The sequence below is a fragment of the Coloeus monedula genome (assembly GCF_965178545.1).
Source record: "Coloeus monedula genome assembly, chromosome: 6".
NCBI lineage: Eukaryota > Metazoa > Chordata > Aves > Passeriformes > Corvidae > Coloeus > Coloeus monedula.
Genome location: NC_138786.1, coordinates 20,242,754 through 20,386,932, shown reverse-complemented (window position 1 = coordinate 20,386,932; position 144,179 = coordinate 20,242,754). Strand labels below are relative to the sequence as shown.

General features: G+C 39.8%; 2 protein-coding genes across 2 annotated transcripts; one reads left to right on the top strand and one right to left on the bottom strand.

Annotated features, from left to right (window-relative positions):
• Positions 1-29,913: 29,913 nt before the first annotated feature.
• Positions 29,914-57,219, top strand: SLC1A2 (solute carrier family 1 member 2; the record flags this gene model as incomplete). The annotated part of the gene is made up of 10 exons (XM_082284331.1): positions 29,914-30,049; positions 31,213-31,365; positions 31,979-32,229; positions 35,656-35,815; positions 38,830-38,956; positions 41,416-41,649; positions 43,944-44,138; positions 47,762-47,896; positions 53,446-53,677; positions 57,145-57,219. Exons 1-10 carry the CDS (start codon positions 29,920-29,922, stop codon positions 57,217-57,219), a joined length of 1,692 nt encoding a protein of 563 aa, XP_082140457.1. The 5' UTR covers positions 29,914-29,919.
• A 16,323-nt stretch (positions 57,220-73,542) lies between these two features.
• On the bottom strand, positions 73,543-125,218 carry CD44 (CD44 molecule (IN blood group)). The gene is made up of 21 exons (XM_082284130.1): positions 125,096-125,218; positions 106,836-107,001; positions 103,490-103,626; positions 102,004-102,075; positions 101,139-101,381; positions 100,170-100,265; positions 96,685-96,810; positions 95,882-96,004; positions 94,615-94,740; positions 93,812-93,934; positions 92,545-92,670; positions 91,753-91,863; positions 89,971-90,075; positions 88,104-88,280; positions 86,368-86,529; positions 85,092-85,250; positions 83,607-83,867; positions 82,549-82,734; positions 79,459-79,578; positions 78,117-78,195; positions 73,543-75,462 (listed from the first exon to the last, which is right to left on the bottom strand). Exons 1-21 carry the CDS (start codon positions 125,160-125,162, stop codon positions 75,246-75,248), a joined length of 2,982 nt encoding a protein of 993 aa, XP_082140256.1. The 5' UTR covers positions 125,163-125,218; the 3' UTR covers positions 73,543-75,245.
• Positions 125,219-144,179: the final 18,961 nt, after the last annotated feature.

The following is a 144,179-nucleotide window of genomic DNA, read 5'->3' as shown; positions in this document are numbered from 1 at the left end:
CTTCACTGCCTGAGGCAGACTGATAATTAGTAAGAGATTAAATGCAATCAAGAAGTCAAGGCCCTTTGATCACAGAAGCAGAGTGGTTTGGGTTGGAAGGGACCTTAAAAATCATCTTGTTCCAATCCCCCTGACATGGACAAGGGAGCCATTTGCTAGACCAGGTTGCTCAAGGCTCCACCCAACTTGGCCTTGAGCACTTCCAGGGATAGGGAATCCACAACTTCTCTGGGCAACCTGTTGCAGTACCTCCCCACCCTCACAGTAAGAAGTTTCTTCCTAACATCTAATCTAAATCTCTCTTCTGCTAGTTTAAAACCATTCCCCCTTTTCCTGTCACTATCTGGCTGTGTAGTAAGTCCCTCTCCATCTTTGACTGGTTTTTGTTTTACTAGAGGGTTAGCAAAGAGCACCCCCAGCCTCCACAGTTTACTTGAGTAGAAGAGTTTTCATAATACCTAACCTTAGCCTCCTCACTAAACATTAAGGTTTTTTCCTTCAATCTTCTACAGGCACAGATAAAAAACAGTTTCTGTCCCATAGAGCAACCTATTTCATAATGGACTGCTTTTCTGATCCCCACTTGGTGTTATATCTTAAATAACTTTTTATGGGAAGAGCTATGTTTGTTATATTAAAGCTTACAAGAGACGCGGTACAACCACAGAAAAAAATTGATTTTTGTTCCAATCATAATAAAGCTATCAGACACTTGGGTTTATAATATGGTCTTTTCATGATGGTTTGCTATATTCAGCATAACCTCTTTCCATTTCACCAGCAGGTTAGACTTAGGGCCTCTCTTGTGGGACATTTCAAAAAGGGCACTTGTTTGGTGAGAACTCTACCTTTTAACATCTCTTCAGAGAGCCTACTTTAACTCCCAGCTCCCAACTGAAAGTTACTTTGCTTCTTACTGAAAGATGTCAAGATGTCTTTGGTGACTGGCCTCATTGTGCTCTGTTACAGTGTTTATGGGTCTGGTGCTTTGGACCAAATGAGGTTACAGTCAGTATTTTGCTCTTCACTGTATGCTTTCAAAATCACTGACTGGTCTCTGGGGAGAGAAAAATGAAAAGTGAAGAACTTTGCCAGATGGGACCAATCACACTGTTCAGTGGGTCAGGAAGCATTCTGCATGCTCACCTAAGGGAGTGTTGTCATTAGGACAGTGAGGCAAATGATGTTGTCTTTCTAGAAAAATCTTACTTTGTCTTTCTGCATTATAATAACATGGCTGCATTTGAGAAGAGTCTTCAGTTGAAACACTATTTTCATTGTGAATGGGGGTGGCAGAGTCTTACTTCATTTTAGCTTTTGCAAATTTAGGTGGCATGTTCTGATTTTCTAAGATGTTTCATTTTTGCTATTCTGCTTAACCACAAATGGGATTTTAATTCGCTAGACTATTGTAGTTTCCTCTTTGTTTTCCCTCTGTGAAGACACCATCTGGGAAGTGTAATTAGAATTAAATAAGAGTTTAGTACATTGTCTGGATTAAAGCACCCTGGGTTTTGATGAAAATTGTCTAGAATCCTACAATAGAAGGACAGTGGTTTATTAGTTTGTGGTAAAGCATGAGAGGAGAATGTTAGGTGATTATCCTTGGCAGCTAAGTGGTCTAATTGAGCAAATGGCAAAATGCTGCATTGTTGATCACTTTAGTTTTATGCGGTTTTAACTCTTTTAAGCTGAGAGGTGTAACGGAATTTAAATAGTAGGAATAAAGCCTGTGGTAGCTCTGGCCTAAGAGTGCTTTAATTTTCATTTAATGTGCATTGTTACATCCTGGGAGTGAATCCAGTGAACTGATGGTCTGTGTTCTCACCATAGATCTCATTTGATTCCGGTATGAATCTCTGATGCCATCCTAAGGAGAATTAGGTTTAGGAAAATAAGACTTAGCTCTAACACTGGTGTAAGAAACCTGAGGGTCAGGTAATTTTTCTAAGGTCAATATTTTTAAACATTTTAAAATGTATGAGAGAAATTTAGATGTCTTTTTATGGCAAATGCCTATGTATTATTATCCTTGTAACATAGTTCCTGCAAATAATTTCTGATTTTTGTTGGGGTGGCTTGGATCAAGCAGCTTGAAACAGAGGATGCTGGATGGGTTGATATGGAATAAAGTTAAGTAAGTACATCAAGGTTTTCACTAGCTTCTCAGTATTGTGTCTGGGACTGTGCTTTGGAAGAGAGCACCTAGAGTAGGCCACATCTACACAATTCTGCAAAGTAAGGGTCTTTTGACACTCACACACTCAGTCACCTTGTGCAACCTTCCCATGTTGATGAGCTTTGAGATACAAGGAATGTGAGTCCTAATACTAACTTAGTAAAATTAATGTTACCTAGAACTGATGCCTATGTCAATTCCAACACTGCAGGTTGAGACAGAAGAAGGTGAAAAACGGAAAATTATTCCTAAGAAACATCAGAAATTCTCCCCAGCATATATTGATAAAGCATTTTCTGTACAAGCCTTTAATATCTGTATCTAAATTACCAGTTTTCCCTCTCAAGGCAAAATGTGGTAGCATTAAAGAATTTGGATACAAATTTGTGGAGATCTTATTTTTGCTTGAAATGAGTGAGATGTACTACAAGCTGATTTGCTTTCTAGAAGACTGCTGGGAGGAAGAGGAGGGTAAAAGAAGGCTTTTAGTTTGTACAGCTAGAATCATGAACAGATGCTATGCAAGGATCTTAAATGTTGTAGTGACCAGTAACTGGCAAAGAGTCTTGGGAGAGCTCTGGGCTAGGTGAGGACTACTGAAACACGTAACTTGTCTACAACCACCAGCCTAGCCCAAGATAAAGACTGTGCTGCTGTGCTTTCTCCTGGGTTTCTGTTCTGAGGCTGTTATTTGTGTCATTTTCCGGCTCAGGAGCTTGTCTATGAGAAGGAAGTGGCAGAAACCTTGAGGCTCTGCTGTGAGTCTTGTCAGCATTTGGTGTGGCACTGGCCAGTTTGAGTCACTGCACTGTTGGGGTCTGGCACTGTTCCCCAGCGTGTGCTGCTGGCCTCCTCTGCCAGGGAGTGACTTCTCCTGCACCCTTTCAATCAGCTTTCCACATTGAAGCTAAAGAAAAACAGCAATGGAACCGCTGTAATTCTGTAGTGGCCTCAAACATGTTTTAGCATCTTAACAATGCTGTTGTGGGAAGCATTCCTTTCATTTACTGTGCTGGCAGGTGAATGAAGATACAGGGAAGTTTGGCAAATCACCAGAATAACAGTGAACCCATGACAGAGTCAAGGACAAGTCTAAAGGAGTTACTATTCTTTAAAACGATAGTGAACTAATTAATCATTAACTGGCTTATCTCCACTATTGCCAAGAAAGCTGAGATGGCTTATTCCATTTAACTTTTTCCATAGAAATGCCAAATTGTCCTAATAGTTGCCAATAGCATTTATATCCTGATTTAAATTCACAGTAGAGGAAAAACACTGATAAAAGAACTGTAGTGTATATCTGTATTTATTAGCAGCTGTCTTGTCTCCTGTAAGGCAGTTGGTGATGCCTACAATGAACTGGCTTCAGTTAGGCCTTTGAAAGAGTTGCCAGGTATCATAAAATTCCTGCCTATGTTTCTAGTCCAAGATCAGCCTTCCTATCAAGTCTGCCACACAATCTCTTTCTGGATAATTGACATTTTTTCGCAGGGTTCATCAGTTGTGAGCTTTTCTGTGGTTTGTTTCTCCTTTGGCTAGATTTAAAGAGGCCGGGCTGGTGGGCAGAGCTGCCACTAACTTTAAAGGGAAAAGGATAAGATCAGGAATGCAAATCCTCTGCTTTTTTCCTATAGCTGTTGTAGTTGTGCCTTTAAAGCATGTCTGTGTAGAACATGGAACTTAGCTTTTATAATGGACTGGTTGTTTTTATGTGTTTTTCAAACTTACAACTATATATATATATTTCAGTAAGTCTTTTTCAGATGCTCGTGGATTTTGTATTTTTTAATGAAAAAGAAACAAACAAGTGCAGAAATCCTGTTTGTTTTTCAAACGCAGACTGGGAAATCCAGAAAGAAAGAACACAGCAGCAAAAAGATATGGTGGAAAATATTTCTGAAGGCAAATGTTTTGAATAACTTGCGCACTACATGTGTAACAGCTAAATAGGATCTTTTCAGTGTTTGTGGCCTCCTCTTGTTCTGTTTCCAAGAATGCTCCCTGAAACGAGGGGACTGATGGTTCTTCTGAGTTTATTTCAGCTCATGTTAATATTGCATGCTTTGAAATTAAATCTGCTTCTTCATTTGATGTTAAGCTATACATCCCAAAAAGCCAGAAAGTATTTAACTTAAGGAAATAATTAGTTATTTTTTTGACAGTATTGTATTGAACCTTTTTTCCCTAAGACATTGAACACTATTTTCAGTATCCCCAAAAGGGATTTGTATAGCCAATTATTTCCATGCTCCAGTAACAAAACTTTGGAGATGGAAATATTCTTTGATGGCATTGTAGACCCTAATTGCTGGGGTAAAATAAAAGGTTTCAAGCTCCCCTGTATAGTATATCAATACAAAATTATTCTCTTTTATTATTTCTTAAAATCTTCATACCTGAGCTAGAGAAAACTGAGCTGGGGAGTGCAGTGTCAGTCTTTGGAAGATGTGTCACAGGGAGGAAAATATGGATTAGTATCTGCGAGATTGTAGGGAATAACTTGTATACTAGACAGAAATAGAATTGCTGCTCCTGCCAGTTTAGTTAGTTTACCTTTTTGGACAGACATGTAATGAAGCTAAGAACATGTGAAAGGGATGAAGAAAATGGATTTTTTTACACATTCTTTCTTGTATGTAAGGCACAGATGCACACTGGATGCAATCATTATATAATATTTAAGATGAGTGCAAGAAATGAGGTGGAGGCTTTTCTGTTCCATGCACCCTCAGCTTTCAGTGTTGTGGTTTTCATTACAAATGTCAGGATACTGTAGTTGCTGCCCTGTGTCCCTTACTGAGAAAGAACCCAGTTGCTGACTGTGACAAAATGTGCTGTGGGGTACAGCCAAAGCTCTGAGCAGTCTTCACATCATCACTGGCAGAGACAATGGCATGCACTCCAGATGTGCTTGTATCTGTTTTCTTTTGTTGTTTTTTTTCCTACAAGATAAAACTCAAAGTCTATTGCCAGCTTGAACAACTGTTCTCCTTGAACATCTGAGGAGACACTGTGCATAAATCCAGCAATGAGTGAATGAGATTTACATCTACAAAAGCAGGAATGGGATAGCTCCTTCTTCTACTCAGGTAAATCTTTCCTGGCTTGTGGCTCAGTATTTTCAGAGCCAGGAGCCCGCATCCTCCTATCAGGCAGCCCTGAGGTTTGAGTGCTTTCTCTGAAAATTGTTAAAAGAAATAGGAATCCCCCACTAACTTTAGTATGGTTTGGCTCACGTTCAAAAGTATGGAGTCTTAGAAGAACAGTGGAGATCTGGGTTCTGTCTCAACTTGCCTAACCTTGAGCAAACCTCTCATGTTAGAGCCCTGCAGCTCTAGGTGATTGTGCAGTTCTGGAAAACTGTATCCAAGGGAAACATGCTCTGTTCGCACCTGTAGGAGGGTGCATGCTGAGCTGCCTTCTGTACCTGGTCATCTCATTTGGCTGGCAGAATAATGGAGGCCTTCATTCAAGTTCCTTTCTGCTTCCTTTGAAGAAGCTACTGCTTGAAAAAAAGAGACCTTTGTAACTATAGCTTTAGATTTTTCATTAAAATATAATATGATGATTGTCATGCAGCTGGCTCAGAAGGCAAATCCACCCCTGTCTGGGTAATGCAGTGCCATGATGGGCCTTGAAGGGGCCAAGAATGGCATAATCTGAATCTCTTACAGTCCTGTAATATTTTAAAATATATCAAATGCTCTAAATCTCAAACAGTTTTCATGACAATCATCAATTCTGAATATTGTGGATTCAGTTATTTTTCCTGTCTGTACCCTTTTTATTGGCTGTGGAAAAGGGCTCCTGAGGCATCTGCTAGAAAGGGATGCATCCATTGATAGTTGAATGACCTTTAAGGCAGTTTGGGTCAGGCTGAGTAACCAGACAGGCTTCTTTTTTAAAACCTTTAACATTATCATTTCAGACAAGCACACAAGATCATGAAACTGTGTCTTATGCAGTAGGAAGCTGCACACAGCTCACAGCCCAAGAACTTGAGTCTCCAGTTCCATCTGTAATGGCTGAATGAAAGGAAGATCTTTCAGGTTCTTTTCCTTTGAAACCAGAGGTGAAACTGTGCTATGGGCATGAGCAGAAAGTGTTTAAAATAGATTACAGAGCAAAAGCATCCTTGTAAAAACCATCTATCTTGTAATCTCTCCTTTGAATGAACCTACAGAAGTCTGTAAGAGCAAAATATGACAGTGCTAGAGCTCACCCCGTCAGGACTAGGGCAGACTCAGACTTGAAATAGTTTGCATCAACTCAGAGGTTTCAGAGGCTCTAGCAAATTATTTTGAGACAGCAGTTGTTTTTCCCCTCATGTTTGTTTTTTCTGTTGTTAGTTTTGAAGAGTGAAGCAAGGTTGTACCTATTTCTCCATGAGTAACCAAACAGGAGAAGAATCTGCAAAAAACAGCAGCTAGGCACAGAGAGTGACCACAGTGAAGGCATGTTGTTTACTGTCTGCTAACCTTTATCCTGAGTGCCAGTCACAGATGCACCTCCTGAAACATTATTAAAACGGGAGCTAAACCAAAGCTACTCCATCAGAGAGAACATTTTGTGCTCTCCAGCACTTTTAATTGCACAATAGTGCATGCTTTGTGCCCCTCAAAGATTTGAGGTTTGAGTGTACCCAGGGAAGTTTGCTTTGGGGGAGTATTTTTTCCCCTTGTATATTAAAGTTATGTAAGAGATGGTGTCTTTCTTTATGAGCTCCTGTCCTTATCTTTAGAAGTTAACAGCTCTCATTAAAATTTCCCTCTTTCTGTTTTCCTTGTGTACACTCCTTTTATGTCAGAATGCAAAGTTATGAAACTGGAGTTAGGACATTCACATCCATTTTACAAAGAACAAAGGTGGTATTCATTCAAGTTGTTTGTGGTGTTTGCTTTCTTTCTTCTATATTTCTTTATTAATAGTCCCTCATTTTGAGTCTTTATTCCACATCTCATACTTCACTTTGGTTACAGGTTGCTTGGCATGGGTACAGCAGATTCAGCTGTTTATAAAAATAATTTGCCACCACCACCACCTTTTTATGACTGATTGCAGTAAAATAAGAGTGTTAATTCAGACCTTAGCGATATTAAGGTGGAAAATCCCAAAGAAGGAGCAGGAAGAATTAAATATATGAGTACTGTGAGACGCACAGGCAATGTAGGATCAGAAGGATCAGAACAAATACTGAAGCCCTTGCTAGCCAGACATTACTTTTCCTGCTTGGAAAAGTGGCTCAAATACCACCTAATATGCTAAACCTCCTCAGGTGAATGTGTCTCACGTATCATTAGGCATAGTTTCAGGATCATACCTCAGTAAAAAGTTTAGTTTTAAAAGCCCCTTTGTGCCTGCTTTTAGGTGAGTGGAAAGGGAAGAGAAGGCACAATTGAGCTGCCGCTGCTCCTCGTGCCGCTGCTCTCTTTTCTAGCACAATGGGTGTCTCACAACCCATCCCAGAAGAGACGAAAGGGAGGAAAACGGGCTGCGGAGGAAACAGACTTTGCATGACTCCAGGGCAATACGGTTGGAGTGCTTCTGTAAGACCTTTCTCATCACTGCAGTGCCCTACATCCTCCTCTGGCAAAGGATTTTAGGAATAAGCTCTCCTGCCCCAATAGCACCACACGCAGGCTAATGTGAAAAGGCTGAATATTTGGTCGTTGAAAGTGTCAACAAACAAGAAATGTCTGGTTATTAATTCTCCTTCCTTCACATACATGTTTTCTTCATACCAATGGCCAGAGCCATGCTGAATTCATCAGCAACTAGCAAAAGACAGAAATGGGGACAGTTGATGTTCTGGCCAAATTCCATTCCAAGCTTTATGCTGAGGTTTACTTTCACACTATTCACACTATGTTGAGAAGTGTGAATGTTTCTATTGTCAAGATTCCTCTTTAGAAGTTTTTTTCCCATTCTAAACTGAAGGGAAGTAAGAAGCATTTCATATTCAAAAGAGCCAAACCACAGCCTATAGGTTGGGCTGCTGGACCTAGGAAGCAAACAGTGAATAGAAATATTGAATACTGTTTTTTTAAACTCTGTTTGTTTACATCTGACACAATCTTCTATATGAATTTCAAGTTGCTGGACTTACATGAGGTTTAACATGGTAGATTTATAAATATGTATTTAATTTTTAAATTCTAATTGCTATTGGCATTTTTTATTTGGTTTTAAGTTCCTAACTAGTCTATGGGTTAAATCTAGTAAACACAGAATGGATGAAGCATTTAATAGAAGAAAACACACAATCCAGCATAGTGACCATGAAATAGGATGGGTAAATTGGGTTCTTCTGTTGCCTTTCTGGCAAGTAGTGCTGGGCCAGGAGAAAGGAAAGTTTTCGTTTTTGTTGAATCCCATTTGCTCTTTTCTCCACGACTGCTGCCTGGAGAAAGGCTTGAAGGACCCAGGTTACCATTATGTAACCCAGTAGCATGCTTTCAGTGTTCTTTCCTTCAGTTACATATGGAATATTTATTTTGCTTCACCTTTGTGTAAGAGATATGTGTGAAAGAACTGCCTGCAAAAAGTCAGGGTCAAGTACAAATTGTAGGAGAGGTGGGGAAGTTTGACCATCTGATTGTAGTTTTGTGTTCAATAATTTTCTTGCAAATGAGTTTTCACCTTTCCTGTCCACAGTCCAATGATACATGAATACAGCTCTATTACATGGTGCTTTCTAGCTCAAGCTTCTCTGAAAATTCCTATGACACTTTACTCTGCAAATGCAGAGTTTCAAAAGCTCTTGGAGAAATTGAACATGCATTTCTGTATTAAAGAATCTTTTCTAACCTGTATGCCTAATATTTCTCTGCAATTAAAGATTTGGTTAGGGAAAAAAAATTCCAAGTTGTGGACATGTGACATTGTTTATTGTATTACATATAATTTGAGTTCTTCTATTTGTCTGTTACAGGTGACAAACATCCTTATTAGTACACTTTGGACATACTAACATTCATTTTTCTGTCTCTTCCTGAGTTAACCTGGTTTAACAACTTCTAATACTATCTTTTTTTACATAACCGTTTTTGTGTTAAGGCTGATAAAACTCTTCTACTGTTACTTTACTTTTTTTTTCTAGTAAGTTTTGCTTTTGAGGGGAAAAATTATTAGATTTTATGTGCAATCACCATATGTATGGTTGTTAATAATATGTATCTATAATATATATGTATTAGCAAGAATAAACAAAATCAGCAGCTGTAATTTTCTTTTTTTGCTTTAGTACAAAGATTCACACTTCAACCTTTGTAATAATTCATGTGAGCCCTAGTCAAGAATCTGAGAGTAGAAATTGTAAATCTACTGCTAGTTTAACTCCTCTGAGGGTATACACTGAGGAGTGGTGTTATGCATATGTATCTGGGCAAGCAGTGATGACCTGTTTGTTTTGGTATTGCATGTTTGCATCTGATTGACGTCCTGGGATTTTTCTTGCTTATATTTTATTCAAAGAACACATGAAGACCACATATATATTGCTTTATTTGTGTTGAACAACTGAGGGGTTTATTATTCAAAAAGAAAAGTGTTAAATTGCATTAATGATGCTGTCACAAACTAAAACATAGGGTTTCCAGAATTCTATGATACTTCATTTATTTGTCATATAAATATGGCTCAGGGATGAAGGAAGTTTAAGAAAATTGAGATAATTTTGTGAATGTGATTTTACTGCAGATATTTAAACTCCCTGGAGAACTTGTGTGAGAAAGGAATGTGTAGACAGACATCTTGGGGCATGCTTTCTTTTCCTTGTACAGAAATCAATCACTTCAAGCTAAACTCAGATCAGAACTCCCCTGGCTGGATTATCAAACTGTCACAATGTGGTATTGCTGCTGTCTTGCTGAAGTAGTTGTAATCTGGGTACCCAGATGGTTTCCCATTCTTCTTAATAGCCTGGGCTAAAGGTCACATTATGTCTGGTGATGGGAGAAGTGAATCATGCTAATGTCCCTTATGCAGATAAAATATGTGTGGACCTTAGGTAACCACAGACCTTCATTTTAGCATATCTAAAATGGGAATATGTTCCAAACTTTTGCAGAATTTCTCTTAAGCCATGAATTTTGACTAAGCCCTGAATTAGGAGTAAATAGGCATTCAATTGAGAGACATGGTAATGTTCCATATGATAAATTCCTTTGTACCTGGGGAAAGATATTGCTGAGCTTTATGTACTCTTGATTTTTGTCACTCATAGAGCCAGGTCTTTTCTTCCCATATGCACCTGTACAACCAAGAGAAAGAAATCTTTCTTCCTTTGTAGAAGTGACAGAAAAAAAAAAAGAAAAGAACCTGAGACAGTTCCTAAGTGGGCTGAGGCCTTAAAAAACGTTGTATAAGTCTGTATCTGTCAATGTGTGAGAGGTAGCAGCTCAGAAAATAAATGAAACATAAGGAGATTAAAGGGGCAGGCAAGTGAGAGACAAAAAAAGAGATGTGCTGACCTTGCTTAACTTGGAAAAGCTAATTAATAAAGAGGAAAAACATGGTTCAGGATTCAGCATGAAGGTGAGCTTTCTTTTAGGTGATGCTTATTAACAATCTGGTACATTATTATACAGAATAATTGTCTGAAGAGCTACTATTTCTAGAAGAAGTGAGTCTAGACTGTAACATGCTAGTTTAGTAACTTCATAGAAAATCTGTGAATTATTTTGTTCTTAGACTCTTTTAAGCAGAAAAGCTTCTCACTCGGAGGTGTAGAGGACCAACCTTTTATGTCTGAGTAAAGGGAGATGAAATGTGATCATTGGCACATGAATAAAATAAGGGACATTCCCTTTCGATTAGATGGTGTCCATCTTATACAGTTGTAATGACAATAGCACTTCTTTCATATAAAACTGGAAGTGAGAAGAGATACAAAACAAGTAGATGTTACCAGGGATATTGAAATGAGTGGCAGAAGACTTACTTATGGAGTAATGGTTTCGTGTTCCACTGCGGGGAGCTGCGGAGGGTTCTTTTAAAAATGGATGGGCAGGAACGAAATTAAGTCAAATGAGGCAAACTTTTTATGTGAGAACCGTTTATTGGTAAGGAAAACGAGAAGGAAAAGGAGTTGCCCCAACGAAAGAGGGCTAGAAGAGACAGAAAAGAAGAAATGAAGGTGGAAAAGGAATGGGAGAGGGGAGAGAGGAGAGAGCGAGCGGACAGAGAGAAGAGGAGGGCGTTCCCCGCAGCGAGGCAGGGCAGTGCTGGCGGTGTCCAGGCCGTGGTGAGCTCGCTGCCCGCGGCCGGGCCGGCTCTGACGGCCCCGGGCACGCGGTGAGAGGGGCTGGGACGGGAGGAGCGGGACCCCGGGCAGGTCGCGGCGAGGGGCTGGATCGGGGCGGCAGGGCTGGATGCAGGCAGCCCAGGCAAGGACGCGGGGCAAAGTGGCAAGGCGGCGGTCAGGGACGCAGGAAGGCAGGACAGGTGCAAGGGCGAGCCAGCGAGCGCACGAGAGCCAGAGGACAGACTGATAGGCTGGCAGAGAAGGGAACAAACCCCGGCAAGCAGCACCGCAGTCGGTGTTTATACCCCCCGGGCCCTCCCGAAGTCCGCCCGCTGACAGGAGACCATTGGTCCAGTCCAACCTTTCTTTTGTTCCACAGTGTCTCCCACTGCCTGCCTCATGGGAGGTGTTGCCAGCTGAAGTCCTCCCTGAGACAAGGCTTCGAGCTGCCTCCTGCACGTGGCACATGTGCACCCCTCTTCCACATGATTCTGACAACCATTGTTGAGGCATAACAAAACTGAATTGGCTCCTCACAAATGGATACCAAGCGTGTTATTTTACTGTTAAAAACTGTAGTAGCATTCTGTTGAATTGTCCAACCCTCACCTTCTTTTATGCTACATGCAGATAGGCCCTATTTGAAGGTAAAAACAATACTGGATTTAACATGCTTCAAAAAAATGTGCCCATAATATAAAAATACTGTGTTAACAAAGCAAATCAACTTTCCATTTAATGACTTTAAAATTAGATTTGCTGTTAATGCAGGTGTGCATTTCATCATACCAGGCAATCTGTAACACACTTCTGCACGTGCAGTAACAGGCCAAGTTGTTTTTAACCCAAGTCATGTGAGAGAGGAAGGAGAGCAATCAGAATAGTGCGTTTCTTCTTCATATAAACAACACAGGAAACTGTAACAGGTTCTGGCATCCTGTGGCCTGTGACTTTGATATTATTAGTGCTAAGCAATGCTAGTAGAGTGGATAGTCAAGTTCCATGTTTCCAGAGGTGAATAACTAAAAGACGGAGATGCTAAGATTTTTCTTTGATAAAAGTATATGGTCAAAATGCACAGGTTCTGTATTTTCACTCAAAGGAGGGATTTCCTATGTGAATACAACAGGTTAAGGCCCTGTTTTCTAGCTTTGCTCTGTTGTATATTTTCACACTTATCTGCCTATACCATATTTGTTCACCCTTAATGTTCATATTTCATGTTTATTTTTAACCATAGGTGAAGAATGTATTTTCTCATCTAACACCTATGCTTCCTGTTATAAATAGTCCCTTGCAAAACACCTGTGAGCAATTATTTGTGCTACTAAAGAATTAGCAAGCAAGGCCGTATTGAAATGCATGGCAAAAGTTAAGTGTGTAAAAATCTTTTGCGTTAGTCTTTGCCATGGAAGTGATCAAATTACTGGAACTGAGAGCCAGAGGCAAACATGCAGAGGTCATTAATTGTGGTTTTCACCAGCTGCCTGGCTTGTGAAGGCAAGGCCTGGTAGGTAACTTGGACTTGTGGCACCAGTGAGTGTGGTGGTGTGAGCTGCTGCTCTGCCCAAGCCTTTGTTGCCTTCTGCAAGTCTGTGCCAGCTCTCAAACCTCTGTGGGGAGTCAAGAAAGCTGTGAGGAGGGTACCTCCAGCATAAGTTATATTTTCTAGCTCCTGTCACTTTAAAAGTGGGTATGTCAGATTACCCGGGTCATTTCAGATGAGTCTCTTCCTTCTGAAATGGAGCCCTTGTGCTATTCAGGTTGCTAAAAAGAATCGTGACCTCCTGTATCAGTTGAAGAATTTTTTTTCCCATTAAGTATTTTAAGCTTCAGTTGCTGAAGAGTTTAAAGCAGAATAATGAAGAAGGAGGCAGAATAGGAATAAATCCAAGGTTAAAATAAAGTGAAATGTATTATAAAGTTATGTCATTGCTGCTTGTCAATTAAAGGCCAGAATTAAAAAATTATAGAGGAAGTCATGAATGTCCCCAAATTTACATTAGTCTGGGCCAAAATTTGAGCTCCATGAAGTTCTTAGGAAACTGGATTTTGCTTTAGCCTAGTTTTCCTTCTGACACTATATATCAATACATAAAGTGCTTGTTTTAGAAAAACGCACCATTTGTTGCCAGTAAAAGGCGTGCTCATTCATCTCCAGTAGACTTCTGCTGTGTAGCAAGAGGGAGAAGAGATCTTTCTCTTTGTAGGTGGTGCTAGGCAAAACCCTTCTGAAATCTGCTAGAAGTAAAACTTCATAATGTGTTAGGAAAGCTGAAGACAGTATTAGTTGCAATGGAATTTTTCCTTACTGCAGCTGGTAGGGAGAGTTTGCTGCAAGCAATTGAAACAAACTGTGCTTTTAGCCCCTGAAGGTTCAAGTGAACCTGTCAAGAAATATAATAAATATAGTAATTATGACAAGAGGAGTGATGCATTGGTTCTGGCTTGAAATTTTTCAAAATGTCACTCTCATACACTTCTAGAAGGTGACTTTTACCTGAGTTCTGGGAAGCCTGCCTGTGTGTGCAGCATGGCACAGCTGGAGTTTCTCTGCAGGCAGGTGGTGGGGGACAGCAAGGAATGGGGAATGGCCACCTCGTGCTGTGGAGGAGAGGAGTAGGGACAGATGAAGGAGATGAGACAGGGAGAGAAATTGGTCAGAGAAAATGCTGAGGGCTCCTCTTCAAGAAGTTAATCCTTTGATATTTTCTCTAGAGAAAATACTTTGATTTTGATTAATCTTCTGGTTTCCATCAGCTGAAGGGGCTTGCTCATCATTTTTGAGAATGGTCACAGTGCTTGTGTAAATGTCCTCAGGGACACTTGTGTATTTTGAAACATCCTCTGACCAGTGCCATTTGAAGGATGCAGTGGCCGAAAGGTCACAGGAGATGTTTGCTTTGGCCACTCACTGAGCAATGGTGCGATATTTGGGCTGCACCAACAGCTTACAGAAGCATTAGCAGCAGAGGGAACTGAGTTAAATGATTCAAGAACTGCAAGACTGCCCTGTTTAATTGTGTTACTGTAAATGCAACTGTGAAAACCTGTAGTCTTAAGTAATTAGAAAGCAGCAAGGTTATGTATGAGACTTCAGCTGGGCAGTGAAAGAGAGGGAAAGAGAACTGAACAAAAATATGAGGTAAGTTCAAGTCAGTGACTCCGGGATGCCTCAGGAAAGAAACATGAATGCATGGTCACAGATTTTTCATTCCCAGAGCTTTCAGCTATTTCAGTGGTACAAACTTTGTGCTTTGATTGGTGTCACCTGTTAACTAATCTGGCAGAAAAGTACCAGAGATTAAACAGATGAGTTACTGTAGGATACATGGGCAGGGCAGCAGAGTTTTAAAGAGCATTTGAAGAGAATACTTCTTCAATTAGGTTTGTTGCACAAAACAAAGTTTAAAATTTGCCACTTAAATCTGTATACTAAATATGTAGCCAAAGACAAGCAATTAAAGTAGTACATACTGTATTGTTTGCAGGGATGCAAAGCTAGGTCATGTGCCCTGTGGATTTTTAATTGTTTTCTTCACTAACCTGAAAGCAACAGACAAGTGCTATAAAACTTTGCATTGTAACTTCAGCACTGGATCAAATGAACACAACCACAGCATTACTAGTCTGTCATATTTTTAATGTGTTCATTGTGGCTGCTTCTCCCCCTTGTTCTCTTTGAGGGAATAGTCTGCTGATGAGGAAGAAGCTGTTAATGTAAATGATCAAGACACGCACTGGCTTGTACTGAGGACCCCTGTGGTCACTGTACTGACAACCAGAGCTTGAGTGAGAGTGCCAGGAATGAGAAACAGTATGTCCAGCTGGGATGCCAGCTCACTGCTGGCTACAAACAGCAAGACAATGGCAATGAATCATTGTTTCAAGTGTCCTTTGCTATTAAAGTTTTCAAGCAACTAAATACAAATGCACTAAATAAAAGCAACATAAACAAAAGCCTCCCATAGTTAGAATTTTCTAGATGGTCTGTATGTAATAAAAATAACCATTAGGCCTTTCAAAGTTGTATAGCTTCAACATCCATAAGTACTTAGAAACCTAGTATTTGGTCATCATTAAAAAGATAAGCTAGGATATGTACAGCCATTAGTTATAATTTGATATTTAAGCATCAGTTGTTTTCAGTTTAAAATTCTGTTTTAAATTGGGGTTTTTTTATGAGAAGTTACCTAGTAAATTCTACGGCTGTGTCTTCTTGTGGTTCAGTGGTTAGGGACCAGTTCAATCAACCAGATAAACATGTACTTAACTTTAAGGACATGTGTAAGAGCTGCCAAGTTAACACACAGCTGTGTCTCAGGAGATCCCTGTTCATTAGATTAAAAGACCAGAAGATCATGTTTGGGTGTGATGTGTTGTAAAGTGAACCTCCAGTTGTGTGCATTTCCTTTAATGTTGGTCCAGGGGCACGCCAGTTGACAGCTGAGGAGTGTTTTGCTTCACACAGTTTTACTATCCCATTTCAAACTCATGGGGAGACATCCATTGCTTAGACCTTCAGTGGTGTGGGCTTTTTTTATTTCTTGGCAATAATTTCCTCCAAAAGTGAATGAGATTTTCCATAGCTCCAACTTAGGTAAACATTCAAGTGACTTCAGTAGAAATGTCAGTAAAAACACAGTAAAAGCCTTAGGATTTACCTTATGGGAGTTCATTATAGGGCATAGGCTTTCTATTCCTTGGACTAAAGCACCCTGCCAAACATCACCATTTTCCTGGACATGTTTACATAATATGCTTTGGAATTCACCATGGAAAATATAGACATAGTGCATGTGGTTTGGATTAAGATCATTCTGTAATTTATGATTGGAGATGTAGATGAGGATAATTTAAGCTAAAACTTTGCAAGCTTTCTACTTGTAAAGCGTGTTCTACAGAGGTTCCGAAAGCCATTTTAGGCTTGGTGTCTTCTTAAGAAATCTGGATTATAAATCCCACAAGGAAGAATGGGAAAAATTGCTTGTGGTGTGTCCTTCTGCTTCCTTTTTCTAACTTTGTATTGAAGGAGTCTTACAACTTACATCTGGATAACACTTGAAATCCTCAACCCACAGACCAATAAATGCCAGGACAGTACTTTGGGAAATACTGTGCTACCTGCGTGTCTTATAGTCATGTCCTGGATAGCTACAGCTGCTCACTGTCAGAGATTTCAAACCTAGATAAATGACTTCTCTAGTTTTACCTGCTTCATATTAAAACACAATGGAATAATTGGTAAATGAACCAATTAGGTTAGGTTTCCATTAACTGAAAAATTCAAGTTTCCATGGTTGAATTTGGCCAAGGTTAGAAAATCTGTCCTAGTTTCACAGAAGCTCTTGGATCCTGATGCAGTGACAGTAGTTGTATCATCAGAAAACCAACTTCTGCAGGTCAGAGTAATGCAACCTGCTGTTGAGCCTCACAAGCTTGGGTATAGAGCTTTGTCTTCAACATTTACACAGTAACCATGCTGCTCTATGTTGAAGTGAAGCACCTCTCTAAGAAGACACCACCAGACTCAACTGCAGTATTTCAGCCGAGGCTACTCCAAGTGGTGCTACAGTCCAGTGGACAATATTAAATAAGCAGGAAAAATAAAGTGTTCAAGAAAATGCCTTGTTAGGATAGAGACATATGGAATGCCAAAAATAATATTGTTCCTGCTGTTGATGAAATTCTCTCAACTCTTCTGCATCTATAAAATGAGTGTAAGCAGACCTGGGGGCGACATGCAGATCTTTTGATGGAGTGGTGCATTCCCTGAGGGCATCACATGTATAAGGTAGAAAGCAACCTAATCACCCATCTTCAGGCCCATAATCCTAAATATACTCTGCTTTCTGAAAGCTATTTTGTATTTATGAGCTCCCACCTTAATACAATTGGTTTTCTGAGTGTAGTTTCCTAACAGACATCTCTGATATGTTGGTAAGGAGGGAACAGTAGAAGCAGATCACCTGAGCAACCTATTTATCTGAATGTCCATTCCATTTCATGTAGCTACTAGAATAAATTACTAGTCCATGTGAATAGGAAACTTTTTCTTCCTTTCACCAGACTGTGGTCAAAGCATGTTTACTACTGTTTTTTATTTATTTTAAAGACACAGTATGAAAAAAAGGCTCCAAACCCTAATTACAAAGGCACATGAGACAAAGAAGAAGATGCTTTACACTGGGTGAAGGCTACTGCTGCTTTTTAGGACTTCCTCTGTAAGAAGTCTTTTTGATTCCAGTAGATGGCATGCACTCTTCAAAGCTTGCTGTGTGCAATCACAAATACTGCTCCAAGGAGCACTCTGAGCTTTCTTTTTAAACTGTATCCCAAGTGATTCTGTTACGCTACACGTGATCTCTATAATCTCTTTAACTTACTACACGATGTTAGTATGTCTTCAAAACTAAGTTTTTTCACATTTTCAGGGCCCAGCCCAGGTAATTTTTGTTGAGATGTTTTTCAAGGAACATGACCAATTTAGCTGAAGCAATTTTGTTGGAGTGGTAGTTGTGATGAAAGCAATCTGAATGTCTGTGTAGTGGCATTAAAAGAGAAGCAGGCATTCTAGGTAAAAAAACCACCAAACCAATAAAAGAAATAAGAGAAAAGAATGACAAGGAGTTTCTTGAATGGGATGCATTTTAAGCTAAACATGCCATAAGGTGAGAGAAAAAGCTTAAAATGTCTTTTGTTTTTTTGCTTTTTGCCCTGTGAGATAACATTTTACTGGTCAACAAATACAATCTGTTTAAAATGTTATGCTATGAGACTTCTGCACTTTCATAGAGGTTTCTGGCACTCAGAGATTGCAGTAGTAAATTTCTAGTTTTATAGCTGTAAGTCAGATTTTGGAGAACAGCTGAGAAACACCATTATCTGTACTCAGAGGAGAATTCATATCTGTTAGGGTACTTAGAGCAAATTGGGACTTCGCGTTTTCATACACTAATTCAAATTTTGACATTTTCTGCTTAGAAGTTCAACTGTTTTCATGTAGGCTTCTAGGAGCTGCTCTTTGTGCAGTTCCTGACTCTATCCACAACAGTTTCTGGAAGAGAGATTTTCCCCACAGGAAACACTGAGGAATGTTTTCAAACCGAATTAGTGCTGGATGCACTGTTATGTGCTGGCTCCTTGACAAACATGGAGATGAATGCATTCTTTTAGTTCATTTTTGGTTGCTTTTTATTATCTGAAGCCTTGTCAAACTTGTATCTACATGTGCGCTTTGCAGGGTTTAGAGGAAAATACTGAAAATGTGGAAGGGCCGCCATCTCAGACCTTTGCCACTGGATGTCAGAGAGCAGCTCAGATGGTTGGGTTTTTTAATCTTAATTTTTCTAGTCTTCTGATTAAGTGTGCATAATAAACCTAGCACTATTCAGTCACTTCTCAAAAATCAGAAAGTAAAGGGCTTTTAGTACTTCGAGAAGCAACTTGTTGGATATGTGTCTTCTAAAGCATATTGGAAAAGAAATACAAAGTTTTGGTATGAGAGGGAACTTGTGTTTGCAGGTTAAAGCAGTAACATCTGTGGTCACTGTTCTGAGCTGGAAAATACTTTGCAACTGTCTTGAAATCACTTGGAATTTTACAGCACAGCATTAGTCAGACTCCTGAGGCATTAGATTGGTACTCCCATGCTGCTCTGAAAACTCTAGGGAATTTTCAAAGTAGATACCAAGAACAACATTCATGATAGGATAGGCAAGGAGGGTTTTCCTAAGTTTTTGTGTTTTTTCTGCTCATTAATACATATCATACTTTAAAAATAAATAGTTACCACCCATATTTGGTGAGAAAAACTAAGCAATTGAGATTGCATCTTTTTATTCCTAATGGTGTCTAGATGAATGCTAATAACTGTGTTCAGATTTAGTTAAGACTTGCTTAGTAGTAGACTTCTGATGCACTAATTCAGCCGTGGCAGGGGAGAGTTACCTGGCCACTAGAAACTTGTTCTGTGTGAGTGATGTGGTCACAAATCACAGGTGTAGCCACCTGCAGTTACAAACCTGTGACAATTTACTGCAGGAAAAAAAGTGTTTTGAGAGCCATTACTCAATAAATAAATTCATAGGAGAAACTGCATTTTATTTCCCCTTGTCATGAAAAATTAATTCTTACTGTCTATCTCAATCAGAGATGGTTGATCAGTCTCTCTCCGGACTATTCTGTATTATACAAATCCCCCACTCTTCTACTCCTTTTTGTCCCTAGCCAGCATGTCTAGGAGCTGCTACGTTTCTGGTCTTCTCACATTCTCACTGGCTTAATCTTTGCTCAGTGCCCTTGAAAACTATGCTAATACCCAGTAATTTCATAGCCTTTTTCTTTGTGCTGCCTGGCACACCCCAAGTAAAAGCAAGTGCAAGGTCATGATTTTACTTGTCTCAGAGTTTCTGAGGATGTGAAGAAATAATTTTTTTCACAAAGTACACTGTTATTGTATAATTTGCCATGATAATAATAATGATAATAATAATGTGATTCATCCTTAATTCTTCATCTCAGCCTCAGTACATAATTCTGGGGTAATGAAGCATGCACGGTCCCAGGTTGTTACACCACTATAAAGCCCTATGAGCAAATTGACAGATATTCCACATGTGCATTATTACATAAATAAATTATCATCTTTATGACAGGTATTATACTGTATGGTCTAAACCACACTTTCTTGCTTTAGATTCTGAATGATGCATGGAATAGAATCCCTGAAGATAGAAATGCACCTCGTTTAGTCCAAACAAGAAACAAACTGGTGGCCCTTCTTGCATATAGAACTGATAGCCCTCTTAAGTCTGAAATACAGAGTAAATCTGAGTCTTGCCAAGGACCGTGGAAGCCTACAAGGACACTTGTCTTGTGTGAGGTCTGACTAACTACCTTAGCTTTGTTCTTAGAAACTGTAGCTTAATCTCTTTTTCAGGCTTTGTCATGATGTTTAAATCAGAAAGTTAGTTAAGTCAGACACTCCAATACACAGTCTCTTTGAGATGTTCAAGTCAGGTTTTCATAAGATTAGGTAGGAGATGCCTGAAGGCCGTGCTCTGCAGGGTCCCAAAGGCACCGCATGGCTTCCAGGTGGAAGGACATCTGTAAAGCTTCCCATGGCTCCGTTCCATCAGACCCACCATGCAGTGGGTACAGAGGTGGTGTTACACATCTCCTCTTTTGCAACTTACTGCAAAAATTTCACTCTCTCATTGTTTCAAACACCTGGCTGTTATCCTGGTTGCTGTGTCCCTATCTACCTGACATTTCCAAGGAGTTTCTAGGTATGGAGGTACATACATGTCTGTATAAAATACAATTATCTTCTTTCTAACAAAATCTCTGTGATTCAATGTGATCTGTTGTCTTCATGTGGTTTATAGTGCAGGGTTCCATGAAAAATGAACTCTAGTTCATGATCTCCCCATAGAGACTAATTATCTTTTCCACACAACACACTATAAAATGCTTTATGAAATCTAAGCTGCAAGTCAATAAACACAATTGAACATAGGAAAAGGCATTATCCATGCACTGCACTCTGTCTAAAGAGATTATTGAAAGCCATGTATGTGGCCATACACAGGACGTGTGATTATGAATAGAAAAGAATTCCTGCCTGGCAGATCCATCATCTTTACCTCTCTTTCTTATTGTTTAGATGTATTGCTGCAGCCCAGTTAATAAGTAAGTCAATACATTAGTCAGTCAGACATTAAAAAAAACCCAGGGGGAAAAAAAGTCTCTCTTCCACATGATATATTTGTGAAAAGACCTGGACAGATATGGAAAAAAGGATAATGCACTTGTTAAAAAATTGTGTCATGTTATACTTCGTTTTCCTTTGTTCCTGCTATCAAATGGCCTATAGACTACCCTGTCTCTACAGGACAATTAAGCTTCCTGAGCCAGATTTAAAAGCTGGAGAAAATGTTTAAGGAAGCGTTTAATGAGTAGAAATCTCATGACAATTCTAATAGGGTTTTAAAAACGCAAACAAATGTAGCATAAATTTAAAGATTGCACACTCAGGTAGATCATGAAGAGTTGTTTTCTTAAATGATCTCATGGAACAATACTTTAAAAAAATCAGAAGAAAGAGACAGATGTAACTGGTAACTGATTCAGAGTAAGAAGCCAGGTCATGCAGAACATTGTTCTTCTCAGGTTCAGTAAGGATGTTGCTTATCAGCTACTTAAATATGTAATTGTAGCATCATAGAACTATTTTGGTTGGAAAAGGCCTTTAAGATCATTGAGTCCAACTGTTAAACCTGCACTGCCAAATCCTCCGCCAAACCTTGTCCCTGAGTACCATATCTACACTAATTAACTCCAGGGGTGGTAACTCAACCACTTCCCTGGGCAGCCAGTGCTTTTTGGTGAAGAAATTTTTCCAAATATCTAATCTAAACCTGCCTTGGTGCAACTTGAGACCATTTCTCTTGTTTTATCCATAGTTGCTTGAGAGAAGACACCAACCCCCACCTGGCTACAGCCTTCTTTCAGGCAGTTCTGGGGGGGGGGGGGGTGGGGGGTGGTAGGGTCACCCCTGAGCCTCCTTTTCTCCAGACTTAACAGTCCCAGCTCCCTCAGCCTCTCCTCAAAGGACTTGTGCTCTAAACCCTGTACCAGCTCAATTGCCCTTCCCTGGACATATTCCAGCACCTCAGTGTCTTTCTTGTAGTGAGAGGCCTGAAACTGAACACAGGATTCAAGGCATGGCCTCATCAGTGCCAAGTACAGGAGGACAATCACTGCCCTGGTCCTTTGGCCACACTATTCCTGACTCAGGCCAGGATGCCATTGGCCTTCCTGGCCACCTGGGCACTGCTGGCTCATGTTCAGCTGCTGTTCACCAGCGCTCCCAGGTCCTTTTCAGCTGAGCATCTTTCCAGGTGCTTTCCCCCCAGCTTGTAGTGCTGTCTGAGGTTGTGATCCAAGGAAAGGAGCCAGCACTTTGTCTTGTTGAACCTCATACCACTGGCTTGGCCCATTGATCTGGCCTGTCCAGATTCCTCTGCAGAGCCTTCTGGCCCTCCAGCAGATCAACACTCCCACCCAGCCTGGTGTCATTTGTGAGCTGACTGAGGGAGCACTCATCCACATCATTGATAAAGATGGCCCTCAGCTGGATTTAACTCCAGTCACCACCCTCTCTGGGCCCGGCATCCAGCCAGTTTTTAACCCAGTGAGCAGTGCACCCATTTAAGCCATGAGAACCCAGCTTCTCCAGGAGGCTGCTGTGTCAAAGATTTTACTAAAGTGCCTGTAGACGACATCCACAGCCTTTCCTTCATCCACTAAGTGGGTCACCTGGTCATAGAAGGATATCATGTTGGTCAAGCAGGACCTGCCTTTCATAAGCCCATGCTGGCTGGGCCTGACCCCCTGGTTGTTCCGATATGCTTGTGATTAAACTCACTTATATGTTTATGTTAAACTCACAGAAGGTACAGTAAATGATAACTCAGAGGAAACAACATGGCTGTAAATTGTGCCAGAGATAAAAGTTCTTTTTCCTGCTGCGGAAAGGCCAGTTATGCTTCAGGGTGTTGCTTGTAATACCAGTCCCTAGGCCAAATCAGGCTCCATAGTAAATCTCCACTCAGAATTCATTGATTTCTTACAAATAAGAAAAAACCCTACATAATGCAGTTAAAATTCAGTAGAAGGGCTTAGTGGCAAGAAGCAGCTTAAAACCCTTATTAATGCAGACTGAGGCTTATGTTTCTCTTGCAGACTGAAGCTTATGTTACTCTTGTTTGTAGGAGTTTTGTGGGTTTGGTTTTGCACTTTTTTTATTTTTGTGCAGAAGCTGAGACCTGACCAGATTATTTTACTGATGTATAATGCAACATTTAACAACTGAACATCACATAGCAGGAGTGATACCAAAGCTAGTGTATGTTTTGAACAATAAAAATATTTTAGCTGTTTCCCCTGCATGGCCTGTCATATTTTGGCTGTATATGATGAGCTTTACCAGCTCCAGTGGGGTCTGAAAAATAATTCTTATCTAAGAAATGAAACCCCCAAACTATAGCACATGGCATGGCATAGAGGAACGATACAGTCCCCTAAACTGAACTATACTGTCTTCCTAAAGAAGTTTAGCATCTGTTGTCATGATAAAATTAATTTAAGCAGTAGACAACACTATTGGAATTCAAACTAGAAATAATTAATTTAAGCAGCAGACAACACTATTGGAATTCAAACTAGAAGTTTCTTGATGAACTCATGCTTGAGCCCTAATTTCACAAGAGTTGTGACAAACAGTTTGGACTCCTTACATCCAGCCAGTGAAATCCCTTTTGTCCTGGTGATGTTCCATAAGTTTTCCTAGTCACTCGTGTTTTATTTAGCAACCAGAGCGCACCCTTTCCCACACATGAGACAGGAGTAAGCTGATCATGTGGGGTGGAGCAGGTCCATACTCCCTCTCCCTGCCATGAACACAGCATGTAATCCGTAATAATCAGAGTTGTACTGTCTCTCCAGGGAAAGGAGAAGAGATACAACCCAGATCCAAGATTTGCTGCAAGCCAATATTCTTCAGGGCATATTAAGCTCTCATTTACTCCCATGTAATCCCACTGATTGCTAGGAGGAGCTCTGTCAGTGAGGAATCGTGAAGGTTACTGTCCACCAAACTTCATCATACCATTTTTGCCACGGCTTTTCAGCTCCAACTACGTTTGAACCACTTGTCTGAGTACTAGGAAATTGGTACTAGACAAGATTTGCAGCTCATTCACTTTTTATTCTGAGGTCAAAAAAGCTGATTGAGCTTTCTATCCCTCCTCTTTTTTTCTTCTTTCATTAAGAACAGCCCTTCTAGGAACAATTGGACTTCTATAGCTGCTGTTTACTCATTGCTTCAGAAGAGACCAGTGCTTGGTTTGACAACAAACATATAGCTCAAGAGATGTTCTTAGACCCTGATCTTAAGCCTGTCTGTCCAAGGTTGTTTTCTCAAGAATGGCTCTTGATAGCTAGGTTGAAGTAATTGCTACAAAACAAAGCAGACTTTTATACTGAGAATACCTGCTTGGTTAATTGACAGAGCTGAAATACCTTGAACAGAATAAGCATGGTCTCTGTTAATTTACCTTGTCCCCAGCATCTGTTTTCACTAGCCTTGTTATGGTCTTTGCCTACATTTTTCATTGAAATGAAAATTTTTTTCCCCTCTAGTCTGTAATCTAGATGTATGCCAAGATGGGGGAGTATTTGGGAGATGGAGCGTTCTTTCCCTGTAACTGACTGAAAAGGGCATTGTCACTCAAGCACTGTGTAAATCATTAACGCTTAATTTTTGTGAGGAAAGGAGCTATATTTGGTAGCCAAGGAAAAGCAAGCAGTTCCCCTCAGCCTTTTAGTCCTACAAGCTTCAGTGTGAATACAAGAAAGAAGCATATATATATATATATATATATATATATATATATATATGAAGAGATATAGAGAGCAGACTATCCCAGAGAGAGCTGAGAGAAAACCTAAGGAAAATGTTTGGAGGAAATAGGAACAAAAAGTAGCAGGGACCTTGGTGCTTTAATAAATGATTTTCCTGCATTTTGACACATTATGTGTAGTAACCAGCAAGAGAAACAGACTACAGCCTAAAAAGTGCAGATAAATAGATTATCTCATAGAGCACTGTATATCTGACATGCAAAACTATCTGTAAATATTTAGATAATGTAAATTCAAATGTTTATGGACAGATTTTTTTTCCTGTACCTTGTGCATACTGTGAAGATGAGGGACAGTAGCTAACCTTTTGGTTATTCAGGCAAGAGATTGTTTCTTTGCTTAAAAGGGAGTAAAGTTGAAGTTTAATTCTGATACTAAGTTCTGTTAATGCACTTACGTATCACCCTGCCAGGGTAAAGCGTATTTGAAATCGGTGAAAATATAGACTTGGTTCACTTTGGGACAGTTTTATACCCCACTAAGGTGAATACAAATCAAATCTCCTGGGCTCAAAGGAGTTTCTCTCTTTTTTAGGGAAAAGTGCTGCCTCAAAAGGGAGAAGGGTGGGTGACACTGAACTAAGCAGAACATTCTACTAAATTATTCAAAAGCTCTTCGTATATGCTGCTTGTTATGATCTGCTGTTTCGTGTGACTACTTGGCTACTTATTTTCCAATATTTGGTTCATTTTTCATAAATCCTGTCAATGTTTTTAAGCATCTGTAGTTAGCAGTAAATATTATCATCTTTGAAGGTCTAGGTGCATACGAGTTCTCCGTGGACCTGTCTTGTAGCTTAGCTGTTTGGCTGCTTGTCACAATGACATAAGAAAATAATGAACAGAATTAATTTAATGTCTGTATGTTCTGGCCTCAGTGGAGTTAGACTATATGTTTTGGTCGGATGAGTTTCAGATAAGCATTCAGAATGGGCTCTTTGTTTGAATAGTCATAGAAGCTCAGCACAATGGAACAATGATTTATTTAACTAAGGTAATAATTTGCATGTTTGAGAGATCACAGCTGCTAAAAGGCATTCTTCACTGTTTTGTGATACTTACCTGTGTACAGAGGTACCATTAACATTGAGATTAAATTAGTGGTGTTCAGTTGTGCAGCAGGGCCTCTGGTTGTTGGTACTCTTCTGGCTTTGTACTTGAGTACAGCACTGCCTGTGAACTGGGGTGTAGTCAAGCTCCACTCTGTCATGCATTCATTTTTTTCCATTAGCATGAAAATCTGAAGCAGAAGAAAGCCTTATTCGTGTTTAAGTCCCTTCCCTGCATGCTTTAATATGGCACTGTGGCCTTCAGGGTATGGAGAAAGCTGTGCATGCAAGTGTGCAGTATCAGAGGGAGATGGCAGAGGAGTAGGACAGATTCAGGGGGATCTGGTTTGTAGGACCCATACTCTGCCCTGACTTACATCTGTGCATCTCCATGGACTTCAATAGGCACTTCTTGCAGTCGTGTCATTATGTGACTGCAGGTTTCAGGTGCAAAAATTCTGCATTCTCCTGGAGCTGAATATCATTTACAAGATGCAAATAGAGGCACAGAAGCAGTGCAAGGAAGATGTCACAGTCCATAAGACAAGAATTAATTTCCATGACTCTGAGATAAACAGATTTTCCTCTTCTAGTAATTGGATAGAAAATTTCTGTTGCAAAGTTTGGATTTTGTCATGTGCTACACAAGAAGCTTCTCTTACCCTTCACAGAAAGTTCATACTTCACTATTTTTTCTCCTCCTCTCCTCCCATAACATAGTCAAAAGCCCAGAATAATACTTCCTCTCTGGTCCAGTGATAAATATTTTGTTGCTGAGAGCAGTGCTAATTCCTTTATGGTACCATTTTTTGTGTTCTGATATTCATCTGTCATCCCTTTTTGTAACATGGGTGCACAGTTAGTATATTTTCCTACTGTGTCTTTTTCTTTAAAAACCCCATACTCATCAGAATTTCAGCCCATGCTGAAGGATCACTTACAATCTTGAAGTGATGGAGAGTGTAAAACTTTGAAAAGTGGAAAAGGTTCCAGGAAACCAAACACAAAGTAGCCCAAAGTAAAATCATCAAGTACTTCTGTTTACTGATCCATTGCAGTTCCGCCCAGTTATTTACTAGTGAGCAAGACTCCAAGGTCCTCTTTTGAATTAGTTTCAGCTGTCCATATTTCAAAGTTTCTGAGCAATATATAATTAACGTGTAGTGAACAATAGGTCAAAACAAGTTCTATATTCATGTTTGGAATGCAAGTGAAACTAGTTGCAATCCCCAGTTGCAAAGTTTGGATCCCAAGTTCCTTGGGTTTTTGGCACACTTCCGCCAGTGATTTCATGGCTTAGGCGCCCATGTGCATGAAAACTGCAGACACTGTCTCATCTTTCTTGTAATTCCTCAAGTCACTCACATTATCCCCTGGCTAATCTTTATGTATCTCTGATACTTGCATTGGTAAGTCTTCAAGAAGTAGGCAAGCCTCACATTTGAGCTGTCAGAATGTGCACTGGTATTCTTTGTTATTTCACCACCAGCAGCACATTTTGTTGTGACCACTGCTGCGAAATACTTTTTAAATTGCAGAATAAAAATTGCAACACTTGGAGGGGTTTTCCCCTTAAAAGAAGAAAGAATATTCTCTAATGCATTTTCAAATGGTGCTATTTTTTTAACCATGAAGTGTATTAGAAAGAAATGCAATTTTAATTGGAAAGGGAAAATTGTAGAAATATTTGCATCAAAATGACTGGATTCTTATTACAAGTCTAATAACTTTTTGTTGAGAAACTTTGCAAAGACACAAGCTATACATTATTAAAAAAAAGTTTTGATTCATTGGAAATGGCTCAGTACTGAGAACACTGAAACTTTATATATCTTTTCAGACCTGTTTGAGGTCTGTAAACCTCAGTCTTCTGTTGTAGAGGAAAATTTTCTAAAATCTTGTCCTAATCTGGCATAAGACCAGATCTCAAAAAGTATAGTTTCCTTGATAATTAAAATTTTGTTCTTTACCTATTTCTCATATTTAAATAGACAGCCTTAACTTTTAGGGGAAATGTCTGATTCATAGTAGTATTTTTGGTATTTTTTTCCAATACATTTTAATATTTTGTATATAAAAAGGGAGTCTATTGCTACCGATTTCTCAGGTGTTGAGAAAGTTAGAGGCATGACTTTTGCAGTCCTGCACTCATGTATGTATCACTTTGTATTGGGTTTGCATGGCCTGCTTTTGGTAGCAGGGGAGCCATAGGGGTGGCTCCTGTGAGAAGCTGCCAGAAGCTTTGACCATGTCCAGCAGAGCCAATCCCTGGCAGCTCCAAAGATGGATGTGCCGCTGGCCAAGGCTGGAACAATCAGGAATGGTGGTGATGCCTCTGTGATAACAGATTTAAGAAAGAAGAAAAAAAACTTACTGCTCAGATGTAATTATGGCCAGAGAAGAGTGGGGTGAGAACATGTGAGAAGAACAGCTCTGCTGACACCAAGGTCAGTGGAAAAGGAGGGGAGGAGGTGCTCCAGCCACTGGAGCCGAGGTTCCTCTGCAGGCCGTGGTGATGACCATGGTGAAGCCGCTGTGCCCCTGCAGCCATGGGGATCCACGGGGACGCAGAGATCCACCCGCAGCCCATGGAGGAGCCCAATGCCAGAGCAGGTGGATGCTTGAGAGGAGGCTGTGAGCCCGTGGGAGACCTGTGGAGAGAGGGGCCGTGTACCCATTTTGAGGCAGCCTGTCCTTGAAGGACTGCACACCATGGAAGAGTGACCCACACTGCAGCAGTTTGAGGAGGACTGTCTGCCTGTGGGAGCGACTCATGCTGCAGCAGCTCTGGCTAGACTACAGCTCGTGGGATGGAGCCACGCTGGACAAGTTCGCGGAGAACTGTGTGCCATGGGAGGGACCCCATGGTGCAGCAGGGGAAGGACTCTTCTCCCTGGGCAGCGGGAGAAACTTCGGCTGACAAACTGACCATAACCCTCATTTCCTGTCTCCGTGCATCACTGGGGTAGGAGGGAGGGGTGGCGGGAAAGTGCTCTTAAGGACTTACTTTTACTTCTCGTTATCCTGTTCTGATTTTGTTAGTAATAAATTTAATTCATATCCCCAAGCTGAGCTTGTTTTGCCCATGTTGGTATTTGATGAACGATCTCTCCCAGTCGGTATCTCAACCCGTGAGCCCTTTGTTAAATTTTCTCTCCCTTGTCCAGCTGCAGAGGGGAGTGAGCGAGCAGCTTTGGTGGGTACCTGGCATCCAGCCAGCATCAACCCACTACACACTTCCTCAAATATAAACCAGAGTTAGTAAAAAAACTTTTTCCTCTAACCATGGCCAATTCAATGAAACCAAAGGTTTTCTTGGGAAATGCATAGTTTTCTGACCAATTTTCAGTGGCGGTTGTTCAAGTCTCATTACAGCCAAGTTAAAAGTATTCTCTTGACTTCAACATTCTGATTATATTACAATAAAATGTTAATGTTGAAATTAACGTTTTCAAAAGATTAAGCAAAATGTTCTTGAATGCTTTGTTTTGCAAATAAATCCTAATTTTTAAACTATTATCCTTAGTTGGAATTAAATAAGATAATAAAATCTACATTTTTCTGCTAATAGAAACTTTGTTCTTCAGCTGTCTCTCCTGCTTAAGTAAACAGCCATGGTCTTTAGAGAACTGAGTTTTCTATCTCCACACCAGTACCTTAGTCCATGAAACATCTGGGATTATATGTCCAGTGAATTAATTCTGATTGTATATCTACCATTTGAGAAATAACCACAAAAAATACTGCGAAGGCTACACCTTCAGAAGGACACACCATTGCCATTTCAGAGACTTCTTTGGAGCAGTAAATATGCAGTGTTTATGAAATGTGGGAGGTGGTGGAATATGCGTCAGATTCCCCAGTTATATATGATGGAAGTAATCCAGACTTTCCCTTTTGGCATCTTGTGCTATAACTTCTACTTGATTTTTCACTTTTTATTCTAGTGCCAACAATATGCCTAAGCAAGTAGAAGTCCGGATGCATGAAAGTCATTTAAATCCAGTGGAGCACAGATCCAGGAACATATGTGTGCAGTTCTGCCAGTCCCTCCACAGGAATCTGCTCCTGACTCTTACTGTCTTTGGTAAGCTACATCTGCTGCTCTGGACACTCCGTGTGTATCTGCATTTGCTCCTGTGGCACCACAGCCTCTGTGGTCTTCAGCTGTTCCAGCTGAACAGCCAGAGAGTAAATAGGATGCCCATGGGCACTGCTTGTGTAGTTCAGGTGAGAAGGGTTCTCCTGACACAACACAGAGCAAATCCATACCACTGAGGCACATTCTGTGTCTGGTTTGGAAGGGAGTGTGATTTAAACCCCTAGGCCAGTCAGGTCAGTGTCATTCAGGAGAACTGAATGTGCTACACCTTTTTTCTCTCACTGATTTGGGGGAGAAAAAAACCCCAAACTTCTCGAATTTTCCTTTTATCTCTCAGTTTACACTTCACTGGTTTTAAGGTTTCTCTTCCCTCTCTGTAGTTGTAAGCCAACGCTCCATGATCTCATCCTGAATATTGCCTCTGGCTTTAGCAACTTCCAAATACGGAACAGTTTGACATTTTATTGTGGTTCACGGGCTCTTTGCCTGTTTTTTTTTCACTGAAAGCCCAACAGCCATATGCAGCAAATTTGTAGACATACTCTTGTTACTGTTTGAAAAACCGGCTGCAGCTGGTCTTGAGCTGCAAATTTCATGTCCATATTTTCAGCCTGCAAAACCCCATACTGCTGCAGTGTTTGCCTTGAATCGTCTTTTAAAGGTGTACCTGATGCTGTCCCAAGAAAAAGTTTTAAATACACATACATTTTTCATTGTATCAAAGAGATACTTCATAGTCAGAGATGCTGCAGATCACAACACAAGCTTTACTATCAGGTTTTATTACACTTGGGACTTGGGCTTCTGATCAGGAAAAAAAAGGCATCCTGGATGTAAAATAAAATAACCTGTCCAAAAAGATCATGTTATGAAAGTAGACATGGCCTTTTTTTCCCCTAATCTGTGCTTTAACAGCCTCAGTTCTGAGAGGGAGGTTTAAGTTTTATCACTTTAGAAATCCACATAAATGATGAAGGGTTTGGTTGTGATTTGAGAACATCAGCACAAGGAGAAGAATGCAGAGCATCAAAAAAAGGAATAATACATGAGCCGTAAGAATCAAGTTTTCTTCAAAGATAGGTGGAGTATTTCACATCTGGCAGTTTCTCCCAATACCCACCTGCTCCTTTTTTTTGTTCTTCTTCCAGGTGTTATCCTGGGTGCAGTGTGTGGGGGTCTTCTTCGGCTAGCAACACCTATTGACCCTGACATCATCATGTTAATAGCCTTCCCGGGAGATATACTTATGCGGATGCTAAAAATGCTGATCCTCCCTTTAATTATCTCCAGTTTAATCACAGGTAAGATCCATTAGCCATAAATACTTTAAGATGCTTTCTACAGGTATCACCTGGTTTGCATTTTGTTATGTAGGAAGAATAATGGTGTGATCCTGTCAGCATTTTGCAGTTGCAGTGTGTATTTCAGAGTTAATTCCTGAATGACTTGGTTGGCTTTGTTATGTATATTGTCCAGTGAATTTATTTGCAAACACATGTGCACATGCTACTGTCAGAAATTTCTTAATGTGCTGTTTGATCTAATTTCTGGATGGGACCTTACAAATAAAATGGCATGACATTAGTGAGTCTAGCCTTCTTGAAGGTGTGGTGTCAGCTAGACCATGACCAGTGTGCAGAAGTCAAGGGCAAAAGATGGTAGAGATCTTCTCTATTTTTCAGAGTTTCAATTAGATGGAGTTTTAAATGCTTCTCTTTAAATTATTAGCAGTAGACACTGCACACAACTGGAGGGAGAAGCATCAGTAACCTGTCCAATGGTGAGAACATCCGAGGGATGAAAGTAGGCACCCACAGGAAGTCATTAAACTTTGAAAATTACAAAGGATTTTATTTTATAATTATTGAATTGGGTATTGAGTGTCAATGTTTGCTTTTTCTTAAACACCTGCAGGACTGTCTGGATTAGATGCTAAAGCAAGTGGCCGCCTGGGGACAAGAGCCATGGTCTACTACATGTCCACCACTATTATTGCTGCTGTGCTGGGTGTGATTCTGGTTCTGGCCATCCATCCGGGGAATCCGAAACTCAAGAAACAGCTTGGTCAAGGGAAGAAGAATGATGAAGTATCTAGTCTGGATGCCTTCTTGGATTTGATCCGAAACTTGTTCCCTGAAAATCTGGTTCAAGCATGCTTTCAGCAGGTAAGTCCTGCTCCTTGGTAATATTCTTTACATCTTTTACTTGCCAGGGTTGTCTACAGAGTTAATGTCATTATTTAGGTTAATCAGAGAAATGATATAAAGAGGAATACAGGTCTAAAGTCTTGAGCAAGTAAATGAAAGAACATTATTTATAGCTGCCTTGGTTTATCCTGTAGTTATTTTTTAAATTATTTTTTTTAAAAAAGTTTATTTTGTTATGAAGTAAACTTGAATTTTCTCCATGCTTTTCATACATTATCTATGGTTATGAATGCTGGCTTGGTCTTTCACCCAGGTTGAATTTTAACTTGGCTGTTAGTTACAGAGATGATGGTTCTGCAATGCCCTGTTTGGAATATATGGATGATCTTCATTCCAGCTCATTGCCAAAACTGTAGCCCAAACCCCAACCTCTCATAACCTCTATTGCTGTGTGAGAGTCTGGATGAAAATAGAAAATAGATGAAAATTTCCAGTGGGGAAATTAGATCCAAAGGGCTGACCCACCTACAGGTGGCTCCATTTCACCAGTTTTGGAGCATGCTGGGAAGGAAGGATGCTTGCACAATGTGCTGCTTGCTCTATAGGGAGACAACTTTGTCTGAAAGCTTTTCACCAGTGCTTAATCAAAATACCTTTACTTTAAGAGGTAAAATAAATTAAAAACATGCATTTCCTAATTTCTACTTAAGCAGATTTCTAAGCTGCTTTTTCCTCCAACAGAATTGTTTGAAAGTAATGCAAATAGGGTTTTTTGGGGTTGGGGTTGTTTTTTGATGTAACAGGATTTGTTGCCAAACTTGTTCTTAAGTGTTCCTGTGTGAAATGGCATGATAGCTTGTGCTGTGGTTATGGCCAAAAAATAAAGTAAAGAGAAGAGGGGGAAGGGAGTAGAGGCCATGGGAGAGTGGAAGAATGGAGGGTAACCTAAACTGCCAAAAGCCCTTGGATTGCTTCACTTCTTACATGGACTTCCACATAAAAACACATAATCCTTTGGGATTTAGAAAGAGAACAGTCTCAATATTTCCAAATCATCATGGGAATGTCAGTCATGTGGTCAAACTGTTGGTGGCTAAACATCACATGTAATGCAAAATGTATTTTTGCAAAACTGAGTGAAGGAAAGCAGGGTGCTTGTGTTTCTTCATCCTCTCCCTCATTTGAACTGTGGAAGAGAGGAAAATTCAATTTCTGGTCAATTGAAAATGGTCAATTATTTTGACAAAGGGGCAAAAACCAGAAAAAATAAGAATTAAGCTACCTGTGTCAGATAGGTTTTTTTAATAACATTAATCTTATTTTTTCAGTGTTACTGAAATGTTCAGGTTTCTTCACTAGTTATGGATCACCAATTTCACCAATTGTTTTGAAATGTAGTTAAAAAAAAAAAAAATCTGAGCTTTTTGGATTCAGTGTTTGACTTTAGCAGATTCCAGACTGATTTCTAGTGAAAACCTTTGCCATAAAGCCACATTTCATTTGTGAGCTGTGACTAGATGGAACTTGTGCTTCTGTTAGCCCTTAACTCCTCTGTAAGGAGCTGGGCTTTACTTTTCTCTCTCTTTAGAAGGAAAATTACCTTCTTTAATGGTGTCAGCATATATTTTCTTTCCTACATTCATACAGTCTCTCTCCATAGACACTCAGAGTTTCCAGGTAGCCTTAGGAGGAAGAAACGTTTTGCAGTAATGCTGCAAAGAGTGGTTCTGAAAGGTGCACAGCAATGGTGCTGTACAGTGTGAGGGGAGTTCTCTGTGCCTTCCATTGCCACCAGGCAAAACACAGTGAGGAGATTCATGAGCAGCTTTGGAACTGTTCATTTGCAAACTGGACTGTGAGCCGTCATGAGATTTCAGTCTTTCCTGAAGTTTAGCATGGTCCACAAGAAAGTTTAAATTTATAATGAAAATTGCTATTCCCGCAGACAGAAGATTTTATGTGCCATGAAAAACCATGGGACTATCTGTAAATATGACTGTACCATTTAAACAGCTTTCTAGTCCCAGATGTGTCAGAATATAAGCTTTATGTCATACTCAGCATTTTTAGAGACTCTGGCCTTGTGCAAAGGACTTCTGAGGATCTTTGAATTAAGTGACTGTAGTGGAATTTGTGAGTGAAGAGTCTCATGTTTTAAGTTTAATTTCCGTTACTCAATGCTTACATTCTGAATACCTCACATAAAAAACTGTGTTGACAACATCCCTCAGATAAAATTTAACTCTGAAAAAAAGTAGGCATGCAAGAATGTTAGATGGTTTCAGGACAACTGAAGAGTTTCTCACGCAAAGTTATGTAGGTTTTCTGTCTATATCCTCCTCTCCAGATTTAGGCAGCAGGTTTTAGAAAGAGAGATGTAAGGTATTTTAAAACCATAAGGCTTTAAACCATATGGATCAAATATGGATCATGATCTGTAGTACTACAATGTCCATGTCAACGGGAAAGAGCTGCAAATGCTCTTTGAAAAGCTAATGCACATTTTCTGTTACCTTGCTAAAAGGTGTTTGTAGGAGCAAGGGAAGTAGGGAGCAGGTGGGAAAACATGTCAGGCCAGTCACAGCTTCCAAACTGTTTTACCTGTCCCAGGACCATGAAGAGGTGGAAAAAGGGTCAAGGTGTGAAGTGGGAGGAAAACATCCCTTCTAAAAGCTGTTGCTTTTAGGGAGATCACAGATCTCTTTTTCCACTCCCTCCTCCCTTTTTTCCTAGCTGTAAACTCAAGCTCACTTCTCCTCCTACCACTCCTTCCCAGCTTTCCCTTTACCCTGCCTTTCATGTGCCAGGAGGGGTCCAAATGCATTCAAAAGCTGATACCTTCTTTTTTATCTATTACTCACAATCTTTTCATTAGAGACCTCAGGGGACTGTGTACATTCCATTTTGAGCTATTGCAGTCAAGAGCTCAAAAGGTGTAAGAGAAGTGTCGGAAATGTCCTAAATTTTTGATTCAAGTTAACCATCAAACTGGGATGACTTGAGCTGGACAGACTGTCCTGAATTACAAGCCTTACTGCAGAGTTGCTGCCATAACTGATCTTAGAGGCACTTGCCTTCTGGTGCTAAACAAATGGTATCAACCTGTAAGACACAGTCTGGGAAGCATCCTTTGTGAACTGCCTGGCCGAAAGAACTACCTGTAAAATGTTTCATTGTAGTGATAAAAAACATGCATTTACCATACTTTTCACACTAGAGTAATGAGGAAGACTCCCAGGACTTTGTAGCACTTAGAACTGTTGAAAAATAAACTTAGTTTTGGAAGAAGGGTAAGAGGCTGTGGAATGCATGTCTAATCCTTCAAAAATATAGCTCCCTGGAATTTCAAGTGAAGACTGTTTTTATTATTATTATTTCCTTATCTACCAAATGGATTGCATTCAGTCTGTTTCCATTCTCATGCTCCCTTCTTATTGCCTTCAGATACAAACTGTCACCAAGAAAGTGCTGGTGCCACTACCTGTTGAAGAGCCACCTAATGTCACTGATTCTGCTATTGCTATGGTGAATGAGACAGCACCACCTGAAGCCCAGATGGTCATTAAGAAAGGACTTGAATTTAAGGATGGCATGAATGTCCTGGGTAAGAACATTTTCTGCCTGTCAAATATGTACCTCATATGTATGTCACAGCTTTTTGCTGTGGCTAGGTGTAGTCAGTGTTGTCCAATCTGCTCTTCAGTGCACGTTTAGTCTCTCCAGATAATCGCCAAATGTTATTACCTACTAGGTGTCCTGTCCATTGGTCTCTGAGATACCACAGAAACCAGCAAGTGATTTGTTCTGGATTGGCAGCTTTGTGGTTGTGAATTGGAGTACAGTGGCAAAGCATGTAGGAGGTACCAAAAATATCCTTTCATCCTAGAAGAAGCTGACCTAGGCTAATACTAATGTGTATTGGCAAAACAGTATGGGGGAGAGCTTCAAGAGCCAGTGCTTCACACACCCCCTGATGGAGCTGAGCTAAGTTGTTTCCAGTGGTGTCTCGGATATGCTGAACTAATTTGGCTTGAGGCAGAGCTTGAAGTGAGAGGTGGAGTGTGAACCACACCACCCAAGAAAAATCCCAGAAAGACTTGAGACATTTCTGAGTCACAGCTCCCTCCTCCTTTCATCTTGGCTGCTGACCTTTACCAACTGCAAATGCCATCATGCCATCTTGTCTGGACAAGCCAGCAAGTGGAGGTGGTAGGAAAACTTTGCCTATCTCCCACCCTTTCCTGAAGCAACTATTCAGTCTGGGGTGGGGGCACATGAGAAACAAACATCTTCCACAAAACTTCTATTTTCTCTTCTGTGTCTAGAATCCCTGTTTTGTCAGCCCAGAGAGGAGTGCTCCTCCTTCAACTCCTTGCTTTCTGCATGTGGGTGAAGTCAGTCACAGATTAGCTCTCAATTTGTAGCCTCACACCTATGCTCAAAGATGCTCTGTGACAGCACGTCCACAAGGCTGAGGCTGACACCTCTCTGTCTATCGGTGTTGTCCTCAAAGTGGGACAGTATGTTGGGCTACCTAATCCCCTGCTTTCTCTCACCACTAGGCCATAACCTTTGAAGGGCAAATGGCCTCTTAACAGCTGCTGAACAGCTCCTGCTGACACAGTGGCTGCTGTCTGCAGACCTTCTTGAGGTGTTGGTGAGTTGGGTGGCTGCTTTGCTTAGATGTAGCGGAGATGATAGCATCTATAAGCTGATCTTGTTTTTCTGTGAAGCAGCCTGCTCTACAAGAGCCATGTATCCTGCCTGCCTTCATGGCTCTCATTCCATTCAACATCTGTGGGCAGAGAAGCCACTTTCAGAGTTGCAAGTTGGCATTTTGCACCATGAATGAGGCAGCAGCTCAGTGCCAGTGCTGTTACCCTCACCTGCTTTTTTCTCTCTTGGAATTCTGCTTATGCATTAAAATGAAACAGTTGTTCTGATGTGAGAGATGCATTACATTTAATGCTGGGCTTGTTTTGTGCAGGCTCTGTCATGGATAAGAAAAGATCTAGAAGCCTGAATACAATTCCTGCAGAAAAGAAATACACTGGGAAATTTGGTGTGGTGTTTTGACCAATGACTCTCAAATGTAGAGTTTTTTGGGTTGGTTTGGTATGGTTTGATTTGGAATGAAGAAGTGAAAATGTTGTGGGAATTTCCATCCAGTTTGAAAAAGCTGTACAAGCCAGGGAAATTCCTGCAAATAGGAACCAATCTGACTCTCATGACTAACATAACAGCTCATTTGGAATTAATGAACAAAACTACCTATTAACATTTTCTAATGCAGATTCTGAATTCCAGGAAGTAACTTGGTCTTTGAAAAGCTTTTCATCATTTCTCTACGCTCTGCAGCACACAAACATATGCTTCACTTCCCTATTCAACTGACTCAACAAAGATAGCTTGGTCCTAAAGAATGACTTTGTATCCAGGAAATTAGATTAAAAAAAAAGAAGAAAAATCTGGTTGCTAAACCCAGTGTGAAGATATGGGACAGCCTGTCTTTTCCCAGGGTACTGGCAGCTCAGATTCCCTTATCTTTGAATGCTTTTGTGTCCCAGTAAGTTTTTCCATAGGAATTTCCCAGATGAGTTTACACATTTGTTAAATACTGGACTCATATCATGACTGAAAATTTAGCCTCGAAGGATCACTGAAGATTCAAACCATCTGTCAGTATCAGTTAATAATCCAACTCTGGATGCTGAAAATTGCTGGATGGAAAAGGTTAGCATTGAAGAAATAGCTCCAAAGTAATCCATGACAGATGCATCAGTTGTTTTTTCACACTGATAGTCCAATACTCCAGATAATCACACCTCAGCATTTACATTTAGGAGCCAAGTGTTACCCAGATTGAATGCTACGATTTTGTATCCACTGATAGCCTTTTCAGTGAGATTAATCTGCTTATTGGCAGTTCTGTGATCAAGTGAAAAACCCACTTTCTCCTCCCACCTTCTTCATTTACTTCTGCCTTCTGCATTTAAGAGGAATACTCCTCGCCTGCAAAAGTTCTAGGCTACTTTTGCCTTTCCCTGCACTCCAGGACTGATTGGTCTGTAGGCTGAATCTGTCAAGGTGCTTTTGTAAAGCCTGAGAAAATTCCTCTTGGTTCCTAGCAACTGTTTTAACAAGAGAGTTATGGTGCGGCACTGTGTTCCCTTTCCCATTTACCAGAGCTCATGAGGTTTCTAATAGCTGCATGGCACTGAGAAGATTATTGTATATGTACTTTTTTGATGATCAGATCAATTCAGGGAGAAAAACCAACAAAACCATAGTTGGGCTGTGAAATTGGAATTTAGTAAAACATTGAAGAATCAAAGTTGTTCTGAATTTGATCATGGTAGTTCAGCATTAGTACATATTAAAAAGACCCAAGACATTTGTAATACCCTATAGTTCTGAAATCCTGTGCCATGTGCTCCAGGATGGGCCTGCTTGAGCAGGGAGGTTGGACAAGATGACCCACTGTGGTCCCTTCCAAATTTACCTAAACTGTGATTCTGTGCTTCTGTGAAATCTGGATTAGCAGATAGTATCAAGACATTGACTAGGTGCAAAAACTTCCTAAAAGCCTTCTTTTTGTCTTGCAATTTTTCCCAATAGGTTTGATAGGATTCTTTATTGCTTTTGGCATTGCTATGGGGAAAATGGGAGAACAGGCCAAGATGATGGTGGATTTCTTCAACATCCTGAATGAGATTGTAATGAAGTTAGTAACTATGATCATGTGGTAAGTTTTAGTTCTGACTTACAGCACAAAAAGATTATTTTTAAAAAGCCCTCTTAAAACCTTAATATAATGATGCCAGTTTGTTGTTAAAGAGTGTAATTAAATAGTTGACCGTTTAAAGCCTTGAAAGGTATATTAGAGCCACAGCAGCATTATTTCTATTTGGTCAGGATTACTTAGGACCCAGTTTGAAACATTTCTGAAGATTCTGTTCTTTGTGTACTGAAATACAACACATGCATGTACCAGCAAAGGCCTTCAAAAGCCACATTGATTATGGAAGTTCATAGGAGGACACCTAAGCAAGCAAGAATGCCCCACATAAGAACATCCCAGTCTTCCTGGGAGGTTAGCATAATCCCAGGGTATTACCTAGGAGGTATAATTACAAAAAAAGCCTTGAGACACACTTTATTCACTGTCTTTAGTAAAAATACTTTACCATCTAGTAAAATTACAGTAGTTTTCAGTGATGTGTAATCCCTTCACCCATAGTTTCTGCAGAAGGTGTCTTACAACCTTGCTGCAATGGGGTCACTGGAAGATACCTGCCCTGTTTTTAAGTATACCCATTTGTAATAATGGGGCCTGACGTGCCTTCAAGGAAGTCACTTTACCCAGTTAAGTCTGAGCCCTTGTTTACACTTCTGAGAGGGGATTATCATTTTGGTTCTTTCTGGTTGTTTTTTTTTTTAAGTGTTTCTTCTGAGTGCTTCCCCAGAGCTATTTGTATGCAGTGCCAAGCATGGCCATCTCACATAGAACCAGTTTTTCAGAACATAAAAATGCATTGCTATGTTTGGCATAGTACTACTGTGTTTCCTAGGTCTTTGAGAGCAGAAATAGCCACTCCAACACAACACACGTATCACGGCTCATTGCTACCTGGGATTGCATGGTGTCCCTGGGAGTAACTTCTTGAGTTACAAGGCTGCCCTCTTCTCTAGAGCTCGATGGACACAGTGTATAGGAAAGGGAGCAGGGTGTCTGAGGTGCAGATTGTCAGCACCACCAGTGTTTCAGAGGGACATTGTTAGGCAAGAGTGATGCAGACAGTAACAAGAGTGTGGAAATGTGCAGAATAACAGAAAGAACTTGAAGCGATGACTTTGCATTCCTGTTACGCTTCTGCTTTTCTGTAGATGATCTTGCTGCATAAAACCACAGTTGTTTTTATTCACAAAACTTTCAATATTTACTCAATCTCCACTCTGTAGAGAGATGGTGACTATACTCCCAGAACCCTCCAGGAGCTAGAATTTACTCTTACTTCACTTAGCACCATTTGGTCGACCCAAGACATAATACCCTGCCTACAATATAAACACTCTCTAGTAGTCAGTGTTGCAATGGCAGGAAATCATTCAAGTTTCAAGAAATTCACTGTAAATATTTATTTTTATTGATGTGCCTTTTCTTCTTCTTCTTCTCATGAAAAGAAAAGGAAATTGATGTTGGGAATTCCTTTTGTTCATCTCTGTTTAGAATTTTTAAAGACTTGTTGAGGCCAGAAGCAAGGGGGTTTTAGGGTGTGTTTATTAAGAAAAATGCACATCCTTATGCAGAGTTTTTATTTTGTTTTGCTTGGTTTATGATTTCTCAGCACAGACAGCTGTAACTCCCATGGCACCTACAGACTCTCAGGAGCATGGCACTGCTACACAAGCATAAAACAAATCAGACATCTGGCTCTGACACCATGTAACTCTCTATAAGAACTGTATTTTGTCAAGTTCATTGAAACGTGGCATTTTATGATAACTGGTATAACAGCTGGCCTTGCATTTGAAGTGATTGAAGTCTTTCCAGGCCTTGGGCACATTTCTTGAGAAACCATGAGATATTCAAACAAAAACCAGGAAGCACTTTTATCCTTAAAGTCAGTTTCCTTTGTATTGTTTTAATGACTGAGGAGACAAAAACCCTACTCTAAGTAACGAAAGCTTATAATTAATGAGGAATCCATAAATTAAAAAATATTTGTCTGAATTACTGAAAGAACATTGTGGAAACATTTTCAGCCTTCAAGATATAAATAGTTCATTTCAACAAATAATTTAACTGAATTAAATAACGCAATCCCATGAAACCCAGATAAACAATGGGTTGTCAAAGTTATGTATTACAAACAAATCTACACGACTCTTTATAATGATGCAAGCCTGTGTGACATTATCATATCCTTGTACAATGTTGTTTCAGGATCAAAAACTATTCAGGAAAAGCATATTCCATTTGATAGGATGGAAAATGAAGTAGATGGGGAATTTGCTGGAGATGGCCATTATTTTTTAAATAGATGTGAAAACTATCCCTTGAATGTCCATCAGTTCTTGATGTGCACCTCAGTGTTGAGCCTGAGAGCTCCCTACTCATCTCCAGTCTATATTTTGTTCAGCACAGTTTTTATGAGTACACTGCCAAGACGAGTTCTGCCTATGCTTGTTTTCTTTCTCCAGGTATTCCCCGTTGGGTATTGCTTGCCTCATCTGTGGAAAAATCATTGCCATCAAGGACTTAGAAGTAGTTGCTAGACAACTTGGCATGTACATGGTCACTGTGATTGTGGGTCTTGTCATCCATGGAGGGATCTTCCTGCCTCTGCTCTACTTTGTGATTACAAGGAAAAGCCCATTTTCATTCCTTGCTGGGATTTTCCAGGCATGGATTACAGCACTAGGCACAGCTTCCAGGTACACCCGAGAAATACAAGTGTACTTTATTTTGTAGCAGATTATTAGCTGCTGTTTAGGCATAGTACATCTGCTGTTCTGACCTTCTCTGCAAAATCATTTTATACCACTGAATTAAAACTATTTTTAATACAGCCATGTTTATATAAATCAAAATACCACATTCCTTCAGGATTTTCTAGAGAGGTTGTATAGCCACCTGCAGAGATTTGGGATTTGCCGTTTGCCAAATCACTCGTGCAAATTGTGTTAATTCTGTGTTCCTTTCCTCAACTAGGAAAAAGTGATAATTATTTGTTTTGAAAGCATGTTAAGACCAGTCCCATTGCATTCAAGAAAAAAAAAACCCCAAACAAACATTGCTAGGTTTCACAAAAGAAAGGAAAAAACCTCTCAGTTTGTACTTTAATCCATTTTGGCAAAATAATGGGACTTCAGTGAAAAGCTGAGCATTTTAGACTTGTTGCTAATGCACAGAACAGACACAGCAAAGTCTGTAAGTAACACAGCTCTCAGCAATAAATCCAATAAAATCAGAAATCGGTGTTTTGCAGTGGGGCAGTCAGTAGATCTTGTGTTGAAAGTGTTTTTCAGTTAAATACCATATTTTAAAGTGTTTTCCTTCAATATTTGTTTTATTTCTGAAGAAAATTTAATCTTCCATTTTAATTAAAAAGGGGAAAACAAAAAAGCCTAGTTCAAAACTGACCACCAGAAAAGTGAGCATTCTTGATTTGAAGAATGCTTTGAAAGAACTGTAATTCATCTGTCTTTGTGGGTCAGCCCAAACCATTCTGCTGAACAGCTTCTCGCCTGAGGAACGAGAGTCTCTGGGAGACCTTACTGGTCTGCACAAATATCTGGTGGGACAGTGCCAAGAAGATGAAGCAATGCCCATCTTCAGTGGTGCCCAGTGACAGGAAGAGAGGGAGTGGGCACAAACTGAAACACAGGAAGTACCATCTCAACACAATAAAACTCTTTTTGCTGTGATTTAATGTGACAGTGCATGAATGCTGGCACAGGTCACCCAGAGGAGTTGTGGAGTCTCCAGCCCTGGAGATCCACTAAACCTGTCTGGGCACTGTCCTGGGGAATGTGGGAAACCTGCCCTCGCTGCCCATGCCTTGAGCAAGGTGGTCAGGACGTGTGACCTCCAGAGATGCATTCCAACCTCAGTAATTTTGTGGCTCTGTGATAAACAATGTTGGCTTATAGGAGATCTGGTCTCCCAAGAATTTTAATAACTGACCCTTTACCTAAGGCTTTTGTTCATTGAAGCATTTGAGTTTCCACTTCAGCAGTATTTTTGGATGAAGGTGTTTTATTTTGAGCAAGTGAATGCAATGACCTCAAATATTCCCACAAAAGCAAGGCATTGTGTGTCTGTGCAAAGAGCTGTTATCTTCCAGCCATATTTTACATCTTTTCCTATCCTCCTACTGTGTTTCACATCCTTTCTTCCTGTCCTCCAGTGTCTAGGAACAACATGGGTTGTATTTTTTTGTCTGGCTTTTTCAGTCCTTAACACCATACCAATTTCTCCATTTAGAGCAAATTCACAATCAAAGAAATTTAAAATTTGTCTCTACACTCACAGGTCTGTGTATCAGTGTTACAGTCTGGTTCGTAACATTACTAGAAATGTCTCTGCCCAAATTAAGGTGTAAACAAGACTATATGCCAAAAACAATAGTATGGATTTTACTTAACAGTAAATATGAGAGAGAGAGACAAGGGAAGGAAGAGAGAGAAATAGAAAAGAGGTGAGAGGACAGAAAGAGAGATGAGAGTGACAGATTAAAGAAAATATCACCACTCTCTGGATCCCACCAGCATCCCATTGATGCTGTCCATCAGGTCACCTTGGTGGTGAGGGTCCCCCGAAAAACATAGAATCCAATGGATTACTACACGTTCAGGCCAGGTGGGAATGCCCAGGTACTTCCCCCGGGGAGGGGGACAGTTTGACAGTCTCTCGCAGCAGACTCTGGGTCTCTTGCATCATGTGCAATGCTGTGGTGCAAGGCCTCAGCAATGAGTCTGAAAAATTCATCCAGGCACTCTCAAGCTCTCATCCTACATCAAGTCATGTTCATGTCTTGGCCTCAGTCTCACTTCCAGCTAAATGTAGGCCTAATTTAAAAATCGTCTAAAAACGGCTTGAATCACAGCAGGAAGTGGAAGTAGAAAATGGAAACTGGTATTAGAATTTCTGATTTTGCTCCCATATATGTATATTTTGTATTGATTTTAATTATGTCTTCTTTATGTTTTTTGCTTTCTCTCCCTAGTGCTGGAACGTTGCCTGTAACATTCCGGTGTCTTGAAGAAAATCTTGGCATTGATAAGCGTGTAACAAGGTTTGTTCTTCCTGTTGGAGCAACTATTAACATGGATGGAACTGCCCTTTATGAAGCTGTTGCTGCCATCTTCATAGCACAGATGAATGGGATTGACCTGGATGGAGGCCAGATAGTTACTGTGAGGTCAGTTCAAAAGACTCCTTTGTTTCTACAGACTGTAAAATGTGAATGCTTCGGGTTGGATGTCTTCTCAGTAGCTGAGTTGTCTCAGTTGGATTCACTATGAAATCCGTGGATTTCTAATAATGCTATACAAATGAACGTTTTATATATAGGTCCTGGTTCTCTGGTGACGTGTTTTCTATCATTTGCAGCCTTAGTGCATGCTGGTGGTGTTTTACACTTCTGCAGTTGACAACTGTCATGGTTTAACCTCATGCGGACACCAAACCCCAGACCCAAACAGCCACTCGCTCACTCCCCCACCAGCAGGATCAGGGAGAGAATCACAAGAATAAAAGAAAACTCACAGGTTGAGACAGCAGTAGTTCAACAAGGAAAGCAGAAACAGTGCACACAAGGAAAGCAAAACAAGGAGTTAATTCACTGCCTCCCACGGGGTGCACAGCCATCCCCAGGAGAGCAGGGCCCCGCCATGCGTGACGGTCACTTGGGAAGACAAACAACATCACTCCAAACTCCCCCTTTCTCCTTCTTCCTCCCACTTTATACACTGGTGGCATACGATGTCACATGGTCTGGCATGTCCCTTTGGTCAGTTGGGGTCACCTGTCCCAGCTGCATCTCTCCCAACCTCCTGTGCACCCCCAGCCCCCTCACCACTGGGACTGTACAAGAAGCAGAAAAGGCCTTGGCTGTGTGTGAGCCCTGCTCAGCAATAACAAAAACATCTCTGTATTATCAACCCTGTGTTCAGCACAGATCCAAAACACAGCCCCATACCAGTCACGGTGAAGGAAATTAACTCTACTCCAGCCAAAACCAGCACAGAAAACAATGTCAATTGTAATATAAAGCATTCTCTGTCCAGTGAAATGTTTTGGGTTTTTTTTAGTTTAGGGGTATGCTACAAGTCATATATGGGGCATTAACTTTCTAGAATATATCTGTTTATATACACTAGAAGAAAAAAGTATACCTAAAAAACCTGTCTATGTGTTTATGTTTGCCTGTACTTTTTCTTTGACTTTGGTGAACAGGAAAAACATAATGAACTGAGGGTGAGCTTGTCTGTAGCACGGTCTGGATACTCCCAGACCTTTTATCTCTAACCCAGCAAATATTAACTGTAGTCTTTTAATATCAAATTGTCTTACCCAGAACAAAGCTGAGCATCTGTAAGGACAAAAGAAAGTACCCATTAAAAAAGGATAAGAGTGATTGAAGACTGTTTACTGTAAGGGAGCTTTAACTTGATGTAGACAGCAGGTCTAACATTTTGAATAGTTAAAATGGAAACCACACGTGAAGGCTGCCAAGTTTGTCTTCTTCCTGTAGTTTTCACCCACACAGTTTTCTTTTATTAAACCTTTTTAACACTAAAGAAACTCCTGCAAAGGGATGTCTAATTCTATGTTTGTTGCCCAGCTATACTAGTTCCACATTTTCCATTCATTTACTTCCTGTCCTGGCTCCTGAAATAGTAAAGCCAAGTTTGTAAATGGTTCAGGGCTGCTTCTAATGAAGGTGGATTCTAGACCTGCATGATGCATATCTGTTCCTAAAACTGAAAACAGTCATTTCAGACATGCCACATATTAAACTAAATTGAGACCAGGGAAATTCAAATCAGGAATCTGCTGTTGTCCAGGAGATTTGTTAGGCTTGAACCTGAGTTATTCATCTTCTCTTCCTCTGAGGGATTGACCAATTGGCTCTTCCTGATCTCACCATTTCAAGGCTGGCATATGCAGCTTTGTGACTGACATTTACAAAGCAGGGAGCAACTTTGGTCTGTTTGTAAAACCACTGGTTTTCCTCTTCATGCATTTTTGCTACAGCAATATGACAAGAACTATCCCTTGAGGTGACAATACAAATGAAGGAAAGATTATTAGGTTTTGTCTGGTACATGCACTTTGTGATACTGAGAATATTCAAATGACCCAGACATAACATCATAAAGACTAATTACCTTTTGACCAGTCTTAGTTACTTCATACTGGTCATGTAGTTCCTCTGATTTCCTGTATTCTTTGGGAAAGGATGATCTTGGAAATGGTAGCTGAGCCAGGTTCTGTTTAGTTCTGAACAGTGCTAGCTTCATTCCCCTCCAGGTCTGTAAGTTCTGCTGTGGGAAGGTAGGCAGGAGCATTTCCTCACAGAGCTTGGAAGGAATGCCTTACCAGTTCAGGCTGGAAGTGCCTGAGGATCTGGCATCACGTGCAAAGCCTGACAGCAGAGCAGAGCATCCTGCCTGCACACCTGCTGGAACTATCTGGGTGTTTAGCAAGCCAGGTTGCACTGTAACCCAGACACCTGACAAACACACTGCAGCCTGGGTCAGACCCAGCCAGCCAGCATCTGGCAGCTCTAAATCGGGCTAACATCCTCATAGATGACTTCTGGGGCTAATGGGCAAGTATTTCCTGCATAGTTTGTTTCTCCCTACTTCTGTATTGGAAGCACTTTCAGGTTTGTTGGGTAGGAGTTGTGGGGTGAGCCCCTGCTCCCTCCAAGAAACCCAAAGAAAATGGTACCCGCTGTGGTGTAGTTCACTGCTTTTATCTGCTAAGGCTCTCCCACAGCCCAGTTTCCTGGGCATTTTTTTCCAGACAGCCCAGTCATGGAAGTTTTCTCTGTGTCAAGCGAAGTCTCCCCAGAGACAGAACCTCCCTCCATTTTCTGCCTCCCTAACACGTGGCATGTGTTAGGGCTTTCAGCATGTGTACAGCCCCTACAGTAATTTTTCACTTCATGTATAACATATGTTGAGGCATAAATAAAAGTCAGATTGGTCCCTCTCACCCACTTTCCTTTTTATTTACCCTCCTCCTCTCCCTCTTCTTCCGCTTCTCCTTTTCCTCCTTCTCTTCCCTGTTTTTCTTCCCTTGACTTGCTCTCTGACAAATTTATTTTCCATTCTTTATAGGACTGCCCAGTGATGTTGATATTTGTTATGGTCTGTGTTGTATTTTTACAAACCTTTGAAGCTCAGACATTCATTCTACTGATCTTTATCAAAATATAAGAGGCAAAAACAAACACCTGTTTGGATTTATTAAACAATCAGATCAATTTTGCTTTTTCATCTAGGGTGATTTGTATCCAGGCTTGGTGCACCACTGGCTTGTATTTTGCGAGTTTTGGATACCAAGACTTTTATTCTTCTGTATTTAATAATAACTGCTTTCTCTCAGCCTTTAATTTACAGTTCAGTCTTTAGGTAATGTAAATAAACAGAAATGAATCGCCCTGAAAATTCAACCTGTAGTCACCAAACTTTAGCATGTCTGGATGGTCAAAACTCAGGATTCAAAACCCTGGATGTGTCGTCTGTGGAGTTCAGAGAACACAACGACACAGATTTGAATGTCATAACTAGCTTGCAGAGAGCCCTCTTCCAACTCTTGGAACAAACCATAGATCTGGCCTACCCCAGTAAATATTTTTAGAGAAACACATGAGTGAAAAATATGACCTGAGCTTACCTTGATTTGTCCTATGCTTGTTAATTTTATGGGAAAAACACACTAAAAATTTGACCTTCCTAATGATCACATGAGTATGCAAGGAAAGTGTATGTTCCTCTTCTTGCTACTGCCATTTGATTTTTGTTTTTGCAGTTTGACTGCCACCCTTGCAAGTGTTGGAGCTGCCAGCATTCCCAGCGCGGGACTTGTCACTATGCTGCTGATCCTGACTGCAGTGGGTCTCCCTACCCAGGACATCAGTTTGCTTGTTGCTGTTGATTGGCTTTTGTAAGTTGAGCTGACTCTGCTGCTTGGTGCAGAAAAAGTAGTGAAGTAATGTTTGTCCACAGTGCTTTCCAGCCATTGGTCTTTAAGAACTTTGAGTCTCTCCTCCACAGATAAAGGAGGAAATGGGGTGTTACCCCCATAGTGAAGTAGGAGACACTGAAAGCAGCTTCTCAGCTGTTACTGTTACAGAGCTACTGAAGTCAGTTTCTATGAGCAAAGGGTCTTCTTGGCACACTTGTGAGCGCACACTTTTGTATTATCTTCTTCTTAATGATGCCTTTCCATCATTCAAGAGCAGTTTTCTAATCTTTGCTTTCATGTTTCTGTTTATTATGGTTCTGGTCTAAAATGAAGGATGAACGCTGAAAATGTAAGTTCCATCAGGATGTTGCCAGCAAGTTATAGGGTGATTTGGGATTTGTAGCATCAAATGTTTTATACTAGTTGGGGGGGAAAGTCAGTTTCTTTTCGTACATAAGAAAGTAAAATACCTTTAAAAAGAGTCTGTTCTAGGGCAGGACAAAGACCAAAGACAAATAAGAATGAAAACTGAAATAAAGACGGTAATTCCCTAGTTTCATTTTACTGACAGCCCACTCAAACTGGAAAGAATGGCTTTCATTTCCAAGGACTTGTGATCAAAGTCCTCCATTGTGATCAATGACCTCCAGGCCACTGCAGGTCCTCCAGCAAGAAACAGCTAACCCACAGATTGTTTTCTGAGGCATTTAGTCTTCAGTACTTGAATACAGAAGCTGTAAATACAGACAGAGGGTATGCCAAGCCACATCCTTTCTTTTGCTGATATTTGACAGCTTGGATATCTTTCTGTCATCTGTGCACAGCTGAAAGAGACTCAGTAGCCATTAAGTTGTACTGGCCCCTAGAGAGACTTTCACATTGTCCTGTACTGCTGCAGCACAGTACGTTCTGATATATTCTGGTCAACAGCCAGCTCTCTCTCCCCTAGTATTCTTTTAAGTAGTAAAGATGTTTGGTTTTGTTTTTCCAGCTGTGGTGCCCAGAAAGGGAGACATAAATATAACTGTACTATTTATGTGTTTTCTAGCAGCCTCAGCTGCCTGCTTCTGGTACCTTTCAGTCCCAGATACACAACCAAAATTATGCAAGAAGAAATAGCAGAGTTGAGAATGTGCATGTGCAGATAAAATAGAAGTTTAATTTTCTGTCATTATCTTTTGGCTTATTGAGAAGAGGTCAAGAACTTAATCAATCCTGACATATATTTTGGGTCTACTGGCGTTCTCTATCTGTCACTAAGAATTTTAAAGGCTAACATGCAGCTCTGATTTCTGCTTCAGGCAAAAATGAAAGAGGAATTTACAGCTTGAGGAGGCAAAGGGAAAACTTGACTTATATAATGTTATATATAACTGAATTTCATGATATGATGCAGAATGGTTAAATGAGAGGGTGCAGCAGGCAAAGTACAGCTGGCATAGGGAATGATGTGATATTCAGTGGGTTTATTGTATTTACAATGTCATAGCTGAAAGCAGGAAAGTGATATAGGAATCTGCAGCTGGAAGAAGGAGAGAAAAAAAAAAGTAAAAATATATTTTAAGTATCTGTTTCTCTTGGTTCTCAAAGTAAGGCAAATAGGTAGGTTTCTGCAGCTGGTAGGAGGATGTGCAAAAGGAGCCTGTGGTTTGTTTGGTTTTTTTAGGGAAATGTATTTTTAAAATATTCCTGTGGACTGAGCAGCTCTTCCCACACCAGCAAGCCTCAGAGCTGTAAGTTTATCAGCAGTTCTGATGCACTAGTGGGTGTTGTATTTCATTCTCAGCTTCAGCAGCATTGTTCCCACTGGCTAACCCAACCTTGCTTAGGAAATGAAAACTTCTGTACTGCGGAGCTGTAGCAGTGATGAATGTATGTAGAGGAAGGATAGCAATTCTGAAAGAAGTATTTCAAGGTGTCTTTCCAAAATAAATGGAGGGCAAGAGAACTTGCAGCCCAAACGGTTGGGTTTGGATCCTCCTGGCCTACAATTAGCAGTGCAACTGCAACTGTGATTCAGAACTGAAAAAGGGAAAAAGATGAGAAAAGAGGTGAAAAGCTCTGTGTCGTGCCACTGGTGCTGCAAACTCAAGACACTGTCTGTTGGTGAAAGTGTTGTACTTATTAATCTGTGTTCAACAACTAATAGCTTCATTTTCCATCTTCTGGTGGCTGTGTTACAGTAGCCACAATGATCTAATCAGCTATGAAAAATGATGCTGCTGACATTACTATGTTAAGAAAAGGCACACAAGCCAACTTTTGAGCAAGCTTTTGCACACACAAACCAGACCTGAAGAATTTCGGAAATGAAATGTCATAAAAACATATTTTCTTTACTTACAAACACTGCCTTCTCCCAATTCTTCAGATCATTAAATAACGTTAAAGCAATATTTCTAACAGAATGTAGAAGAGAAAGTTAATAAAATATTTAAGACCCAGTTCCAGCCACTTTTCTGGAACCCATGGGTAAATGCAACCAACCATGTAGACATACTTGGAACAGCCCTTCAATAACATTTAAATTTGAGGTAAAAAATGGGTTTAAAAAATGTCTTACTCTATGAGTTTTTCAATATTTTTGATGAAAGCAAGTATCAGAACATCAGTTCATTTTACAGTACTACCACCACCTGAGACTGTGGTCTTACCAAACCACTTTTGCATGATTTGGTCATTGTGTAACACAAAGATGACTTTATGTCAAATCCTTAAACTTGGCACTCTCTCCTTCAGACTGGAGCTGAAAGGTTTCCTTATCAATTTTTTCTCAAGCCTCTCCAGTATCTGTTGGGTTGTTAAATCTTTCTACCTCCCATGCATACATACCCAGTGTAAGCTCTTTCACCAGGCAAGTTTCCCAGGATTTCACAACTCTTACAGTTTCTCAGTTTAAAACCAAAGACAACACAGCAGTGACATTTAATGGGACAGTAATTATATGCCAACAGATGGAATAAAATGAGCTTATTTTGCTTGAGCCACAAACTGGGTACTCTCCAGATGTGAGCTGGCAAGCTTAGTAAATATCAGTGGTACGAGATTAGTGGTATTTTGCAGCAAAGAGAGAGGAATTAGGGAAAATGAGCTTGGGCAGCTGATCCGGTACTTAAACCTTCATTCAGTAACTCAGAAATAGATTGCTTCAGTTCTGACTCTGTGCCTTGGCTCAGATCTAGATTCAGAATATTAAGACCTAGTTGAAGTCTGGATGTTATGAACAGGCTCTAGACTGCAACTTTCCTACATTTATGTTGTTTACGTTGTCCCACTTGCCTGGAATTAATTGACTGGTTGATTTGAACAAAAGAGTAAGTACAATTGTCTTTGTTCTTCGTAGGGTGTTTTTCATAGGATGTTCTTCATAGGGTGTTTTTTGCCCCAAAAGAGGTCAGTGGCACTTTGCTGTTGATTCCTGACAGCTGAGACTTTGCCCTTTCTGTTGTGAGGAACTTCCTGGCTTCCTTTGGTTTGCACAGTGTACCATGTTGTGCATCAGTGTGCAGTTTGTACTGCTGAATCTCTCAGCTAGTGGTATGTGTGCATGAGCTGGAGCATCTCCTCAAATGACCCTTTCAGAATTTGAATTCTGCCTCAATTATATTTATGTATTCTCTCTACCTTGTTTTTTTGGCATCCTGTACTATCTCTCTGTCATCTGGCATCAGTGAATCCTTTCAAAATTTACTACCAGTCATGCAAAAAAATTAAGTAGGTGTTCTTTTTGTAGAGTTGTAATGCCAGGTTCAGTGTATTTAATGGTCTTAATTAAAAATCACTCCAGAAAGTCTTATTTTCCTATTTTACCACTCTGACCAGGTTTAAAATAGTCTTCACAGGCATTGGATGAGAACTGTATAAAGCATTTAATTTGTGTGAAGCAGAACTGGAAGGATGTTTCCCTCCTATAGGTTGTTGGTTTGTTTCTCGGGGGAATTACTGTAGAGGTTTTTTTCCCTTCTGGGTATTCCTTTGAAGCCAAAAAGAGAAAATTAACTGCTTCAGCAAAGATATTACACCACAAAGTCTTTAAATATGTAAGCCTGATAATGCTGAGAGGGAGAGGAGAAACTTGAATGGGACTCTAATTCCACAGCTGAGAAAGGCAGATTTACCGATGTGTAGAGCAAAGATGTTAAAAAGGGCTCAAAAATTTATATGGTCATGAATAAGCATGAATAATGAATGTTTATCAGTTGACATTTTATATATTTAGATGTTTTCTTCTTGGTGTTCTACAGGAAAAGGAGATGTCACGCAAATCTAGTACTAGAAATACTAGAAAGGTTGTTTTGAAATTAATCACTGTCTTGGGAAATGAGGTCTTACATGCTAGCTTTTGTCACTTGGCAAATGTCCACACTATTAAACCTGGCCATTTTGTTTAAATGAATTTTCATGAATATACTTCTGAGAATTAATCAGTGTAGTCATTTCTCTGACCTATTTGGCAAAGCTAGACTCAATTGCTTTAAGTCAGTTTAATTTGCAACCCTTGGTCAGAAGGTTTTTAGGAGTTTTATATTTAGTGCAGATATGAAGAGGCAAATGAGACTGTAAATGATTTCAACATGTGTGCTGCATCAGGGAAGATAGCAGGACTCAGCTCCCATTTTTGCAGAATTTTGGTCAGATGTGGGGCAGAATTCTGAATTCAGGGAAAATCCACAACTGTGACTTCACTGTTGACAGATAGAGCCACACTAAAGACAAGACGGGAGAAAGGTGGCATGTCTGCTTAACGGCATCCTGACCAGAAAGTGCCAACAAACATATTTTTTTGTAATGAAGCATGTTAGCCTCTCTTGGCACCCTCCTACAGTGAGGGGCACTTGTTAGTGAAATGCTGTCACAGGCTCATAATTTTGTAGGCCATGACCTATATTTGGATTGCTCATATGCCAAGCTCTGGCACACGTAGTGTGAGTGGGCATGCTGCCACACCAACAGATGGCCATCTGTAAAGATGGTGCCAGAAGAAGAGCTTCAATGGCCTAAGCATTATGGAGATATTTCAGGCATTTTTGTTCCCCATAGTTTGCTCACTAAGAGTAAAGGGAGAGGCCTTCTGTTAATTCATACTAGAAATGAGAACAGCTCATTAGATCCAAAATCCTTTTCTCTGGCTGCATTAAGTTCAGTGCTCCAATAAATTCAGATTAAACAAAGGGCAGTGGTGTGAGCTGGGCACCCTGATACTGAAACTTCCAGCTCCAGAAGCCGGCACTGGGGGACGTCAGTCAAGCACGGCTCTGCAGTTTGGCTGGGATCTAGCATACGTTCTTTGCCAAACTCCACGAGAATAAGCAGCTGGGACACGGCAGTTTGAACATCCTCCCTGTCTGAACAAGTCCCTTGGGAAAGCCAACTTCTCCCATTTCCCTTGAAAGCTCCCATCTCTCGTTCAAAAGATACCGTAAGCTTCCTGAAATGAGTGCAGTTAACTGTACCAGAAACAGGGCTGCCATGCCCTACTTTTTCTTCCTCTCATACCATTCAGCCTCTGCCTTTTCCTTCTTTTGTAGGGACCGGATGAGAACATCAGTCAATGTAGTGGGGGATTCTTTTGGTGCTGGCATTGTCTACCACCTTTCCAAGGCAGAACTTGACACCATTGATTCCCATCACAAAGGGCATGAAGACATTGAAATGACCAAGACTCAGTCGATCTATGACGACATGAAAAATCATAGGGAAAACAACTCAAACCAATGTGTTTTTGCAGCTCACAACTCAGTCATGGTAGATGAGTGCAAGGTACCTTTCACATTTATGGATATTGAGACATGTATATAGCACTGCATGCTTTATTTTATCTTATTTTATAACTTGCATGTATTTTTCAAATCATTCTGCAAATAACAATGTGACAACAAGGTCCATGAACCCCAGACATTTTGAATGTGTTTGAGCAGTTCAAAAGATGTTTTTTTGCACTCTTCTTAAAACTTGTCATTTGATGGGAAAAAATCATGTACTTTGTTTACATATCAAAAGGCAAGATGCAGCGTATTATGGAATATGCCAAGACACAGAGAATATGGCATCACCTTCTATGGACATTTACTTAATTTTCTGTGGCAACAGAGAACTTAATTGCCAACCCAAATGAAGGATGGCTGCAGTTCAGATGCAGGTGTTGTCACTTGCTGACTGCCTTCATGATATGCTGTTCAGAGGTCGACGCGTTGAATGCGCTTTAGCGTGAGAATGCTCCTGCACTCACACAGCATGCTTCTGCTTCGCTTCCATCAGCGTTCCTTCCCCAGGCACTAAGGCACAATCACTGTATTCCCTCTGTAACCCTTGCTGTAACTAACATGCAATATTAATACGAATAATAACGTCTAGATCAGAGTGAAGTGAGCTTGAGCACCCCCACCAGCTGAATGAGAAGACAGTTCAGGAGATTAGTGGTTAAAAGTTCGTTAAGAACCCACCAATGGGATGGGGCAGTTTAAAATCCAGAGAGAGATTTTGAAAAGGAGGAGAAAAGAGAGTGAAACAAGGTGGAACTTCTAATTTCATAGTCCTTTTTTTGTATTTATTAATGCTCCAGTCTGATGCTGTACACTGTCTTTGAGACAGTGGGGTTTGCCAATCAGCTTACCTTAGCCATTTATCCAGACAGATTTTCTTATATCTTCCAGCTGCCACAACTGAGCCAGTATCTAGCTGTGAATGACTGCACTAAGTCCAATAGCAGATCACCATTTATATTGGAAATATAAGTCCTATATTACGATTTTCACTTGTCTCTAGCCTGGCTGGAAATATTCTTTAGAATTATTTTTTTTCCTAATGCTACTTCTTGAGAATGCAGGCCAAACCTGGTTTTTCAGGGGAAAATATAATACTGAATTCAGAAAAAAAAAACCAAACAGCTTTCATCCTATTTTCAGTTTTTCCCTGAATGTTCCCAGGTTTCAGTAAAGTGATTTTTTTTTTTTTTTTTTTTTAATCATGCATTTTTTCTGACATGGCTCTCTCATTTCTCTTCAGACCCACTCTTTTTCCATGAGAAAAATTTAAAAACTAAGATCTGAAATGGAAAGAGAATATATGCTTACATAAAATTGAAAATTGTCATTAATTTATATTTCTCAAAAAAGGGAAGGACACAAGACATTAAAATTTGAAGAAGAAAAGAAACTGTCTGGAAAGAAAGATAGAAAGCATGTGCACACACACTTTTTGGATAACTTCTTTTGGAATTTTTTGAACACTGTTTTTAAGTTAAATAGACAATGCTGATTTCAGTAGGTTTAAGAGTCTGTTTGTGGAACTGAATACTGATGATTTTATCTGCTCCCTGTCTCTGAGATTTGCACAGAGATCCAAGTCAAGTTAGAAAGTAGTAGCCTGTTGGTGCAATCAATACTTGCTGCACTTCCTTTTCTCTTCCGTTTCTCATATCATTTCCCTCAGCTGAGGCAATAGCTTGCCTCAAAAACATGGATTAATGGTGCTGTATGTCATCCTAAGCATACCCTTTAATTCAAGTTTGGGACCAGTGATTTATGAGCTAGAAATGTTTGTCCTTTTAAATTGTTTTAGGTTTGGTCTGCTCACAGTCTCAGTTTGCTCTTTGAAACTCATGAAAAGAGCCAGGCTTTACTGGATTGAGCACAAGACTGACTTTGAGCAGCCCACTTCTCTTTTCTGTCTGCAAGCTGCCAAAAGGATGTGTTGTTGGGACCTAACTGATGAGCTATGAATATATGCTGACACTTGCAAAGCATTTGGATCATGTTGAAGTGGTCTACAACTCCCAAGTGTTAGACTTGCAAAGGCAACAGAGTGTAGGATCTGGGGCTTCGAAATAGCTGCTAAATCTAAAAAGACATCTCTTCATCCTGTCCAATGCACTGGTGGGTTGAAAAGCTTACTGCAACTCTGGTCAGGATATGGAAAAGCTGATCTACTAGAATGCCCTTTCTATTTACTTTCTGTAATATATTCCATGTATAACACTAGTAGTTTATAATTTTGCATGGTCATTGTACATAATTAATAAGTAGTTTACCTTTATATGGGGTTAGAGTGGTTGTTATTGCATGATATTTTTGAATTTTTTTATTATCGTATTTCACATGACTCTGTGATTTTCATTTCTGAATAAGCTGTTCATTCCTGTACTTGCATGTTTTCCCCTTCCAATTATCTAAGAAAAAGCTTGACTTTGTTTCAAAGATCAGTGCATTTTGTCATGTTTCCATGTCCCAATGCTTCCATGCATCCTGTTTATCCAGCATGGGGAATTTCAGCTCTGTCTTTAAGTTTTCAATTGAAGCTGAAGATGTTAACTTACAAGGTAAGTTAGGAAAAAGTAAGCCATCCATTTAGAATTAAATGAAAGATACTCTCACATTATCAAGATCTACAATACTTTTGTAAAGTTAAATTGACATTTTACCTTTTTTGATTTTTGATTATTTAAAGTAATTTGGCTGGAGATACCTTTCTTGAAACTCGGGTTCATTTATACTGATCTCTGGAATGGAACATACGACACGCTGTTCACTGTGAGTTGGTAGATCTCTACAGGTCTTCTACCATACTTAAAACCTAAAAATTCCAGCATGTATCTTTACAGGAAAGAGTGAGGTTTTGCTGTACATCATGTGCGACCAGTTTAGCATTACTGTGAATTTTTAATTGGACTATAGTCAAAATATTTCACTACATTGTTACAGTGGTATGATGAACAATGCGTTCACAACGTGTCTTTTCTCCCGTTTCTTTAAAGGTGGTGTAATTGTAGGTGAGTTTGTGTAGAGACATACCTCTGATTATTCTGGCCTTGCATATTTTTCATGTTGTTGCATCAGTTACACAGCTTTGCTAAGGAATTCCACTGAAAAAATATGATTTTCTACACTAAAAAAATAAATAGTCTGTTTTTGAAATAATCCAGAGAAATCTACAAGGGATAGAAAGGAGTAGAATCTGACATATTAATTTAAAAAAACCTGCAGTGAAGGTTAAGAAAATGTGGAACATTTTTCTACTACTGATGTTTTCTAGTCATTTTAATAAATAAATGAACAGGAGTGTCACTATTTGGGAGTGTTGTGAATTCTGAATAAATATATTTTACTTATATAGTAAGTGACAGTGCATGTAATTCCTGCAAATATCATAACCTTTCATATAAAACTCACTACTTTTCTTGTCAAAGTGCCTTGGCCTTTAAGTTGTTTGTTGATGATAATTACTTGCAGGTAACACTGGCAACCAATGGCAAATCTGCAGACTTCAATGTTGTTGAAGAAGAGCCTTGGAAACGTGAAAAATAAGTGAAGAGATTCCTAGCTGCATCCTTAATAAGTCCTGAAGCTATCTTCTGGCAGAAGATACCATGATTAAAGAAGATTTCTCCTTTTTTTTTTTTTTCTATTTAACATCTACCATTTCTGCTTAATTTTGTAACTGAAACTTAGCAAAGATCTCATCAAGTCATTGTAGTGTCTTTGCCAAGCAATGATCCACAGCCATCTGTCTCCCCTGTGTTACAGTTTGGATGATGCACCTGGAGAATCCTCCATGCAGTGCAATGTGCTCTCACCCACTTCCCCTTTCATTCAAGACACAGAGAATGTAAATGCTGCAAAATGGGAAGATCAAAGTGCCAGTACAGTTCACTACAGGGACTCAGGGTCACAGATACAAGAGAACATAACACCACGTAAGCCTTCAAGTGTTTTGGTGACTCTTGTGGCATACCCGATCTGTTTATCACTGTATGGCTAAAATACCTTTTGAAAACATCCATAAAGATTTCTATTTGTTTTGATAATAACAAGCACTGTACTTTTGTGCCTAGTTGTACTTTAAACTGACCTTAGATCCAGGGGCAAGATTAATGCATAGAAGTCAATAAATTATCCCAGACATTCTGTTAGATCAGTACAACTAATGCTTAGCATCAAGAGAAGACCTTAGATTTGTATGTGCATGGGGTGTGTTTTTATCAGATGTCCCAGGGCAGGTGCAGCCTTTGTTTTATGCTGGGGCTGTGCTGCTTCATGACCACAATGCACCATACAATGCAAGGCAGTATGACTACAGAGGTGGTAGTTCCTTCACTAAATCTATGTCTGATGTGCGAAATACAGAAAACCATGGACTCAGTTGTGCCGTTTTTAATCAAAGTAGGTAGTACCTTACTTTTTACCCTTCTCCACTGATGTCAGAGGGATTTCTCACGTGGATGGGATACTCAAGTAAGGTACTACTGAGATTGATTATGGATGTCCTGATTGGGTATTTGATAATGAACTGCAAACAAATTCTGAATCCATGACTCTTACAGAATTTTTGAATGTGATCATCAGTAGCATTTGCTATGAAGTGAAAGCCATCTTTCAAGTATGTCATGTTTCAGAGAGTGGCTAAATCCTGAATTCCTTGCTAAACCAAATTCCATATAAGGTTAAGAGAATTTGTCCAGGGTTAGGACTGAATGAAAATGAAATCAGAATTTCAGGATTTAGGCCAGTACGTTGAATTTACATCTCTCTCTCTCTTTTGCAGAGTAATGAGTATATAACTCCCTAATGTCAAAGAAATGTTTCTTTGAGCACATGGCATCTGAATTAATGAGATGGTGTTTTGTCAACATGCTATATCTGACTAAACCTGTTGGAAGAAATTGCAGTGAGAATAATCACCTTGTGAAATTTTTTAAAGGTTCTTGTTAATACTTAGCAATTTTAAGATACTGGTGAATACCATTTTACCGTTACCACGTTCCATAGCAAAGCTGAGCCACATGGCCTTGGAAGGTTCTACTCACAGAACAAGCTTTGTGCAATTTTGAGGGGAATTCTCAGAAGTTTTCAGAATGAATCAGAATATGAGCATATGTTGAAGTTAAAAATGGCAAAAAACAGAGTTCAAACATTTATGGAAATAGGCCATTCAGTGTCTGTGCTCAGACCTGTCATGGGTTTAAACAGGAACAATGTGTTTAACCGTAGAGTGTTATTTGGCTCTGTAGAAGCTGTTAAAGTAAAAATATAATCTGCTTTTGTTCATCTGCATTCATATAAATATCTCTGAAACTGCACACGGACCTGAGCCAGCCAAGGCTACTTGCATGATCAATGATGTGCAAGATCAAGTCCATTGTCAGAGTATCCCTCATTTAAGCATTTATTATGGAAAATTTTTCTTACCACTGTATTTTTGTCATCACTTGAATGCTATGGCCAAGCAAATCCTAAGCAAAATGGCCTATATAATTTAACAAATATTGAACCACTGTGAATTCTGTAGGCCTGTAACATTAGAGGGGGAGGCCTCTTCCAAAGGCCTCCTGAAGTATCTTCAGGATTTTATTTTACTTTTTTTGTGAAGGATGGAATTGTAGGTTATTCAGAGAAGTGGCAGGCAGGTTGTATTCTCTTTTCTTCAGTCATTGCTATTAGCATATCCAGAGTTAACCTCTATCTAGCTATTGCTTCCCAAGTAGCATTCACTGGGTTATGTGCCAGAAATGTGCCTGGGATAGTGTGTAGGTACTGTAAAATGTTCCTTACTTTGAGGGTGCTGGCTCTCATCAAGTGAAATTCACTCTCACTCAAGTGGTAGTTATATCCAAGAATAATACACAGCATTTACCCCGATTTATATCCAGCGTTCTTGAGCTGTTTCGTGGCACAACTCATCCAATAATAGATGATTTTTCATCCTCTTCACCATAGCAGTTTCTTGGGAGCAGGCACACTGATTGCTTGTGTTGAAAGTAGCTTTAGAAAACTGGTCCATATACTCTTAACTGTCATTTGAAACTGTTTAGCAGTTGGAAACAAACAGGAATGTCAGCAACATGTGACTAGGCAGCTCCACAAAATTACATATTGAGAAATACTTAGAATATGCTTACAGTTATCCACTTGGGATGTAATGTCCTTTGAAGAGTGCTTCTTTGGATGGAGACTAGGGAAGGAAGGAATGCAGTGCTAGAGAAACCCCACCCACATATGGGAGAATAAATTTGGATCTTTTGATAGGATTAGAATAGCAGACTGTGATTTTAAAGTGGTAATTCTGTAGATACAGTAACTCAGGGATTTTTCAAAATATAATTATGATGGTATTTCTCTATTTAAATGCGGATGTGGGAGAAGGAGAAATGTTGGGTTTCGTGTATTCCTCTGCTTGTAGCCTGACTGAATATTTAATATAGTGTTACTCCAGAGCAGCACTGTATTAAATCATCAAAAAGCTTTCCATTTCTGTGGGAAAATATAACTCACTCTTGGCTTTCATTTCTCTATTTGCTCATTCCACATGAGGCCGTGTTGCTACTTAACTAAATAAACAGAAAATAACCGAGGGACCATCCACTTCAGCTAATCCAAGGTTCACGTTTCAGCAGGCAGTTCTGGTTACTGGCCAGCCTCCTTTTACTTTCACTAGGAGTGTCAATGCATTAATGTGCATCTGGCAAATTTTTTGTATCTGCTCAAAGTGCTGGGGTGGTAAAGTTAAAGGAATAGCTCAGTGAAAAGTCATTTGGTTTCTGTGTAGTCCATACTGTCATTGTTTTCTGCATCATCTCATTTGCTGCTCTGTCAGTTCCCCCAACCTTTGTCTGTGCAACTGTGATACCCTTTGGCCTTTGGGTTGCTGGCAGCACACTGGCACATGGAGAAGTCTAGACCAGGCAAAGACTCAGTTCATTGCATACTAAATGACACACATGCTTACACATTTGCTTTATGCATTTGCTGCTGAAGCTGGGTCAGCATTCTCGTAGTATCTGTTCACTGAAAGTAAAGGACACTCTATGATAGAACTGCAGGAGAGATGGAGGACTTTGCCACTTAAATTGTTTCTTCCTTGCTTCTCTTGGAAGACAACGGCTGCACCAGCCTTTTAAGAAATGTGTGTGGGTCTTACACACAAAGATTCTTCAAATAGGTAGGGCAGAAGCCACTTGGTCACTATTACAAGATGTGCTCTTTCCATTTGAATTGATGAGAAACTCAGCATGTCTTTGAAAAACTGTTTGCAATAGTAAAAACTGTGCCTGCAATGCTTTGATGACATGAAAGTTCCACTGAAATCTGTGAGAGTCACAATCTTCCAGGAAAAGTGAAGTCCCTTCCTGTCTCTGTTAAGTTATAAGACATTTCACAATCTCATCCTAGGCAATAGTCTTTGCTATTTGTAATGAAGTTGATTCTCACATCCAAAAGATTTCTGCCAAGATACTTCTCTTACACGTAATTGTTTCAGTGCTGCAAGTCCAGCACTGAATTTAAAACTCAGCACAAAAATAAGGATCGCTCTCATTACAGATTTTTCTCATGTTTTCTGAGATACAGCTGAGCTCCATTTCCTTCTCAAAGCACATGGAATTCCAGACCTTATGCCACTTTTAAAAGTAGGAGTAATATAGATTTCTAATCTGTTTTCCATCACTCCTGGGGTAATTAGTTTTTCAGTGGTAGACACACAGACGAGTAGACTGTTAATCTGAGAAACTGAAGCATCAGCATGTGAACAAATTTGCTCTGGTGACTGCCTGGATTTCCTTTGCTTCCTTGCCTTCACTTGTGTTATTTCAGCCTTGTTGTAGCAACACAGCAGCAGTCGCACAAATCCCCGTAACTATAGGTAATGTTAAACCTCCCCTCTAACATTCACTTCTCTTTTTATCTTTAAAAAGACTCTGAGCTTTAGCACCGGGCTCAGAAGAATCCTTTTGTGGAGATGTAAAGGAATAACTGTTTCTCATCTCTTTAATTTCCATTCAGCTCTTTTTATTGCTGCATTTGAATTAATTTACAGAAGGATAAATAAGGGCACTTTATAAAAATGTACTGTAATATTATTCTGTTATGAGCCTGAAGACTATTATGATTTTATTACTGTGACTTTTAAGGCCACAATGAAGATATTTTTCATATTAGCCATTATGATAGGTGTATAGTCCATTGGGACAGTTCACCTCAGCTATAATTCACCATATAACACTATGTAGAAGCTCCTGTTTCCAGCAGAAAGCATTCTTGGAAAGATTATTTTCTTCACTCCAGCAATATTGGTGACTTTGAAGGGAAAATATTTACCCAGTTTCCTTTGTCTAAAGAATGATTCAGAGAGTGTAGTTTCAAGCACTAAAAAGAACAAAGGATTTAAAATAGTGAAGTGTCAAAGAAGGCAGTCAAGCTGTTAATGAATTGTTCAGCTTTCCATGGTGTTTTTGAAAATGTTGTGTGCTTGCCCATGATTTTCCTGAAACAATGTATTTGGTGCATATTCCTTCCAAAGTCATCAATCTTTCTTCCCTCATGGGCACCAAGGCTGTATCTCCCCCCAGACAACGCACAGACTTGAGGCAGGACTCCTGGTAAAGCCCCCAGGAGCAGTGCCTGGGTACAGGCTCTACAGTGGGTGCCTCCCTCATTTTTTCTTCCTGGTCATACTTTATGTTCAATGGAAATCTGCTGCTATGAATGAGTCAAACCGCTGCTGATGCCCAGGTGCTGGTAATTCTTTTACTTCTCTTTTGAGTGGCCTCCCTGGCACAAGGCTCCGAGGAACTGTCCCTCACAGGTGCCCACCATCCCAGAGGCATCTTCCCCTGTTCAGGGGAAACCCAGTGACTCCCCACTAACGGGTTGATACAAATCTAACAGATAAGGTGGTTGTGCAGTTGCAACAGTGAGTCTTATAAAAAAGCCAGGCTCCAAACATTAGAAAAGCCTACAGCACGTGGCTGAGCCACTGAGTAGGTCTGTACTAGTCCAGGATGGAAATAGCCAACAGGCTAATGCAAGGTTTGGGGAGATAAGAAGACTTGTGAGGTTTCTCACTTCACCCACCCTTTGATCCCCTCTCATTTCTCACTCCATCCTGCTGCAGAGCCAGTGCTGATCAATGCTAGAGCATTCAATCCTTCTGCTATTTTACACAACATTCCGGAGCCCTGCAACTGTTTTTAATGATGCTCTGTGGCACACACCATTGCACGAAGGGAAGCTGTCATAGGCAGCATCACACAATCTGGATTGTCTCGTTCCTGTATATTGCTTTGTACATAAATAGTGTTGTCTGCTGGAATTTTTGTATCATTCTTTTCCATTCTGTTTTCTACAGTTTTTTAAAGACTGTATGCAAAGTGTGCTTGCATATTGATTTTGCAGTCAGTACTGTAGATTATATCATTTCCATTTTGGTGTTTTGTATGGACTTGTGAGTTCTTGTGTACTACAGGTTGTCCTTCCTACTTAAAGACAATTGCATACACTTCCATCCAATATATCCTGCTCCTTTCTTAAATATCTTATTTCCTATGATCTGGTATGAACTCTTGCTTGTAGAATACATCAGAAAAAGCTGAACATGTATTTATAGTGTTAAATATTGTGTGTTCAACACTGATTTAGTTAAGAATAATACAGGTTTTAGGGGTTTGTACTTGTTCTCTGGAAACTACAGTGTAGACTGAATTAAATTACCTAGTATCTGTAATTTACAGACACACAAATATTTTCTTAGAATGTTTTCTATGTGATCATATGAGGTAGGGAAATAATCCTTTAAAGGTGACCTATACCTTAGAACAAAACCAGTTTTCTTATGACATTTAGGATCAATGAAATATTTTTGTGTTATGTTTGGTAATGAATTATAGACAAAGCACAAAATGCAAGAAGCAAATAGGAATTTCAAGATGTCCTTAAATGCTGCAGTTCATCATGGAACAATAATAATCTGAGCAATCTTCTAGATTGACTGTCTTGGGCAATCGTCCCTCACTTCTATAATTTTTCCTGATGTTACCTTTGCCAAATCCTGCAGTTCTTCCTTAGGACCTGTTAATGTATAATAGACTGGCTCAGAATGCAGTTTATAGAAAACATAATCTGGGTAGGCAAAAAACGTGTAGTCAGGTACCCCATCCATCTTGCTACAATACAGTGTGTGTGAGTTCAGCCTGTGGAAAAAGTTCAGGATTTTGCCACCTAATTTTGCCTTCTTGAAAAAGGACCAACAGAACCACCATGGGACCAATGTAATTGGGTAGCATCCATACAAATACCTCCTGTTTTCTTATGTGTTTTAAAGAGAATAACCACTATATTTTTGGACCCAAATGACAGTTACTTCTCATTTTGGTCATCTCTTCCCATTAGGCAAATACCTGTTGGCATTAAGGCCATGGCTATAATAATTTCAGCTTAATTAATAAGGAACTGTTTTTAGAGGAATAAAAGTAAATTAATATAAATATTCATAACAACTATATAACAAACAAAAAAAATCTTCTGTGGCCTACTAGCTCTTTGACTGTAATTCAAAGCAAAGAAAACATTGAATAGGAAGGACTCCTGTCCCAGTGTGACTGATACTGGGTATCTCTTCAACTATTCAGAAATCTGTGGGGCCATGTTATTCTGCTGAGGTTTTGGACCCTAAGTTTCTAGTAGATATATATGTAGGAAGTGTGTTGATATACCCTTGTATTTTAATCTATATTGTATTTTAAATCAGATGTAACAGGTATTAACTTAATAGGAATCACAGGTAGAATAGTGCTGAGTTACTAATAGCTGTAAAACCTTATTGATACCAGTTTTGACATTTTGTTGAAGCATGATGTCCGGTGCCTCTCTGCACTTAGTGTAGATAATGTAGCTATCAACACGTAATTTCAGTGAAATGGTGTATACAGTATGTGTAGCTGTGCTTTAAATTAATTTAATTGGTTTCTGTGTGTTGAGCCATAGTAGAAAAATTAGACTGTGTTTTAAAATTTTGTTCTCCTTTCTGGTTTTCATTTGTATCTGGGTTTCTTTCTTTTTGACCGTTCAACTGATTAGGTTCCACAGCTTACTAACTACTTTATCTGTCTCTTATGGAGTACCCAGTTTTAATAACATTCAGAGTCCTGTATGCAGCCAGCTCATTGTAAATATGTTAATTTTAGTTTTCAACTATCTAACCAGTATGTTGTGTGTTAGAAGCTGCATGTGTGTAGTTCCCTGGCAGTGAGTGAAAGTGATCCCAGCATAGATTTGCTGCCTGGTGAGTACACTTGTTACGACATAAAGAATTAATGTTCACCTGGAGTGATAAGTTTCTGTTTTATTTTCTTCTTGTTTGCTTGAAATGTTTGGACTCTTTATCACCAGAAGCTTAGTAAGTCACGGTTTAAATTGGCACAATGAACGAGGGGAAATCCATCTACATGCATTCCTGCTGGATGCCCTGGCTGCTCTTGGCTCTGTGCATCATTCAGCCCTTAGTCACATGCCACTGTATCACAGGATCCCTCTGAGTCACTTCCAGTTACTTCTTGACCACAGATGCCAGGAAAGCAGTGCAGTCCCGTGGCTGTGACTGGGCAAGCCTGCAGGCAGCAAGGGGCTGCCAGATCTCTCCAGAGTGCCTGAGAAGTCCAAGTAGGAACCTCTGCTTCATCCCCTTAGCAGGAACAGTCTCGGAGAAAGATGGGCAAAGGGGCAGTGTTTCTTTCATTGTTAAAAAGGGATACAATCATTTATTGGAAAAGAAATGCCAAGCAAGGCTTTTAAAGCTACTGTGGTTGCTGTACAGGCCTGTTACTTAAAAAAGTATGTCTGATCATGAAAAACACATATGAACTACATAGTCAGTGGCAAAAATCTTCTGAAATCAGAGCTACAGTTCAGATCTGTGAGAAAGTAAAACCTTGCAGCAAGAAGAAGCTGACTCATTCCTAGATACTCTGGACCTGGATCTTATAAACATAATCATCTCCTCTAGGCAGAAAGAAATAAAAATCAGGCCCCAATGCACAGAAACTATCTGGCTTGATGAGTCCCATTATGATGCTTCAGGATGAATTGCACACTGGAGTACTGTGTGCTGCCTGCTCATCATCCCTTGCCCCTTCTTTAAGGTGACCAGGCATGAGCTGAATGCTTTGCGATGTTCTGTTGTAAAAAGGATAAAAAGGAAGAGGGATAAGGTTGGTCTTCACACTCAGAAAGTTCTGCAGATTTTGAAATGACATACTGTACAGTATCTATAGCACAGTTTGTTTAGAAATTAATAAATGCAGATGATAAAATTTCTCCCAACTCTGGGCTCTGTTCTTGTATATTGTAGTTGGAATGCCTTGTAGACTGATTCTATTTTTGTAGTTCAGATCCTTCCTCTTTACAAGGGTTGTTAGTCATTTGCTTTTAATGCTTTCTTACAGAGTGAACTGATTTCTCTAATGTATAAAACAAACTAGACATTCTTTCTATGCTGGAAATAGTCATGAATATAATATTTCACTAAGTGTTGTACCTCTTATGTACATATCATCAATAAATGTTGATTCATAATTTTCATGGCTTACATCTCTGGGTTTTAATTTCAGCCTGGGCTCAATATGGGAATGCTTTGTGTAGGAGTTTAGATAAAGCAGTCTGATGTGAGAGGCTGCCTGTTCTGAAAACTACATGCAGGGTGGAAGATGGACCTGACTTTGTCAAAGAGTCAGAAATCTCACCCCTCACTTTATCCTCCAAGTATTCCAGGATGCCGGCTGCAAATGAGCTCATTTCTCACAAAGGCCAGGATTCACTAACTCCAGTTCTTGGCAATGAAGCCTAGAGAAGTGAAAAGAGATGTTAGAAGAGTAGGAGGATACAGATCAATGGTTGCAGTTGCTTTAGAAACCTACTTCCCTCCCCTGGCTGCTAAAAAATAAATCTTTTATTCATAGCCTTTCTAAAAAAAATAATAAACAAAGCCTGTAGCAGAACTTCTGGAGTTCTTTGTAAAGAAATACACAGTCTTTAACACATAAATTAAGAGATCTCATGGAGTGAACTATGGCCCAGGGGAGTGGCAGCTGCCAAGTATGGAGAGAAAGCTCCAACGTTTCTGCATGCTCGGAATAGCAGGCGCTATGGAAATAGCAGAGCTACCGGTGTGTGATAAAGGCACAACCGAAACCGCGGCTGTAAGGACTCACAGTGTGCACAACCCTGGCCTTATTTCTTCTTAATCATCCACTTGATAGATTTCCACAGAAATCCAGGCATGGCAGGAAGTGGCTTTGGCAGTGCCTCAGCTGGCAGTCTGCCCTCTGAGTCAGTAACGAACTAAGTCCTGATGTGGTGCTAGGAGGATCTTTGGGCAAAAAGTAAATGTGAGGCCCCAGCTATCTGCTGCCATTTTGATACCAGGGCAAAAATGTCCTGATCTGGTCTCATCAACAAGTGTCATTAATAAATGCATTCTGCTAATTGTAAAATTCCTGGCTGGGGTTTGTCCAGGATGCCTGTCACTCACATACTTCATGTGCACTGTGTACGTTCAAATTCCTTCCGTAAAAGGTGTCTGTTCTTCTGTTATACAGCATGATAAAAGTTTAAAATTAAAGACTTGACACTGACCTATGTTTGTTGCTTTCTCAAAGCAATGTTTCTGCAAAATGACCTAAAATAACCAACCCATGCAGGAACCAGTACTGCAATTATATGACGCTGACCCTTCTGAAAATACACACCCCAAAGGTTGATTCTCTAAGCCCTTGCAAGCCACTTGTACCCCTTTTCTCCATGTCTGTAGCCTTAAAGAAAAAGATAATTTCAGGAGTGTGTTTGTGTCTGGAATGCGTCCCTCTCTACGGGAAAGAATCTGCTAAAGAGGCTATAAAATCTGGTGAGTCATGAATCATGGACCCATATTAAGAGATATTTCTGTATCTCCTCTCAGGCATGAAGGAAAATCTGAGATAATACTTCAGGGTTGTTATATCTGAAATAATCTTCTCCTTTGTATTAGATAGTACATATAAACAGGACAAGGTTATGAAAGAAACAGGTGGCCCCAACGTACGGTGCTTTAGGAGGAAAACAGCATTAAAAATTACACTCAGTTGGGCAGGAAGGAGTTATTTGCAGCAAGCACTTGCACTGCAAGAATGTACAGATACCCTAGCAAGGCTTGGTGCCATTTTGCTTCCAAAGCTGTGCAGAGCCCTGTGCAGGCATCCAAAGCTGAGGCAGCTTCCCAGGCTGGGCAGGTGTCTGCTGCTGTCTCACTTGTACAGCACACAGTGAAGGCAGGAAGGAAAATATTGCATGCAAGATAAGGTCTTGTGGTCATGGTAGTTCTGGCAGGCAGAACCATGTGGCCATAAACAAGATGTGTCTGTGTAGACAGATAAATGACAAAACTGACTGCTTCCCACCAAAACTACAGGGACAAGGTCTGGAGAAGCAAGGCCTCACACTCTTGGTGGGCCTTCTGTCCTACAGGGATGAGTATTTAGAAAAGCAACACACAAGGGTCTGTTTTACACAGTGTTGTGCTCTGCATTCTCACTCGTGACTGAACTAAAAATGTTTGCTTTTCCTGTAGTCATTTGTAAGACTGATCTATCTCCATTTGGCTGTTCTCTTACTGGGGTGCCTGAAGATGCTCCATGGATCACTCTTCTGTGATCCTTGGACACCACTTGAGACATGCTGCCGCGGAGATGTGCAAGCGAGAAAAGGCAGCTGACTCCCAGTGCAGTGAAGGGACAAGAAGAGGGACCAAGCTAGGAAATACACTCAAAATTCATTCCATTGTTTCATCCAGGTGTTATCTAAATTGACTGGATCATATCAGCTTTGTTTCTGAACCTGGCTTCTCTCATTTTTGACCAGCCTGTAAACAATAGGCAGGCTTTATACCTGTCCTCTTCATCAGAAGGGGAGAAATCAACCTTCATGAACAAAGGGTAAGGTTGTTAATTTTTAAGTCACTGGCTCAACAAACAAGCATCCCTACCTTGAGTTTATTTCAGACTTTCACTTGATTAATGAAAGAAAGATTAACTAGGAAGTGAACCACACAGAACTGCAGGGAATTGCCCAAGAACTATAAAGCTGGTGAATCTGAAGACCCACTGCTGCAAAACAAAACATGCTGAATTGAGTGGATGATTGTGAAACAGTTTTACAGGAAGACAAACCCCATGTACTTGCACACTAGGATACAGATAGACAGGTAATGCTTGAACAAAGCCAAAACACAGGATAATTTGTGAATCTGAAAAATAAAAAGAGCCCAACATTTTCGCTGAGGTTTGTATCAGTGATGGCTGTAGTCCACAGCATATGCAGGAAGACTCTTCTCTCCCTTGGTGTGCTGTTGTCAGCTGACATCACTGTGTCTTGTGGATGGGGCTCAGCTGTGATAGACTCACCTTAGATAAGCTGCAGGAAATGCTCTCCCTGAGCTGGCTCCAGTAATGTGCTGCTAGCAATCTGCAGCAGCAGCCCAGAACAGGATGCTTGCTTTTAAAATAAATAGGTTAATAAAAATAAAAAGTGGTGAATATAAACTCAGGCTTTAACTCCCATCATGGGGCAGAACAGTTTATTACTGTTTGTTACATGAAAAATGGAAGCATGGGGTCTCAATTCATGCAAAGGAAAATGTGGTCACTGAAAGTGATATAAGGGGTTTATTTTTAGATTAACCCAGGGAAAAAAAAGCCTTCTGTCATGCCAGAAGCTAGATTATGTACACCAATGACTACAAATAAATTTACAATTCAAGCTAAAACTCACCTGTACCAAAGCCACTTGGTACCAAAATTGCCACTTCCACATGGGACTGGCAATATGGATGTTAAAACTGACTCCGTCCTAAGTGCCCAAGGCAAGGCTTTCAGATGCCAGGTACAAAACTTAGAGCCTCCAGAGAAGTGGAAAATGCCTTATTGCATCCTCCTCTGCCCTGGGTTGCTCTGAGAGTTACAAGGACTTCAGGACAAACTCAGCAGACTAAAAGTTTCTGGATGTACAGAGCCTCCACTGCCTATGAGCCATATGCTGATTTACCACTGCCAGCCTATGTACCCCTAACCTCAGCTGGGCCTCAGCTTCAGCACTGCAGAAAGCTGCTGTTGACCTAAATTCTAGGTTAAGTGGGTGTTTGAGACTTTTCCTTACTTTTCTAAAAAATGCTGGAGATTTTGCTGATAAGTGCACTTAAATTTGTGATACCTTAGACTTGAAAAATCCTATTTTGTTGTAAATTTGCACATACTTTTTTTTTTTCCCCAGTAGGAAATAAATTACTTGTAAGAATTTCATTTTAGTACAAAGGGAAAGCTACACTATGTATTAGACATGGAGAAGCCCCCCTCCCAAAAAAAAAAGTAATTTTGTACAGCTATTTGGAGTATTAAAACTAGCTGAACTGAGAAAAAATGCCATTTTCTTTTTTGACAGTCTTTGTGGACTTGTTTTGATCTAAAATTTCATAATTTTAAAATTTTTTTTTAAAGAAAAACTGAAGACATTCACATCAGTGTTCAATGCACAGCTTTTTGTGGCAGAGAATGTACAAAGATAGGTTTCATCCCAAAACTTGCTCATCCAAAACCTGTTTGCCTGTAGAGTAAGAAGTTTTAATAAAAGTCTGAGGCTCCTTGAAGGTGTCACTCAGACAGAACCTTTCTATTGTTTGCTGGAACCACCCAGACAAAACTGAAAGCAGGCTGGCTTTAAAGCATATGTAAAGCTTTCACTGCCTCTGCTTCACTTGCACTTTAACAACCATCAACTGTCTTGAGGTCAGAAGAGCTGCTTTGATGGTGGATTCGCTTCTACACTTTTTAACTTTCAAAAAACCCCTATGCAGCAGCTCATTTGACCGATGTGAAGATCTGTATCAGTCCTGCACTTTCAAAACAGGAAGACAAGCAAGAAGCGAAGTCGTCCCGTCCCGTCCCGTCCCGTCCCGTCCCGTCCCGTCCCGTCCCGTCCCGTCCCGTCCCGTCCCGCTGTAAGAGGAGTCGGGGTGGATTCATTTCGATAGATTTCTCGGATGAAAATAATGCACAAAAGCAGCGAATATTGTACCTGAGAACTGTCTATTGATAAAGAGAGGATGTGGCTCCGACCGGAGTGGGATGGAAAAGAGAGCAGAGAGGGGGAAAGAGAGATGGAGAGAGTAACTGCTTGTATGTGCTAAGGCTCCTCCCACAGCCCGATTTCCTGGACATTTTTCCTGGGCATCCTTAACACCTGCACATATCAGGGCTTTCAGCACACGTACAGCCCCTGTAGTAATTTTTATGTATAACATATGTTGAGGCACAAATAAAAATCAAATTGGTCCCTCTCAGAAATGTTTTCAAAATCTTACCTTTACTAACCTTACTCCGAATGGGTGAGAAAGAGAAGACAAAAAGTGAAGTCTCTGTGCTGTACAAAAGACACTGTTACTCATCTTGGCTAAATTTGCCTCTCACTCCTCATTGCCACAGCTGCTTGCCTGCAGCATGGTGTTAGCGGATGCCACATGCAGCAAGGCATAACAATAATGAGAAATAAGCTACCAGGGGAAAATTCAAAATCAGTTTGCAAATGAGGTGGTGGATATAGAGGATGACTTGGAGGCGGGGGAGGTTCACAGGAAAAGGCTCTCTTTTTCCTTCTCAAAATTGTGAAACATTCGAGTGCCAGAGTCCTGGAGGTGTTGAAGGTACTTTCCCATTAATAGTACAGAAATTTTACTCTCCCTTTACGTCCTTTCCCAGAAATTGTGTTCTCCCTCCATCCCTGATCCCCCAGAGCTCCACCCCCAAAACACCTTTGCACAATTCTTTCCACCCTTAAGGAACAGGAATTGTGTCACCCACTCCCACACAGCTGGAACAGCACCTCAAGGAGCAGCCCTTTTCCTGTCACCTTTTGTCCTCTTCTGCTCCACAGAGAAGAGCTAGTCAGAACCTGTGGTTACCAAAAGGGCTGGTGTTTGACTAATCAGAGCTCTTGCAGAGACTCAGAGGAGTCAGACCCTTGAATTGTTTAATAAAGACTAAGAAGTAATTATTGTCTAATGGCCTAATATAGCTTAAAATAAACCCATTAACTGCTGACTTACAAAATACCCTGGTGTCTGTGTATGCTGAGGCAGAACACACTTGTCAGAGGATTTATTTCCTTCATCTACAGAAAGAATAATTAGGACCAACCCTAACCAGAATGGTATGTGCTAAAGAGACACTTGGTAATTGTCTCCTAAAAATATTCCAGGCAACATGCTTCAAACTAATTAGCACAGAGGCTGTTGTTGTTGACATGGGACACACAAAAGACATCCCTATCGTGTGAAAAACTGCAAAAGTACAATTTTGGAACTGATGTTGTGGAAAGGGTTTAACATCCGCAAAGGTAGACATGAGAGCTGCACATCCTTTTTCTGCTTTAATCAAACATTCCTTTTCAGATCTTCAAGAAAACACAGATGAAACAACCAGCCTGCATTGCTTCATGAAACTATTACATTCCCATAAAACATACAGTCTCTCTCTTAAATATTCTTGCTGCTTTAGACAGTATATCCACTGGTCTGGATCACATTTATTTGGAACTTTTCAAGACAAAGGAATAACACAAGCTGATTGCAGGGTCTGACCTCCTTAGCAGTTTTAGGAGAAATCCTCATTCTTCCTAGGCACCAAGGATAGACCAAGACACAGTTTGTCTATCAGCACCCTGAAGGAAGGGCAGGACCTTGATGGGTGCTGCACTCTCCAAATGCTGGTGGTTCAGTGAGCCAGGAATGGTCATCAAGACCTTACTGGGTTGATCTTAAATTGAACCAAGTTGTTGTAGCTGTTGTCCACTTCTGGGGGAAAGCTGAGTTTGTCACTAACTCTGGGAGGCTGGCAGAGCAGACAAGGTCACACAGCATTCACCTCAGCCTGGCTTGGCATTTGCAAGCAGAAAAAATGGCCACAGTACTCAAAACGACAATCCTGCTGAATACTTCTCTGCCACCAATAGCTGGACTTACATTTTATCCTCAGTGTGGAATCAGGTTTATTTTGGAAGCTTATTTTAAAGTCCTATGTGTTTTTAGCAATACTATTTCTAGTTACAACTTAGAGATGATATTTTCTTTCATTCTAATTAATCTGTTAAATAAATATGCAAATATATCAAGTGCTCTATATAAAAATACATACACACAACAAACAACCCCTCATAATAAAAGCAAGATTAATAAAAATATGTACTATATTACACATATGAAATGGCCATCTAGTTTTGAAACTATAATGAAACAATTACACATAAGTCACAGGACATAATCTAAAAAGAATCAGCATATATAAAATAATGGCATTGCCTCTTGAGCATATCCCATTTAAAAATATATAAAGAACCCAACCAGTGTTGTCTGTGCTTCTGTAGCTACTGAATGTAAGATAAATTAAGAAGGAGTTTGTGGATTTCTTCATTCAACATCTGAATAGGGAGATAAATAACATGCCACAGATTTTTTTTGTTTTTTAAAAGAGAAATTTAGCCTCCAAGACAATGAAATGTCCTTTTCACTGAGACCTATATTCAGCTAGGATTTAAAGACAGGAGTAGTTCTTACTCTGGATCTCCATACTTAATGTAATGAGTACCTGACACCAGTTTAAACACAGCCTTCAACAGATCATTTTGATTTCTAATGACAAATAGAAAAGCTTGCTTTAAAACATTAAACAAAAATCAATGCACTGTTCACAGATGAAATATCTGACCTACATATAGTCAGAAAACATCCTATGTGTATTTTAAAACATCACCTTGACTTGGGACTTTTTGCCCAGGTGTAAATTACCCTAAGGAGATCTGCCAGCAGATACCAGGGCACTTGAGCATTCCCATGAAGCACATGGGAAGCTGCTGGAGGGCTGTGACTCAGAAATATAATCAACAGTCTTGTGCTTTATGTTCCAGTAAAGATCAGTGCTAGCTAAAGTCAATATTTAGCCAGCTGAATATTCATCCTCCAAACTGCTTCAGATGGAGAGCATTCAGTAACATACTTCAGCAGAACAGGGGCTATGGTCAGTGAACAGAACCTTTGAATAGCCCTGCTACAGACCATCCCCATCCCACAGCTGCCACAGACCAATGGTTTTACTTGCATTTCCTGGGGGCACTCCAATTAGAAGTTACCATTCTCCCTCCATTCCAATAAGCTTTCTTAAAAACAGCACAGACCACTGGTGGTAAATAGTTCTTTTCCTGACAATTCATATCAATATAATGCACAGCATCATAGCTTAATACAAATACTTTACACAACAGACACAAAAGGACATAACAAAAGCATGTAACAATGCAGCTCAGCTACTCTACTATATTACATGGCTGGGAGAGTTTCCTTTTGTTTGCTTTGATCTTTTCTATAGAATTTAAACTTCTGGTACCAATAAGAAAGCAATGTTTCTTTTGGTGTTTTTAAAAAGCAGATGGAAAAAATGTAGATGAAATAGAATTCAGAGGAAATGAGTGAGATCACAAAAAATCAACTTTTAAAATATCAGCAATCTGGTATAATATCATAGTTATAGGGGAAAAAAATTTAATAGGCTCAGCATCTCCTAAGTGAAATGGAGCAGAATATAGAGACCTGTTTTCAGGAACAAAATACTGTCAGCTTCCCTAGTGATTTCAATTGCTTGATTTGTGCATATGTGATAGAGCTGGGGTCATTTTGTTTCATTTGTTATCATAACTAACAGACTCATTAAAAACAAGCACAAACTTGGACCAAAGAATGAGGGGGAGAGGAGAGCAATGAACATCTCAAAAACTCAAGGATAATTGTACAGGTTGCTAGGATAATAAAGTATAGAAGTTTATTATGCATCAGCTCATGTTTTCATGCCTTTATTACCCCTCCCAAGAAGACTTGCTGTATGCCCATAGATATTTAAAAATCGAGATAAATAAATTTTGTCCTTCTGGGTTTCCCCTGTTGCAGACCAAGCCATACATAATTATAAAATGTCACTTTTTGTTTATACTGGCAGATTCTGAATGTACCCACTGCTCTTCCTGGCTGGAAGGCATTTCTGAGGGATTCTGATGTCGCAGACATTGTAGAAGATGCCTTTTGGGTTTAAACTTGATTTATTTACTCTTGACATTTTTCCTCACTTACTTCTGTACCATGGCATGTTTAATACCTTAAATATCTGTAAGATGGAGTGACTGGATACTTCTTTAGCCCCCCACAGCGAAGACCTTCCATCTGGGGAATAATGATGTACACTCGTATTATGCCTCCTAACATCCAGGACACAGTGAGAGTCCTCTGTGTAGGGACTGGGAACTGAAAGCATTATGCAGCTCTTGGGGGTGTTATTTCAGAAAGCACATGTCAATTTTTTTGCGAAGTGATTAAAAAGAAACAGAACTTATGTTTATGTTCAAAAGACATCAGTAGCACAGTGCATCTGTGAATTCCTGTTCAAGTTCCACGTGATTTTGGTTTCCCCAGCCCTGATCTGCTTGGCAGCGTGGTACCATTACACTCCAGTCTTCATGTCAAACTCGTGATGGTTTTGTGTTTCATTAACAGTCAGGAATTCGTCACATGCTTGTGTTCGGTCATTTGACTGCTCTTTATGAACCAAGTGCACCATTTCTTGTGATTTGCTGACATCTCCATTTAATTCACTTGTCTTCCTGTCTTCCACTGCCCCTTTGCCATTGTTAATCACTAGCTTTTTCTTCTGCCCACATCTAGAAAGAAATAAAAATAAAATAGTGTAAGTGGAGACTAACAAAAATAACTTAGAAATTGAGGGTTAGTATTTAGGAAAAGGTGATTGGAAATTAAACTTGTGTCTGCCAGCACAGACTCACACCATACAAATTGTAAATTGTAAAGCTCTCCATATTTCCTATTTTATTTTTGAAAGCATCCTCCATCATTAAATGAATAAAAATTTGTCAGGAGCTCACTTATCCAATTTATATCTACTGTTGCTACATATAGCAATAACATTCATTACTGAATGCTAGAATTTTTTTCTGTCATTTGAATATATTCACATTTATGAACTTTGTAAATATCCCACTATGAGGACACCTTCTAAATCCAGGCTTGGGATCACAGCTTTGGAAGTGCAAAAATTCTGGATCGAGCTCTCACCTCATTAAACCAGGCAACTGTTTTTTCCTTTGTGTTAGCATGTCAAGCCGAGAAGCCAACCAGCAGTAAGGAAATATGGAGAACTACTCTTGCTGCTGTCTGCAGCACAGCTCCTTGGCATGTTCAGGCAGGAAAAGGTACTGTGTTTTTAGAGTTACACTCGCTGCAGGGCTGCCCAATAAACTTTATATGTTACTCTGAATTAAAACACACACACACACAGTCTTTAAAGAGTCACCAGCCCAAAGCTGATGCACACTGTTTATCGTGGGCTGGGTATCTTTCAGCATAGTAAAAAAGTACTACTTACACAGCTGTCAGATTTGCTGCTAAGATGGCTCCCTGGCTACACAGTGCTGGACATCCTATTTGTCCTCAAACAGCCTTGTGTAAACTGAATATGCAGAGCCCAGCATGCCTAAAAGGGACAGCATGTCTGTGGAGTTGGACTTTTAAGGGCTTTCTTCTTAAATGAAGCATATTTTGCCTGAATGACTAATTTGGCTGTTCAATTATACTATTATGTTTCTGAAATACTATTTTTTCATGCCTACTGACTCATGGATGAGGGTTATTTTATCTGAAGTAGCTCAGCTCACTGTGCTAATGTTACATACACCCTTGGGAATGATTTCCTGCTCTGCAGCCATAAAATGCCAAAAGACGCCAGCAAGGAGCTGTGGAGCTCCACAGCCTCTTAAAAGAGCAGCTCAGGGTGCTCTACAACCAAGAGACTAGGAAAAAATGTGCTCACTGCTTCCTGAACAAAAATCTCCACATATTATATGGTCATTCCGATAAAAAAGAGTTAAAATTCAAGTAGCAAATAGTTACTCTGTTAAAAAGCTCAATTTTAACATTCAAGTAGAAAAAAGCTGTTGAAGACAATTGGGAAAACAGCCCCCAGAGAACAGAAAGAGGTAGAACATTATAGCCTAAACCCTAGGCTAAGGTTTTTTCAAATTTCCTGGCTAACTTTGCACAGCTCACTGCATTACTTTTCATTCCTCAGCTTCTTCATCTGTAAAATGGTGTACATAAAGCCATTGAGAGCTCTGAGAGCAGTGTTAGCATACATGCTCGTGACTGCCAGCTGTGACAGAGCCTCTTGTTTGGAAGGAACAGATTATCACAGAATCGCTGGGGTTGTCTAAGACACTTCACACTGTACACAGAGAACACTGCTGATGGTGGAGGATTATTCCTGGCTCATCCTGGGGTTGTTACTGTCTACATTCATCTCACAACTTTCACTCTCTGTGAACAGGATTTTCCCATTAATAACTAATAGATAGAGAATAATTGCTTTTCTGTGATCTAGATACAGCTAGTTTCCATTTACAAGACCAAAGGGTTCATATAGCTGCTGACTTCATGTGAGTGGTTCCAGGTGAGTGTGAAGGCTGATGTGTGACCTGTACAGGACATGGTGACCTGTAGGAACCCAGAGTGCCGAGAATATTTCTCTGCCTGTTTTTAAGGGTTCTTACCCCCCTGAACAACACTGTTTTAGCATCAAACCTTGGAAAAAATTACCAACAGTCAGACAAGAACTAGGAAATACAGTGGTGTGAATTAGGTGATAGACTTCTATGTAAGATTGTCACAGGGTGAAAACTTTAGAGGTTTTGGACTTCTCTTTGTAGTAAATAGATAAGAGTAAAAAATATCAAAATGGAGGATTGTTGTTGTTCTCTAAACCTTCTTCTCCTTCTTCTACTACTCCATGTTCTGCAGTAAAAGTAGTTTGGAATGATTGGATAGAGAATTCCGCAGTTCCTAGTCATGTTACTGAATAATTGGTAGGGAAGTGAAAATAATGTACGTTTTTAGTAACTATTGGTTAAAATATCTTTAAAAGGCTGTGTAAATCTTGATAGAGAGGCCTCACTCCTGCTTTCTGTGCTCTGTGCTGTACCTGGGTCATGCTGGTGGCTCTGTTCCTCTGATAAGACTTAATAAACAACTATGTGGAAGCATTGAAACTGAAGGAAAAGTCTCAGCTTATCTTTGAAACTCCTTGCAAGGACTTTTAGAAAATTCTCTCCCATCAGGAGGGACTTGATTTACGGCACGGTTCAGTGTCAGTGACCTGTGTCCCCACACCCCAAGCCACTCCAAGCTTTGCAGAGGATGCTCTTCCTTGTGTTTTGCTACTCCGCTCTTTGACAAAGCTGTGGAGCCTCTCAAGGAAGGAAACAGTAAGGCAGAGTGCTTTGGAAATGTAAAGGTGTGGCCTTACCTCCTGCGACTGTTAACAGCAATGCACACTGCAAGGACCAACGCAAGCACCACGAGAGCGACAACTATGATCAGCCAGTCTGTAGGGAGAGATGAGGGAGGGGAAGAGAGAGTGTGACTGTATCTCATGTGGTTTTGCCATTTCACAGAACTGCTAGAACACAATCTCCTCTACTTTCTTTCAGCTGTCACACTCTTTTCCTAGCTTCCATGAATGTTTGGTTGGTTTACAAAGTCTTTCTGTGCAAATCAAACACATGTTCATCATTCAGCTACACACAGGCCAGCTCAGATAAAATACCCCATCCCTGCTGTCACCTGTAAGCACTGCACTTCAGAGGGCATAGGTGGAGAGGAGCTGTATCACTGAGTTACTCCAACAGCAAAAGAAAAGGCTTAGCACGACACACCTACAGTCCCTGGCACAGAAACAGGATGACTTTTAGCACATTTTTAGTAAAGCAGGTTTCACAACCTTCTCAGTAGCCTACTCTCTACTACCATTATAGCTCTACTACCATTAGAGCTGGGGGTCCTCTCCCAGGAGCTATGTCCTGTATCTTGTTCGTTTGAAACAACTCTTCCTTGTTTAACTAGACCTGTGCCTTTCATTTGAAACAAATTACTTCTTCTGATTAGTTAATTATTAGTACTCCATGGTGAAAAACTGACAGGCATTCTTTTCATAGCATGCTCTTCTTATATCTCCCTTCAGTTTTCCCTGAAAATTATGAGTTTTTCAAAAGGTGCTTCAAAGGTCACCTTCCCAAAATTTTCTGTGTGCTCTTCTCCATTTTTTCCCATGTGACCAATGCAATGCCTTGAACTGAACACAAAGCTTCAGTTCTGGACTTGCTAGGCCTAAGTAGAATGGGATAATTACTTTCTCTGTTTTAAAAATGACTGTACCACTAATAAGTCCCAGAATATATTTGCATTCTTTTGCAGCTGTATCATGGTGTTGGCTTCTTTTTATTCTGTTTTAATCTGTAAGCTCTATTCTGGAGAGCTTGTCTCACCTATTATTTTCACTGAACATTCTCATGGATATGATACTATGCCTATAACTTTACTGAGTTTTGCCTGATTTCTTTTCAGTTCATAAAAGTTAATTGAATCTTAATCCCATTCTCCAAATGCATGGCTTCCCTCAATATTGGCAAAAAATTATATGAGTTACGATATGCTCCATTTTTCAGACTACTTGTGAAATGCTGAATATTATCTGATTCAGAACAACGCCTGAACAAATGTATTTCACCTTCATTTTCATCTCTTACTTCAGTTCATATGAATACAATTCTGTACTTAGATTTTTAAAACATTTGACTTCAAAAACCTACCTGGTAGGGCTGAGCTTGAGTCTGAAGATATTTTTGTTGTGGCGGTCTCTTCAAGGGAAGTAGTGGATTCATAATGTCCCTTGTGTGGTCCTTGGCTAACATATACACTAGAGGTAGAGCCTAAAGAACAAAAATAGGCCAAATATGCTTGATGAATATTTAACAGCAAGGTATGAAGGCTGTGACTTCCAGCATTTAAAAATTGTACTCTAGAAAGTTCATGCTGAAGCAACTAGTGAGTGTTTATACTGAAAACTTTACATAGACTGAAAGCACCATATTTATCTGAACTATGGCCAGCTTTAGTATTTTGAGAAGCAAAACCCGTGGCTTTCCCCTCTTGTCTCCCTCATATGTTTCAATTCTATTCGACACAAGATAAAACTGAACACCTAAAACTCTAATGCTGTCATAAAATAGAACAATAGTTCTCTGAATGGTTGTGACTTTGACAGCCTATAGAGTGGGACTCTAAAAACTCAAAATATTTTTTTCCTAGCAGTTCTCTTCAAACTTAGATGTGGATCCTCTTGTCCTTTTTAATAAGTTGTGTAATTTGGTTCTAAGGCGGTATTAGACCTTAATTCAGTCTCTTGTATTTTCTATGCTGGCCATACTGCTTAAACTTTTATGCAATCACATTTGTGGCCCACATTATTACCATAAGGGTATCCCGAGACTAAAATTATCAGCAGACTATAGATACAGTAATTTCATTTGGGACTACTGCTTCATTATCGCTATTAAAAAATATATTACAGATCTCCACCTCTCTGAGTTCTTCCAGACTCTAAGAAATTAAACACTAACTCTAATCAGCTGTAAAGTTCTTTTTCTTTAATACACATTACAGCTCATTTCTGTCCAGCATTTCTGATCTCATTTCCTAGTAACAGCTGGCAGATGCATAACTGAGAAGTAAGTTTTATCCCCTCGGTGAAGCATAGCCAGCAAGCAGTTAATGAATTTTCCAGATGTTTTTATTATTTTTATTAACAAGAAACTTACTGACTGAAGTGTTGTTTGGTGCTATCTCACAACAAAGGACAGAGCACAAATTCAGCAATGAAGAGTCTGGATCTAGAGCCAAAGAAAGCTGACCAAGAGAGGCCTACTAACTTGTCTACACCACATCTCAGCAGATTATTTTTTTTTTTAAGTGCTTTATATCATCTTTGAAAAATGCCAGAGCTTCTCCTCCACAAAACCCCTTAGAAAGGCATTCAGACATTTATTAAAATTTGTGTGCTTGGAAACCTGCTACATTTGCTCTTCCCCTGAGCACTAAGAAGAAGAAGCAAGGTTCAGCCACATTCCCTGCTGTTCTGGCTCTGGGGAGGTGCTTTCAAGTGGCTCTCTACATTTCATTTTGGTAACATACTAGATTTTTTTCTCTTTATGGACAGTTATTTTTTGTGCTCCTTCAGAGGACTGACTTGTTATTCTATGGAGACTTGGACCCTTAGTGTGTTGTCTGACCACAGCTTAAACATTGCTGTAGACAAAAAGCAAGTGAAACAAAATGGTACAGTACATCAAACCATTCATTTGATCAGAGGAGGCCCTTAACAATACATTAATGAATCTTTTCCATTCCATTTCACATATATGGGGCAACATTACAAAGGAATGAACCCTTCAATAAATAAACTTTCTGACGACAGTGGCAGTGTCTTAGTGATTTCCATATACTGTGTTCTTAAAAAGCACAAGAGAAGGTAAATGAAAAAAGGGAGAGTTTTGAGAAAATGGCCATCTGAGCCTTCTGCCAGGGCACTGACAATGCAAAGATTCAATGCAGATATTCACACTGAAAAAGACTGAAACCAGTTCTTACAGGTTTTATGTGCTCAAAACAGAAAGGTAGAAAACATTTTTTCATAGTGTGTAATGTCTGCACATAAAATTAAGAAGGCAGCTTAGATTAATTAAGTGAATAGGGCCTGTGAAATGCAAGAAATGAGTTTTGGTAGGAAGACATTATTAAAAACAAATTTAGCTTTCCAATAAAATTCTGTCAAATAGATATTTTTCATTTATAGTGCTATGCCTATGTCAAAATACTATAACCAGGCAATTTTGTTAAGAGTTGAATTTACTGGTTTATACAAAATTCTTGAAAAAACAATTAGCCCAAGTTCTACCTCACAATATATGAATTAATATGAATGAATTATTAAGGGAATTAGCTTTCAAGTGTTTTCTGTATAATGCTGTAAAAATATAGGTACAAAATCTTGTTTATGTACAAAGAATGTCCACAGAGCACTGGCCAAATTCTGCTATGGGGTGATTCCACTAACTTCCAAGAAAGTGCATGAAAACAGTGTTTGGATTAGCTGAATTTGGAAAAAATCCCTTACTGTTAGGATGGTTATTTGTATGTAAACTACATTTGGGAATAAGGAAAAGTCCCTTCATTTCCCGTATTATTAGCATGTGACCGTACATAAAAAAATACCAAAGGCTTTATGTAGGATAATAAGCAAACACTGTTAACTGCACTAACTTCATCAGAAGAATAACCCTTTGAAAAACAAAGCTGTTCACAAATGAAATCTCAGTTACAGCCCTGTAACAGCTACAATTAATCACTGGCAAGACACCAACAGGATATACACCTGGGGAAAAAATGGTGTCACAGAGAATAACCTTTCTTTTGTACGTATTCAGCTAAAGTAGAGAGGTTACAGATGGGGAAAAAGTGACAGAAAGTTTGGGGCTACATGGCTGTCATATGTGCCCAGCAAAAAAAGACAAAATGCTACCACAAATGTATGAACATGAGCAGGAAGTTTACACTTCTTCACCTCAATAGTTGTGTTACCATGTGCTGATAACAGAATATAAGAAAAGCTTATTTGCAAAACACTCTTTTTGGCCTTTTAGCTAATGCTTTTACCAGAAAGAGATAACCCTTCATGACATCTTACCAGCAGGTTAAAACCAATAACAAAACCCAAAAAAGAAAATCCTAACATGACAACCATTTACAATTATGCTTAGTACTCATTTTTGGACAATAGCCATTGTCCACAATAACATATTAAATTATAACCAATAAAAATGGTTATAATTCATTGTTCTTACTGGTAGTAAGAGGAGTCTGCAAGGGAATAAAACGGTCTTCAATGTCTGAAAAAACTCCAGGTATCCCATGGACGTGGGAACCATTTGTGGTGTTTGCTTCTTCACCTTCCCTTCCAGGTGTAGTGCCAGGTGCCAGTGGCTCCTTGGTTGCTTTCTCTTGATCAACATCATCCACGGACTCTACGACTGTCATGATGGTGGCATGATGAGGGAGCACTCACAAAACCACCACCCACATCATTTCCTGGGCCACAGCAAGCCAGAAAGCACCTCCACCTTCCTCATGCAAAGCACAGAAGGAGGAGAGAAGACATGAAAGCCTCTCCTTCTTCCACACTGTCACTGGCTTCTGAGAGACCCTTCAGCTCCACATCTATGCTCAGCATGTTGGAGCAAGATGTTGGCAACATATACAGATCCCACTGACAGATGGAAAGAGGAGACCTTTAGAAGAAGAGACTGTAGCAGCAACAACCTGACCCTGTAACTCAGGAGTGAGCAGCCTCACCTGTGTCAGTCTTGCCTGGCAATACACAGGGAAGGAGAAGTAAGAAACTGATGGCAGAATTTAAGGGATGTAATTCTTCTATGAATGCCCTGCCCTCACCACTGGGACACCACTCCCCAGCGACGGCGCTGCTGCTGAGTCACAGGAGCAAGTCATCTGATGAACTACCAGAGTACCTCCACCACACCAGCCATGGGACCAAAGCATATCCAGCCTGATCCCACTGATGCACAAGAAAGGAAGACGAGGCTGGAGGTTCAGAATCACCAAAGTGCATGTCTCGCAGAACATTTAGGAGATCATGTGAAAACATGCTTCAGCAAAGGACAGAAACCACCAAGTGTACCAGCAAGGAGTCCCTTATGCCTTGTCCACAGATTCTACGGCAGATTTTTCACTGCAAGTCCACACTAAGAATAAAGATCCCCAGGATGAGAAAGATAGTGGAAGAAGTAGTTTTCAGAAGAAATAATGTCTCATTTCACACCAGACATGAGAAATGAGTATGATCCATTATTCTTACTGGTACCCATCAGAGGAGAGTCATTACCAGTTTTGGTCATACTGGCTGTGGTCCTGTGGAGGACTTCATCTCTGGGCTTCGTATCCGTGGGATTCGTGGTGCCTTCAGTGCCCTGTCCTGGCTCATCATCCGAAGGCAGAGGTGTTTGAGTTGGCTCTTTGTGGTGGGCATCATCAGGAGAGGAAGCAACTGTTACCACAAGGTGAGGTGCCCATGCTTCCTGAGTTATGTCTTCTGGTGCCAGAACATCAGTGGAGGCTGTGACTGTTGTGATGATGGCTAAGTTAACTTCAAAAATATTTTTAAAAGGCACCTTACATATTACCCCTTCTTTATTTTAGTAATCTCTACCATTTTATTTAATAGCCCATGTAGAGTATGTAGTGAGAAGAAAAAAAACCAAAACAAAGCCACAAGCAAAGAATATCCTCCATATATGACAGACTCTTTTTGGGTTGTCTGTTCCTTCACTAATACTCACAATGCAGCCTAAAATATTAGTTTTGAAAATACCTAGTAAACACTGTTTAGAAGGGAGAAAACAGCAATATTATTTTCAGAATAAGTATAAGAATTCCTGTTGTTACACAGGAATTAGATTAGAATTACTTAATTTAAAACATTTGAACAAATTGCTAAATTATGCTTGGGTTTTCGTATTTGCAGCTGATCTGTCAAACCTCATAAAGTTTGAAATCAGTGAACTGGGAAACTTCACAGAATCTCTTTCATATTTAGAAAACATGAGTAGGTGATAGAGAATACAACTATATTTTAATCCACAAACTGTATTTATAATCCACACAATCTATACTTTTCACAGCTCGCTGGTGAATCCTAAATGTTGAGGATTAAATAATCCAGAAGAAAATGGATTTTGAAGGAAAAAAGCTAAAGGATAACTGCTAATTTTTCCTTAAAATTTCTTCTTTAGAAAATGCAGGAAGAAAAGATGCAAGAATTTCCAAACAACTACAGTGTCATAAAAATACATCTTATTTTGCTAAATAAAAAAGCAGTATTTTGAATGAGGATAATTTTAAATGGATAACATGCCGAGTTTAGAAATTTAAGTTAGAACCTTGAAGAACTACATGAACAAACTCCAGTAAATTATTTCAAATTTTACAATATTAAGAGAATATGTATAAATATTAAGACCAGGAACGACCAGATATGAAAACCAAACATTTACACTACCAGCCACTTCCAAAAAGCAACTGCTTTCTCAGTCAAAAATAAACCTGAGAAAAGTCAGGGGACATAAGAAACAGGGCACACAGGAAAAAACATATCCTTAAACAGACAGGAATTCTTGTTGGGATATTCACATGCAACAAAATCATAAAAACCTTTGCACTGCAATTTCACAACAAGAATGCACACTTTGAAGATGAGAAAGACAGGGAAAGAAGTCAGTTTCAGAAGAAATAATGTCTCATTTCACACCAGACATGAGAAATGAGTACAATCCATTATTTTTACTGGTACCCGTCGGAGGAGAGTCATTACCAGTTTCAGTCATACTGGCTGTGGTCCTGTGGAGGACTTCATCCCAGGGGGCATCTGTGGGATTCGTGATGCCTTCAGTGCTCTTTTCTGATTCATTATCCGAAGGCAGAAGTGGTTGAGTTGGGTCTTTGTGGTAGGCACCATCAGGAGAGGCAACAGCTGTTATGATGGTTCAATAACAGATGGTTTAAACACAGATTATTTAATAGCTGTGAATTCCATGTGTGTGCTGCTATGGCCTTCCCATTACCATCCCATCCAAGCCTCCTGTTCCCCTTAAAACACTGTTACCCTTTTCACAAAAAGGGCAGAGAAATGAGACCTTGTGTCCTGTACATCATCACTGCTCCCTCACAGTTCTGGTAAGACATAACCTTTTTGCTTTTTTACTTAATTCAAAAGATTCCCGAGGACAGTAGACACAGGGAAAGACACAGAGGCAGCAGACAGAAGGATTCCCTGATCTGCATCCCAGGCTAGCTACAGAGTCTCAGCTTCCTAGACACTGTCACTTGCTGTTACAGTGTGTTTTACATTACAGGTATCAATACAGAGAGGAAAGAACACATGAAGGCCTCTGCTTCTTCCTCCACGCTGTCACTGGCTTCTGAGAGACCCTTCAGCTCCACATCTACACTCAGCATGATGGAGCAAGATGTTGGCAACATACACAGATCCCAGTGACAGATGGAGAGGGGAGACCTCCAGAAGAAGAGATCATACCATGTTTTTAGAACATTATTTTGATGTTATGAATACTGTGTTATATGAGACTGCATTATGATGCTGTGTCTTGCCAGTTCTATAGATTACTGTCTCTCATTATTCTATGAATGAACCAGAGGGATAAATATTTTGGTAAAGTCCATGAAAAGAACACTCTTTTGCCAGGTGAATATTCACAAATTAAATGGATTAACTTCTTGATGTACAAATATACATGAATATTAATTCATGCTGGCAGCAGCAAATAATATAAGTTATGTAACAAGCTGGATGCAGTTTCACAGCTATGCTTCACTAAGGAAGGGAAAGCCCTAGAAAGTGGTGTTGGCAAGTAAAGAACAAATGTTTTATATGGAGCTAAAATTGAAATCTTCTGTCTCACCACCATCCAGACAGAGCACAGAGAAAATGAATCACTCTACAGTTTATGTCATTATTTTAAGAGATCAGTAATTACTCCTCTCTACAAGTTCATGCAATATCTTTCCAGGAGAGGCCATCTGAGAGACAGAAGTGATGCAACACACATAACAGACATTATTACTAGTACCTGTAGTGGAAGACTCTCTTTCATGATTGTTCTCTGTGGAAGGGATAACTCTATCCGTTATAGCAGGCTGTGTGGCATAATCCTTTCCTTTGTCCCAGCCTGGATACACCAACGGGTCTTGCTCTGAGTCGTTCTGTTTGGCCCCGTGGCTGGGGACCATAGCTGTTATGATGATGGTGAAGCAATTATGAACTCAGTATACAAAGATCCATTTCTCATATTATTCTCCTCTTCGGTTCTTGTCTCTATGACAGGCCTCGCTCACAATGTCTACTACATTTAATGGCAAAGAGAAGTAAAGTAGATTTGCTTCTCATCCTGGTTTATATTTAGAAAAGCTACCTACTGTCATCAGTAGGGCCAACTCCTTCCTCAAACTGAGCATATGCTTTTCAGAATCAAGGTGCCTTACTGTTTTTCAAAAGAATTTCTCTGAATCTTGCTGTTGACTTCGTATTGCTGAATATCAAACCAATACTCACTGATGCAGGATTGAAAAGTTCAAATGCATCAGTAATTGCAAGGATATGACCCATCAGTAGTATTTTAATTGCAGAATTTCACTGTGTTGACTATATCCAATTTTTTCCCCTCAAAATTTTATTGTTTCATTAGTTGCAGAATCTCCAAGAAAATAAACAAGGAAGTATGACAAAAGGGAATGTTAGCTCATGCTTCAGATTTGTGAATGGTGCACACAATAAATGAGACAGCATTCAACTGGAGAATATTTGATATTGCAGTTATTTAGAAAAACACTATCCATTATCAATGAACCTGTAGTTTTTATTAGACAGTCACAGCAAAAGAGTACCCAAATCTTGTAAGAAGCATAACCCTTTTTAACCCCTTCAACCCAGTAAGGGGGGAAAAAGAAAAAGGCAATAAACTTGCCACAACTGAGTGCGAGTCACAATTTTAATTGCAATTAGGCCATTATGTATTGCTACAGTAGTGTAGTATAACAAGTTGTCAGAGACCAGTACTTGATAATCCTCAAGAGCAGATGATGACTGTGGTGCATTCACTGCTGGCAGTACTTAAGACAGCACAACTGCCATTTACTCATAAGTTTGGTATGCTCACAGGATCAGAAATTAAAACATGTCAATTTTCAGTTACCAGATTTATAGTATAATTTGATCTTTTATGCTTCAATTGATTCAAACAATGAGAGAGAGAAGCCTCTCTCTTATTCAACATTATGCTTTGTTTTCTTTCCTTCATCACTAGTATCATCCTGCCATAGTTCAAAAGTAGGATGAGTAGACATTTTAGGTAATTTTTTTTAGATGTAGCTGCCATTAACAAAAACTGGAAAAAAAAAATCCCAGGTCCAATAATGACTTGCAACAAGGGAGTGAACACAGTTCCCAAAGGAGTGAAAAATGCAGCACATATAATTATTTTTCCACTTGGACCTTCTCTGTTTCCTACAGACAAAACCCTGGTAGACATCTTGTTGAAAGCTTGCATGACAGACAACACAAAACGGAGGAGACAGTTACAGAATTAACCTACTAATAGTCTTGACCTACAATACAAGTAGAAGAGAAACATCCAGGAACAAGTCTGAAGAATAGACTAATTTAAATAAAAAATTAATATCAGAATTGCTCAGGTTTATTCACAGAACCATGTTACAGCCTCAGAATGCAAAAACATTAGTTAAAAATCCTAAAACTAAATCTTAAGAAAACCCTGAAAATTTACTAAAATGTGACCTGTAATATTACCTGTAGAAGTTTCCTTTCCAAAATAACTTCCACCTGCAGTAGTAAATTCATGTTGTTCAATACTGCCAGTGGTATTTGCAGGATTTTGTTCTTGACTGATCCCTCCAGAATGAACGCTGTGAAATAGCGGATGTTGGGTTGCTCCGTGACGTTTTTCATTTTCACTTGTAACTAGTGCTGATAAGATGATGATTGAATCAATAATGACCAAAATACCCAACATCAGTCACATTATCCTTATCATCATGGCCCACATAACAAGGGTGTTTGGCTTTTGTGTTTTGGCTTTTTCTTGTCATTGTTGCATTTGATGTGAAATGAAAGATGAAAGAAAACAAAAGTCCTTTGGAAACCTTATCACACAAAAGCATCACCAGGAGCAGCAGAAGACTTAAGTGCACTAGAAAGGATCCCAGTGACCAGTGGAAGATAAAAGACACCCAAGAAGCAGAAGAGCTCATAGAAACAACAGCTTGCATCTCTATTTCATATTTATTAATACTAACTTAACTGTTGAGTTTGTGAATTCTGGGTTTTTAAAGTGAAAAAGCTGATGAACTTTTCTCTTTTGAGTTAGTATCTCAATAGCACAATTACAAAGCTGGCTCTAAGGAAATTGTAATTTCTTCTGAGATTGGATGAATGAAATAAGTAGGTTCATATAAGTATACTTATTTTGAACTCTGTATAAATTAAAGATCTTACCAATAAAATTAATTCATTGCTCGCTCTAACTTGCTGTTGTTTATACAGCAGAAGATGCAGTCAGAAATCACCTGAAGTACCACCACCATAAGACATGTTCTAACGAAGGTTTGGAAAAGACACATCAATAACCCTAAGATGAGCATTAGAACTCAGCTGGAAATACATCTGCCTTACGTATCAAACATTTTGAAGAGTGGTATATTAAAAGTAAAGCTGAGGTCCTTAATCAGAACATGATTAAATGCAAAGAATGAGCTGGACCTGTTACATATGTCATAAATCACCAGACAGAGAAACTTGCTATTTCCCAAGAAGAGAAAAACTGGAGAAATATTTATCTTCACATTCAGGCAAGGAAATATTAGTAAAGAGAGCACTCATGCAAATGTAATTCATTATTTTTAAATTAAATGTAATACTTACATACTATCTTACAAAAAAAAGAGTTAATATTAATCAGTGTATGAATACAACTGATCTACCAATACTTCACCACCAAAAAAAGTTATTACAAAACCTACTTCTGTGTGATTACAGAACCTGTTCTAATGCCAATTATATAAACTTCTGCTGTTCAAAGCAATCTCAGAATCAGAAGGACATGGCAAAAATAGCTTGAAAATGCACTCTGTAAGCCTTTGCCTACAGAGGATTTTAGAATTCAACATTTTGGTATCTCAGTTGGCTACTGGCACTAACGCTGGTAGCAGAATGATCACATTCATATGGAGGTAGTATATTATCCTTTTAGGACAGTCTATGTATTTGAAACATTAGCTCCCTTTTTTGTCTTTTGTCTTCAGATTTTACAACAGAAATTTTGAAGTGGAAAAAGGGATTTTTTTTTCTCACCAAGGTGGGTCACCGAAAGCCCAAGTCTGCTCAGTTTTATTGCACACTACTGGCAGGGCAAACTTAAAAATACTAGAGATGTGGGGAAAAGTGGCAAGAAATTAACTTTAGATGCATAAGATAGACTTGGAGTGACAGGTGAATGTTACAGATGCCACCTTTGAGGGCTCTAGTACAAATAATGTAAAGGTATTACACTGAACTACTAAGCGTAGTTAGGAATTACAACCAGCTGCACCACGAGTGTCATACTTCACCAAATTATATCAGAAATCTGCGTATTATCTGAAATGCTTGATTGCTTTACCCCTGCTAGCAGAGCTAGGATACTGCTCCTCTTCGTCTGCAAAGGTGGGGTTCCAACGATCTTGTGTGGTGATTTCCAGAAGTGTTTCGTGTTGTGAGTCCACAGCTGTTGGGACAATGGAGGATTCAATGCTGACTATGCTCTAAATCTACTGTCCGTGTGTGCCATAAAGATGATGGAAAATGGGAGTTCTTGCATAGCCTAGATATAGTCTCTCTACTCTTCTTATCAAATCCCTTCACATCAAACCAGTTCTTTTCTTTGCATTGGACAGATGCAAAGTTTCCCAAGAAAAATGGGGAAAACAAGCATCAGAAGAATAATGTATAGTAGAAGTAATGCAAAACCATTAGAGCAGCTGAAGACATTTAAACTCACATTTTAAGAATATGCTGAGCCTAAGGAATATGGCAGATGTCCCAATACATGTTAAACATGTTTGCTAAGTACTCGAGAAGTACCCACGAAGTACAATGTTAGAATACCCATGACTGAGCAAAAAAGCAATGGTCAGCAAAAAAATGACAACCACCAAGTAGCCAATATTAGTCAAGAAAGTTATAACATGATTAAAAAGATAAAACAGAACTTCCACAAGAGTCTACGACCAGAGACTGAATACACTTTCACCCCTGGAACATGCAGACACCACTAGGCCATCAAAGGTATGGAATGCAGTACACCTGTGGGACAAGTTACAAATGCAGAGTCTTAAAGATAAATAAACACCAGAACTATCCAAAGCAGAGGAAGAAAAATAAAAAGTCACAAATGTGCCAAAGCAAGATGAATTGCTGATTTTGCATTTTCTACTAAAAATGGAAAACACTGCTGAAAAAACGTAAATACTGCACTATCTTCAAAAAATAAAATGCTCATGAAGAGTGATTGCTGAGTAAATAAGAGCACAGACAACAGACATATTAAGATGTACTTAAATTAAATAAAATCACAGAAATAGATCAGATTAATATATTTGAAAAAATAAGAGCATTATAGTCATTCATAGCAACATCTATGCTAAAAAACCCCCCAGGGCTGGGGCCATTCCCTGGTCATAGAGCCAAGTAGCAGACTGTGTACTTCAGTGACACACAGCATTTAGTTTTGACCTCCATATGTGGCCTTTTTTTGGTTTCCAGACAAAATTATTTCAGGTACGGACAGCTTTTGAATTAAAAAAGAGTTATCAGATGGTCACGGTGGGATTATTCATACCAGGAAAATAAGGCTATGTAATAACTGGATCATGCCTAGACACCTGAGGTCACAGAACAAATGAGATGATGTTAAAAGACTGCATGGGAAGAGTGTAGAAGGTAGCAAATATGAGACTGTTTTGTGGACACTTCCCTATGAAAAAGGTACTTGGGGTTTGGTGTTCCCAAATAGTACCTGAGCATCTTCCACAGACAGGAAGTCTGCTATTGAATAGCTGTAGGATATATAACATGAACTAGAATTATTTTAACACTTAAAAAAAAATGATACAATGAAAGATAAACTTTTTCTTCATGGAAAATCATGAGTAAATGCAAATATTTGAATAAGCATAAAACTGAGATACTAATTTTAAGTAGTAAAAGAAGAGGCATTATTTTAATCATATGGACCTCAGATAATTTTCCAGTCACAAAAGAGAGATTTCTGAAGGGAACAGCAGATGAGAAGGCCATCCAATTTTCAAACAATATATGTGCAGCAAAGGAGGAGGAACATCAGGTAGGACAGGAAAAAGCAGAAAGAAACCGTCCAAAGACAGTGGAAGTTCCTTACTCGTACTCAGGGCAGTCTCATCCTTGGCCACACTCCTGACTGGAAACACTGTGGGGTTCATCATCTCCTCGGAGGAGTCTTCATCATCTGAATCACTGCCACTGGAGGTCACATCTGCTGTGATGATGTTAAATCTGCCATTGAAGCCCTAACCAACAAGGCCTTCTGCTGCCACCAGTTCAGCTCTCCTGTCTCCTCTACTCACAGCCTTACAATCACAGAGGAGAATTTACAGCCCCGTCCTTCCCAGGAGCCGTATCTCCTTCTGGCCTTTTCACTCACAAGGGGCTCACCACTCTGCCCTGGCCCTGCTGAAGCTGCCCCACTGCAGCTCTCAGATACATTTTGGGACCCTTTGCATGCCCACAGTGCTAACCATGCCCTGTCCTCTTCTAGCAGGGAGAGCAGAGCGTACTGGCTTGAAAACACTTCCTTCCTCTCTGCTACAAGTCCTTCTCATTGGAACAGTCTGCTCCTAAACTGCTTCCAAACAGGAAAAAAGAAAGACCCAAATACATGCTTTGCATAATGACTCCCATGCTCATCCCTTTCAGGCAGGCAGAATGCCTCCATGGAACACGGACAGTGTGGACAACTGCTCTATTGCTACCACATGCACAGTCCGTGAGAGAGAGCCCAGGACTTTGCTTTCCCCACTTGGAGCACGTGGCAATGAACAGCAGTGACAAATGCCACACATTCACCCCCTGTTCCACTTAGAGTTTGTGGACCTTGCTGCCCTGGTCTCTGGTAATTCAGGCCCTAATCAAAGCACCCTCTTAGCATGGCATTCTTTACCCTTGGTTGCTGGCGTGGGTTCTTGCATCTTCTCTCCAGGATTTGACCACCACCAATGGTCTGGGAACGGATTCCACCAAGTTTGGGTGGTGGTTTTCTCCAGGTTGTCATGATGAGGCCCTGGAGCTGTTAGGACATGGCTCATTTAACCAAGATCTTGTGAGTATTTCTTGAGAAGCAACTCTTCTTCCAGCAAAGTCAAGTCCACCAGCATCAGCACCTTGAGCACACTCATGCCCCAGAGATGGATGTGAGAGCAAGGCGAATGTATGAACCCAAGGTGTCATTACATTCCTCTAACACGTAGCCAGATGCAAGCACTTTTGGCAATCCCAGGAAAGAACACGCTCCCTTGAGAGCAGCCCCCAAAAGCCCTCTGGGACTTTTCAACCCTCCACATTCCATAAGGTTAATGAGTTCCTCACAGGCTTTGTCAGCAGCAGAGAGTTGATAGTCTTTGAAACAGAGTTCAGAATGAGGAACATCCACCAACATGACATAAAATCACATACAAAAGATATAAGAAGTATCCATGATAGGCAAAAAGGACACTCAGAAATAAGCACACCCAGAGAAGCAAACTGGTCTTCTACTGACAACCCCATGAAGCCAATGCTGCCATGAACATGAGCCCAGAACTGAGGCCATTCCACTCAGAAGACAACACATGCACTCCCCTTGACCTGATGCTGCCAGCTAAATGCACACCCGAAACACCTTTCAGCGTAGGCATCATCACAGCATGGAGAGAGAGGTACAGCTTAACTTGTCTCACATTACCAATGCACAGTCTTTTCTCAGAACACAATATATCAAATAGCAGGATCCATAGATTTATGCCAGGCATTTACAGATGGAAAGAGATTTCTGCTTAGAAAAATTACAGGAATCTACAGCCTTTTCATCCACCGTGCTAGACAAGCCAACTTGGCAGGCAAAGAGAAATAATTGTGCCATTTGCAGGAGGCTGGAAATTCCCTCCAAAGAGAAATCAGTCCTTGAGACCCAACAAGTCACAAGGAAAGTTCACAAATCAAATGAAAATGAAGACAACAATTCAAGAAGCAACAGAAGGCGGTGCTTTTAGCTATAGGGAGCCCACATGATCTAAATGGCAATTTTTTTGTGGCATGGGAGGTGTGTTTGAAAAAAAGCTGATGAGATCATCCAATTTTCAAACAATATATGTGTAGCAAAGGAAGAGGAACATCAGGTAGGACAGGAAAAAGCAGAAAGAAACCGTCCAAAGACAGTGGAAGTTCCTTACTCGTACTCAGAGCAGTCTCGTCCTTGGCCACACTCCTGCCCCGGCCTGGAAACACTGTGGAGTATGTCATCTGCTCGGAAGAGTCTTCATCATCTGAATCACTGCCACTGGAGGTCACATCTGCTGTGATGATGTTAAATCTGCCATGAAGCCCTAACCAACAAGGCCTTCTGCTGCCACCAGTTCAGCTCTCCTGTCTCCTCTACTCACAGCCTTACAATCACAGAGGAGAATTTACAGCCCCGTCCTTCCCAGGAGCCGTATCTCCTTCTGGCCTTTTCACTCACAAGGGGCTCACCACTCTGCCATGGCCCTGCTGAAGCTGCCCCACTGCAGCTCTCAGATACATTTTGGGACCCTTTGCATGCCCACAGTGCTAACCATGCCCTGTCCTCTTCTAGCAGGGAGAGCAGAGCGTACTGGCTTGAAAACATTTCCTTCCTCTCTGCTACAAGTCCTTCTCATTGGAACAGTCTGCTCCTAAACTGCTTCCAAACAGGAAAAAAGAAAGACCCAAATACATGCTTTGCATAATGACTCCCATGCTCATCCCTTTCAGGCAGGCAGAATGCCTCCATGGAACACGGACAGTGTGGACAACTGCTCTATTGCTACCACATGCACAGTCCGTGAGAGAGAGCCCAGGACTTTGCTTTCCCCACTTGGAGCACGTGGCAATGAACAGCAGTGACAAATGCCACACATTCACCCCCTGTTCCACTTAGAGTTTGTGGACCTTGCTGCCCTGGTCTCTGGTAATTCAGACCCTAATCAAAGCACCCTCTTAGCATGGCATTCTTTACCCTTGGTTGCTGGCGTGGGTTCTTGCGTCTTCTCTCCAGGATTTGACCACCACCAATGGTCTGGGAACGGATTCCACCAAGTTTGGGTGGTGGTTTTCTCCAGGTTGTCATGATGAGGCCCTGGAGCTGTTAGGACATGGCTCATTTAACCAAGATCTTGTGAGTATTTCTTGAGAAGCAACTCTTCTTCCAGCAAAGTCAAGTCCACCAGCATCAGCACCTTGAGCACACTCATGCCCCAGAGATGGATGTGAGAGCAAGGCGAATGTATGAACCCAAGGTGTCATTACATTCCTCTAACACGTAGCCAGATGCAAGCACTTTTGGCAATCCCAGGAAAGAACACGCTCCCTTGAGAGCAGCCCCCAAAAGCCCTCTGGGACTTTTCAACCCTCCACATTCCATAAGGTTAATGAGTTCCTCACAGGCTTTGTCAGCAGCAGAGAGTTGATAGTCTTTGAAACAGAGTTCAGAATGAGGAACATCCACCAACATGACATAAAATCACATACAAAAGATATAAGAAGTATCCATGATAGGCAAAAAGGACACTCAGAAATAAGCACACCCAGAGAAGCAAACTGGTCTTCTACTGACAACCCCATGAAGCCAATGCTGCCATGAACATGAGCCCAGAACTGAGGCCATTCCACTCAGAAGACAACACATGCACTCCCCTTGACCTGATGCTGCCAGCTAAATGCACACCCGAAACACCTTTCAGCGTAGGCATCATCACAGCATGGAGAGAGAGGTACAGCTTAACTTGTCTCACATTACCAATGCACAGTCTTTTCTCAGAACACAGTATATCAAATAGCAGGATCCATAGATTTATGCCAGGCATTTACAGATGGAAAGAGATTTCTGCTTAGAAAAATTACAGGAATCTACAGACTTTTCATTCACCATGCTAGGCAAGCCAACTTGGCAGGCAAAGAGAAATAATTGTGCCATTTGCAGGAGGCTGGAAATTCCCTCCAAAGAGAAATCAGTCCTTGAGACCCAACAAGTCACAAGGAAAGTTCACAAATCAAATGAAAATGAAGACAACAATTCAAGAAGCAACAGAAGGCGGTGCTTTTAGCTATAGGGAGCCCACATGATCTAAATGGCAATTTTTTTGTGGCATGGGAGGTGTGTTTGAAAAAAAGCTGATGAGATCATCCAATTTTCAAACAATATATGTGTAGCAAAGGAAGAGGAACATCAGGTAGGACAGGAAAAAGCAGAAAGAAACCGTCCAAAGACAGTGGAAGTTCCTTACTCGTACTCAGAGCAGTCTCGTCCTTGGCCACACTCCTGCCCCGGCCTGGAAACACTGTGGAGTATGTCATCTGCTCGGAAGAGTCTTCATCATCTGAATCACTGCCACTGGAGGTCACATCTGCTGTGATGATGTTAAATCTGCCATGAAGCCCTAACCAACAAGGCCTTCTGCTGCCACCAGTTCAGCTCTCCTGTCTCCTCTACTCACAGCCTTACAATCACAGAGGAGAATTTACAGCCCCGTCCTTCCCAGGAGCCGTATCTCCTTCTGGCCTTTTCACTCACAAGGGGCTCACCGCTCTGCCCTGGCCCTGCTGAAGCTGCCCCACTGCAGCTCTCAGATACATTTCGGGACCCTTTGCATGCCCACAGTGCTAACCATGCCCTGTCCTCTTCTAGCAGGGAGAGCAGAGCGTACTGGCTTGAAAACATTTCCTTCCTCTCTGCTACAAGTCCTTCTCATTGGAACAGTCTGCTCCTAAACTGCTTCCAAACAGGAAAAAAGAAAGACCCAAATACATGCTTTGCATAATGACTCCCATGCTCATCCCTTTCAGGCAGGCAGAATGCCTCCATGGAACACGGACAGTGTGGACAACTGCTCTATTGCTACCACATGCACAGTCCGTGAGAGAGAGCCCAGGACTTTGCTTTCCCCACTTGGAGCACGTGGCAATGAACAGCAGTGACAAATGCCACACATTCACCCCCTGTTCCACTTAGAGTTTGTGGACCTTGCTGCCCTGGTCTCTGGTAATTCAGACCCTAATCAAAGCACCCTCTTAGCATGGCATTCTTTACCCTTGGTTGCTGGCGTGGGTTCTTGCGTCTTCTCTCCAGGATTTGACCACCACCAACGGTCTGGGAACGGATTCCACCAAGTTTGGGTGGTGGTTTTCTCCAGGTTGTCATGATGAGGCCCTGGAGCTGTTAGGACATGGCTCATTTAACCAAGATCTTGTGAGTATTTCTTGAGAAGCAACTCTTCTTCCAGCAAAGTCAAGTCCACCAGCATCAGCACCTTGAGCACACTCATGCCCCAGAGATGGATGTGAGAGCAAGGCGAATGTATGAACCCAAGGTGTCATTACATTCCTCTAACACGTAGCCAGATGCAAGCACTTTTGGCAGTCCCAGGAAAGAACACGCTCCCTTGAGAGCAGCCCCCAAAAGCCCTCTGGGACTTTTCAACCCTCCACATTCCATAAGGTTAATGAGTTCCTCACAGGCTTTGTCAGCAGCAGAGAGTTGATAGTCTTTGAAACAGAGTTCAGAATGAGGAACATCCACCAACATGACATAAAATCACATACAAAAGATGTAAGAAGTATCCATGATAGGCAAAAAGGACACTCAGAAATAAGCACACCCAGAGAAGCAAACTGGTCTTCTACTGACAACCCCATGAAGCCAATGCTGCCATGAACATGAGCCCAGAACTGAGGCCATTCCACTCAGAAGACGACACATGCACTCCCCTTGACCTGATGCTGCCAGCTAAATGCACACCCGAAACACCTTTCAGAGTAGGCATCATCACAGCATGGAGAGAGAGGTACAGCTTAACTATCACATTATCAATCCACAACACTTTCTCAGAACACAGTATATCAAATAGTAAGTTCTACAGGTTTGTGATATACATTTATGAAAGGAAAGAGCTTCCTGCTTAGAAAAATTACAGGAATCTACAGCCTTTTCATCCACTGTGGATCCAAATACGTATTGGCATGCAAATAGAAATAAATGTGTCTATCACATATGGATGAAAAAATACAGTCAGAGTTACTTTTCAAGTAGGTAGCTCCTTCATCAATATGATTCCTACATCTGATTCATGGCACACCTAGAGATGAATCATAATTTGCTAATAAGAAAGAGTAAAACTTCTTCTGGCAAGGCAAGAAAGTCAATGGTAATGTGCTGACGGTGTATTAATCTGGACCATTAACTTGATGGAGAACAGCACCAATAATGTCCAGATCCAGAGAAATAATGAATGGGTATCATCTGAACAACAAGCACCTGTGCCAACTGCTCATTTCAAACCCATAGCAAAGAAATCTTTAGATTAAGCTAGATATGTTTTCAAAAAAATTTAACTTTACAAATGAATTGTATTACAGATGGATGGAGAGCCACCCATTTTGTTTCTTCACTTTAACACATTATAGAATTAGAGAGAGGGATTTTCAGCCATTCATCTGAAGATATATGACAAATACTTTTCTTTACTTATTTCTTAATTTTCTACTTTCCTGCTGTGGCATTTTTCTCTGGGAAATTGAATTCTGGCCAGGGTATTCCAATGAGCCTGCACTGCTAGGCAAGCAAAATAACAGATACTGGGGCATGGCTTTATCTTCTTTTTTTGACTGTTATCCATGTCACTTTCTCTGGTGCTACTGAATATTTGATGACTTCTCAGAGAGATGCACAGCTTATACTTTACTTCTTTCTAAAACAAGTGCTAGGTTACTGATTCATTTGTAATCCAGTAAAATTAAACTAAATGAGTTAAACTCCTTGGTGTTAGAGTGATGCTGCTGGGTAATAGCCAAAGCTATCAGAAAAACCCAGGAGCCTTACTTTCTTTTTTTTTTTTTTTTTTTTTTTTTTGCAAGAGAACCAGTTTATCAATCCTAACCCTGTAAACAAACATGCCAATGCTATCACTTCTGCGATACCCATTTATCAGTATTGACACATTTTATCACATCACAGTACAGTTGTTTATCTTTGCAAATCTTAAATACCTCTAGTTGTCCCTCTGCAAAACAGTCACGCCCATGAGAGAACTGCTAGCAACAGGAAGGGACACACATATTTAGTACCAACACATTTGATAATCAAGTGTTAAAAGGAAAACAGGGAGCTTTCCCATAGGGAAACAATGCACAGGTTTTTGCAGTGGGTACAGAAACACCTGTACAAGGAAACACATGTGCACACAAAAGCAAATATATACGAAAGAAAAATCACTATCAGAGTCAACCAAACTCCCCACTATTACCAGGTGGGATTTTCTCCACCCTCGACCTCCTTACAGACAATATTTTGTCACAAAAGCTTTCACTGGAAACAAGCACCAGAAAATTCTCTACTCTTTTTTCAAGGTTTGGGGTAAAATCAACCTAATATTTCTTTTTCCATCTACATACTTATAAGGTGCTACTAACCAAGATGCTTGGGTTTAATAATTTATGTCTTTCAGCAAAACTTTTGCTAACTGTGTAATGCATACAATCATTCTTCCTTTATGCTGTGATTTCTAAATACAGTGATGAGGGCACCACCTCTCCAAGTCATATAGACCATCTGACCAGCTATCAGCAACAACAGACAATCAAGCAAATTCCTCATGGATTCCCATGGTGGGGAAAAAAAAAGAGCCAGTGGAAAGGAACTTTCAGTTCTATCAATTTGATCTTTACTACAATATGCCTCTGTAGATTTCCTCTGCATAATTAAAATGTTCTCCCTTTAGGTTCACTTTATTTTCTGAGGCAAAGATCTTTATCACTCTAACCATAAGAACTAGTGTGAACATATGTACATTATTTCCACTTTAAAACATGGAAGAGAACTTCAAAAGCTTTTTATTTATTGTAGCTGCTGTGCACTACATATTTGATAAAAACATCACAAGCAGTTTTTCCAACTCAGTAAAGCTACTTAAGGACAAAGAAGAGAAAATGGATACTGTTCTTTTGGGTCCTCAAAGACCGTGGAGCCACCACAGCCCCCAATTTTTTTCGCATGCATATTGCCAACAGCAAGGATGAAATTAGTTTTTGCAGTGCACAAATGGCTTGGTCATTGGAACTGCCATATGAAGCACCGCCTTGGTTAGCAAAGTCATGGTTTTGACATGGATTACCTACATTCACAATAATAAATATATTAGAATAACAGACACTTTCATCATGAATCTACAAAAATATCCTTTTCTACTTCAGAAATAAATTGACTTCCAAATGATAATTGACTGTACTAATTTGTGCTGCCTCATAGAGTAAATAGGTGTGATAAAACAGTCATGGGAAATCCAAAACAGCAATCTTTCTGAGCTCAGGTACAAGCACTGAAGCAAACATACTGTAAATTATTTTGCTCCCCTTGTCTCAGAGAGTGAAGTTAATTTCTGTCTTAACCAGTCTTTCAATGTCTTTCCAATTTTTGAGCTGTTGTATACTTCATCACTTACCAGAATGCCCTTCTGGAAGAAGAAAGCAGTGTTAATATGATCTATTTGTAATGTAGTTATTATGAAACATAAATCTTACTGGTACTCGCAGGATACTGTCTGCCATCTTCTTCATGGAAATCATCAGCTACCGTCCCCAAAGAGATGTGAGGTGACATAGATGTAAATTCATCACCTGTGTGGTGATGGATAAATCATTACTATTTCATTAGCTCAGTCGCAATACAGTACTCACAAGTACTTCAACTTTTCTACCCTGCAAGCTTCATTCCTTCCTGTACCGGTCCAAGAGAGGAAAAAGACACAGACCCCACATAAGCTTACCTTACTGACATAGTAAGGCTATCACCCAAACAGATTATTTGAAGAGGAGAATGTATTACAGTGATAATGAACATTCTGGTAACGATCTGTTCATGTGATACCTCATTGTATACGTATGCCATGAGGACAGGGATCCTAGAGCAATGAGTCAAGCTGTTTGTATTCCCCTCTACTGAGATATATTCTGAGATTTAGTCAGAACATCTAGACTATGCATGCAAGCACAGCTGGTAACAGTTGTAATGGCAATCAACAGAAATACACAGCACACACCTTGGGGAATGTGGGGAATGTTTCTGATCCTAGTTCCTTAGCAAGAGAACGGTAGGATTTACCTTTCGTGGTGCTAGCTACATGTCAAAACAAGCATAACATGCCATGAGTTTATCACCAGTGAAAAGTAATTTTATAAGCCTAATGCTTGTGCTTTTTTTTTTTTTTATTTCACTATATATTGAGGATAGTGATGCAAAATACTGGTATCCTTCACAGGTAAGTTACTGGTGATTTGACAAAAAGCCTGTAGTCACACAGTAAACTTTACTGTACTTAGAGGATGACTTGCACCCGTAATCCCTAATGTTCAGTGGGAGTGAGTCTTTCAGACTTCTGATAATTTCAGCCACACAAGCAACATATAAGATTAAATAAAATACGTAGAAAAGAATATGGCATTTGTATTTGGCAGGGCCCCATGAAATTAGTGGCAACCTACTGTCCTTACCATAATCTTTTTCAGGAATTCCTTTTTCACCTCCTCCAAAAGTATGATCTGGCAGCTGTGAGACTGGAGTAGGACTTCCATAGTATGAGGGACTGGATCTCCTGATGGAGGTATCCATGGGAGTTGTCTCATGAGAGGATCCACTACCTGCATTTTCATCATCCACCCCTGAGGTTGAGGACTCCCCACTGGTATGACGTGAGCCATCTGGATTGTAACGGGAGCCATCTGCGTTGTCAATGACTGTGGAAACAGGGAATTAAACAGTTCATGTCAAGGAGCTACACAGCTGTAATAAAGAGTAACACTTGCAGTTCGGCCATTTTTGCCCTCCTATCTAACCTAGGTAATACATCACTAGAATATGTCTAATGCATACATGCTCATTTATGTATTTGTCACATTTGTAGGGCCTACATGGCATCACTTATTTTTATCAAACTGCTCAATTTTAACATAAAATATTGGCATTTGGAAAGTCAATCAGAATTTTAGAATTGGAAGCAATAATTTATTATGAGTGTTTTTTTCTGCTTCCCGCCACTTTTCTAACAAACAGCTCAAATCAAGTGGAGGAAGGTAGCTGTCTTAAGCAAATTCCTGTATGTCAGAGATATTACAGCTCTGAGGTGCTAAAAAAGGTCAAATACCTATATAAAAATGTTTGGTACCCTGAGACAATGCAAGCTCCATAGGATTTAGGGGAAGACAAGTGACTAGTTTCTTTAATTTCTATTGAACATCTCTTAAATTGCTTTTCTTATGTTTGGCTGGCTTTTTAAATACTAGTGATTGTTTATGTAAAAAGAAGGTAACCAGTTACTAAAAACTAAGCAAGTCCATGTCTTTCTAATCAGTACAGTACCTGTTTCATCTTGATTACTGAGTAAAGAAGTATCTATTGTTTTAATTGGCTCACATGCTTTTTCCTCTGTTTCTGTGAAGGAAGGAAAATAGAAAATATTAATTTGAAAAAATGGACAAAAAATCACATGTGTACACACAACAATTGTACATAATCACAAAACATCAGCTTCAGATGAGGACATTTGAAAACAAATTTCCAAACATGTTATTCGCTGATGAACCACCTTTCCAGGTGGGGCACCTCGAGATTGTTCTGTCAGCTAACAATGAGATTCTCCATTTCCATAACCATTCCAGAAAATGCTTGCAATCAATGCCAGTTAGAACAGCCTTATGACCCAGTTTCCATGCAGGCAGACCCACTGTCATAGTGGCAGGGGCAACTCTAATCCTTTTTAGCTGGCAAAACTCCGTCCTCTCGATGGAGGGCTCTGCACAGGCAGTGTGTGCCCTGCTCCAGTGAGCACTGCTGGCTCCTGTGGGCTGAAGTGCCCCACTTGGGGCTGGTGTATGAGCTACCTGCTCATACTGCTGGAAGGGATTAACACTTGGGAGGAGTTATAAAGCTTTGGAGGGGATGGACATCACTGCAGTAGTCATCTGTGAATGACAGACGATGGCAACTCACATGATACTACACCAATGCAAAGATTTTTAATTGTATCACCACCTAGAACAAAATCAAAAAAGATATCACTGCCATTCAAACCATCAATGAACTTTCCCTATAGCTTTCCGTAAGAACTCTCTGCTTCCACTATGAATGTCACAGCCTACTGAAATTTAAGAAACTCAAAGCTAGTTTAGATTTTATTTTCAAATATTATGCTCAGCATCTGTCATGGACTATATACACTTTCCTAATAATTTGCTAAAATATTTTCTATTATTAGAAAGTTCAAAACTTCAGATGAAAGCAGTCTGCTACTGACCCACTGGCATTGATTGCTGTCCAGCTGCCTAATGTCTAAATGGAGATTTGCCTGAGCAAATACTGAATGAGTCTGCAAATAGGAGAGCAGCAGCCATGTCCGTGGGCCTGGGATGGCCATCGCAGGCCTTGGAGCTGCTGCAGGTGGCAGCCACTCCTGGTATTCCTCAGAACACAAAAAACTGCTCTTGGCTGTAAAGCTCATGTGTGCATGAACAGAAGAGCTGAATGCCGTGGCTGACAACAGTTAAGTCTTTCAGATTCACTGCTGCAGTGTTTCACTTCACTAAGCCACTATAATGAACTGTTTTGAAGCTGCTAAGTTTGTCCCAAGGCCAGAAATATGATTTAGTTCAAAACACACTGATAACAAAATGGTCATTGCTAACATGATAGATACACTTCTAGAGACTGGCAAAATGTATTTCTTCTCAGCTAAAAACCAGGTTATGTTTATTATATAAGCCCTCATTCCAGTACCTTAAATAGGAGATTACATATGCGATTTTTAGTTAATCTTTTTCTAAAATACACCATAAAATCATCTCCTCACCTGACGCATTGTAACAGTATGCATCGTACCGATCAGTTGTATTTGCTGGAAGTTTGTAAATGCCAGTGGTATTTGCTGCACAAAGAGGATAGGGTTTGATCCGTGGGATAACAATATGCCCCACCACAAAACCATACCTGTGAAGAACAGAGGTAAACAAACCATATTACTTACTATAGCAGATGTCACCTCAAACATCAAGAAGCTACAAAGAAGCCATTATTTTTTAAAAGTGCATGCAGTTTATTCATACGGTTTTGTTACCTTTTTGTTCCTTGTTCATTTGGTTGCTCCCTTCTCACATCAGTCTCCTGCCACTCAACATCATTTTATGTTTAATTTCTAGAGCTAAACCCATTTAAACTAAATAAGCATCTTACCAAGGTTGTTACTAAGCTACGTTGATCAGTTCCCCAGGGTGATCAGAGCAAGGGAGTCAAAGTGAGGGAGGAGAGTGCACTTTTTGTTCAGTGTGAGTTTGTATTACCTGACACTAAATTCCCATTCTTTAGGGATTCACATTTTCATTGCTTTGACATAACACACTGCTCAATGACACTTCACTCAGAAGAGTTGAGGGCTCAATTTATGGTACCTGAGCAAGTTTAAAGATTGCTTGCAACACACATCATTTTCTGCAAAAACTGACAGCCTACTAAAATATTCAAATACAAGACTCATTCATCCACAAATCCTTACTGTATCTTTCAGTTGAACAATGTGATTATTGTGCACAGAGCTCACATAATTCAGTGAAGACTGTGATTACATAATGTACAATACATTATTACTATTTTGCAATCCTGTAACACCTGATTGATTCCAATGTATTTAACTAGAGACGTGATAGAATGGAAACAAGAACGGGTTTGGTTTGGGTTTTGCTTTACTTCTCGAGAGGAATGATTTATCAGGGAGGAGTTAATGTCACAGCTTTGCAGTTTTTTATCTATGAACATCATTCCAGTTTCATGTCTAATGTGCAGATACTTGCAATTCTGAAATTCTCTTGTAGGTGGAATTATAAAGTACTTTAACCACACTCCCAACTGAGCTTACAATGCTGACACTTTACAAACCATTATGACCTACTTGTGTTATGTTCTGTTGATTCATCTTATTCACATGCATTTTGATGGTTATATGCAGCATATTTTCCTTCTCCTACTCTATTTTAACAAGAGCTAAGGTTTACTGACAAGGATTACTTCTAGCACAGGATCAACAAATGAAAGTAATAGGGTGGGAGAGATGGCCAGAAGGAAGGGAGGAAGAAATCCTATCTACATGGCTTTCACATCCAAATCTGTCCTCTGGTCAATTTTGAATTAGGGAAAAATGTAAATTAATGAAAAATTACAGCTTACCACTGGGGGAAAAAAAAAATTCCCTCTTCTTCTTTCAATTACCTTTATATTTAGCTTTAGAAAATACTTTCCATATTTTAGAATACTCATTGTTGGTGGCATAGAAATCTCTACCCATGGGCATTATTTAGGATTTGATCTCTAAATGTTGTGTAGTGCTGGGCAATTCAGAATGCTGTGTATATTCATGTGCTAATGCCAGAAAAAGAACATGTTAATGTCAGAAAAAGAACATGCTAATGTCAGAAAAAGAACGTGCCTACTTTGTTATAAAGGACTTTCCCCTCAGAGTAAAGAACTGTTTCTAGTTTTTATGTGGTACAATTTTAAATTGCATTCCCACTTCTCAGAGAAGAACCCTCAAAGAATTCTGTTCACGTATTTCACCACCACAATACTTGTGAAAGTGAGCATGCCAGAACAGGAGATATTTGCAAGCCGTATGGATGTCAGTACTATTTCTCATGGTACCAGAGTGAAAGCCTTAAAATTTTGAAGAAATGTCCACTTCGTTTTTCTAAGTTAGAAGATAAATTCCATTTCTGCCTATTTCCTGTCTAAGTTAGACTGCAATGAAGTTGAAAATCTGCTACCATTTATTTAAACTCCATAATGGTTTGCCAACATGCATCTCCTGGGCTGCAGTGATCATGCACTGGTGGAGTTTGCAGTCCTGGGGGAAATGGGTGAGGAGAAGAGTAAAGTCAAGACCCTGAATTTTAGGGAAGTAAGCTACCAGCACTTCAAGGAGGTTTTCAATAGGCCCTCCTGAGAAAGTGCCCTGAGGGACAAGGGTGCAGAACAGAGGTGGCAGGTATTCATGGACTCCTTCCACAGAGGGCGAGAGCTCTTGATACCAGTTTAAGAAATGAGGAAAGCAAGCCAAGAGACCTGCATGGCTTTGTTGGGATTAAAGGACAGGAAGGAAATGCACAGGCAGTGGAAGCAGAGTATCAATACCTGCTGGGGTATAAACACACTGAGAGCAGCCTGCCCAGAAAAACCTGGGGGTACTGCTGAATGAGAGGCTGGACATGAGCCAGCAGCGCCTGCTTGCAGCCCAGAGAGCCAAACGCATTCTGGGCTGCATCCAAAGCAGCGTGGGCAGCAGGTCAAGAGGGGAGATGTTCCCTCTCTTCTCTGCTCTGCTGAGACCCCACTGTGCCCAGCTCTGGGGTCCCCAGCACAAGAAGGACATGGACATGTTGGAGCAAGTCCAGAGGAGGGTCATGAAGATGATGAAAGGGACAAGGCACCTCTGCTCAGGAAACGCGGAGAGAATTGGGATTGTTATATTAGTATTCACTCACATTTTTTGAATTAAATGTTTTCTGTAACTTCTAGGCTCTTGGGCTAGTTATTTTTTGAGAAATTAAAGAGTCTGTATTATCCACATTTGTTGTCCTATACATCATTAATTACAGTATGTAATTAGGTCAATTGACAACATGGTTTTGAGTTTTTTAATAACTACTGTAACTGTCCTCTGAAAAATCTCCATTTACAGATTACAGGAATGCACGAATACTGTGGCCATTTTTCACTGGGATGTCAAAAGCTCATCCCTCACAGTACCACCTGCTGCTTTTTACTGTTCCTTGGCAAGACTGAGTTCCATACATGGCATACACTATCCTCAGCCTATGCTCACATTAGGTCCTTACTTTTCACATACTTATCTTACCAATCGTTTAGTGACACAGTATGATCTGAACATCTTCCTAATTAGTTTATTATCCTGTCATCTTTTGTTATCTTTAGATTTTATCTGTGAGGGGTTACGATTTTTTTTAAAAAGATAAATGGTAAAAAACTATATGCATGAAGGACTTACTACTGGACCCAGAGCAAACATACACATGCACAGAGATGTTTTGTTCATTACAGAATATAACTTATTTAACTAATCTTAATGGCTACAGTAAGTCAAATGTAATTATTACACCAGTAGTGTCATATGTTTTCAAGAATTTCTTTACCTGCAAGTTTCAAATCCAGACTCGTGAGCTTCCTTCAGCTGCTCTAGTGTTGCCAAGGTGCTGTTGAGAGCTCTGCAGAGTTTGACTGCTTCAGATCGTGTGAGACTATAGCGACCATTTTTTTCAACATGAAAAACTCCTCTGTATCTGCAACTTACATTGAATTCTGTTACCAAAGCAAAAGAAAAAAAAATGTTAAAAATTTAGACCTAAGAATTTAGACCTTAAGTGAAGACCTGGAAATCATTTATTTTCAAGTATAATGCTTTCAAAGCAAACCAGCAACAAGTAACAGCTACCAATCCATTCAGAAAAAAGCACTGCCACTTTCAATCACTTTCTTCATACTTCCCCTGTTTGGGCTGAGGCATGAGCCAAATCTCCAGCCTTCCCAAAAATAGCCATACATCCTTTTGTGAGGTATCTAGGACTTTTAACATACCATTAACACTAATGTGCAGAAGAAGGAGTTAACAATAATAAAGTCAATACGAATAAGAATAATCACGTGCATAGAGGAAAATGGGGAAACATCAGGACACTTCAAAGCAATGTGAATTAAGTTTGCTTCTGCCCCACCTTTCCCTCAAGAGAAAAAAAGCAGTTGCAACTCCAGACTAGAATGACAACTGCTAAGCTCACTTCATAGGAGTAGCTATTATTTCCAGTGCAGAGAGGAGCATGACTCATTTTTATCTTAATTTTAATGGAAGTTCCATGTGCAAGAAAGGGAAAAATAGACCAGTCTTCTCCAATACTAAAAGGGCACGTCTGTACTGTCTATTTGAAAAAAAATTACGTATAATAACTGTTTTACTAAAAGACACGAAATGCAATTCATGCACATTTGCATTGACACATTCCATATAAATAATAAGCAACGCTCCTAATGTAATTTTTTGCTTGACAGTCTATTTTGCTTGACAGTCTATTTCACAGATGTGAAAGCAAATGATAGGAATCAAGGCATGCACTCTTTCTTCAGTTTCTTTTGTCCATTGATAAACTGATGTTATTCTGTGTACAGGGTACCTACTCAGTGTAAACTGCAAGGAACATTCCTTTCCATAGCTCACAGGAAACACTAAAGGAGATAAAATACCAGATTAGACCCAGCCTGTATGATGCATGAGAGGATGGCCACTATTCACAGCATAGGTAGGAGTCCAATAGTATTGATTCTTGCTTGTCCAAAGGAGCTCAAAAGCTGTGCAGCCAATCTTGAATACTTGTACCATAGGCAACAGAATTAATCATATTGTTATTTGGGATAGCCTTTCCACAAAAAGAACAGAAAAAATACCTCTTGTCCCACCGTTTTCCTTCCCCCAGTATTTTGGCTGACAAAAAAATCAATTTGTATTGCAGACCTGTTTAACAGTCTTGCTGACTACAGTTCCTAATATTTTTTAAATTTTTATTATCATACATTGTTAAAAAACATATGGCACTTCTGCCACTCCTTGACTACTGCTATGGGATGGAGCTGCTCCCACAGCTGCCATGCAAGTGACTTCTACTTTGGCTCCAAATATTTCATATTCAAAGCCTGACATTGCCTTGGAAGTTGTCCAGTCAGTAGCTGTATTAAGCTGAAATGACCTAGACAAGAAAAAGGCTTTTCTTTAGTTTTCCCTTCTTGATCCTCTCTTCCTAAAACATACTCTATGAAGCCCAAGACTTAATGTTAAATATGGGGATCAGACCATGAAATTCTATTTGATTACTTTAAAATAACAAGCTTAGTGAATTTGGAGCTAAATTTTCTTGGAGCATCAAGATCTTTTCTGATAACTTTAGGCTGATATCTGAAAAGCTTTTGCTGTGAAAGGACGTACCACATACACTTGTTTTGGGCTCCATTTCATCGCAGTTAATCCTAGATTCACTGAATTATAAAGTGAAGTTCACTTTTGTTTAGAGTGAGTTCATATAGCTGCCATTAAACCTCAGCCCATTCCTGGTTTTAAACACCACAATTTATGCTCCATTACCACTCTGAGACTCAATCACAGTCAGAATTCCATGTAGAGAGTCAATTACTTAGACTTCTGCTGTTTAAAAAGTAGGCTTACTAACAGAAATAGGCTTAATGGAACTATGTGGAATACATGCCTACACATGTGTACATTTTCCATGGAAACGCTCAGCCTGAGTACACCCTGCCCACCGGGACACTGCTGAGAGGTACCCAGCTTACTGCATGTGTGCTGCCCAACTGCACTGCATGCACATGCAGGAGCAAAGCCAAAGCTCCCAGGAAGCCTTGCTCATGCAGTGAGAGAGATCATGTGGGTGTCCAGGAAACCCCAGGCAAAGTGGCAATCCAGTTGTCAAAACTGGGTTTGAGGCCATCCAATTCGTTGGCACTGTGCCCTAAAGTAATGCTGAGACAGCACCTTTGTTTTTACTTTGATGGTATCTTCTACGCCTACTATTCCAAGTGTACCACTGCTGTAGCAGAGACACTCTGTTCATGAAGAACTGATCATGGGAAAAGGACCAAAGCAGTACCCAAAACTCACATGGTATTTCACAGTCTAAGCAAACTGTGTAAATTCAGCATCTACTCTTTGAAGACAGTAATTACCACATTTTAAAAATGACAAAATACAAACCCAGAGCTGTCAGGGAACAGAGCATTTTTACTTTATAATCTTGTATTTTAATGCCCACACAATGGGGACCCTTAACTGAATTAATGAAAAAAATTCTGATCACACCAATAAATACCATATCAAAAATAAATGATGGGATCTAAACTCAATTCATACCTTAATTTTTTTTCCATGCTGAGGCTTACAGAGTAATTTTGAGTTAAGGAAGAAACATGACTGTCAAATTTAAATCAAAAGACATATTTCACCTTTTCCCATAGGGCAGGAAGGTCAAATCCATTAATTTTATGTTGATGTTACTTAGCTGGCTTTAACACAGTTATGCAAAAGATGGATTTTTGTTCTCTTCCAAGAGACAAGGCAATGCAAAACTCATACTGTGTAACAAACTATTGCACTCTAAACTGATCCTTTTAACATTTCTGAAGTATCGAAGGGGCTGACTCAGAGTGGACTCACAGTGAAATCACCAACAGCACGCAAACCTTCCCTCCTTCCCCCTCTTAGAGCTGTCTGGCTTTGGGGCCTGACAGGACACAATCTTTCCTTTCTTCTTTCATCCACATGATCTGCTACAGCTGTTTAATTGCCTTTAAGAAGGCAAACAGTACGAAATATGTCTGAATTGTCATAATCATTAATCTCACCCAGACTATGAGACTGGGTGACACAAACCAAAGCCATGGAACGTTCCTAAGTCTGTGCTGAATTTTATGAGCATGGAAAACGTAAACTTCTACACAGGCCATTTCTCCCCATCTTTCCCAGGATTTCTGGTGCTCTCTCTCAAACAGCTGCATGCAAACCTTTCTCTGCTATCACCATTCATGTATCTAAACCAGGTTCAATTAATACTTGTCAACCAAAATCACTAACTTCATTTCCCCAGACAATTTGCTAGTTAGAGCCCACTGGTGGGATAGAATTGCCTCACACAAGCTAAAGAGCATTGTCCTGTCAGAGAAGCTGAGTTACACCCTGATAATTAATACGAGAGGCTTGTTAGAAACTGTCACTGTAAGAAACCAGGTGCAATTTCCATTTCCACCCTGATTCTGCAACCCTTATGTATAATGAGTAACTCTGACTCACGCTAACTCTTCCCATTGGAATTGATTTTCCGTGAAGATTTTTGGTGTACCACACTGATGTCTCATGCACTACTCCCTGTTTTCATTGTTTTCAAGACACCACCTGGGGGTTTCATTCTCAAGGTGGATGCTGTCTTGTCTTTGAGAGGAAAAAAAAAAATAGCAGTTCTTTCAGCAACTGCAGAGATACATCAAAGTGGAAGATTTGCAAACACCCTGCCCACTTGAACGAGAGTATGTGTAAAGCTTGTACGTTGTTAACAGAGTTCTTGGTAAAACCGCACGCTGAATTGCATGGCAACCAGGAAACGTTACGGGGATGTTTTCGCGGGGATTTTCCCTTTCAGTTTGCGGTTCAAGATGATTGACAGGTCACCAGGATGTGCTAAACTGGGACTGACAACAGGGACAGAACCAGAGGTTTCACAGTGCGTATAGTTTTCATTCTCTTTGTTTTAATGGAATATAGGATTTACATTTACTCTAAGAACTTAGTTCAAATTTATTAAACTAGCTTTGGGCAGATATACATGGGTAAATGTTTCCTTATAATCACAGACTATTGAATCTTGTACTGACACTTCTGAACAGGAACAACCACCAGCTTAGCACTGCTACCTACATTTTGAATATTATCATCTGCTTCAAGTGCATGCTAGTAATGAAGTAGCAAAAAGTAACATATTGGAAACAGATTAAAATATGTTTAAAAGAAAATCCTAGCAACCAGAATTCCTCTTCAGGCAAATCTATAAATTGGGCCATATGAGTCCTAAAATCTGAGGAGGTCTGGACAGTCCAGATCTTGTCTCTCAGTACAGACCTATCTCTAGTTATGCCTACTTTTTTACTTGGTTCTCAAGAAAACTACTTCACGGCTAAATAAGAATGCATATTTTACTTCTGACTTGAGAAAATGGCCTCTGAATACAAAATTTCATATGGAATGGATTAATGAAACATTTCAGGATGCAAAACATTTTGTCAGCGTATATATTAAGTTAGCCTGATTACCGCCATTTGACATCTGCGAGAACTTAAGTGTACAAAAAAATACAATTCAGTGATTACCTAATACACTACAACACACATGGGCCTGGAAGGCATTATTTGCTGAGTATTCCACCTTTTTTTTTAGCCTATTAGTAAAAAACTTCACCCAAGCAACTCGCAGTACAGGCAACTGTAACAGGATACATAGGCTTTTACCTTTATGTCAGAAGTTGGACTAAAGCCCAAGTCAGTGATGAAAACCACTGGATAGCTGTTTGCTAGGTCATGAAAAATGATTCATTAATCCCAGCCACAGTCACTAATAGACACGTGTCGACATCATTAAAACACACCTATACTCAAATCCCTCGGGGCTTGATGAGGAAAGGAAAACTGTGCTGGGAAAATAGGACTCAAAACTGGGATGACTACATACTGATCAAAATTCAGAAGCCAAATTTGCAAGATCCACATGAATGAAGCAAGCAGTCCTTTACTATCCCAACACAAAAGTGCAAAGGGTCAAGCCACATGTATAATCATTAAGTGTGCCTGGTTTTGTGTTCTCCCTGTTATGATATTCTTGTTCTGCTAACCACCATTCTCCAAAGAAAGTAGAGAAACAAATCTAGAAATAGACCACCTACACCATAAGCAAGGCTTTTCCACATAGTGACAGTGAAAGTAAGTCTTTGCAGATTCTTGGGAGCTGTCCGATGAAATACTTTCCTTGGAGTATTGCCAAGTTGTGAAACCTACAATGATTTATAGGAAATACATTTCCAGATTTAGTGGCAATAAACCATAGTTTTGGTTTTCAAACTATCCCTTGTGGATACTTAAATGAAGCCGAATAAGGGGTTTGTCTTTCAGTTTGAAACTGCCTTTAATTCTGAAATTAAAAAAATTAGTTTGCACAAAATAAAATAAAATAGCATAAAATAAAATCACTTAAGAAAGCTACGTTTAAATGTTTACATGGCTGGGATACACGCAGATGGTTTGAGGGACCCAGACCAAAGTTTCCCTCAATAATTTTTTTAAATGTCATATTTTCATTTCAGTTTGAAATAGAAAAATATTCTAAGCCTTGAAAATTTTAATGGGAGAGAAAAAGCCCACACAATTATATCCCTAATAGATAGCTGATATTCAGTGGGAAAAGAATTCTCCACACACCTGGCTTTTTAAAGACAGCAACGTCCAGGAAAAATACTTTAAAAGGGATTTACCTGCATGTTTGCAAGGAGTTCCTGCTACAAATAGAGACAACTTATTCTTAGTACTTGGGTGTGGTGACAAGAAAGTGAAGATGACTCTCCACAGATCCAAAGGTGTAAAGTCAGAACTTTCTTTGAAGTTGTGCCTACTACCCAGTTGTATTTGGGTACCTAGTAATTCAGTCTGAAAAAGCAAACAAGAGTGTAGCTTTCTCACTTTCCTGTGCGCTGCTAACTGCCTGAAAAGCCATGAGATAGCCATGCTAACCTTGAGGTCCAAGTGGGCTGACGTGGATCTCTGCAGTGAAAAAGAGATGTGGCTGGAGGTATGCACAGAGGCCAGAGAGCGTACACTGCACAAGGAGGCTCTCCTTTCTCCAACAAAAATTACCAAGTATTCCTTGAATTTCTGTATTACTCCAGGAAATGCACACTGGAAATGGGATGCAGGACAAAGCTCAAGCTGCTGACTTTCTTCTAAATTGTTGTTCCTAATGAATCTGCCGACTGATCATCAAAGTATCTGTTTACTGATGGACAAAAATCTGAAGTCTCTTAACTGACAGCTCTCCTGGCTACTGCGTTAAAACAATGGGTGTGGGGGTAGTGCTATTAATAAATCAAGAATTCACAGAGTCACTCAAAATGCAAGTAAGTACAAGAAATATGCTTCAGTCCTCAGCAGCTGCTGTAGGAAGAAAAGAATCGGCTAATGCATCTTCCAATCTTTATCTGCCTGGCAACTGTTGCTCTGGTAAACATCCTGAGTGAGCCCATACTGTGTCATCACTAATGATAAACCTCCTTTCTGCTGAAATTAATATTAGTCTTTTTGTAATAGTCTCACCCAATAGGGAGCTGAAAGTTTTCAGACTACAGTAGAACGTAGTACAGCTGCACAGCACCTCGGGGGAAAAATTGCAGGCAGTGATATCATAGTCTGCAATTAGTTATCTGATATGTCCCCCTCGAAATGATGAAAACATAATCATCATTGCCGATACGAGGAGAGCTCCAGGCTGTACAGTGAGCAGTCTAACCCCAAAGGCTGAGTAACAAGGGCTGTGAGGAGAATCAGTTGGGATCAGTTCCATGCAATCCAGGTGAAGAAACACTCGAAACAAAGCTGGAGAATAACAGTTGGGGACTGATTTTCACTGTTTGATCAATTTAGTTATTTGGGATAAAAGCAGTTGACGCACGGAGTTGCTCAGAAGACAGATCCCCAGCCTGGAGCCTAGAGGGCCTTATTCCTATTCCCTGCTCTGTCACTTAGCCAATGAAAGAAAGAAACCTCAGGAATCTTTTCAAAAGCTCTGACAGCCAGCCAGTTAAAACAAAGATAACATTACTCTGGTAGACATACTGAAAGAGGAAGGCTGCTCAGAATATGCCTCACAATGTAGGATATGATCTATAGAAATCAAAGGGAAAGTTCTTATGCAAGCTTCTGATGACGGAAGAGAATATTGTCACATCCACCACTCCCTTAGGTTTTTTCCCTAGTACAAGAAGGGCAGGGATCCCACAGCCTATAACCAGACTGGCTAGGCCAGCAGGCAACCTCTCCTGCAATTTTTGGTGGCAAAATATTTCCATTGTCTGGACCCTGGGTGACTCTATCCATCCATAAAAGGGTTTCAAGAATCTTGAGATTTATACTGAAAATGCTGACTAGCAAGTAACTTTCCTAAGATGTACACAGGTTATTCATACACTAAGCTACATGTGCTGTTGAATTTCTTTAGTAATTCTTACAATCTCAGTTATGAATCTTCTGGTACTGGTTTAGTAAAAAGGCACATTTAATAACTAGAATTTACAATAAACATTAGTATGGTACACAATGCTGTTGCTATCACTAATATGGTGGGAATAATGATATTTTTCCTATTAAAAGTAAGTGTATTTAAACTTAAAAATTTATGACAGGCAGTGAATATTCTCTTGCTTAAGGGAAGAATGGGAAGGAGGCAGTGGCAGTGTGGCCTCAATATTCTGTGATTTCAAATACTACATTAAATTCTACATATATTTAGGCAGTGGAGATAAGTAAAGGCAATGCACTATTGCTTGCACGCAATCATCCTTAAATAGCAAAGCATCATTGCTTCCCAAAAGTGTTGGAATCATTGTGAAGCCAGTGATTCTGTTGTGATGCTCATATATTCTAGTAATCTGTTTTAATGAGATATAGCTGGATTTTACAAAAAGATTCAGAGCTAAATCCATGCTTGAATGGTAAATGATACAGTGGCAGACCTCAGTTCAGGTACAGTGAGCTTGACGACACTGGATTCATTTTGAGCAAGAGTCAACTCAAATAGCAGTTTGGGAATATGCTATCTTAATAAATACAAAATTTGAGACAGTTACTAATTAATAAAGCACCAGAATATTTTTTCCCACACCAAGGATATTACTGGAAGCAAAACTCATCAGGTTGTTTATCAAGTGCACTAGACAAAGCATCCATTCAGGAGATAGGAGTACAGGCTGGGAGAAGAATTCATTGAGAGCAGCCTCGATGAGAAGGACTTGGGGTTTGTCATGGATGAAAAGCTGGCCATGAGGCACCTGTGTGTGCTCCCAGCCCAGAAAGCCAACAGCATCCTGAGCATCCAAGGCAACATGGCCAGCAGAGCAAAGACATGACCCTTTCCCTCTACTCTGCCCTCATAAGACCCAACCTGAAGTGCTGCATCCAGCTCTGGGGTCTCCAACATAAGGACATGGACCTGTTGGAGCAAGTACGGATGGGGGCCATGAAAATGACTAGAGGGCTGGAGCACCTCTCCTACAAAGAGAGGCTGAGAGAGCTGGGGTTCTTCAGCCTGGAGAAGAGAAGGCACCAAGGAGGCCTCTCTGCAGCCTTGCAGGACTTAAAAGGTTGGGTTTTTTTTAAAGAGGAAGACTTTTTTACACAGGCAGATAGTGATAGGACAAGGCGAGACAGTTTTAAACTAAAAGAGAAAAGATTTAGATTAGATGTTAGGAACAAGTTCTTTACTGCAAGGGTAGGAGACACTGGAACAGGCTGCCCAGAGAAACTCCACCCCTGTGCGTGTTCAAGACCAGTTTAGATGGAACCCTGAGCAACCTCATTTAGAGGGTGACATCTCTGCCCATGGCAGAGCGTTGGAACAAAATGGTCTTTGAAGCCCCTCCCAGCCCAAACCATCCTGTGATTCTGTGATGCCTCTTAGAAACAGCAGAAGTAGCTGATGCAGTGAGAAACCACTTTTCCAGGTGATTTGCTACCAATCATTGTGCATAGATCCTACCACCTTCCTTGAACAGTCTAAAAACACATCTTAGACACACCTTGCTATAACACACTGCTAATTCATCTGACTCATAAAACTACTTTCTCTGGGAGAGTGGGAAATATTGGGCTACTTCCCAATAGAGAAATCAATTCAAGATACCAAACCAGTAAATTAAAAAGCAAAACAGAGGTTTCAATTAGTTATGTTTCCATGACTATCACTGTGGATATATTTGTATCACATCAGGGGTGGAAAAAAGGTGTTAATACATTGCCTTGCAATTGCTGTGGGTCAACAGTAATATGATTGTGACTGTGTTGACAAAATGGCATGACCTGAGCACTATGAGTAATAAAGCCAGACAGAAGACTGATACTGTTAAGAAATTCAGTCTAGGTCTGCAAAAAATTGGTTCTGTGGGTGTTTCAGAAATTAGGAAAATCCCTACCCTTACTCATAAGGAGTATTTTCTCACACGGATTGTTCAGCCGAAGGAAGGATTGCACAGCCAGACACAGTGATGGATTGCCAAACTAACTGAAGAGAGTTTCCTGTTTTTACGGTTACAGTTTTCAGAGAATGCTCTGGTCGTCTGTGCTCTTGTTCACTTCCCATCGAGTAGAATAATATTTGCACAAGAACATTTTTCTTACAATTAATCATAATGCTTCTTTCAGCTGAAACAGCCCTGTATGTGAACTCATACCTGCTTTCTGAAACTGAAGAAAAAGAGGCCTTGTTGATGGGACAAGAGGCTAGGACTTTGGAGAAGATGTTCTGTTTACAGCTACACTGCTTTCTCTCTGTTGTCCTACCTGTGAGGTGGGGATAAAAACACTGACTTCCCTGGGCTATAAAAATCACTAATCATTATTTTCTGCTGGCAGCCTGGTTGTCAGTTCACTTCTTTCTCACTAGTTGGGAATATTCTTTATCTCTTAAATACTACTATATCTAGACTTGAAATTTTAAGTTCTAGGGTAATTTAAATAGACTCCAGGTCTGCTAGATGTGTTGGTGAAACCCATCACATAAGGTAACTCCCTCTTAACTAAACGTTGTAATATTTACGTGAACTCCACACAATGCAAGGAAAAAAAAACCAACAAAATTTCAACAGAGACACCAACTATTTCTGAAGTGACACATTGAGAAAGCCTAAGATGTCAAATCTGTTTCAAGAATTCAAGCTCTTCTACAAAAGTCAGAAGAATCCAGCAGCTGACAAACAGAAGGAATACATCTCAGACATGTGCTGATGTTGAAATGTTTGAATGCTTAAGGTACTGGAGAATATATTGAGGAGAGATCACTTGTTTTTGTTATGAATGCCCACACTGAGCTTTGAAGATGTGGATGTGTATCAAGTAAATGTTATCAATAAATACTTAGTTAGGTTATTAATGGGCCCAAGCCTTGCTGGGCCCAAGACTTTCGATGCTGCAGTTACGCTATATTTTTTAAATGGGTTTGTGACAACACAGAAGCAATTGAAGAAAATAACATTGTCTGTATTTTATTTTGAAGGGCAGACTAGTCAGGCAGAGAGCTTTTTTAATTCTTCCTCCTTTGCTCAGCAGAAGAAATTAATTAAAGAGTTTATTCATTTGCGAATGCAAAATTTTGGATAGAAATTCTACTGATCTTTAAGGGCACTGTTGCAACATCTTACCAGTCTTGCACTGTTCTTTATGCAATATATTGTTTATGCTGCACTAATTTATGATAGGTCTGGTCCCCACTGGCATACATCTAAGTAATAGGAGTTGTTAAGAAATATAAAAGAAGAAAAATGATATCCAGCACCAGAAAGAAACACCGACTACTTGTTATATGTACTACCTGGATTAAAATAAACTCTCATCAAAGCTTTATCAGAAAGAAAATTCAAATTTAGTCATTGGTCTTAACAATCTCCTACTCACAGGATTTGTCTCCTTCTGGAAAACTGGACAATTGGGCTTTTCTCTAGTCCACATGAACCCACCGAGACAGAAAACACTGTCTAGTGTGTATGCCTAGAGATGCCCTGAAAAATCACCTGAAAAACTGTGCTGATCTTACCTTTCCATGATGCTCTAAGATTGCCCCTGCTTCACTGTTTTAAAAAAACAGTTAATGTTGTGCTCTGTTCAGTGTGAACACAAACAATATCACTACTAGATAATGTGTGAGACTTGGCAGGACAAGAATATGTTGAGAAAATAAAGCAAAACTACTCTAATCTTTTCCCACCCAAAAAGCAGCCAGGAAATTAAGCCATAAGAGTAAAAGGAGAAGAAGAAGAAAAAAGGAATTAATAGAACTGATCTTGTAGAAATGTCACAAGACACAAAAATCATAATAGACACTCTTGGAAGAGCTCTGCAGCATTTTATACCACAACAGGGAGCAAATGGGTCCAGGGTTTTACTGAAGTAAGCCACAAAAGCAGGAAAGAAACTTCTCTCTAGGCAGTCACCATGGGAATGTGTCTCACATGCTCAAAATGTCTGGCAGTCACTACTTTTAATACAAGAATTGTTAATACAAGTGCTTGTCTAAAGCCTTAGCTGTGCCCGCTCAGTGATGAACTGGAACCACCAAGTATCTCTTCTCAGTAGGCTATAAAATGATTTTGCTACATTCTGGAAAAGAGGAGTTTAAAAGTTTAGAGCTCAATATGCAACCTCAAGAAGGACACTTTTATTTTCTGTGCTAGGAGAGATTTTGCTCCTCACAAGAAGACAAAGTTACTCTGACTCGTGCAATGGAAGAGTGGTATTTTGTCAATACAATTTTACGAAGTCACCGGACACTCCAGCCCTACAGCCTTTCCCAGAGCATCAAGCCTTTATGAACAAATACCTCCAAACCTTCAAGAAGACAGTTGATATTTATAACTAGGAAGTATTGGTTCAAACAGGAGTGCAACTTGACAAAATTTAAGACACCATTCTTCAGTTAATTATTATATAAATTTTAAAGTTCTTGAACCTAAAGAAGCGTTAAGTCTGACAGTAGAGCAAAAGATGTAAGTCAGTTCTCACTTGGCAAACTGCTTCAAACATCCCCAATCATAAAAGATAAGCATGGAATAATAACTCTTTAAGGAAGCTCTACTTTGCATTTGCTGTTGTCTAACAGGAAACAATTGCTATTGAACTGAAAATAGCTGCCGGTCCTCAGTGTGCATAGAGATAGCAAACCCACAAGTCAACAGGATAAAACTGTCAGACCAATGAAGTCTTATCTGATTTTTATAGCACTGCTACTGGCCAAATTGATTTAAACAAAATATGTGTTATTTCACTTCCGTGTGAAATGGAATAAATTTGACGTAAGTGTTCCTATATGTCAAATTTATGCATAAACAATATATAGGAACAGAGAACAAAACACTGCATTTATAAATATGAAGACTCATTAGCGAAAGAAGCTCTTTTTTCTGCACTTACACACCTGTGTAAATGATGGAAAGGGAAAGGACATGTAAATAATGAAGGACACCTAATCAAGCAGGAGAAGGGAAAATAAGGAAGTGAGTGAAAGATGTGTTCAGGCCGCACCCTCAGTGTCTTCATTATTAATGAATCATGTTTCTTTATAATTGGCAAATACTACTTTCCCTTGAACATGCCTGGTTAACTATTCCATATTCCTTGTGCAGAAGCTTTATCCAGAGCACCAGGATGGAGCTGGGAACACCTGGCTGTCCTCAGCAGTGGCATATTGTGTCACTCCCTCGTCTCCTCATTCTGTGATAGGGACACTCCACCTTGTTGGCCGATGACAAAGGGTAGGTAAATCATTCCCATCACAACCACCCCTACAGCACTGCTGAACTATTGCATTTACATGCTGCAGGAAGAGCGTATTCCAGTCTGTTTAGTCTGTTTTGAGTGGGCATGAGGGCTCAGAGCGCTCCCTGCAAACAGCCGCAGCCGTGCTGCCCTGGCACGCATGATACCAACCCCTTGCTGATACGCCTCCCTGGTGGCAAGCTGTGTTCTCTCTGAGAGGCTGCCAGCTTAAGGCTGGTGCTCGACTTTTAGACCCCAGTTTGGCCAGCAGCTTGCTTGCTTTCTGGGCACTTGCTTACATCTGCTCACAGGGGTCTGGGTGCGCACAGAACAACCACCGAGCTTCAGTTAACCTCTCACTTCTGTATGGGAAACCTGCAAGAAACTATTCATTACAGCTACCCACACACACCACACCCTGCTTCTTTACAGACACCTATCCATTAACAAAAATAACAATAAAAAAGCCCCCTAGGGAAATGTACTTCTGAGAACCTGTTTTGCTAACATGCTGTCACTGTGAGACATACATAATTAACAAAAGCTATGCCATGGCAGGTTTTTTTTACTATTATACATTCTGTCAGAGGCAGCATCTTATTTACCAAAGCAGGTATTTTGTAAAACAGACGTTAATTGTGAACTTGAGGATTGCAGGCTAATGCCCTTTTCCTAGGCAGCTGTCAGTTTGCACCCTGGCAATCTCTTTTATAACCCTCTCACATGCTTTTGGAACAGTATCATTAGCAGAAAGAGAGACGGAAGTTTTAACACAGCTGCTGCATGTCTGGCTTTTTTTTTTCTGGTTTGTTTTTTTCTTTTAAGACACAACACAGCCTCTTAGAGCTTCCAGCTACTAAGCTGCATCAATCATCAAGAGAAAAGAGAAAACAAAGTGAAGCAATGTATTTTTCAAACTCCAAATATAAGTAAAATTCAGGTCATCTCTGTGATTTTTACTTTGAATTAGCATACTCTGCTTGTGCTTTCGTGTTTTTAACTGCTAAAGCTGTAGATTATTCTTCAACTCCTTTTGTTTCTTCTGGCCTTTTGTGTTGTTTTGGGTGTTTTTTTTCTAATGTTTCACAATCTGAGAATCAAAGGTTATTGTGCCAAAATAAGACTGCTGCATTACATAAAGTTGCCAGTGTTGTCGTATAGAGGAACTGGAAAGTCCCAAAGCCATTGCTTACAAAAGAAAGTTCAATTATGTTCTTAATTGAAAGCACAGACTCAAAAAATGACTGTAGGATTCGTTAGGCAGGAAAGAGTCACAGAGGTTTGAACTTTAAATTGCAATTAGCTGAACTTTCTGTCTGACTGGAAAGATTCTCCAAGGAAAACCCCTCTTTCTCTCAGTTGCCACTTCGCATGGCTGCATGCAAACTCATTCATGTGATGAGCTGCTGTGCCGTCCCTTGGGCGGGGGCAGCTCCGGCAGCTGCGGCAAGGGAGGGAAATCACAGCCAGCTGCTACTGATATTACTGCTGAGGCACTGTGGGGAGGCTTGTGATTGAGCGGGGAGGAAGCTGATAAACACACAGCACTGACTCAATCCTCTCTGCCACTACTATTAGCAGCACCCGTAATGGTCACTGATAATTACAGTGTCTGATAGCTTTCAAAGTATTATTGCCTCTCTGGGAGGGAGAGATGACTGTATGTTAAGAGATGATGGACTCCTGGAAAATGACCAGCAGCTACACCAAACCGGCTTCACGCCTACAGTCGTGGATAACACACAGAGAACGGTCCAAACCACGAGGTTTGTCACAGAGAAACCCTGACAGGAAAAGGCAAAGAACAAAATAGATTGTGGATGTGTTTTACTTTGTAGCAACTTGGAAGTTTGCATTTCTCCATTGTAAGAATTCAGTTTAATGCTGACAGACTGAATCAGCATGCTCCCAGATGCCAGCTGACGCTAAAGCACGATGTGTTTTGAACAGCATTAGTTGTTCCTGTGCAATGTTGCATTGTTCTCAAAGTAGGTAAGATCACTCTGGTGGGTCATGTTTGTTTCACAGTTATCCTCTGTGAAGTTGTATTTCACAGACAACCATGTACATTTATTCTTGGTCCTGGAAAAAACAATTTTAGAGGAGAGTTTTGCAGAACTCCTTCCTTTGCTCTCTCACATAGCATTCTCTTGAAAAAAAAAGAGACCAAAACCAAACAGTGATATATAAATAACAGAATACATATCATGTGAAGAGGAGAATTATCATCTTCCGTATTGACTGTATTTTCAAACACTTATACCTTAGTTCTGGAAAAAAAATGTGATGCAAGAAGACCAGATAGCAGATGGAAAAGCCTTCTTACAGCATTTGGAATGTCAAAAACTTTTCTATGACTGATTTACCCTCTTCTTATAAGAGAACTCTACATTGTTCTTTCTCTGCTTCTCTAAAATGTATTTTACTACCAGTCAACTACATTCAGAACTCGTAGTATCAAACATTATCACATCTTTTCCACAAGTATTTTAGCAGTAATGACCTCAGGATTCTCTCTGGTGTTTATTTGTCTATCAGCGTGTCATATATCCTACTCTTGGCACATTCTTGATAGTGTCGAACCTCACGCACGTTTAGGTGATAGATGAATAACTGCAATATTCACACTGTCTTCAAGTCAGGTCTGTAAAAGCCTGGAGAACTCCTCTGGAAAGAAAGATATACCACACATGGATGAACATTTTGTTTAACCTTGGCTAGAGCCACCAGTGGTTTTAAAAGCATTTACTTTAAAAAGTTCATCCTCAATTGTATGATGCTATCTGTCCTCATTAAGCCTTTCTCTTACTTCCTGTTTTCACGGTAATGGCTCTTCATTGTGGTGAACACCAGTACCTAAAGAATCTTCAAACACTTCTCCAAAGACTGCAAGACAATCCCCTGCCATGGTTTGTTGGCTCTGTGTGTGCGCATCCTTCAAGGGCAGCTACGTAACCCTTCCACTAAACAATGATGGAAAGTTCAAGTGAATGCTTAATAAAGCCTAGTTACTTTGTAGCTTTGGGAAAACAGCCAAGATACACACTGTAAAGACTAGAGTGAAAATAAACTAGCACAAAGAGCTTCTTCAAACTGCTTTATTTACAAATTTACACGATAGATATGTAAACCAAGGGGCAGGCAGGTCTCTTCCTTTGTGACTGATAAGCAGCTGCAGTAGCGCTGTCTCAGAACCTTACCTTGTGCTAACAGCCAAGCTCCCTCCTCCCACGGGCAGACTCACTCTCCCTCCTTCCATTTCATCTGTACCACTACTACTTCTGTTCCAGTTTCTTCCAGTTTGGGGGTCAAAATTCTAGGATTCTCTTTGTGTTAATCAAGGAAAACTTTGAGACAAATATTTCTACAAATACATAATGTTCACAGGAGATAATCTGCTGCAAAAACATCATTCACCAAGATGTCAACATCTATATTCTCCAGGATCCAGACTGCTTAGACAAGTCATGTCAACACCATGAGTAAACCGTGTTCACATATCAGTGACAGTATAGCCACAACACCACAGAAATAAGGATAAGTTTTTCAGCTTTCTCTGTATCTCATTTTTCCTTTTGAAATCCATTAAGAGTAATTCCAGGTCCTCTTTAATTCTGTAAAACTCTGTACTAAAGGAACCAAAATTCCAGTTCAGGAGTTTCCCAACAGCAATAGATGTTAGTCTGTGATGCACAGCAAAATCACTGGCTAAAAAAAGAAAACACCAGCATCAACTGCTGTTTTGAAATGATTACTGACTACAAAGTCACACTGGAATGTATTTTATACCAACTCAAATATACTGTAGCTATAGTGCAATACCTTACTAAGCCAGTAAAGAAACTTCCCTGGGGGGCATTTGTGAAGTTTGACATACTTTTTGTAGCTATGCTGAAGGTTCGATTATGGGACTTACTGTAAAGCACTGTAAAAATCCCAGAGTCAGTTCAGACCCTGCTCTCTAGGACACTCCAGGCAGCTCATAGAACTAAAAATCAGTTAAGGAGTTATAATATTTATACAGCGCACAGACTTGGACCAAGCCAAGTATTTAAACACATCTTTAAACACATCTTTAAACACATACCTTATTTGCCTACAGTAGCCCTGTCCTTTCTCTTAAGGTTTTGTCTGTATGCCTGATCTTAGCAAGAGCATTTTGGTACGATGGACACACAATTTTAGAAAGAAAAGCAATGAGGCTGCTTCAGCTATCAAAGATGCACGGGGAACTTGTTCCCTCTGACACACCCATTCACAGCCTGGCAGCGCTGCAACCACTACAGAAGTACCCCCTGCTGCTCAAGCAAGTGAGATATATATTTACTATACACACAGACACAGCCCTTGGGTGACAATGGCCATGAAAAATGCATTTTGTTAGACTCCTGGAACTGATGAGCACAAAAACAATATAGAAGCACAACTGTTATCCCTAACCACAAAATGCCTCGAAGCAGTTGCAGTCACAGTGAGAGTCTGTTGAAAGTATGGTCATTTCCCTAAAACATGGTTCAGCCTGCACCATATGAAATTTCAAAAGCTTTTTGTCACTTTGGACATAAAATTTTTATTTTTTTTTCTCTGTATTAACCTTAGATTTTTAAATACAAATATTTGAAGCAGATAACCACACCGCAGGAAGGCAATTGGTAAACAACTGAATTTTGTCACTTCTAACCCCCTTTGTTCCAAAAGCTCATCAGTCAGCCCCAAAGAGACCTTAGAAAGTCAGAAGCAAGTGTGCTTGGCATAAAAGCTCTCCAAATCACAGCAGAGAGCCCCTCAGTTTTTCTCCCGTTCAGCAGGGCTGTGCCCAAATGCAGTATGTTCCAGCTGTTGGTTCAGCTCGTGTAAACTCCAGAATGCAGCTGTAAGCTGGGGGGGGCTCAGCCCCTTCCCCCCGCCCCCCTTTTTGCTGCAGTCCAAAACGGAGCTGGGAGAGCAAACTGCGTTTGTAACAGCAGTCACATTGTCGAACTGAGCTTCACCAGAGCCGTGCTGAATTCCCTAATGGAGTCCTGGTCTGAGTTTAAACTTCATTCTTTAATCTTCTGCAATTCAGGTTTTATAGATCTGGAATTGCCCTTTACAAGCAATATACAGCTTTCTGTGATTGTACAGACCAGCACAACTGAGATTACATTTCTAAAACATCTCTGATAACACTTAAAATAAAAAAAAGTATGTAGGTGCAAGAAAGCTGTTTGCTATCTAGCAGAAGAGCACTTGCTGTCTGAAGCATTAACTTAACAATCAGAAGTGTTTTCATTCATAAAAATCTTACCTGTTTCTGTTAGACAGAGCTTCAGCAAACATAATCCAAAAGTTGCCCATAAGGAGAAGCTGGCCATTTTTTTCTTGGAACTGTTTTGCAAAATCCAAAGATCCTTGCAAGCTGCAGAAAGAAGAAAAGCCCCGACGCTTGTTAAGCCTGCAGTCAATGAGTCTGAAGTTTGCTGCACTTTTTATTCTAAGGAACGAAGTAATGACATAACTGGGAGGGGGAAGCTCCATCAAAAGTCACACCCATAAACTTACCCAGAAGCAGAAGAAGGGGGAGTAGAAGGAGAGCTAGTACTGACTAAGCAGGCACAATTGAGTTTTAAAGAGCCACTAAATCTTCTCTTCTTACACAAGTCCAGTCAAAAGTTATACTTACTGTGCTTGTAGGAAAATTTGTGTAATCTCTCCTGATTCAGCTCAGAAATGCACTGTTTGTTATAAGCTTTTCCTCCTGCATTCAAAATCTCTTCATTATTGCAAACCAAGTGAACATAAAGCACATAAAGAAGAGTTTCTGAACCCTGGTAAAAGCATCTATAACAGCCTGGATGTTTCCCAAAATATATTTTGCTTATTTATTCCTATCTCACCATTTTCTCTTTTTGCAGTTCAATTAAGAGCAAGTAAAATGCCTGCTCTGCAATGAAGCTTTCTGCAATGTTTTTGTTGATTGCTGCAGGATAACATCATGCAGAAGGTAAGTCAAGGTGGTTCAGTTTCCCACAGTCCGTTCTCTGCACAGGCTGCTCCAGCAAGAGCAGTGAATAATGCCAGTGATACTGAGGACTAAGGCTGGTATTTTATTGTATTAATGGCATGAGGTACGGAAGGAATTTTTCCTCCTAGTCCCGATTCAGAAAGCAGAGAAACTGGAGGAAAAGGCATGAGATCGTTGAGGTTCAGACAAGGTCTCAGTTCCTGAGGGACATATGTTCATTGCAGTGCGTGGTTTTGTTTGGCTCTTCATGAAACTCCTGCTGAAAATCTCAAGGCCTCTGAAGATAAGCAAAAGCCTTGTCTCTTGTGTGCCTTAGTGCTTGCCCGTGGTGTCTCCATGCACTGGCTTCTCTTTAGAGCTGGAGAATTTTAACAGTGGCTCCTGTGCCGTGGGATGAGGGGTCACCCAAGCCAGCACATCTCACCTTTAACAACCAGCATGTGGCAATGACTGACAGCCAGAAATGCCCTGATTTCAGTTTCCCTTGCCAAATCTGGAATGAATAGTCCTATATCAGGTTACCATTTTGTCGATTTCCCCACTTCAAAGAATTTTCTCATTCATTTAATCTCTGTTAACACAAAACAATGGAAAAATACAGATAGGTCTCTCCAGCCACAGGCACAAGAAGGTCACACAAAGAGGTTTTCAGGACTTTGCCTTCTGTTTGCCTTTTGGCTTAGAGATGGCTGGCTATCCTTTCCTCAACCAGCCAAATTTTTAGCAACAGGTTCCAACAGGCTTTTCCTACAGGTCTAAAATATCTGATGGGACAAAGTTAAAGTGAAAATCTTTCCTTTAAACACAGGGAATCTTTTTATTAAGAAGCTAGAAACTTTGAAATTACAGATAAAAGGCATTTTCTTTAGTGAATATGCTATTTTTTTTTTTTTTTAAGAAACTGCTTTAAAAGCAATTAAAAAGCAATCTCCTATATAACTTATTGTCTAAAGTGGAAAGAGATATAGTTCTGTAAAATCCTGTACATTTATCTCTATAAATGTTTTGGTATCAAAATACATGAATAAAGTTTATTTCAAAATGCCAGTGCACAATTAATGAAAGTTTTAAATTTACTAAGTGTATATTTTTCTTCAATTGTTAAATTACTTTTAAAATTCACATCCTATGGATGAAACAGAATAATTAAACATTTAATTAAAACTCAGGAAATTTTGAGTCTTATTTTTGAAGAACATAAATTGCCTTTCCATTAATATCCTTTATTCATAGTTATACAGAATTTTAAAAAAAACAAATATAAGTTTTCTTTGGCACAGGGAAAGGGAGAAAAATGTCCATTTTAGGGACAGAGGCAGAGTCTTATTTTACCAGGAGTGGAAATTCCTAGTTCATGGTCTGAAATTTCTAATTCTAGCCCTTCTGACACCTGATTATGAGTAGGTTGTTTTCTAGATACCAAAATGTTACTTGTTATTCATCTCAGTGTTTTCAGCCCTTCTGCATATGTTTGGCAGGGGTGGGTGGTATTCCACTTTGGAAAGACTCTCTCTTGCTTGTTGCCCTAAAAAATTGGGCTAAGATTAGACACATATAGACCAGGTACATGGAGGTGCTGGTGCCTAATGCAAAAGAAAAAGGCAGATCTATGCAAGAAAAAGAATTGATCACATTATCATGTCTTTTCACGTGATAAATGACAAAAATAGTTAATGGGCTGTTTGTATGTGACACTGAGTTTGGCCATTCCTCCTGCCATCCACCTGCTTACATGTCAGCCCAGGACACACACGTGCATTCCAACGAAAAAATGACACAAAAATGTTTCCTTCCTTCCCACACAAACACGGTTGGGTTTGGGTATGTTGGTCTCAGGTACATGGCAGTCCAAATCTACCCTGGCTGCAGGGCATAAAGCTGCCCAGAAAATTTAGTCAAAGCAGATGTACAACTCTGGAAAAAACGGTTGCGTATGGGGTTTGTTTTTGGTTTTGTTTCGGGGATTTCTTTGTGAGAAATACATAGCTTCTCCTTTAGTTTGGGAAAATCTTAGTACATAGGAACAGAAAAATCCTGAAGCAAATCTTCAGCTGAAGAAATGCAGCAGAGCATCCCTTTTGAGCCTGTCAGTACAGTTAAATATTTGAGATTTGGAATTTGCTTACTTCCTTGGCCACAAGCAGCTAAATTACCGGCACCAAAAATTTGTAAAATGATTAATGAATTAAGTTTTCAAAAGAGAATGAAGCAATAAGACTGAAAAAGGATAAAGCCCCAGCATTTAAAATAGTGTTTTTCTTTGATGCCTTTGACGCAGTGAACACTGAATCTGTGATGGTAAAATATAGTACAGGAACAGCAAAATAACTCATTGGTGATTTTATCACATATGTGAACTGCAGCCAGCACTAATTAATTTTTATAAAATCCTAACAGGGAATTCATATGTTGGAGCCCTAGAAAAGGAACAAGCATGGCTTACCAGTGATATAAAAAGATGATGGTTTTTTGGCAAGAATTCACATAGAGGACGAAATTCTGGTTTAGCTTAATTGAAAGACCAAAATTCCACTGAACTCAGTGGGGCAGCCTCTCCTGAGAATGAATATTTAGATTTTATATTGTGGACAGACAAGAAAATGGATGTACCTGAATGAACCTGTACTTATGATGGAAAAAAACAGGTATCAGTGGAGATCAATTTCAGTATCAAATGGGAGAAATTGAAAGAAGGGTAGAATGGAATTTTGTTTCTGTGAAAATAGCTGGCATTTGTCTTCAAAATGCTGGAATTTCTAAAAAATAAAGCTCCTAATTTTAATTTTTTTTCTTTTATCAGCAGAACACTATTTTTTAAAAATTAAAAAAAATCATTTTCTGAGCATAATTTGGTGACTACTTCAAGCTTGTTATAGGGAGTTGAACAGCAACTGGTCTTAGTGAATATAAAAAGCACAAATGTCATTAGGTAATTCTGGTCATGGCTGTGTATATTTTGCGTAGACTACGGGTGATCTGTGAGACTGGCTGAAAATCAGATTTGGGGGAGCAGGGAGGATTTCATACCCACTTATCTGTAACATCAATAAAATATGCTATTTTTAATAAGATTTCCTCCATGTCCCTAGACTGCAATCTAGTTTCCTGCATTTCAGACTGGATTCAATTTCAGAGTAGATTTAATTTTCATTATTAATCCCGAAAACAGGTTTTGTAATGGCAACGGTTGTAAACGCTCCAGTGTGGCATCTTGAACTGCACACTTTTCTTGGGCTCAGAGTGCTGATGGGAAGGCACAAGAAGAGCCTGTGCTGGTTTAAGCAAGAAAAGCTGCTCTTTTGGCTGGAGGGCAAAGCACTCCCTTGGGAAGTTGAGCGCCCGGTTCTACTCCCATCAAGCTTTTGTTCCTCGATGTAATTTACAGCCTGTGTCCTGCAGAGAGTTAGGGAGATGAACAATGGCTCCTAGTTGTTTACTCCTGAAAAAGGCAGCAACCCAGATTGGCACCTACGTGTGGATTCATCAGCCTGTTTTACTGGTTTGCCCCAGATCCCTAAACAACTCACTAACCCAACACAGGCAGAAACCTTCACAGCCGGAATGGCTCAAGCTGGCTTTAAAGAATTCTATGTCACACCATGTGTCCCCAGCGTTTTTCTTGTTCCCAGCACCACCACAGTGCACGTAGTCCTTGGCTGACCCTCATGTGCCAGCAGTGCCCAGGCAGCAAATCATGCTCCCAGTCCCCACGGACAGCTCTAACACCACTATCCCCCCTCAGTGACTAAGTTGTTGTTGGAGATGGAGCTGGAAACCTGCCCATCAGCAGGGCCACCAGCTGTCCCAGCCCGCAGCAGAGACACAGAATGCATTAGTGACCGACTGAGTCACCAGCAGCTGTGCAGGGCCGGGGGTGGGGAATACAAGGGAACCTGAGCGGAGAACCTTCTCTGTAGGTGATTTCTGTCTGTCTCTGCCCCTCCTTCCCCTGGCTGGCCTTCCCAGCACACAGACCATGAAAGAAGTCCCTGGAGCTGATACATCTCAGCAAAAGAAAGTGGGTATACAGAATGGTGAGCATGAGCTGCTCTCTTTGTGCTCAGCATTCTGTATTCCCACTTTCATTTCTTTTGTTGGCAGTATACAATAGGTGAACCAAGCTCATACTAAGTCATTTCCTGGATGTACTCTTTTCTCCCCACTGTCTTTCCATTTTCTTCCTTTTGATTTTGCTTCATGACTTTTACCTTGACTTCTCCCTGTCATCTCCACTATTCTCTCATTTTTCTTAGCCCCCATTCTTTCTCACACGTTCTCTCTTCCATGCAGCATATTGGAATTATTAAATCAAATATTTAAAGCCCCAGAAGAGCAGGTGAGATTTACAAAAGGCAAACATTCAGGAAACTCTGGAAACACTTCATATTTGCATAACCAAACTGTTAACTGTTACATATAGATAAATACTTAGAGGCCCTTGTGCCTAATACAGACCTGACCAGAGCCATTTAAAGTCAAGGGAGGTTCTCCACTTATTTGGAGGAATTTTGAATCAAGGCAGCTGCAAACAGTGTTTAGTTCAGTCCCAGTATGTGTATGATGATAATTCTGCTTACTGCATTATGTGTTTCCCCTGTATATGTATATATCTATCTTTCTATCTATAAAATCTAAGAGGATACAGGGGTTACATCAGATTTATAGCCACTGATAAAATATTTTCCTATCTAACAAAAGTAAACCCCGAATTTTAGCTGGAACAATTTCTGTTCACACCAGATTCGTTGGTGCCAGTCTTGCCATAGCCACATCCAACATACCCACATTTAGACTGTCTTAAACATAGCAGTGTGGGAATGAGCAGCTAAACCTATCTTTTTCAGTTACAAAGAGCACTAAAACCAGACCCTGTCTGTGTATAAACAGAAACTTACTAAATTTCAGTAGTCTCCCTGTTAGTCAGTCTTATGATCCCTTTGAAAGGTGGAAGGGAAGGAAAAGCATCCTAATTTTAGACCATAATAAGCATGTTTGTTTTCAGAGGCAAGGGTTCCAGCTGTTTGCAGCATGGCTCTAGGAGGGAAGGTGCAGGTGTGCACACATCATGGAACGAACAGGGTGAGGAGGCTGACAGGCACAGCAGTGCTAGGTTTTGAAATGCTGAACTCAGTGGGTAAAATACACACAGAGCAGACCACCACTCTTACATGTTTTTAAGGAATGCATTGCTGCAGCAGTAGCATCTTCTTCCTCAAATGGGCAATCCTTTTGCCTTGCTGGATGTGCAGACACCTGCAGCAAACAGCATTCCTCCCAAACCCTGTACGTTCTGCAGGTTAAACATAGCCAGGAATCAACAAATTGGTGCAAGAGCAGCAGCTTGTTTCCTAAGGTTTGATCCTTTCCATCTGGGTATACCCAGACAAAGCTAGAACTGCTGTCTCCCTGAGCTCAACTGGAAAACAGGGAGCCTGAGGAGATGTCTCACATCCTGGTGGCACTAAGTGCCCCTCCATGGATGGAGAATGCATAAGGCAGGAAAACCCTCCCAGTTTTTCCCCTTGGAGCCTTATTTCTGAGCTCTACATAATGTATGTTGGAATTGTCAAGTAGAAAAACCTACCACTTCTGAGGCAAGTTCCCTTCTCTGTAGTGTAAACAAGCAAAAGAAGGTAATTCTGGGTGACTGAAGGCAGGAGTTTTGTGTGAGGCCGGGACAGAGGCACAGAAAATAGAATTCACAAAATTAGTGAGACAGAAACTCTGGTTTTGCACATCTCCTTGTGCCTGAATTTCTGCTATAGAAATAGGTAAGGGAGGAGCTGAGTGCTATTACAAGACAGTGAGTTTTTCTTGGAACTGGGAATTGTCACACTTGACTGCACATCCATTGCCTACTTAACAGCTTGGCTTAAGTAGAAATGAAAGCCAACATTTTAGAAACTAAAAATAAACACTCATTTGGGATATTATTACATAGTTGGTAAAAGTTCAATTATGGATTAAATTTCTTTCATTAGAGAGAAATTACCTAGAACAACACAGCTGTGTTTGAAAATGTGCCTTTCTTACTGGCCAAAATTTGGCTTATTTGCTTTGTCTTTTCTTTAGTAATATTGAGTGACAATAGCTAACTAAATTTAAGAAAAACTATTACTTTCAATATGATTTTGAAAATGTGCTTGCATTCAGTTGCAGTCCTTTTGGGTTACCTTTTGAGGGATGTTTGACAGGATCTATCAGCAAGAGATATCAGCCAGACAGAAATTCTATACAGAAAAGAAATTCAATGTTTTATGCAATTGTACATTACAAAATTTGCACTATGCTGGTGATATATAAAAACAATAATCATCAAATTACACAGTATGACATGATCACCATTGCTAAGCAACTCCATATCATCTTTTGGTACTTGAATACTCCTTTTTCAATAATTTGTGCTTCATTGATAAAGAAAACATTTGTCCATGAATTCATCAGATTCTTCAGAATAGTGCATGTCTAAAATATTTGCAATGTGTTCACAAACATTTCGTTCGCAGAAATACAACTGCCAATAAATACATTATGAGTTATTCACCTCTAAAACATTACTTATATTGTCTAGATATTTTATTGAAGTGTTGGAAGAATTAAGCAGGTCATGCCTGAACAGCTTATTGAACAAGTCAGATCTGGAAAGCTATTAAGGCTCCTTCAGATCTTAAAGTTTCAGCCAACTTGCACTGAATTTACAAGAAATTATCTATGTCTGAGTCATCTGAGATTTCAAAGATACACGATATGAGAGCAGATTCAGTGATTTACAAATAGATATGAGAACTAGCAAGAGAATCTGTAGTTTCTCTGCTGTCCATTGTATCTGAAGTCTCATCAGTAAAAAGTCCCTCTTCCTGTCTTTTGCAAGATACATTAAGTTAAAGAAGTTTATAAAGATTTAGCTGAGGTTCATACTCCCCTCAGTTTGTCCTCTATAACCAACCCTTCCATAATTGTTGCAGTAATTCAATGAAAATTTTCCCTAGGGGAATGGGTAAAGAGGCAGAGATAACAGAAGGAATAAAAAACTGTTGTGTTAGTCTGATAGATCTGGTGGTATAATAAACTCCACACACCACTACCTAGCAAGCAGGAACTGCTAGACTACCACAGAAAGAGAATCATACTAGCAGTTTTTTGAGAGTCTTGAGACAAAATGGAATGTGTTAAGTGCATTCCTGCAAAGACTCTTTCCCATACACAGGAGGAGAGTCACTGTTTGATATTAGCTAGCCCAGGAAGGATAGACCTGCATCAACATCAACATGATCTCTTACAAATAGATTACTCCCTAAGAGATGAATTATACAAGGCATATCTCAAGGGGCACAGATGTGAGATAGGCTATGAATGTTCAAGAGTCTAGTTCAAATACAGATATAAGGATACTAAAGCTTATCTCTACTATTTTAGGATTCCTTTTTAACTTCCCCTCCCATATTCAAATTCGGGTCTTCAATCCCAGTCTAGCTAGTTTTTCCTCTCTTCTTAATCACACAGTTCTCTACAGACAGATGTATCTGAAACACAGTTCACATGGCCTAGTCCTTGCTGAACTTAGCAAGTCCAGAATACTTTGAACTTTTTCTAGCTTTAGAGAACTAACTGGAGCACTCATAGAAACCTGAGAAATAAATATGTAAAAATGCAGCATACACTGCTAGTCACAAGCAACCGGAAGCCCTTACTGAATGCCCGAGGAGGCTGAGGCTGCCTTTACCTGCTATAAACATTCTAACCACAGCTGCAAGGGGACATTGGTCCCCTGGGTGTCTCTCAAGCAGTTGCATTGAAGTTGCTCCGTGTTGCTTAGACAAAGAAGTACTAGGCCAGAGAGAGAAGGTGAATCTATGGCTGATGGCTTTATTTAACACTCTTGTGTAAGAATCGAGGTCCTCCTTCCTTCAGGGAGTAGGCAGCTTAGCATGTATTTGCACATCTGCATAGCAAAGGCAGCTCCAGCCTGCTGTCAGCTGAGCCTGCCTCAGAGCTGAAAACATTGTAGCCTCGCTTGTTTGGCATTGCTTATGAGCTAATTAGCCTTGCAGATAAGCCTAACTAGCTAGGACCAGCTACACTCTGGTAGTGATCTATGGCTTTCAGGAACTCGTGTCTTTACATACCTGGTAATTACAGATTGTGGAAGTACCAGCTGGGCACAGTTCTTCGCCCACTTCTGCTGTAAACTGAAGTCGTGTCCCTCGTCCCTGGAGGTGAGCTTACCTAAAGGACACATCTCATTGCAGGATTTAGTCACAAGTCACCTATAAGATTGCTCGTGCCCTGTCAGATAAGAAAGAGTAGATCAAAGGAGCTGTCTGCGCTTTCCCCACCTCCCTACTCTTTTTCTTTGGCAAAGATCTGCAGGATTTCAGATTTTGGTGGTACTGATTTTTTCTGAAGACAAAATCAGTAACAGATTTAAAGCCTAAAGCCAACAGATTCTAAAACCTATTCAGTAACAGATTTTGGTCTTGCCAAATAAATTCTTTGCCAAGTAGGAAGTCTGGCCAAGCAAGACTAGGAAAACTTTCTCCTGAGGCTTAACTGGAGTAAGCGGTAAAATTCAGACAGGAAAGAAATGAATCAGGACATTAGGAAGGTCCTATTGTGAGACCAGCTACACAGTGGAATAGCTTTTGAGAACATGCTCACCCTTGCAGAAGAATAGATGAAATTACTAGACCTTTTTAACTATGACTCTGTGATTCACTTAGGATCCCACATCTCAAGTGCTGTACTTGGAACATCTGAACAGTCACTGAAACCAGTAATAGGAATTAATCACACCGTGGTAGGATTTGCCACTCCTCAGAGACTTTGCTGCAGACAAGGGGTGCTTTCAGTCACACACGTTTCAGACTAAAACTCAGCTAGTAGTTTTCTCTGTTCCTTGAAACACAGGTTAATTACTTTATGGGAAAGAACATTTGTATTTTAACCCATCTGTTCTCTATTTGTGTTATTAACCATCTTGCAGACATCCTACTTTTACATTCCTCAGCTTTCCATTTAACGTCCCTGATGGACAGGGTATTATCAGTAGGTAGATTACTGGCTGAAAAATTAGGAATAGTCTGAGTATGATTTTATGAGATTCATTTTAATAGTCTCTTACTTTTTTACTCCAACAGAAACACTAGCTTATTTACACTTCACTCAGTGCCACTGTCATAGAAAGAGGGCTCTGGGCTCTGCAGTGTCATTAGAGCCTCACAGGCTCTTAGAATATCTTAGAATAATTTCTACTCCCTCACAGATTCAGTAATTGCTTCTGCCACAAGAGAAAACATGTGGGTTGCTGCATGACTGAATGGAGAGTTCAAGACACAGGCATTTTAAAGAAAAACATTTGTACAAAAGAGTTCCCATAAAGAGACGTATAGTGATCTCCTAGGTCAAGTACACTCTCATTGCTGTGCTATTACACGTTCTTCAGTCCTTTGCATGCTGAGCTATTACTTTGCAAATAATATTTGCTTTTTAGAATGGTAGGCAGCGCTAAAGGAATATTGGAATTAATAACTGTGCAGCTCTGACTTGTTTCAGAAATTCTTGAGAGTGGAGCGGTACAAAGGGAAAGAAATTATAGATGAGAGGGACACAGGATTTGAAACAAGGGAATAAAGACTGGGCTGAACACATTCTTTTCTGATTAGCATTATTCTAATGAGGTCAGTGAATCACTTCTGAGCTGCAGCTCAGAAATGTGAAATATATAATGATCTCTTCCTATAAATATGGTAGTAGAGTATGTAAAAATGTAAGAGATCTGTCAGGAGATATGTTGTCACTGAAAATATCAAGTCTAGAGACACAGAGCTCTGAAGCAAAATTGTTCTTATATAATGTCCTTCAGATGACTCTTTACAATGCTCATTCATGTGAACAGTTTCAGCCATACAACACTGACCATACAAGCAACACTGAAACATCTTTATAAATCTGAGAGTCACAAGACAAGTTCTAGAAAACAGGGGGAAAAAGGGGGAGTTACAGAAGCTCACATGATGGTGGGTCCTTTTCCTTGAGATAGACTACAGGCTTACAGAACAGAAATAATCTCAGCCCTTCTTTCCTATAGGCAGAGACTCAAATTCACCTGATTTTTTGTCCCAACCTGTGCCTTCCCTATTTCTAAATAGTCCCAAAATGAGCCAGAATTTGATACTATCTATCTTTAGGCTTTGGCTGCTGAATGTGAAAACTTCAAAACAGATTCGTCCTCTTAGAGGTAGAAAAGTAATTTTTGCTTTTGTAAAGATTCCTTTTCCATGCCAGTGTAAAAATAGCTTTTTTTCTATGAAAAACGCCATTTTTGACACTTTGAACCCTTTCAGCATTTTGAGATCTGGGTATTACCTGTCAGCCAGTCTTCAAGCGTGGAAAGCAGTCTGAATTCAGATGCTTGGCCCATCTTCAAAAAAATTACAACCAACCCAAAAGGCACTCGGATGTATCTCTCAATTACCTCAAACTTCACATTAAAAGGAGATTAAGATACAAATTAAAGTCTTAGAAGTTTGGTCTGTTCCATGCTGGAAGTATTAAAATCAAGGAGCTTGTTTTCCCCATTTCAGTTGTAAAGTTTAGCTTTGTTTAGGAATTGAAACCCATGCCTAAGGCTGAACACTTACAATTGTATCAGGTTTAGTAAACCAATCTGCTTCACTAGGCCAAATACTATGTTGACTTTTTTCCCTACGAATTTCCTAAAACCTGACAGATTTTAGAGGCGAAAGGAAGTTCCAAAATCTCAAGAGTTTCTTTAAATCTCAGTTTGCCTTCTCTGTTAAATCGAAGACACGAGCGAATTTGCATCTCTGATGAGTGCTAGGAGGTGGAAAGAGGTGCAAACCAGAGGAGATGTGCAGAGCAGAGAAAAGGGGAGCCTGGAGAGAATTCAGCAACCTGCTGTAAGTCAGAAAATCTCAAGCTCTAGAAAGGAGACAAAAGCCACAATATGGACAGAGAACTCATATCTACCCAGCAGTTTAGACTGCTGTCTCAATCAGTAATCATTTGCATGTAACCACTTCCTACTCACCCTAATTCTGGATAAACAAAACTTCACTTATTAATTTCATTTTTTAATTCAGCATAAAACACATTTGATTAATTATTTTTAGAAGTTTTTGAATTTGAATCAGGAGCCATATGTGGGGTTTATAAATATACTCGAGTTTCCAAAGGAACAAACAATTTTTCCTCAACTTCCACCTTAGTCCAATCATTTCTTTCTTCTGCATGTGGTGACATGGAGAGTAAAGGAAAGTCATAAATAACATGCCAGGTATTTTGCAATGTACTCTCTCAATTACAGTCAATAAATTGCACATCAGATGAGAAGCTGCAGAACAGTGTGTTACACCAGGCTGGGGTTTTTTGTCAGGGTTTTTCTTTAGTTAGGTTTTTGTTTGTTTGCTTATTTGGGTAGTTTTTAGTTTCAATTTACTTTAAACCTGAAGAAATCCTCAGCATCCTCTTAAGGGAGACAAGAGTCTCAGCTATGCAAGTAGATTACAAAAAGGGCCAGGCTGGCATTCAAGGTTTGGTTGGTTTAAATATTGCTCTGTATTTCTCTGTGCTCGTAGCACAGTTGCTATGCTGTTTGAATTCCTATGCAACTATTAATGGTGTTTCACTTTTGTGGAGAGGTTTCTTTTAATAGGAGAGAAACTATAGCAGAAACGTAATTTCTGATTTGGTTGCAAATGTCAATCACATTAATTATCCTTCAAAAAAAAAGGGGAGGGGAGGGGAAATACAGTTGTGATACCAGGTTTTTTCATATCTATTTTCATTTTGAGATGCAAATAAAGGCTGAAGCCTCTACAGTAGCATGCAGTCATCCAAGTATACTTGTATATGTATATATATTTTTTTCTAATGTATGTGTTTGTGTGTTTGTGTAAAACCAGAAACATTATGAATCACCCATCACATATTTAAAAAGCAAAACTACAAGAAAAGCAGAAAGAACAAAAATGCATGAAAATCCCGAAGGACTTTAGTAGAATCCAGCATTAACCCAAATCAAGGGAACACTTCTCTGTATCTGTTGTGAATCCCCATTTAGGATCCTGCCAACTATGCCAATTTGTCACGAAACAGTGGGTTAAGGTAGCTTAAAGAACCATTATCAAAGGTATTAACAAAAAAGGTTTTAATAGAAATTTATAAAAATGTGACTTAACAAAGCTTGATGACAAGGTTCCATCTATTGCTTACTACAGGGATGAAACACACAAAGGAAGATTGATTTAGCATTGATTTAGAATGATTTACGCAAGGACAAAAGATGCAAAAGGATAAGGGAGACCCCCTCATTGAGTCACAAGTTTCAAAGTAGACCCCCTTGCTTTCTAAACTCCTGGTAGAACTTAGGTGTGGCTTGGTCCAATCTGCATAGTTCAAGTAATTCTAATGATTCTTTATTTCTGCTATTGACTCAAAATACAGTAAAATAAGTTTTCCTTGATAACACCACATTACTGCATGTTTCTGCTGTCAGAAACTGAGTGTTTAGTGCAGTGGGAAGCACGGAGAATGTCCCCGTGTCTCAGGGTCCTGTCTCTGTCTCACTAGAATCTGTAATGCCACTGTAGTCATCCTAACTACAACAGCAGCACATGTTTGGGGTGGGTTTTTTTTCCTTTTGTGCAAGGTCTAAAATCTGCATTCTTGTCCAGTGACTCTTCTTAACAACTCACTGAAGTAACTTCTGACATCTCAATATTTTAATATTTGAATTTCCCCTTCCTACTCCCTAAAAGGCCCCGTTCCCCACCCTCGCCCCGTGACAAGTAAGAGTAATCTCATCACTTCCATCACAAAAAGTACCCAACATTCTTGCCTAAATTTAAGAAGTCAGTGTGTCATAATTTTTCAGTTTTTAGTTAGGTTTTACAGAACTCTTGTTAAACCATTTTTTCTCTGGCAGGATGTTAGGTTAAAGGTTGAGTCAATATAAGTTCTCTTTGAAAAATTCTTTTAAATTTTAAATAGAAGATGTGTTCAGCAGTGAGCTAGCCATATTCTCTGGTGTTTCCACAGCAAGCAACCTCACTTCAGCACGGGGTAATCCTCAAGATATCTGCAATGACTGATAGCCCAGTATTGCAGGTTCTGGATACAGAGACATGTTCTGTCACATTCCCTCTTGAGTGCAAGTTCCTGTGTTACTGTACAGTCATCAGTGGCTCATGATCCTGGCTCATCAAGTGCCTTTTTCATTCTCCAGGCAGCTTCATTTGTTTTTAACTGGTGCTGAGAAACTCTTGATAACTGCACATGTTGTTCTAATAAAAGTGCTCAAGACAAAAAATTCCCAGAGAGAAAGACAATTGTTTACCTGCTAAAGAATCTCTGAAACACAGCTCTTTGCTACCTTTCATAATATCACCTTGTACAAGAAGGTACTGTACTTCCTGCCTGAGCTTCCACTCATTCAACAAAGGCACGATTCTTTTTTTATTCTGATTTACTCATTGGATTAAGGAGAATTATGTTGAAAGAGAAAAAAAAAAGCAGCTGAGTTAACATGTTGGTTCAGAGACACATTCTGCCCAGTCTGTTGCCCTTTTATCTTCTTGATTAAGTAAAAATTAAAACAAAGAATCTTCTTGCATGCCCTCACTTTTCTTTGGAGATATGCATAAAAGTGTATCTTTATGATTTGGGACACTTGTAAATATTATTGAATAGTATGAAACTGGATCTGTCTTTTATCACCATGTTCAAAATACCTTTTTAGAAAGACAATGTTTTTCCTCACTGTATTTTCTCACTGCACTTCAGGGCATACCCATTTACTGTATTTTCACAGAATACATGGTCAGAGAGGGAGTTACTGATGGTGGTGAGATTATTTCTCCCCTCACTTAGCAGACTGTAAAATGTGTATTCCCAAAGCAGCAATGACTGCAGCTTTTCCACCACCCATGAGATCAGAACCATAATTAAAGAATTTCCTTTTCCATTGCTTACAACATTCTTTCTTTTTATTTTATTATTTCCCCAATTCTTCTGGCTTAAAACAAAAAACCTGAGCATAAAATATCTATTTCCCTGAGGTCTTTAAGCAAAGTGGATATAATCCCTCCAAGGGATCTCTCAGCTTAGAACTCTGTATTTTAAAGAAGTTTGCAATTCTGACCTACAAATTGAATTGATGGTATGTTTATAAGAATATGTGTTTACATTTATGTTCCCATTTCTGAATATTCAGATCTTAATGGAAGAAATTATTAGATTAAACAGGAAAGTAAAGCAGTGATAATCAGTGCAGAAATGTTAATGTTGAGCCTAATAGTTTCTCCTTCAAAGGGCAGGCAATATTCATCTCTGCAATGCAAACAAAACCATTCCTCCAAAATGGATTTTCTCATTTGTAGAGATGTAGTTAAAATATTTATTCATCAGCTCTTTCTTACTATGTTGGCTGGAGAAGGCAATTTATATTCTACTGCAATTAGAAATAACTGGATAGGTCAGTATTGCAAAAATCCTTCACAGCACTTTCAAAGAGGAGCAAATAAATGATTTTGTGCTCTATGCTGATGTATGTGGCCCCACTGGCTTGAGAGGGAGTGCACATAGTGACAATAATTTCACAGCATGTGAGAAAAAATTTCACACATTGGGAGTAGATTTCATACATGATCAGCCGCAAAGGGAACGACAATAAGCAGAGTCCAGCAAAGAAGTGAGTAACACAGAATACTGAAAATATTCTTCTTTGCCAGGACCAACAATTGGCATGTTTAAGCCACACTGCTTTGGAGACATGCAAAGCTGTCCAATTTAAAAATAAGCTTAAATAGATAGACTACTTTGCTGAGAAAATCTGAAGATGCACTGACGTGCTCGCAGGAATTTTCCTGGTTTGTGCATATTTACCTCTGTGGTAATAAAGAAAATTATTTGTACAGGGTCAGAGAAGATCGGAAGTTTATAGACAGACAATGTTATCTACATAAATACTAATGCAAATCATAATTTGACAATCTTCATACATTTCTTTTCTACCAGACTTCATTAGGCAAAATTAAATTATTTCGGTGACTGAGAATGCAAGCATTTTTTTGAAAAGTCTCAGGAACAAACCTGGTCTTTCCACAGCAAGGTGTCCTTGCATTTAGCTGGTAGTTTTCTAAATAACATGAGTCAGTAATGATTCAAAAATTCCAAAAAAGTATGTTTTCCACTGAAGCCCTTGATAACCTTTCTTATATTCATTTCAGGAACAACAACAAATAAGCCCACAAAAATTTGCTTAAGCCAAAAATAACAGGTTTTATAGGGAAATCTGATGTTTGCACCAATTCCATCACACATGTTTCTATCTCACAAATGAAGTGGCTGCCACCCAGAAAAACTCCCTTTTAATATATACATCCATTTGGGCTCTTGAATTGAAGAATCAAAGCTCCATAAATCATAAATTGAAGAATCAAAGCTTCATTCAGTTTTAGTCAAAAGATACTGCAGCTGCCCAAAAGGGCAGGAGCAGCAGCAGTACTGCTTCAAAGCAGCTCTCATAGTTACTAAACTCTTGTTTAATATAAATAATGCTTGTGGGTGATACTGATACATTCATTTTCCCAGAACACTGTTAAAAATATGAGTTTAACCAAGTGCAGAAAGTGCATCATATTTGCTTTCAGTATGGTAAACGGAAGTAATTTGAAAGACCATATTACCAATTAAACAGGAGATAATGTTTCTTTAGTCATTCTAACAGCAGATCTCAAAGGAGTATTAGGATCTTTCTATTTGAAATTTAAAACAGTACAAATGAAAATAATCTCTACTTATATGCTCGATTTTAGAATTTCTGTATTTCTTCTTCAGATTAATTTAAGCTACCTTATTTATTTTCACATCACTTGCTGTCAAGTAAATGCATAATGTGTTGCTCCTTGGTCTTGATATATCAATGCTGATTTTCTGTCCATCTTTAATTGTATCTGTTGGTCTGGGTGAACATGTATCAGCTTAAAAATTTGTTCAGCTTTAATTGTCACTGAATTAAATACTGAGACAAGGGAGTAGTTTTCCATGAAGCCAGGACTTGTTTATGGACACAGCACTGCAGTTGTGGCCTCACCAGTGCTGAGCCGAGGGGAAGGATTGCCTCACTTGATCTGCTGGCAGTACTTTCCCTGATGTAGCTGAAGACATCATTACCTTCTTTGCAGCAAGGTGTCCTGGTTTCAGCTGGGATGGAGTTAATTTCTTACCATTAGCTGGTACAGTGCTGTATTTTGGATTAAAAATGAGAATAATGTTGATAATACACTGATGGTTTGGGTTTTGCTAAGTTCTGTTTATCTGAAGTCAAGGACTTTGTTTGTTTGTTTGTTTGTTTGTTTTGTGTCTCATGCTCTGCCAGTGAGGAGGGACACAAAGGAAAAGAAACTGGGAGGCAGCATAGCCAGGAAGGGTGACTTGAACTGGGCAAAGGGATGTTCCACACCACAGACTGTCATGTCCAGTACGTAAAGGGGGGGAGTTACCTGTAATGAAAGACGGGGGAGGAAGGGTGATTTGGGTTCAGGAACAGGGTCTGCCACCAGAAAATGGGTGGTGAGCAATTGTATTGGGCATCACTCATTTTTTTCATCATCATCATCATTATTATTGTTATTATTATTTGTTACTTTGTCTTCAGTTATAAAACCATTTCTATCTCAACCTACAAGCCATAGTTCTGATTCTCCTCTCCATTCTGCCTGGGGATGGGGGGCAGAGGGACTGAGTGAGTGGCTGGGTGGTGCTTAATTTCCAGCTGGGCTTAAACCATGACACAAGGGTACGTTACTGTCTCATTTACCCAGTCTGCTCATCATTTTCAGTGTTTTGTTTCTGCTGCAATCAATGGAGAAAAGGTTATGTGGTCTAAAGGTCAGCTTAAATCCTACCTGGACTGTCAAACAGTGCATCAAGTGTCTCCCACAATTAATAGGAGATGGTCTTGAAAAGCTACTAAATTTTTGGTCTTGTTTTTGCAAGCAATCAAGGAAAAAGAATTTCAATGGCTCAGCCCTAATAATGGAAAGTTACAGACTCACTTCTAAAAAAGTGATGATTTTGCATTAGAAGTAAAACTAATACTTAATTGAGCAAGACTTTGAGCAAAATGAAACAGCTGAATCAGTCTGGAACAATGTAGTGTTGAAACAGGATGGGAAAAAATCAAAATATTTACATTTGGAAGGAGGAAACAATGCAAATGTCACTGTGTAAATTTTTGGTTTAGAAGATCCTATTATCAAATCAATAGGAGTGAAACAAAAAGGAAAAAAGAATAATAGTTTAGATGTAGGTGTGGTCTAAGGCAAAAATTATACCATGTGTGTTCCACAATCTCATTTCCAGTTAGCTATCAATCGTAAGAGAAATGCACGTTGCTATTTGCTGTTTGTGGGATTCGGTTTCCTGTCCAGTAAACTGTTCTCTGCTCACAGTTCTAAAATATCACTTGCAGCTGTACTAAAATATAAGGTACATGCCAACCCTGTGAACTAGGCTGCTCTGTATAATGAACCTGTCTGACCATTTTTTATAGTGCACCCTGTTTTCCATAAACTTTATAGGAAATGGCTTTATATTCAATACTCATTAAAGAGGAAAATATTAAATAACAGGTGAGCCAAGAAAACAAAGAGTCCTCCAGAAACTTTTCCATGTTTTAATGATTCTCTTTTTACAGTTACTTTTTTCTGACATCTCAATTAATCAGATTTTATTTCACACATGTGCTGCATCTGTGAAATCTCTTTTATTCATTTTCTCCCAAGTTTTGCTGAAGTGGTTCCTACAGATCTCAACTCTATGTGATTTTATGCTGTTCCTGCTATTGACAAAACTCTTTACCAGCTGCTCATATAAGAGCTGGATGGTATCAGCTCTCTCCCATACTCAGTAAATATCTGCGGAAGATGTAGCAGATTCTTTCATTCTAAAAGTCACAGAAAAAAGGTTGGCGAAGGTTGTATTACAATTTTACCAATGGTACTGAGCATTCAGTTTGAAAATTGACACTGTCATTTTATTAAAACATTGTGATAATCTAGATTGAAAACATTTTCAAACTATTTTTCACTGCTTTTATCTGCCAGTCCTTCAGCAAGTTCTCAATTAAATTGCCCCTAAATGCTGTTTATGGGAAAGTAATGGCAGCTTTTTTCCTGCCAGCTATTAAAGCAAGCCACTTCATTCATACAATTCATCTATTCAACTGCAACAGAGATTATTTAACTAAAACTTTTCTCTGACTGATTTCTAGGTTTCAGTTCCCCTTCCTTTCCTTCCTCTTTTATTTACTCTCTTCAGTTGTTGAATGCACTAAAAATTTATG

Coding starts and splice junctions, on each gene's coding strand:
- CD44 (XM_082284130.1), bottom strand. CDS start 125,162: ATGGCCAGCTTCTCCTTATGGGCAACTTTTGGATTATGTTTGCTGAAG. Junction 96,811..100,169: donor ACAGTATCCTGCGAGTACCA/GTAAGATTTATG, acceptor ATGTCCTAACAG/CTCCAGGGCCTCATCATGAC. Junction 83,868..85,091: donor AGCCAGTATGACTGAAACTG/GTAATGACTCTC, acceptor ATATTTTTGAAG/TTAACTTAGCCATCATCACA.